The sequence below is a fragment of the Watersipora subatra genome, chromosome 6 (assembly GCF_963576615.1).
Source record: "Watersipora subatra chromosome 6, tzWatSuba1.1, whole genome shotgun sequence".
NCBI classification, from domain to species: domain Eukaryota; kingdom Metazoa; phylum Bryozoa; class Gymnolaemata; order Cheilostomatida; family Watersiporidae; genus Watersipora; species Watersipora subatra.
In genome coordinates this window covers 12508099-12649712 of record NC_088713.1, presented here as the reverse complement: position 1 = coordinate 12649712, position 141614 = coordinate 12508099, and the positions used below count along the sequence as shown (strand labels likewise).

Sequence of the window (141614 nt, the reverse complement as noted above, 5' to 3'; positions counted from 1 at the left end):
TGAAAAATCGATTCAGCTCTTTTTTGTTGTAGAGAACCATTTAGTGTTGTTAGCTTAAGTGTATATCCTGTTTTTTCACGTGCAAGACAATGTCAGATAAACAGACAGAAAACAATTCGACGAATTTTGTTGAAGGTGTATACTTCATGAAGGAGTAAATGTAGTATGATACCATCAACCATGCTTTTGACTTATTCGACAATGTTAAATAAACATATGGTTAGTGATATGGTAAACCTTTAGTGTTTTATTACAAACATGTTTTACAGATAATATTGCCCAACACCATCACTTACAAATCACAAAGTAAACCTCATTCAGGAAAGCATGTCCAGATTGACAGGATTGTTTAAACACAAAAATTAAGCATGAATAATGAAAAATATATGAGAGTGTGAATGGTCAACACATTTCATCATGGAACAATTTTATTGAAAAAGTACTATGGCTATCACTATATCACTACGGGTGTCATCTGATTGAATATTATCATCAGATGATATCAGCGGCCAGCTCAAGTTCAGTTTCTTCAAGATATGCAGAACTTTACCTTTTCAAATTTTCATTGTTTTGCTCGCAGGTACTTTTTCATACATATGTTCTAAAAACTAAAAACACAAAGTATTGTTACAGTTTATGAATGATGTGTTTTTTATAAACACAAAAATTAAGCAAAAGTAATTAAAATATTTAAAAAGCTGAATAGTCCACTCATTTCATCATGGAACAATTGTACTGAATAAGTAATATGACTATCACTATTACATGTATATTGCTACGGACTTTATCTGATCGAATATTAAAATCAGATGATATCAGCAGTCAGCTCAAGTTCAGTTTTTTTCTAGAGATGCACAAACCAATTTCAGGCAAACCAAAAAAAACAGGGATAATGGAAAGTGTCTAGAACAATACAGTGTATATTCTATATATGTTACTAATTTGGAAATTTTAAACGATTTTTATTAATCTTGATAATATGTATGACAGCAGTAAACTACCTAAACAGATTTTAATATACAGCTACCATATTAACAGGTCTACTCACTATGATTAAACAACAAAATCCTGTGCATCAACTAACGGCAGCTGATAACACTAATTATCACAGCGAGAAAGAATCTAATAATTACAACTATTTTTGTATAAAATACATAACCTGCATCGGAAATAGATATTACAGAACTTTGTTAATATATAAGTGTCTTCCAAATTTGCACAACACCTATCTAGAATTCAGTTTACATATTTAAATGGAAAATTATATACTTATGTAAATTGATCTATGGTTACCCACATTTATGTGTGTACATGTACATTTTTGTATACAATAATTAAACAGATATACCAACACAGATATTGTAAATTGCAAAATATAAATTATGAATAACTATATTCAAGGTGATATATCAGACATGTATTAATTTTTTAGGTTGGGGCCTTCAGGGAAAAAATCATAGCTGTACCCGATAAGTACTCTCTGATTCCGAAAGGTAAAATGCATTACGCCTGCAGTAAGTTTTTGTCTGGATGCCTACATCTATATAGGTGTATTATTAATGCGCCAGCCGTAGGAAGCGTGTCCCATTTATTTATAGCTTTGATGGTTTTGATTTGATTCTGCAATAATCCACAAGACTTCATCAACCACTTCTATATTTGTGATTAAATCGACGAGGTTAAAAGCAATTCGTCTTCAGCAGCTACAGAATCTAACAAACTCAAAGCTACCAGAGACTACAACAAATTGCATTAGACTTTGATTTTAAACTCTATAAACCACAGTAAAATCATACCTCAACATAATTGTGAAGGAGGATGTTGTTCAAAGGTTAAATGTTACTTTCAATGCATTGCTTTATAAGTGCATGGCAATATTTCAAGCCTGCACAATTATTTAGTATACGCGTAGATGCGGTGGACTACAAACTTTTGCATTGCAAAGTAAACAGTTTTGGATCTGTGGGACTGTTGTTAATGCAAATTTTGCATTAATCTGTACACACAAGCACTAAAAAGGTTCATGAAAACCGATCACAGAATGAAGTGGTGATTTAATCTTAACCCAACCCTAACACAACTGCAAAATCTGAATGCTGCTCAAAGTTACAATAGAGTGGACAACAGCATTAGGTTAGAAATATTTGGCTCTTGCAGTGGCAGATGAAACCGTCCGATGCTTTCATTCAGTGGAGTTTATTGAGATTTCAAAATATTTCAAAATCTATATTTATATAAATTTTTATAAGGATTTCAAATATTTTAAAATAAATTTTGAGTGCACAAAACTAATTCTACTTTTTAAGTGTCACAGTCACATGATCATTAAATGCCTCCCATGCATTAGAAATATGTGACACACTGCAAAACTACTGCACGTTAAGCAGCAGTGATGTGGTGCATTCACAATGTTTAACCACTTTCTTTGATGGGATAGCTAGAACTGGCTAAAAAGTAAGCTGAGTAATACCTCTGGTGATGCCCGTCTTTGAAAATTTAAATTCTCTGATGTCAATGATGATATGTTCTGGCAAACTCCTGAGCACTGAGGGATACTCTTCAAAGTCGTTTTCTAGTAGCAGAAGAATTCTCAGATTTTTCAGTCTTTTAAAACTGCAAATAAACATTTGAACCACACTTGCTGCAGTCATTGTACGCAAAATTTGATTCTTTTTTTTTGCTCATCCCATCTAGAAAATTCCATGAGTTAGTGTAACCAATAGAATTGAATATCAAAAGCATTGCTATTAGTCTAACTAGCATGCTTACATCCATTATATTTTTTGTTTGTTGTGCGTGTCAATTATAATCAATTTTTATCATTTAGGAAAAGTTTTTGCTTTGAGAATTGAGTTTCAGCTTTGTCGGTTTAGGGTCAGCCGCTCACAGCTTTGCTTAAAAATCAGCTGACTTTATTTTGGTAAATGTTATGAAATAGGAGTTTTAGGTAACCTAAATAGTTTTAATTGATTGTGAGAATATATATGCAGAATTTTTGCAGAATTCAACAGCTTAAAGGTTAGCGAGATGTTGTTTTTTAGTGCTGTCAGTAACTTAGTTTATCATTCTCAAGTGACCTTGACATATAAAAGGTTTGAGTAGTAAGCCGCAAACTGACTTACAGAAAATAAAAACCATTCATGAATGTTTTAAATGAACTCGAACGTTTTACAAACAACACAACATCAACATTTAAAACAATATGTTCTACAAGGAAGTATAAGAGAGCAAAGCACTAGTATAAACTACATAAAACTGGTATGATCATTTTTAATTTAAAGCAGATTATTAAAATTAAAAAAGATTTTTTGGGTGAATAAGAAAATCAGCTTATATGAAAAATATTTTCATGAGATAAAAATGTAAAAGTGAATGACTATGAGTTGTAACTAGTCAATTTTGTTGCTTTTATAGCACCAATATTTTATAAGAAAAACAAGTTATATGTACATGTAGGTGCTGACCCAATTTTTGAAGTATTGAACAACCAAGCATAAATAGTTCTATTAAAGGGCGGAGAAAAAGAACTATACACAAACTGTGTTACATGCATGAATATTATGCTAAAAACAATTGCAGAAATGTTATAGTAGGAATGTTACACAAATGTTCAGACGGGAATTTTAGGGAGATTATATCTACAAGCTGTTGTTGATGATAAGATGTTTTTGGTGGAAAAAATGCAAATTTTATGTTTACTGCAACCAATACTTTCCTTTTTTCTACTCTTGAAATCACTCAAAACGTCCCACTTCCTTTACTATGCAAGCTAAAGTCATTAGGTTATGGTTGATAAACCACAACTTGACAGTTTCATTTAATTTAATGACAAAAAAATTAACTCTTCTTGATGCAATTAAACTACTATTAGTACCATGCTGTTGAAAATTTTTTGCTTATTGCTTTCTATAGTCGATTTATCAAACAAAATATAATGAATGTCAAAGAGGTTTATTAGATGAGGTGTTTGAGTAAAGGGTGTTTTTGATGCTGATTTTTAGTGTTGTCTGTTTACTGCTAGCTTGCCTTTTAATATATTTTTAGTTTAGCTGTTTATATTTAATTTTCAAAATAATTTTTGTAAAATATAAAGTACAATTACTTATGCGTGTTATAACAGTAGGAATAAAAAAAAACAACGTCAATTTAAAAAATAAAAGTCATGGATTTCAGAGCACACCTTTTCAGTTATCTATTTTTAAATGTTCCCAGCTCACATATATACCTGTAAGAGTTAGCGACAAAGTTTGGATAAAAAAATAAAATGAAAACTATTCTAAAATATTTTAAAGTGTGAGCCTTAATTACTTAGGATATTTTTAGTGTGTGCAAAACATTTATGTAAACCTTATTGTGCTATATTTTCAACCCTGTCCTTATTGTGACGTGGTATTAAAAGTGACGTTTAACATGTAGAGGCTGTTTTAATTTTTAACGAGCTCGTCTGATTTTTGTGAAGCTAAACTTACCACATTTCTTGATGAAGATATAGTAGTTGTACCTATATTTTGCATTATCCATTAGATGGAACAAAATCAATGCCACTGTCTCCAGCGCTTTGGCCAAATTATATTTAATATGTGTGGAAATAACAGATTGAGTTAAGGAGCTACATTGAGTAAAACATTAGACAGATATATTTAATGATTATTTCTACGGTATCATCTTCAACATTTTAAAAAATGCCAAGAAGATTTGCAAAGTTTAAAATGAACATAAAAAAGCTACAGCAATGGCAGAAATTATGTCATGCGGTGTTCTAGAAGAGTATTCTCACTATTCATCATAACGCTTCAACTTATCAGATCAGGTTTTAAACCAAATCATTGACAAATCTGAAGACAATGGATATGACTTAGATTTTGGTGACTGCCTCGGAGTGTACAGAAGTTATGGTGATGGTTAGGATCGATCTTTTTAGGTACACAACGGCTAAAATTGTTGCATCACTACAGCAACGACAAAACGACAAAAAATTACCTGTCATCAATTCAACCCACTTTTAATTCTACCATTTTGTAAACAATTTTTTACCAATAAGTTTATGTTTAATTGTCGATAAATCTTTGCTCAAAAGATCTGACGCTACTCTAAATATTTTGATGAGTTTTTAAAGTTGTATGAATTTGTATGGTTCCATTCAAAATAACTGTGAAAAATTTTTTCAGCTCAGTAAGATTTTTTGTGAGTTGCCAGACTTTTTGTCAGTGTTAACTAAATATTGTGGTATCATGAGCATATTTAGAGGTACTAAATAAAATTTTAAAAATATTGGATTTTATTAAAAATTTGGAACCCAAAAGTATTACAAACCACAAAAACAGCAAGCTTGAATACAGCATGGTTTAGGATGAACAAATGAGAAGAGAAAATTGAACAGGATTCCAACAATTGATATGAAAGTTTTTTATTTGAAGCAGACTTGTCACATTAAAAAAGCTTTTCTTTTGTGAATAATAAATGTGGCTTTCAAAAAACTTTTTCATGAGATAAAAAGTTCGAATTAATTGACTCTGAGTTATAATAGTCATCTTGCTGTTTTTGCGGTGCCTGTTGTTGTTCTTGTTAAAGATAAGCTAATCATACATAGGTGTTGAGACAGTTTTTGGCATTGACACCATTTTTGGAAATGTTGAATAATCAAGCAAAACTAAATTTTATTACAGAAAGTAGAAAAGAAAACATACATAAATGGTATCGAGTGCATGCATATTTTAACCAAAATAGAAGTAGGCAGTGATGGTAGGCAAGATAGACAATCTAAAAATGCAACTTTTCAGTTGAACGTTGATTATAGCTACAAGCTTGACGAAAAGAAATGTTATGGTAAAAATATTTTGCTAAGTTTATATTTACTGCAAAAATCCTTTTCTCCAAACTTATTGGCATTGAAAAGCGCTGCGGCAAACAATGAAAAAAATGAGTTACTCAGGTTGTTAGTTAGAAAGGAGTAAACACAAAAAATCAGTTGAAGAGAAGTACATTCAAATAGTTGCGACTACAGAAATCTTATATGTGAACATTATCAAATATTTCACTTCATCATAAGCTTTGCATACATTATCAACCTTAATACCTGGGTAGTTTTGTGCACTGTGAGAGAGGATCAAGTGTGCCGATAGAGCCTCGAGACCAAGCACAATTATTCATAAATGCCACAATGTGGTTGATTAGCACTGGTAAAACAGTAAGAGGAATTTCATGATTTTGAATCTAGCAGAAATGGAAATTTTATCTAAACCTTAATTTTCGTTTTTAGACAGACCGCCAGACACAACCCCCATTATACTAGCAAATAGAAAATAAATAAAAAGTGATTCAATTAGCCCCATAAATCTTGCCGTGAATATTAGCTAATGCAATCACATCAACTTAAGTAAACGCTCAGGTTTTATTCAGAGCTGGTAATTTATTGAATGAAGCTTAGAAATTAGTAAAGAATAACACACAGCAACCACACACAACTCTTTGTAGAGATTTACGATATCCCATGAATCGGTTACTAATGAATTTACTATCAATGTAATGTAAAATTATGTATCTGTCTTCAGTAATCAAACAATTGCTTTTGACAAATTCAATTTTCCACTGAGTTGATATGACATGATCAAAATTGTATCAAAGAGGATTACAAAAATCTGCTAAAAAAGCAGAAGATGCAACACTGGATATTTTAATTCCAAGTATTCATTCATGGAGACCAGCAGAAAACGATAAAAAGTTTTTTCATTACACGGCTCAAATTTGAAAACAAAACAAGTTTACCTTTTTTTCCACTTCTTTGAATTGCTTATCGTGCGCTAATTCCTTTAAATGCACATTGAATGAATAAAGTTGCAGCTAATAATAGAAAGCGTTAAACAGCTGCATTTGATACAAAAACAATTATCTTTCCTTGTGGCAACCACATTATTGTTTGTGCCATTATGTAGACGATTGGCCACTGATCACTTTCTATAGTGAATAAAATAAATGTAAAGGTGGTCTATCAGAGGTGGTGTTGGTTTAAAGGCTGTTATTTATGTTGAACTTTAACTTTTCCTGTTTACTGTCAGGTTTCCCTTCAATGCACTTTGGTTCAGCTGCTTTTATTTAATTTACAATAGTTTTTTTAAACTAATGGGTAAATTTATGCTAGTGTAGGTATTATTACAAATCAAATAATCAAATACAACTTCAAATTTTGTAAATTTAAGTAATAGAATGCACAGCACAACATTCTCAGCTTCCCATTTTTTACTAGTTTCCCAATTTTCTTTTATATAACATGGATGCTCGGGACACTTTGAAACAAAATTAAAATAAGAAAATTTAAATGAAGTTATCCTGAAATATTTTATAGCATTAGCTTTGAATATATATTCAATTTATATTGTGCAAACCGTAAAACATTTGTTGAAACCTGATGGCACTGAATTTTAAAACCTGATAAATTAAATTGATTCGATTAACCACAACAAAACAGTTGGACCTGGCTAACACAATTATACCATCTTAGCTAAAAGCGTATGTTTTCGTTGAGAGCAAGTAATTTGTTGAAAAATTTCAAAAGAACAAATATTTCATGCTTTCCACTTTTGTAAATCGATACAAATGCTGAAAATCTTTGCTTATGCAAATTGAATAAATATAGTTGTGGCTATTCGAGAAAAACAAAGTGACAGGCTTATTACTCAGTTGCTTTTACGCATGGTGAGTGACCAACCAAATATAACGCCGCTAAAAACTCACAGATTGATACATAAAGTAACTAAACACGCATCATGGTACTAGAATATCAACCAAGTTCAATTTGAAACAACGATATAAAATGGAAACTGCTGAAAGTTATCTTTGTGGTCAAATATTTAAAACAATGAAACCACAAAGTACCATGACTGCTAGAAAGTTTCAACAACATTACTGCTGAGTGAAAAGCATAACTGAAAGTTTAGTTGTGTACAAAAAAACTCACAGATTGTTTGAAGTCTGTTACCTCTGCAGGCAAACCTGCCTGCCTTTCAATACTTTTTAGTTTAACGGCTGATATTGGTTTTGAAACTATTCACTTGAAGTCTGATTAAAACCTCTAATCAAACCAAAAAGTAAGACATTATTTCGTCGAGAAGCTGTAAAGCAGGTGTTAGAACACTTAGTTAAGAATTGTCTTGAAACATATTGACTACAGCAACTATGCAGCGCCTATGATTGCAATATTTAACCCCAACAGCCAAGTACACATATGTGGTAAATTCAAAGCCCTAAACCGACTAATATCAATGTATCAGCATCCTCTGCCAAAGCTTGATGAACTTCTTGAGAAAATCGCCAGAGCTAAACATTTTTCAAAAAATTGAAATGGCAGATACATAACATCAGCTTGATTTGGATGATTGTGCAAAGCTCTGCCTTGTAAATACTAAGTTTTTATTCAAGTACTATATACCGTGTTATATTGCTTTTAGTCTAAAACAACTTCAGCATTGCACAGTTGCTATGATTGGTGATGCTTACTTACCAGGTGTCTCAGCATGATGTGGTGATCGACTTTGAACAACTTAAAATGAGACAGCTCGTTTGGCTAATCTTCAGAAGCTGCTCACACTTGTTCAGAAGTATGGTTTCAACATAAGAAACAATAAATGTTATTTATTCAAAAGTTTTCTGGAGAGTTCGGGTTGTTTCTTTGAGAAACAAAACAATGGCGAGCCTCCATCGAAGTCTCCAGTGAATGCAGTGAATCATAAACTACCACAACTGCAAGAGTTTTTGGCTGAATAAACTACTATGACAGGTTCATACCTAACCAACCTGAACAGGCTGCTTTACTCTTTAAGTGTCTACTGAGAGACCCTAAAGTTATGTAGGGGCCTGAACATGACACAGGTTTTACAAACTAAAGCTAAATATAGTTGATGCGACATAGTTTACTATTAGATGGTCACAGCAAACTTCTGATTCTTGCAACCAATGCCTATCAACATGAAATCTGTGGAGTGCATTTGCAAGTAAATTATAGTGTAGAGAGGCCTCTGTGCCATGCTTCTAAAACTCAAAACATTCATCGAAAGTAGTACTAACAGATTGAAAAAAGGCTTTATCTTTAGTATATGGGATAACAAAGCACAACCAATGTATCTATAGAAGCAAGTCTACACCAGTGACTGACCATCAACTTTTTCCAGCCGTTTTGTTTTCAAACAAGATTATCCCTGTGCTGAAAGCACAAAGTCTACAACGTTGGTCGCTTACTATCATGACATACCAGTATAACATTTGCTATAAGACAACCAACAACATACTAATGCTGATAGGTTAAGACGGCTCCTTGTTGGTCCACATCATGCTTTTGGAACTATAGAACTACATGATAGGGTGGAGGTATCTCATGTTGCAAGCTAGGAATTAGATTCTTGCCTGCTGCATATTTGAAAACCTAAACTGGAAACCGCACCATATGCCAATCTGTAGGAGGTTATTAAAGCAGGGACCACACGCACCTGGGCTTACAAACTTCATAAACGTCAGGAGTGGATGCCCCCCTTCAGAAGTGTATGCGGTATATTGATTGTTGATACTGAAATTCTACTACTAGGTTACGAAGAGATTACCAGAGTAGCACTTCCTAGTAAATTAGTAGCAGGACACTAGGCTTGCTACATACTTATCATTGGGGAGGGATACAAATAAAGCAGCTATTTCGTCATTACTTCTGGTGGCCAACCGTCAAAGTAGATAGTGAGACAATGGTAAGCGCATGTCTACCCTGTCAAGCATCTGCTGATGATTAAGCTCGTCTATACAGCACATGGTCAGAGGCAGCACATCCACCTAGACTACGCTAACCAATTCAAAGGTAAAATGTGGCTTGAATGTGTTGACTGATGTTTCCGATGTCAATATGTCCTATGCTCGGCGTCGGCAACACCACCTCTCTAGTTATGACTGCAATTTCACGCTCCATCTTCACTAAAAAGCCTGCCAGAGACTACCGTAATGGATAATGAATCTCAATTCGCAGCCAAAATGTTCTGGAACTTCTGCACAATGCATAGCAATAAGCCTTTGATTTATTCACAATTTCCTCCATCATTTAATGGTGTACCAGAACAGTTGGTTCAGTCTCTAATGAAAAACATAGACTATTATTGTGCTAGAGAAAAAAAAATTAAGACAAAGCTACAGTTTTTCTTTGCTACCCTTTGCTGCTTACCTCAACCAAGTTTAAACAGGAAGTTTCATGCTGAAATATTACATGGAAGACAGACTGGTAATCTGCTACCTCTATGTTACTTTTCCTTATGCTTCTTACAACAAGATGTAACAGATAAAACAATCACATAACCTAGAATCAATGTGTGAATAAAAGAAAACAAGTCATTAACTCTTTTAATACCGCATTAAATTCTGACCGAATGATTATCCTGGCCAAGTTTACTGAAATGGATTTTTGATAAAACAATATACTGGTAGTATTTAAGCAATATCTCGATTATCAAAACAGATGTTGTTTTACGTGAAGTGCACCTAACTCACAACAAAATTTCTGCAAGATGAGTATAAAAAATTTTAGTGAATCCCACTCGCACAAATTTTTGACGTTTTCTTTGTGTTGACTGAACATGGTACAGTTCTTCTTGCTATTACGATAACAGTCTAGTTTTCTCGTTTTGTAAAATAATTGCAGATGGAGTTGCGGAGCCAAAATATTTGTTCTGGGTTTCACATCAATTGCAAAAAGGTTGTTTAATTGCGGACAAAATTTGATTGATCTAGCTAACACACGGGCCTAGTGATAAAAAGAAAATTAAAAACTTTTTGATTAGCCGATACATCGGCTAACTGTATTTACTTATATTACCGCGAAAGGCGTCACATCGGCTTCCGGTAGCGAAATATTTAACTTTGTTCAAACTTTTTTGCTAAGGTTGCAATTAAACACTTATAACTAATCTTACTTTCAATCATATAACATCAGCAGAACGTAATTAAACTTTTAACGAAGCATGTCAGTTAATTGGAGTTACAAACATGCTAAAATTTAAATTAAGTGAACAACCACAGTATATGGCAAAATTACTATTACAAAACTGAAAATAATTATGATTGAAAAAGTGATTTTTAGTGATTTACTGTAAAACCTCTAATTGATCGTCCGCTCTATTTGAACGACACATCCAATTTAGGGCTACCTTGAGAGCGCTTGAAGTACATAGCCCCACTCTCGAATTGAATTCCACTTCCATTTGACCGCCACTTTGACATTATTTCATCTTTTCAAGCCAACAATTTCAATTGGTTAGCAGATAAGCATTCACAAAATTGTACTAATAATGAACTGTTACATCAATAACAAGTAATACTTTTGTTGTCGATTTTCAAGTGTTTTTCGTTTTTTTGTTTAAGTTTTAAAAACAACACAATGGAAATAACTAATGACTGCCTCTGACTAGTAGTAGTTAATTGTGTAATGCGGTCTTGACAGCTCAAAGGACTCTATGTATATACAACTGTTTAAATTTACAAAGGTAGAGAATGACTAGCTTTAAGGTAAATGTGGTGTTCAGGGAGCAAATTTTTACCCAATGCGTTTGTGCTAAATGCAACATGTAAAATATTAAAAAAATTTCTGTATTCCCTACAAAAACTGGTTTCTTACTGAATGTGAAAGATATATCCTGTCCTAACAGTTTAAATTCATTTTAGTTAGCGATTTATTCATGCACAGTGATGCAAAAAAATTAACAATTCAAAAAACTCATTACTTCATACAAACAATAAATAAGCGAGCACCATGATACCAGAGCATCTAAAAGTACATAATGAAGTAAGAGCATTAAATTGGAAATTATGACGGCTATCCTCATAATTATTACGATTATTAGTATTAATATTATTCTATTATGACGGTAAAATAGCTAAGACGGTGCAAACATAAGTTTCCATGACTGCTAAAGAGAAGTCAAAAAAATTTCACAAAAATTACTGCTGAAGAAAAAATTCATTGAAAGTTCAGTTTAAAAAAAAAAAAATGGTTTAAAGCCTGATATTCCTGTGAGCGATTCTGTTTTTAATGTTTTTTAGTTAAGCATTGTATGTTTAAATTGTAAAGTAGTTTCTGTGAATTAAATACTTTTTTAGATTCACACGGTGACTCAAGGACCAAAATTATCAGCGCTAAAAACTAACCACTATTTAGAATGAGCATATCTCAAGGTACCAGAAAATCATAAATTATTATTCAAAGCATGAATAGATTGACTTATATTTGTACTATTATATTTAGAGTATCATAAAAATACCATGCAAATAGTTAATTTTAGTTTTCTACCAAGTGCATTTTATGTTCATTAAAATTTGGCTCAAATAATTGGCATGGATCCCTGTTGAGTTGTTTGAATGAGTGGATATAGATACTGACCGAAATGGAAGTTGTTTCAGGTCACAAGAACGCAGGTTAAGCTTCTCTAATAACGCCAGTTTTTCTATACCGACAAGTGACTCAGGATCCAGTTTATTCGAGCTGATATTCAGTTCTTTCAGATTGGTCAGTAAATCAAAGCTGTAACAAACAGGCACAGACAACCATAATATCTGCAACATTGGTGCAATCAGGCCAGAGTAATACATAGATGTAACTATCTGACAATCAAATATTTTAGATTGGTAAGTAAATAGAATCTGTAACAAACATTCATGAATAGCAAAAATATTGCCTACGTTAGTTAATAAGAAAGTATTATATGCTTTTTTCTTCCTTTAGGTGACATCAACTTGTCAGGATGTAAAGTTCAGTAAGACACAGTTCATGGTAACTGATGTTCTACTCTCAAATATTGGTCAGTGAATCAAATCCGTAACATAATATCAGGTATCGTGGCGAACGCCAGACCGTGACTTTGTAATCATTGTGAATATTTTGATATGTATATATTTTGCTTGCTAGGTTGTTCTTTTTATTATTTTGTTGTTAATTTGTTCATACATGTATACTATATCTCTAACATGTCTTCAATTATTGCTGTATTATAAACATGCCAACGCATTAGCGATTCTGTTAATTACTAATGTTATACAGTTTTTTTACTTGGTTCTGTTAGCCGGAAGTGGGGAATTTATTGTATATAAGAGAGCACACTAACTCAGTTGAGCAGAGCACATTGTTGTATGCTCTTTGGCTAATCGGGTTCCTTTTGTTAATAAAAATTCAACAGAAAACTATGCGCATTCTCTCCCTCTTGTGTGATAGTCCTTATCAAGGGGGCAACAAGCAGCCCACGGGCTGCATGTGATCCTTTGCTATTTATTATGCAGCCCTTTCACTCCTCCAAATTATTTTCCGTATAAAGATGCATTTGAATTAGTACCACGCACCAACTACAAATGCTACCTAGCAGTGAGATTTTGTTAAAACATAATTTAGTTTCCTTTTCACCAACATAAATTTTCTGTTGGTTTTAAACTTTAACAGAGTAGTCATAGATAGTGTTATAAATCATGCATGCACATATATGTGCTCACTGAAAATACACTATCTATTTAACATTCGATCAGTGATCTGGGATATTTCTATGCATGCATTTAGATCACAGTTACATTTTTTTTACACATTGCATACACTGCAATAATGTAGTTGTTTGCAAATAGCCACTTCCTTTCCATGATTGGTTGTCTGTTCGTGCCCGTAATTGGTCAACTTACTTTATCAGTTACATAACTGTTGATAAATAAATAAGTGCTGTTTAGTCCTCTAGGCTACTAAAAGAAAAATAACTGTCACTAAAGAGAACAAAAAATTCAATACTGATTGGCAGGATAAATTTTGGTTTACATCAGTTAAGATCAAGACAGTTTAATCTGCCAGACTTCAGTAGCTCGAAGGAAGGAATACAACATTAGAAGACATTTTGAAACAAATCATGGTGAAAAGTATGGCAGACACAACACAGGGGAGAAAAAACTACTTGCAGAAAAGTTGACAAAAAGCATGAAAGCGCTGCAGCAAGTGTTAACTCAATCACATGAGGTTGACAATGCCAATACTATAGCGAGCTTTGATATTGTAAAGATTCTCACCAAATACCAAAAACAATTTTCTCATGGCGAAATAGCAAAGGAATGCTTACTGAAACTTGGTGAAGTTAAGTGATCACAAATGCAAAAAAGTGTTTCAGATTTATCTTTTTCATGTCACACAATAGTCAGACAAGTAAAAGATATAAACTCGGACCTTGCATATCAATTAAAGGTGAAGCTAGGTGGTATTGAATGCTATTCACTTGCATTTGATGACAGTAAAAATATTAGAGAGACAGCACAGCTTGCTGTATTTATTTGAGCAGTATATAACAATATTGATCTAACTAAGGAACTGCTCAACTTGAGCTCATTTAAAAGTATTACAAGAGGTGTAGATATATTTGAAGGTGTTCAAGTATCACTACAGAAAATGGGAATTGAAGACTTCAGCGATTGTGTGTCACTGCGCACATATGGTGCACCATCCATGATAGGGTGTCACAATGGTCTTATAACAAAGGTACATGAGCTCCAGCCAGATGTTATTACAGTTTATTGCATTATACACCAGGAGAACATGGGAGATAAAATTATCAATAATGATCATGTCAACTCAGTAGTAGTAAAAGCAATAAACTACATTCACTACGAAGTACTAAACCACAGTGAGCTTCAGGAGTTCTTGAGACACCTGGCCAGCCAGTATGAAGATGCTGATTATTAAACAAAGGTTCTCTGGCAGAATCAACTCTACAATATTTCTGGCTATTAATAGATAAGATCATTATATTTTAAAGTTAAAATGACAGGAGGTTCAAGAACTGTGTGATCCTCTCTGGCGAATGGACTTCACGTTCTTAAATTATGCCTCTCAAAAATTGTCTCAACTCAATGTCAGGCTTCAAGGACAAGACAAGTTGGTACATAATTTGTTTAAGCACCTTCGAACATCTGAAAAAGATCTTCAGCTCTACATGTATGAGCGAAGTCTGCATAAAAAAAGTTGATAATTTTCCCAGCCTCAAATCTGTCTTTAATGACAACAACGAAATCCTGGATAGCTATGCTCAGAGATTGGCAGCACTTTGGCATGAGATTTGTTCTTGTTTTAAAGAGTTCTCAAGTTCAAAAAAATGAGATGACCATCTTCTTATTGCCTTTCACTTGTGCAATAACCTCAGCAACTATCCAGCTCCAGCTTTAACCAAAGGCGCTGCAGGAGGATGACACACTCACCCAAAGTTTTAAAAATATGCGCCTAGTTGACTTTTAGAAGTCTTTACCAACTGTAGATTACTGTAATTTAAAGCTGTTTGCCAAACAGTTTGTTTGCATGTTTGGAAGTATGTATACCTGTGAGCCACTGTTCTCCAAATAAAGCGCATCAAAAGCAAACTGAAATACAATCTGACTAACATTCAGCTGCTGCATAGTTTGCGTTCCTGCACGTCAAGCATATAACTTAGCGTTAACAAATTGGCTAAACATATCCAACACTAAGCTTCTGACTAGCTTTGAATATTATAAAGAATTGTATTGTTTGTATCTCCATACTCTATCTACTGTCTACTATCAATTATAAATCTTTTACATACATGTTTATTATTGCTTTGTATTCAAGTTGTATATTGTATACTACTTTTTGATATTATATGCTAAAATTTAATAAAGACAGAAAATACCAAGTCAGGGTTGTATGAATCCACCCTCGACAATAGTTACATATTGGAAAATGGCCTCTTTCTTGAAAAAGGTTGCCCATCCCTGATCTAGATCGTGCCAAGTAATGGCTAGCAAATTCCTTTACAATGGTGGCAACGGTGAAATTGTGGTGAACCTGGCAGGCACCATCAATAAATTTAGAAAGCAAACTCATGCAGACCTCCTGCCCTTCTTGCTAAAACAGCCTCAGTAGAGAATAATCAGAGTAGTACCACAAACACCAGGAGTTCCCAATCTGGCTAAAAAAGCTATACGGCTATCCTCACATTCGTAAAAAAACTGGTGTTATAGAATAGGCAGGTTATCCAGCGCTTCAGAAAAGGGTTGATGACTGGGACTACGCCAACCATCCCCCACTCTATGAGACACTTGATACTGCCAAAAAATGAAATGAAGACTGAGTCAGGTCACAATCGTCCATAGCGGTTCCCTCACTCAGACAGAAGCTCAAAGTAATGTTTCAAAGTAGGGCAAAAAGTGTAGACCAGGGCACAGACCAACTAGCTGATGCCATTCGGCAAAATGTCAGGGTAAGTCGGAAAGCGGAACCGGCTTCCCACTTTAAAACGCCCGAGTATAATGGCGTCGGAGACCCATAATACTTCATTACCAGATTCAGAGAAATAACAGCCGCGAATAGGTTGGGCAAGGAGGCCAGCACACTGCCTCTCAGAGAGGCTTTAAAGAGTGAAGCAGAGTCTTGCGGAAATGAGGTCGGGGTGGCAGCCATGTTTGAAGCCATCTAAACCCAATTTGGACTATCTTTCGTATAAGCCCAAGCAGGTTTGAGCAGTTTAAAAACAAGGAACACAAGCCTCTCCGCAGGAACACACAACATAAATTGAATGCTTAGTTCAAATAGTCTAAGCTGAACTGCCCAAACTGCTCGGAAGCAACATAGCAAAGGAGTACTTCTCGAACACCCTAAACTACCCTGCCCTACAGCGGCACCTACTAGCAGTAACAACATAGACTCTCGTGGATGCAGTATAGACCTGAAAAAAGTTTCTTCAGATCAAATCTGGAGAAAAGACCGGACCCGGACAGCGCCGTCCAATCTGTGTTAGAAGAAAGAGACTCGGAGACCAATACAGGCTATGGTGTCATACGCAGTGTCAAACAATGCATTCAGAATGTACTGTTATCCAAAATTAAGCAGCGTGCAGAACAAGCTAAGCAGCTGCAAAACCAACAAACAAAGACTCTCGAAATTGTGCCGGCAATTGGTTGGGGATGTCGAAGCCCATGAAATATCTGAAAAGAGTACTCTAGTTAAAAGAAAAAGGGTTGGGAAATAGACGCATCAGTAGCCCCCACTACTAGCTGCAATGAAGCATCTTCGAAAAACCAAAAGAAAAAATTAATACCGATTCAGCCAAGGCCACACCCAGATGGGCCTACCCAAAAAAAAGTCATGCCGACCCGGAACTCCACAAGCAGACCTGATGACTACCCAAATGACATTCCAACCACTAAACCTAAAAGAGTCACGCATGAGTCCCTCTGAAGCCAGCACTATGCCTTTCTCTCAGATACCTTGGCCCCCATGTCTTGCAGAGGTCAACTCATTGTCATCCAAAGACATTCGCCCATATACTTTCTCAACCCACACAAATTGAGCTGCCACAAGCAGCCCCCTTTGAGCACGGGAAACCTGCTAAAGCACGCCTGCTGGTGCTCGCACATTCTCCCAACTACTTCATCCCCGGAAAAATCGAAGTTTGAGCAGTGCACTTCCTTTCGGATACTGGATGCACCACTAACCTGCTGGGAAAACAGTGGTTCGACTGACATATTCAGGGTATAAAAGACCAATCAGAAGAGAGTGAAATCCGTGGCCTGCTCGCTGATGGGACCAGGTTATCTTTTAACGGTGTAGTTTTGCTCCCAGTAAGGCTTTGCAAAGTGAAGACCGAGGGAGTCTTCATAGTCGGTCAGATTAGCAAAAATGCTATATTTGGCATGCCCTTATTTATGGCACACCAAAGCTCAATGAAATTCAAATGACCCATGACAAACTTGGATGGGAAGCCATTGGCTTGTACCAATCAAACGGGGAAGCTCCTCCAGAAAAATTTCTGGGTAATAAGGGACTTGGTGGTTTTGGCTATGACATAGGTTGCGGTTCGGTGTAGAATGACTACACAGAATTTATGTTTACTCAGGTTAATAAAACGGTACTCTGTAGGCCTGCCAAAGCTACAAGCAGGAATGAGCTCAGAACGAGATGTTTCAGCCTCAACTCCCCACCCTAAACATATGTTCAGGAACCACCGTAGGCACCGACACTAGTGTGGAAACACCTTCTCCTATCGCCGACGCGTCTCACTTTAAGGGAGGTTTTGCCATGCCAATCACTCGAGTCGAGGCCGAGCCCAGATCCCCCAGCGTCTATAGAAATTGTGTCAGACCGCAAGGCACTCGTGCTAAAGCCCTGAGCAGGACAAGAGGCTGGCCACATTACTGACCAAGTATGGGTCGGTGTTTAGGACTGGAGACGACGATCTGGGTAGAACATTGCTCGTGGAACATCTCATACTCGTGAAAGACAGAACCCGAACTATTTGTTGACCCCCTCACCACCAAAGACCTGAAAAAGAAGTAGAAGCCGAGAGGTAGGTACAGGACTTGTTGGCCAGAAAGTTTTTTAAGTTGGCTGGAGGAGCGTGTAGCTTGCCTATTGTGTTAGTAAAAACAAGGAAGGAAAATGGCGGTTTTGTGTGGATTACAGAAAACTCAATGCAGTAACAAAACAAGACGCCTAGCCTATTCCTAGAATAGACAAAATTGTGGATGCACTAGCGGAAAGCTGATATTTCAGTACCTTTGATCTCGTTGGCAGATATTGGCAGGTCCTACTGGAAGAACAAGTCAAGGAAAAAAAGGACCTTCATCACTTGCTTAAAACTGTGAAAGTGAAGAGTTTTCCTTTCAGATTGACTTCCGCCACAGCCACCTTTTAGCAATTAAAAGAGAGTGTTGCACAGGCTTCACTGGCTGACATTACTGTTATACCTGGAGTTTGTGATTGTTATTTCAGCTGATTGTGAGTCCTACATGTACCTCGAGCAGCTGGAGAAAGTGTTCCAGCGGCTATGGCAAGCCAGACTAAAGCTCAAACCGACCAAGTGCAAGCTGCTACAGTCCCAGGTGCAGTTGTTTGGACACATAGTAAGTAGGGCAGGGGTTGCCACGGACCCAGTCAAATTGAATTTGACTCAGCGGTGGAGGTTTTCGGTACTGTCTGGTACTACCGGAAGTAAATTCCGAAGTTCGCCACCTATGCCAAGCCTTTCAACCTGCTGTTGTGAAAGGAAGAGCCAAAGTGATGAGCCGGCGAGAGGTAGGCAGTGTTTGACACTCCGCGCCACAGCCTCAACCCAGGGCCTGTACTAGGGTACCCTGAAACAAGAAATATCTATATCCTGGAGCTGGATACCAGCAAGTGCGTTGTCGGAGCTGTACTGCCACAACAGCAGGGGCGACCCGGAGCAATTGATTGCTTATTGTTGCAAAACATGCACTCCATCTGAGCAAATCTACTGCATGACGCACAAAGAGCTGTTGGCAGTAGTCAAAGCGGTAAAACACTTTTATTCGTACATATACAGACAGGAGTTCCGACTTTGCACGAACCGTGCCTTCTCTGCGAGTGCTATGCCGCAAGAAGGAGCTCTCTCACCAGGTGGGATGTTAGCTGAAAGTGCTTGCCAAGTTCAAATACAAACTGGAACACCGTGCAAGATTAAAGCACCACAACTTACACCGCCTAGGCAGGTCTCAAAATATTGTCAACAGTGTGCCCAGATAAAGTACCGCAATAGAGGCTCAACTCTGCTGGAATTAGACCAAGGAGACCATGAGGAGGATAAACAAATTAGGGGTACACAATGCTCTGTCAAAAATCACCAGTCCTGCGCCAGGGCGGCAAGTCAATGGGTGCGACTCCATGTATCCCTTGAGACAGCCAATGTCAACACAGAACCGGTTGAAGCCTTTTCTAGGATTCTTTGACATTGAACAGGTGATGACCTGACCCAAAGTGCTATTGGTCGCTACAAAAAAAACGGGTAACAGCTGGGTAAAAGTCGCCAAAACACAGCAAGAGGTGACCGGACATAGAGGCCGGCATCCTGCCCAATGAAGGGCATGGACTGATCCAAGGTCAGTTGAGGCTACCGTAAGACCTGAGGCATTAGCTCAGCTAACTATCCAGTTGACTCGGATGCACAGGGAAGACGAGAGTGCCTTAGCCATAATGTACCAAGCATTTCGGAACCACAACGAAATGCCTTCGAAACATTTAGAACTGGGAGGCCATGAGCTCAGGGATCTGCATAGCAAGATGGAATCAGTGAGAATCATCTATGATGGTGTGCTGGAAGCTTGAATGGTTCTTCGTGATCAAGCCAGATGGTGTGCCATGTGCCTCCAGGCTATGAGGAATCCAGTCATCTGACAAACACATGCCATGACTCACTACGGATTGGTGAGGGTGGTAAGCTGTCTCCAGCTTATGTGGTACTGGCCCGGACTGACAACCGCTGTCCACAGGTTATTACGAGGCTTTGAGGTGTGCAAGGCTGCCTAATCACAGAGCGACCAAGCTTGCAAGAAGCCGATGGTAGATATACACTGACCGATCCTGGCAGAAAGTTGTCGTTGACCTGGTAGTTCCCCTCCCTACCACTACAAGGGAAAATAAATGAATTTTGACGCTCTTGGACCACTTTACCCGGTTGCTAGATGCCATTGCCAATCCGGAGGCAAAAGTCCAGTGATGGCTAGTGCCATTGATGAAAGAGTGTTATTATACCTTGGGCTTCCAGAGCAAATCAGTACATACAAGGCGCTCAATTTGAGAGCCAACTGATGAAGGAGCTCTTCCAGCTCTGGAAAGGAAGCAAGGCGCGGACTACTCCCTGCCATCTCCAAGCACAATGTATTGTATAGAAAAATAATTAAGCCCTGGGCAACTCTCCTAGAGCCATGTAATTAAAAAGAGGCCATGAGAAATGGGATGAGTTCCCGCACCAACTTATTTGGCTGTACCGAAGCACCCCTCACACCGTGATAGGGAAGGCAGCCAACTTCATGTTGTTCAGCAAGGAGTTGTGTCTGCCTAATCAGTTAGAATGTTGCCCCTTTCCCACGGAGATGTAATCTACCAGTTAACACATGCTGAAGAGGTGCCATGCTAGAACAAAAAGAGAAGCACACCAGGCCCTAAAGGAGGCACGGACGGAAACTAGGTAGACAGAGAAGGAAGAGCCACCACTCTTCGCACCTGGAGATTGGGTGTGGTTTGTAAACAAGCGACGGCAACGGGGGCAAAAGCTGAGCTTCAACCTAAGTTTGTCAGCCCCTACCAAGTCATAGCCGCCTGGCCCAACTACACCTATTTGGCAGAAAAACAGGGCCAAACTTCGACACAACTTGAGTCCAGGTTAAAGCCATATCATGCCTGTCCAGAAAGCATTAGTGGTGCCCCGGCATTGCTTTAGCCTTGAAGAGGGCCAAATGTGAAAGTTGCCAGGAGGGCTCAGCCCTTACGAAGAAATTGCCTACAAACTGATGAAGAATTAATATAGTTCCCTTCCCAAATTAGTCCAGCTGAAAAGGTTGACCAAATGGGAAAGGCAACTCCAGAGGCCAATGCTGAAAACAAAAACTTGCACAGAAACTCGCAAGAGGGTTCGAACAGCTCCAAACTTCTTGCTGCACATTCCCAAAGTGAGGATGGAGAAAAAGTAAACACTTACTCTGAAGAAAGCCTGGTGAGTTTGACACAAATCTGAATTCCAGACACCTAGCGATGACCCGCCAGGGTGTGGAAAATCTCACCACTGCTACAGAAAAGCAAAATCATTGTTCGTTCCGTACTAGAAAAAAAACCCAATTGGCGCAGCAATTAGCTTTATCAGAGCACGAAAGAAGAAGAAGACCTAGCCACAGACTGACGGCCCAAGAGGCTGGTCCAAACTGACTGACCACTCTAATAGGACAGTCTCGAGCTGGTCATCCGTATTCAGGCCATGCCGCACTAACTTCAGGAAAAAGAAAGACAGTTTAAAGAGGTAGCCTACAGTACCATAACCAAGATACACCAGCTACTGAAAACAAACAGTTTATTAATCATCAAATAATAATAGCTAAGTAATTAATTAGTTAATTAATTTATTAGCCGCATCAAACACCATGTTGAGCAGCTCGACACGTGGCTGCGGCTGGTTGCTCCACCATTTTGTATTACTTAGACACCATCTTTAATGGAGGAGATTGTGTGTCAGACGCCGGGCCATGACTTTGTAATTCTTGTAAATATTTTATATGTATATAAATGTTTCTTGCATAATGTGTTGTTCTTTTTATTATATTGTTGTTAATATGTTCATATGCTATAACACTGATATGTCTTTGTTTATGTGGCTCCGTTTATTATCCATGCTATACAGTTTTTTACTCGATCCCGTTAGCCGAAATGAGTAAATTTTTAGCATGTTAAAGAACATGCTTACTTGGTTATGCAGAGCATAATATGGGCTTTTTAATACAATTGAACGGAAAACCATACTCATTCCCTCTCTTCTTATGTAAAAGTCTTGATTGTGCCAAGTGAACGCTGGCAAATTCCTTTACAATATTTAATAACTATTGTTATACCTACCATTTAGAGTATAAACTTTAGGTCAAAAAAATTAGAGTGAATCTGATAATTATACGTTCTTTTTAAAAATTCCAAAACTGTCAGTAAATCATGCTTATCCTGGTTAACACATGAATGATCATATTGTTGTAATTTCATTTTCAGCCTGACTGTCTGCAGTTTTGAGCTGTCTAACCAGATTATATTCATTTTAGAACTTTTAGAAATACAGTACTTAAATTGTTAGTTAACATAAAAATAAGAAACGCTAAATGCATACTTTTATAATAAAAACTAATTATGAGCTGAGCTTAAGTAAAAAATAACACAATTACCTGATTTTTTCAATTAAAATAAGTGCTTTATTAATGTTACTCGACAAGCTATGAAATCAATTGATTCATAGATTGTTAATGAAAGCTAATATAACAACATTGTATTACCTTAAGAATGTATTAGTTCGAAAATTTTGCAAACTATTATGGAAATCTAATCCAGTGCTATATTGTGAATTATTTTATTTGTTGTAGCAATAACACTACCTATTTGGAAAATATTTTCTTACGTAAAAAGTAGAGCTGCCAAATGATCGCGTTAATTAAACAATTAACACGATTACTACAAATAAACGATAACCTGAGTTGAGCCAATTAATTTTCTATTAAAATGCAACTGAGGTGATGATCTTGATGTGGTTCCTTTCCTTGGAAAGGAGCCACATCAATTAAATGCTAGTAAAATGCTACAATGTAGCATTTTACTAGCATTTAATTTACTAACCAATGAATATTATGACAAACAGCCTTTTTTTATCAATTAAATTTAACCACAACAGTTTTGCACTCAACTATATAAACACTAAAGGAGTCACTAACATATAACTTGTTTATACATTACAATGACGCAAGCACCGAGTCGATCTAGCCGTAAGCCGACATGTTGTAAGTTGTTTGAAAATGTTTCTAGGTAATAGAAACAAAAGCAGTTTGGGTATAATTTAATATCTTACAGTCTATTTTTTGTTTATATTTTAAAACTTTTTTAGATCAATTATACAAAGGTTTGAATTTTTCAAAAAATCACAATCATATTTCAGGTTTGAAAAACAAACTTGTCTTTCGAAAGACGGTAAGATTGACACTATATTGTAACATGAAAGCAGAAAAACGTCCTCAGTATAAGCGGATGCATTTTCAGACGATGTTGGAAGCATAACAAAAATGTGAAGTGCAATATATGCCAAAAATAGTTTGCCCACCACCACAGCATAATATCATTAAAAATCATTTAACTAATTAACATCATACCGCTCAGAATTCATCACGGGCTGTCGCAGCCAACAACTACTACTACTACTGACTACCGCCACTACGGTCCCCTGTCAGAGGCTAGTTTTTAAAGCTGGCAATAAAAATTATTGTATGTAGGCAGAGGGCATCTCTTCATTCGGATAATGTACAGTACGTAAACTATGCTGCCTCAACTTTTGGCTTGCTTAGTTATAAACTTTCATAGAACATTTTCGTTTTCATAATAATTAATGCATTGTAACTTATTTACATTGTACATAAAATGTACTTCTGTTAACAATAATTGTCTCAAATATAATTAATTTGTATGTAGCTGAACTATTAGTATTCGAATATGCATGTTTAGGCGAGATCAATTCTAAGATTAATCGAAGATTAACTGGTTCAGACCAGTGTTTAATCACAATTAATTTTTATAATCGTTGGGCAGCTCTGGTAAAACGTAATTGATGTTTTGTGAAAATGATAAGATTGTCGGCTTATGTCTTCAGTGAGCTTAACTTCAGCCAAATAATTCATTGGTAATATATTTACATTAAGTTACTGATTTGAGAAATCACGGAGCAGGTTTTACTGAAAAAAAAATTATTTTCAACACATAAAAAAATGGGGTGAGGCCTCCAAACAACTTTTACAAATATGAAAAATGATAGTTTGAAGACCCGGCAAACTGTCTGATTAAAAATGCATTTTACAGTCACAAGCTATTTATTAATTAAGCTCCCATAAAAAGTTGTTTCTTACCTTTCATTAGCTACTGTAATTATTGCAGCTTATCACATATTAAAGTATGACTTGATTCAAAACCTAAGAAATATTCTAATTTAAAAACAGTAATAGCCAATCATTCATTGGACTTTTTTCATAGTTATTTAGGAATTTAGGTTATAAGAGAGTTTTTGTGCATTAGTTCCTTGCTTGAATTTTGACTCAAGAACAACAACTATCAGCACTGAAAACTCAGCACTATTTACAACGAACCTCTATTATGATGCTGAAAATCAGATATTATATTTAGAAGAAACATAATTGCCTGTATTTGTACTATTATCTTCAGGGTAATAGAAAAATAGAACATAAATAGGAAACTTCAGTTTTCTACGAAGCACTTGTTATTTCAAATAAAATTGGGTTCAAATAATTTGCATGGAACTTTGTCAGGTGGTTTGAATGGATCTATATAAATCCTGACCTGAATGGAGGTTGCTTCACGTCACATGAATGCAAATCCAGCTTCTCTAATAACATCGGTTTTTCCATACAGAAAAGTGACTCAGAATCCAGTTTATTGGAGCTGATATCCAGCTCTTTCAGATTGGTCAGTGAATCAAAGCTGTAACAAATAGGCATAGGTAACCATAATATATGTAATAGTATTCATTCAGGCTATGGTAATATATGTGCCTATCTGACATTCAACTCTTTTAGATTGGTAAGTGAATGAAACATATTACAAACAGACGTAAATAACTACAATATTGCTAGCATTTTTTAATAAAAAGAAAAGATTTTATGCTTGTTCAAAATTTAAGGTGACATCTAATTGTCGGTGTGTAAAGTATAGAAAGTTCTTTTTTTTTCGCAACTGATATTCAGATCTAAAATATCGGTTGATGAATCAAATCTGCAACACAATATTACATTTTTTAAAAATATTGATTATACCTACTATTTAAGCTTCTGGTCGCAAAAAATAAAAGTGAATATGCTGATCATAACACCTTTAAGAAATTAAGGTAAGTAATGCTTATCGTGGTTAAACATCAATTATCATGTAGTTGTTATGTTATTCTCACACTGGAAGTCAGCAGTTGTGAACTGTCTCATTGGATTATTGGCGCATCAAGTTGTTTCTTATCTCTTATCACCCAAGAATTACTGTTTAGCACATATTTAAGTATAACTTGATTCAAAACTTAACAAATATTGTAACTTGAAAACAGTAACAGACAATCATTCTGGTACCTACGCCAAATTTCTTGTGGAAGTTATTCCCCTCTACCGATGACTGATTAAATACCATGTAGCAGGAAATCTGAGTTTACATGTATATGAGACAGAATACAGTTCTAAAACATGATTATGCTCATCTGTTGAAGTTATGAGCATCATCAAGTTTGCATGGATATTTGCAAATAAATCATGTCAATTTTGAAAAATTCTGAAACTAATGTACAAGCTTTCACAGAATTGATACATATTATGTTAGTTTTTGCACATCAATAGGTCCATAATGATCTTACTAGGTACAAGTGAAGAAACTTGGAAAAGTGTAAACATTTTTATCCGCCATGAGATACCAATGAACATGTATGGTAACACAACATGATGTGAGATATTATGGTCATTGATTCACAAGAATATAATTGAAGAAGAAGTTTGTTACAAAGAAGAATTCACAAGAAGTTTGTTTGGATGTTTTGCACACTTCATCACTCTAAGTTTGTCTCTTCTCAGTCATGTTTTTATAATAAGTAGGACACCTCAGAAACTTTTTGGCATTTATTCTCTCTCTTAACTTTTACCCAACTAGCAATACGTATGATTTGCAATAGCCTTTATCTTTAAGGTTACCTAGTTACTGAGATAAAAAATAGTAGTTTTAAACTACACTGACAAAGTTTCAACAATTCAAAAACTGCCCAAGTCACATACAAACAATTACTCTCCGCATAGAATGTAGTAGCTGCACAGTAGCTGAGATTTTAAATGTTTGCCTTAATTGTTTCTCTACAAAGTTTATTATTTTACAGAGACATAATTACATACTTGTTAAAACCTAACACTTTAAATGGTGTATGAATTGTCATAGCGTAAAGCTGATGCCATGAAAATGCCACAAACTGTGTAGCAGATTTTCAAAGCATTTTTAGTCATTTTTGCTACATCTGTGTAAAACCGTGAGACTGGCGATTTATCAAAGTTACTAGCTGTACTATCTGGAGTTGCCAGAGTAATAACAAAGTTCTGTGAACAGAATTTTTTTTTATTTTTAACATTTACCATTCTAAATTTTCAAGTTCATATCATGAGACAATATTCTTGTGCAGTTCAAATAAATTAGGTGAGAGAAAAAACAACTGTAAAGGATTTTAAGCTTTTTCAAACAACCACAACTTTTAAAATTCATATCATAAAATATGTGTTCTGTTGAAGTATTAGGAGGAAATATTAAACTTTAAAGGTGTGAAAATTTAAATGTCAAACTATTAGCCAGTAATGACTAAATATAGTTTGTTTTGCTCTGATTACAATAAAAATTACTTGGTATGTGTTTATAGGATAATAATTGGTTTCAGTTTTGGCATCGAAAAGTTAAAATATTGTATAGACATATAAAGAGGTATTGAAACCCATAGTAGTTATAAAATGCAATCACTGTTTCTTAAAAATTATCATTATTAAAATAGCAACAAAACAATATGTTAGCCTTAGAAACAACAATTGTCTACAATAACTTTAGCAACTTTTGAAGCCATGAGCAGCAAAGAAATGCAACATTAAAATGAACTACTTGCAGAGTTCTTAGCTTCAAGACAAAGCTGTATCTTAACTGCTAAATCTAACTTATATGAATTCATCTTACGAAAAAATACTTGAAAAACGTTTTTGTATGTATGTTAGTCATTTTTTAACTACAATTTTATTGCTTATTTGCTTGGGAAGTCGTTTTCATTGTAACGGATGACGCTGAAATGAGATACCATTGCCTAATTTAATTTCAAGAAAGATTTTTCTTGATACATTTCTGTGGAAAAAATTAGCCCACTAGACAAAAAAGCTATGTTTCAAAAAGGTTAGTTGAGTTCATAGTTTCAATTAACACGTCAATGACCGTGAAAATACCTATAAACCAATGCACTGTTATCAGAAATGAGGAAATGTAGTGTGGCTTGAAAAAGGTTTTTTCGCAGATGAAATAAATTAGGAAAGCAAAGAAATGTAGATGTGTAATAAACAGCAAGTATGTAAACTACGAAGCAGATGACTTTCAAATTATAAAACTAATTAAAACTGAAATAACCGAATTAACTATCAGTAACTCGTTGCAATCAGTACAAAAATGCCAAATTTTAATTTCAAGATGATCTATTGTTGATATCGTTTTGCCGATGAAAAATTAGCCCTAATAAGGTGAGGACCAAAGAGTTTTGCGTTCCTCAGAGCAAAAGGAGTCCATAGAGTTTCAATCAATGCGTAACTTTAAACAGAAAAATCAAAAAAAGGATATATATGTTATGTAGTGAGAGTAAACAATGTTAGAGCTTCTTTAGTCTCGCGGTTAAAGCACTGGTTTACGAAACTGGGTTCGCAATCTTGGTGAGTTCAAGTCCAGTCCAATTTGAAAGTTTTGGTAGCCTCAGCTGCTCATACCTAAAGACAGACTACAGGCAACAGACTTAAAACTTGGAGAAATATAAATATGTATATTCAAAGTCATTACAGAAAGAAACAAGGTTAACAATCTTGAGTAGTTTTATGAACCAATAAAGTTTCAAACAGTTCATAGCGCTACCATTGGTGAAACAGTTACAGGTGAAATACACTGTACACGGTTGGTCATTGCAAATTAGATATTGTAATACAATAATTTTCCTTAAAATATAAATTCATAATTATTCTAGGATATGGACATATTTTTGATCGGCTCTATGCACACAAATAAATGTTTCCATTTGTTTGTTAAGTACAGATACGATGAGCTCATTAATCAGCTAATCACTAATCAGAAATGCTTCTTATCAAGCTAAGGCGAGCCCAACCATGCCGTTCTTTGCCATACACAATTACTTTGCTCTGCCAGCCTTATATAGCTTGTTGTAGAGAAAGAACAAACCTGTTTGTTTTCCATAAATGATATCAACATTTAAGAAAACTAAGAACCCTACAGAAGCTGTTTCCTTACTGAAGGTGGCAGCTATAATCTGTCTTTTTTGTTTACATTCATTTTAGTTAGCATTTCATTCATGCACAGTGATACAATCAAAAATTTAACAATTCTAAAAACTCACTACTCTAGAAACAATAAATGAACAAGCATCATACCAGAACATAAAAGTACATAATTAAGTAAAAATATTAAACTTAAATTATGACGGCTATCGTGATTGTAAAATAGTTAAGGCGGTGCCAACATAAATTTTATTGACTTCTAGAAAGGAGTTAAAACAATTTCATGAAAGCTACTGCTGAACAAAAAACGTTATTGAGAGTTTAGTTGTTAAATATGTTTTAAAGGCTGAAGTTCTTATGGAAAAATAGCTTTTTATGTTTAAATTGTAAAACAAATTTTGGAATGAATTGCTATTTTACATGTAGGTTCACACGGTGACTCAAGGACCAAAGTTATCAGCTCTAAGAACTAACCATTATTTGGAACAAACATCTATCATGATACCAGATAATCAGATATTGTATTTAGAGACAACAACATAACGGCCTGTATTTGTACTGATATCTTTAGTGTGATGCCCAAAATAGCACACAAATAATTAATTATAGTTTTTTACTAAGTGAATTTTATGTTCATTAGATTTTGTGCAAATAATTAGCATGGAACCTTGCAAGTGGTTCGATGTAGTTTTTTTTGATAAATACTGACCAAAATGGAAGTTTCTTCAGGTCACAACAACGCAAGTTGAGCTTTTCTAAGGACTTCAGCTTTTCCATACCGACAAGCAAATCAGAATGCAGTTTATTTGAGCGCATATCCAGTTTTTTCAGATTAGTCAGTAAATCGAAGCTGTAACAAACAGGCAAAAGGAACCATAATATTTGTAACAGTAGCCAATCAGGCCAAAATACTACATGTAAATACTTAACATTCAACTTTCCTAAATTTGTACGTTAATCGAATCTCTCGCAACCAATCATAAACAACAACAAAATCGCAAATATTATTCTTTAAAAATAAATTATTTCATGGTTGTTTGTAATTTTAGGTGACATCAATTTGACAGTGTGTCAATAGGGTTTATTGCAACTGGTGTTCAACTCTGGAATATTGTTCAGTGAATCAAGGCTGTAACATAGTATGACACAATAACTGTGTATAACAAAGTTGTATTACGTTGATAATACATTAAAAATTACTGTAATAAATACAATAAAATATTTTTGAAATTTCATCTGGGGCTATATTGTGAATTTTTCAATAATTGAAATGATAATATAACTTACATTAAATATATTTTATTATTTTACAAGCCATTTTATGTTTTTGCTGAATAGTATCAAGGTCTGCATTTGTTTCAGACATTTTCACATTAGCAAAGTAGTTTCTTATTAATATAAATGTACAATGCTTGTGATTTGAGATTTCAAAGAGCAAGTTTTACCAAAAAGAAAAACGATTTGTTTAAAACAACAAAACTTTTTGTGCAGCCTCATAACATATTTTTAAATATAAATGTTTTTAAATCAAAGAGCTTGTCAGCCATCAGATTATTTCAGATTATTATATCAGATATCTTATCTTCCAAACAGAAACAGCCATTCATTTATTGAATCTCCATTATATTTTTTGGGACTTGTATCCCCCTACCGACAACTGATGATACCATGTAGCAGGAAATCAGAGTCTATATGAGACATAATAAAAATCTAAAGCATGGTGATGCTCATCTGTTGAAGTTTTAAAAATTTGTTACCGATTTTAATGTCTAAAATTGAATGATGCCTAATTGTAACTAATTCTTAAAATAATATTTCATTTAACTGGAGCATTATGCATCGTCAAACTTAAAAATAGGTGAAATAGTTTAGTCTTTACAGAGTCATTTGACAGATATAATTATACAGAACGGTTATTAATAAAGGGCCTCCACCTAGCTATGAATGAAAGATAAAAGCTCTAATATTATTACTTAATAATTGTGATACGGTTTCCAGGTGATGAAAGTAGCTAACAAACATCCCTAAGGATATACGATATTGCTATACAACCAGACCAGCAGAATTTGCATCAACAAAATATTTACCAAAGTCGACGCACTAGGTCAGCGATGTGCAACCGTTTTCATTGGACTGCATGTGGCTCTCAGACATTTTTATGTGGCCACAGTCATCTTCTCAATTTTGTCTTGTAATATGTGAAATATGCGCTGCGCAATCAATGAATTTCCCAATCACAAAATTTCCACAGAGTACATGTACCATGCATTTCAACGTTAAGACCAATACCCTTTATATTTTAATGATTAGAGGTACATGAAGTTGAAAGTTGAAAGTTAGGAAGTTTGGAAATCCCAAAAAGTGTAACATAATATTTCAACAACCCAAGAACTTGTTATTGCTAAACCAATAAATAAACATGCATCAGAATAGCAGAGCATCAAAAAATACATATTGAAGTAACGCTAAAAAACTGAAATGGTTGACAGCTATCTATGGTAAACTATCTATCTATCTATCTATCTATCTATCTATCTATCTATCTATCTATCTATCTATCTATCTATCTATCTATCTATCTATCTATCTATCTATCTATCTATCTATCTATCTATCTATCTATCTATCTATCTATCTATCTATCTATCTATCTATCTATCTATCTATGGTAAACTAGTCAACAAGGTGCAAACAAAATTTTTTACGAGTGCTGATTGAATTAAAACAACTTCATGAAAATTGTTGCTGAAAAGAAAACTTAACAGGTAATTTAGTTTTTTTTTCATAAAAATCTCAAATATCATTACAAATCTAAAACTTCCGTGATTGAGCCTGCTTTCAATAGTTTTCAAGTTTGCTTTTTGTATTTAGTTCATAAGATAATTTCTGTAAAATAATTACTAATTTATTTTCATGCTTAGTGACTCAAAAACACAAAGTATTAATGCTGAAAACTCACCAATATTTACAATAAACATTTATCATGATCCCAGAGGCAGCGATATAATGACTTGCCTTTTTACTATTATATTTAGAGTAATAGATAAATGGCACACAAATAGTTAACGTTAGTTACTACTAAGAGAATTTTATTTTCATTAAAATTGGCTTAAATATTTTGCATAGAACCCTGTCAGGTTGTTTGATTGAGTGTATATAGATACTGACCTGAATGGAAATTTCTCCAGGCCACAAGAACTCAAGTCGAGCTTCTCTAATAACACCGGGGATTCCATACCAACAAGCAAGTCGGACTCCAGTTCATTTGAATGCATATTTATTTCTTTCAGATTGGTCAGTGAATCAAAGCTGTAACGAACAGTCAGAGGAACTATTATATCTGTAGCAGTAGTCAATCAGGCCAGAGTAATACATGTAACTATGTGACATTCAACTTTCTGAAATTGGTAAGTTAATCGAGTCTGTAACAAACAGTCATAAAAAACACATTATTGCTAACAGTATTCAATGATAAGAAGTTATTCTATGTTTGTTTAGATAGTTTTAAAATAGTGTAATTGAACAAATAGCTGGGAAAGCAACCAAATTGTTGTTTATCAGTTCCATGGGGAAACGACTTTTTGTCGCTTTCGGTAGGTGTTTATTAAGCTGTTTCTTAGCAACAAGAAACAAAGAAGTTAAGCGGTAGTATATCTTTAATGCTATTGACAATATGTTAGCTAATGAATTACAATAGGAAGCACCTATCTGAGAGGTGTTTCTTTTTGCTAAAAGCTAAGGAAATCGTGACTCCTTTGAAAAAATTGAAGTTGAAAAACCAGTCAACGTACGACTCGTAAATTCAAAACAAAAAATGAAAATTTATTTAATCCCTTGATCATTTGTGATTTTTTGTCGGTTTGATATAATAATAATTCACATGAGGAAAGTGATGTCAACTCTGACTACTTTGAATATGCAGAACAAAGTGATTTGTTATGGTAGCTCAGACGATGACGATGCTGCAGGCATCGGCTACGCTGTGGCATTGAATTCTGCCAAAAGGAAGACTTCCAAGCATTTCATACATAAGCAATTGTACATAGTCGTAGCATTTTGTAGTAGTACAAAGGTAGATGAATGTTTAGTGACAAATGATTTGGATTTGCATTTCTAAATGCATATTTTAATGCAGTTATAATTAATTATTAATTATTGTTAATTATTAATTTAATCGTAATTAAACTTAATCATGAGCTGAGTGTACGTAAAGCATAACACAATGACCTGATTTCATTAGCTAGATTTAGTGCATTATCAATATTACTCAATAATATATGATGTCAGTAGATCTGTAAAAAAGTAAGTAGAAACCCTAAATGAAAACTAATATGGGTCATGATCTCAGAAACCATGGTTAAATAGGGTGTGCAAGTATTTGAATTATCTGGACTAGTAGATTTAGAAAATACTCACAGTTACTATGCAAAAGAAACTGGATTTTAGCTTAGTTGCAGCAGATTTGATGGTTAATAAACTGAATGTGCATTCACCATTAGTGCTACAACCTACTTCTGAGAAAACTGATGTTAAAGTTTGAAAAACGAAACCAGATGCACAATTTTCTTTACATTTCAAAACGCCATAGCAACCAATATCAATGAATTGTGATATTTATCTAGGTTATCTATCACAAAAATTGTCATTTATTCCTAACTTTTTAGATATTGAAAATGGCTTGGCAGGATTGTCAATTTTGAGCACAGCTATATTATCGCATGTATAGAATATTTAGGGAAATAATAAGAGTAACATATCGCACACCATCAACAACTATAAACTTCAATCTTATAAAAATTAATAATGAATCTTATAACTAAACCTTGTAATAGTCTTACAAAAATATTTATGAACTTAACCGTAACAGTGACTTCGCAATCCATCTAAAGCTATAAAATTTGATCTTGTGAAATCAAAGGTAATTAATTTTATAATTGAATCTTATAATAATTTTCGAAAATCGAATAATTAATCTTACAATTACATTTCATAATAATCTTTTAAGAATCTTTAAGGAAATACCATCATCAATTTTGTGACTGTCACTGAACTATTGAAGCACCCAAAAAAGTGTCCAAAATTTGAGATTTATCATTGAAATCAGCAAAAAAAGAATCAATTACTTTTAACAGACGCCATTTTTCATTACTCCCTGTTTAGAATAAAATTAGTTTTAAAGAAGTTTCTTTTCTGAGGGTTAAATACTTTTATTGGTTAAATTGACCTCAGAGTCAGAGAGATCACTTTTTGTTTGGTCTGGATGCAGGGGTTGCAAAAATATTTACCAATATTATAAATTCCGTTGGTCCAGCTTCAAAGTTAGTTAACGCAACTTTTTGATTGGCAACTTAACCATGGTTTCTGAGATAGCGACCAATATAACAAAATTTTATTACTTTAAAATGCATTAAAAATAGTAAATATTGTATATTATAATGAAAAACTAATTTTGTGCTATTTTGTGATAGTTTACATTAACTGTAACAAAAACAATACTTACAGAAAGTTTAACATGTGAAAAGTCCTTTACATTTTGCGCTAAATGATAATAATATCTGCATTTGTTTCAGTTAGTTTCACATGAGCATATTTATCATTTATTAATATTATTATGTATTGCTTTTGATTTGAGACATCCAATAGCAAGTTTTACTGAAAACTAAAGTTTTTGTTTCACAAAAATAAACAATTATGGTGCAGCCTCAATAGTTATTTTTAGATAAGAAATTTTATAAATTAAAGAGCAGGCCAACCGTCAGATTAATAAAATTCAGTTCACAGTCACAAGCTATTTATTAATACATCCTGATTTTCAACATTTTATAGGTTAGTTTTTATATTTAACTTGTAAATGAGTTCCTGTGAATTTATTACTCATTTAGTTTTACACTTGCTGACTCAGAACAAAAAATATAAATGCTAAGAACTCACAACTATTTACAACAAACATCTATCATGATACCAGAGCGTCAAAAATTATATTTACAGTCTAATGACCTTTATTTGTACTACTATCTTTAAGGTAATAGAAAAATAGCACACAAATTGTTAACTTTTTATACCAATTGCTTTTTATGTCAATGAAACTTTGGTTTAAAAATTTTGTGTGGAACCCTGCCAGGTTGATCAATTGAGTGTGTATAAATACTGACCTAAAAGGAAATTTCTTCAAGTCACAAAAACTTAAGTTGAGCTTCTCTAGTAACACCAGCTTGTCCATACCGGCAAGTGAAGCAGAATCCAGTTTATTTCTGCTGATATTCAGTTCTTTCAGATTGGTCAGTGATTCAAAGCTGTAACAAATAGGCATAGGAATTCATAATATATGTAAGAGTAGTCAATCAAGCCAGAGTAATACATGTAACTATCTGATATTTCATTTTCTTAAATTGGAAAGTGGTTGGATTCTGTAACAAACAACATAATTATTCACATTGCTGGCATTATTTAATAGAAAAAATATTATTACTTGTTTGTTTATCAATTCAGGTGACATGAAATTGTCAGTGTGTAAAGTGTAGAAGGATACAGTTTGCTGCAATTGATAATCAACTGTGAAATGTTGGTCAGTGAATAAAATCTTTAACATGATATGACATATTTATCAAGTGTGGTTATGGTTACCCTGTTCAGAATTTTGTTCACAACAACTAAAAGTTAATTTAGTTAAGTTGACTGATGATACCGCCTTTTAGAAACTTCTACAGCTGTCAGTAAACTATGCATATCTTAATTGGTTAAACCATGAATCACTGTTTGGTTGTCATTATGCTATTCTCACACTGAAGGTCATCTGAAGGTCAGATGTTGTGAACTGTCTCACCAACTTATATTCAATGTCGATGTTTTTAAAGCTAGAAATTTCCCTGTCATACAGCCTACAACCAAAGGGATATTGGAAAAAAGGGTACTGATGGTTGAGAAATGCAATATTAGCAGTCAAATGACACTGCAGTGCAATAGGATAACTGCAATGGTAGCTGTAATGTACTAGGTGTTATTATGTACAACAAACATCAATAATGAAAGGAAAAGATTATGTTTCTATCTCTCCCCTGCAATAGGAGAAATGCAATATTGGCTAATATTAAAAGTAAAATGCACTGATATTATTAGATTAACCAGTATTATTAATATAGTAATAATATAAAACCAATGCACAATTTTGACTACAGTTCCAAACGTCATTGCTAAAATATCAAGAAGTTGTGATTTTTATATAGATTTTAAAAAGTTTGTTTAAAAAAGTGTTTGGTCATGACAAACAGCAATAATGAAAGAAAAAGATTATATGTTTATGTCTCTCATCCTGCAATAGGAGAAATGCGATATTAGAAGTAAAATGCACTGATATTATTAGATTAAACAATATTATTAATATAGTAATACAGTATTAATAAAAAACCGTGGCACAATTTTGTTTACCTTTCAAAACCTCATAGCTAACAATATCAAAAAGTTGTGATATTTATATATATTTTTAGAAAATCTATTTAACAAAATTATTTAGAAAAAATAAAAACGGTAACATACTGCCCATCATCGATGTTGTTAGTTTGATTATTAGACGTCAACAGTCATCCAAACTTATAATTAAATATTGTAATAATTTCATGAGTCATTAGAAAAAAATATCATCATCATTTCCCTTACTTTCATTTCTTTGAACATCAGTTAGAATACCAAAGCACTCAAAAGTTTCCAAAATGTCAGTTACTTTGAAATCGGCAAAAAAGAAACTATTTCTGTACTTCTACGTTAATTACAAAAACTTCCAGCAATTCGACAATGCTATAGACTGGTGAAATGTGCAAGTTATGTTTTGTGAAATGTGCAGGACTTAATGATTCTATTCTCTTTTGCTCGGCGTCTGTTTGCCGGTCTTAATTTTGATAGAAATAAGGTTTGGCTAATCATAATCTGTCTATTTATGTATAATCTGATCAGATGGATTAGTTTTAGGATATTGTGGTAACCTTTCAAAGAATTGATAACATATTCAAATAGGTTTATATGTGTTTTTTATAGTTATCATACTTTAACGACTCTATTAAAAATGGTTAAATTTGTTGATGAGATTTCGATGCAAGGTTTTGCGACGTTGTTGATAAATAACTTTTGTAAGTTGTGTGCACATGCATTTATCATGAAAGCTCTCAAACTTTGCTCCGCTCGTTTGGTTGTGGAAAAATGAAATTGACGTATCAAATAAAATATAAAGTATAAACTTTTAAATGTGTGTTTTTATTATGATTAAAGATTAGAGAAAGCATAATAGTATTATGCTTCATTAGATATCTTGAGGTGTTGACTGATGTTCTAAAAGAAGAATCAAGGAGATTGAGCCACTAGAAGCTGAGATATAGCAAGCCAACCACAGGTCCACCTGATAACGAATCAGAGGAAAACCTTTCAAAAATCCCAAGAACTTTTACATATGAAATTTATTTATTATTAATGTGCCGGAGTTGCGCATCCTTACCGCCATTACGTATAATAATTGTTTTAGGCTACGAGATGTGAAACGCTTCTCGTGATAGTAAATAAATTACTGGCTAGTTCTTGTCTCTCAGGAAAATCAAGCAAACATTGTGTGGTAAAGGCATTTACCCATAACCCCTCGCCATGCATTTTCAAAACAGAAGAGCAGATTTTGACTATTGTGTTTCAACTTTTAACTTGATCTCCACGGACATGCTCCGAAAATCTTCTGTTCAATGAACGGCCCGCGTATTGTCTATATGCGACATCCGCTATTCGCAGTATGTTTAGAATAATAAATGGGAATGGGAATTTTTGTTCATTCATCATTTTTCTATTGTGTACCTACTGCAGCATTCAATTGATTTTCATGATTATTGTCACTATAAACAGACTGTAAGTTCACTACAGCCATAATTTTAAAAATAATAAATTTACCGTGCTGCTCTTCCTGTAAGAAAAGAAAACGATAACTTTTGATTTGATTTTTTTATTTATCTATTATCTTATCTATGATGATTTTTATGATTAACATAATAATCATAATGCATATTATACAAAATAATAATATAACTGCCTCTAGAATAAATGATGTAACTAATTTAACTTGTAGAAAATTCCAAATGGTAACCGAGATTGATTTTATTGATTCCATTTGTTAGCTATAGTTAAAAAATCTGAACAGCGCTAAAATTGAGTCTGAATAGGGAAGCTAAGTGGGAGAACAACAAAACTGAGCTGAACTAGCGAGATAGCAACCTAAGTAACTAAAGATAGCAAAATGTTGCGAAATAATAGATGCGTGTCATTATTTTATGCTAAAACTAATCTACACGTCAAAGGGACTGGTTTGGAATTCTCAGAGCAATCAATGATTGTTAGGCCCAATTTGATTGCTCTATAGTTCCAGGGATTAAACTAATTAAACCGCTGTGATTGTTATAGGAGAGCGCATTAGTTGGCTTAATTGACCAATGGCAGACAAGTCGATTGCATACGTCATATTTTGATGATCACCAAAACACTTATTTTTTTGGTAGACCTGTGTTTGGCTGGCTATGTCTCAGCTTATGTTTGGTCAATCTCCTTGACTCTTTTTTTAGAACATCAGTCAACACCTCAAGATAAATAATAAAACATAATAATATGATGCTGTCTCTATTATTTAACATTATTTATGATAAAATACTAAATTAAAACTAATTATCAGCTGTGTGTTACTGAAACATAACAAAGTTACCTGATTTCATCAACCAGAAGTACTTTATTAATATTACTCCACAAGATATGAAATCAGTTGATTCCTGAAGACAAGCAGAAATTGTTAATGAAAGCTGATAAAACAAAATTTTATTTATTTAATTATGCATTAAAAGTTTGTAAATATTGTAAATTAATACGGAAATCCAGTCTGGTGCTATATCATGAATATTTTCACTAGCTGTAAGAATAATACTAATTACCTCAAAGAAAGTCAATTAAGGGAAAAATCCTTTTTTTGTGCTAAATGGTGGGAATGTCTGGATCTGCTCAGTTCGTTTCACTTGAGCCAATTATTAATTATTAATATAATGGTAATTGTAATATAGTTGTAAAATGCATGTGATTTAAAACATCAAAGGGCATATTTTACTAAAGCAATAACTATTTATTTCAAACAAACCACAATTTACAGTGTGGACACCTAACATATTTTTAAATTAGAGTTTAAAAAGAGCAGGACAGCCATCTGTTTAAAAAAGTATTTCAAAATTGTTTTTTACCTCTATTCGGCTAAGCATTACCTTTTTTTACTTATTTAAGTATGACTTGGCTCAAAATTTTAAAAAATATGCTAATTTGAAAATAGTAACAGCCAATCATTCCTTGGACCATTGTCATATTTCTTTGGAAATTGTGTCCCCACTACTGCTGGCTAATGATAACATGTAGCAAAAAATCACAGTTTATTTGAGAGACTAAAGATCTAAAACATGATAATGCTCATTTGTTGAAGATTAAAGATTTCATTAACAATTTTAATATTCAGAGTTTCATGGTGCCGATTGTAGCAAATTCTTTAAATGGATAATTCTGACAAAATTAGTTGTCTACATTATCAAACCTAAACAAAAGTGAAAGATTCCAGTATTTACATAATTATTTGGCAAATATCAAGCTGTAGAGCTTTAGTTAATAAGGGTTTTTTATTTAGATATGAATGTGAAAAAAATAATTTCATTCATAATTTCAAAGCTGTATCAAGTGATGGGGTGACGAATAAACAGCCTTAGGTGTCCAGAATATTGCTATACAACGAGACCAGAGTAATTTATATCAACTAATTATTCATTAAAGACTCATGTATTATAATTGTTTTATCTGTGTTTAACCCTTTTACCGCCATCCAAGTATAACTTTAGTTTTCAGCCTACAGCCAGCCACTTTACTGAAAAGTGCCAATGTTTATTTATGATTTTGTATAAAACTTATTTTCAAATTCTATTTATCTACATGTAGAACATTTTTGTTATATAGTTTATCTTGCCAACACTTGAGCAAAAAGCGCTATGCAAAAAAATACAATGTATTCATGCTATCGTGAACTTAGCATAATTTTATAGAGAAATTTTTGGACAACACTGTGAATACCATAAAAGTACTTTAAGATTGCTGATTTGGTTATCAACAAATAATAAAAATAAATTACTACGCAATTGCTATAGTATTTGCAAAAATTCGCCAACGGCAGTCAACCATAGAATTCTGCATTAATGTGCATACGGAAGTGACAAACTTAACCCTTTGACCAGATATAAACCTGAAGTAAGTTCTGCTCATCAAGCATAGACAACTTCCAATTCAAGAGTGAGTTCACGCCAACTTGATGAGTTGATGAACCGACTCGTGGGCGAGCTAATAAATAGACTCGGGGCATGCCGATAAACAAACTCGTGGGTGAGCCGATAAACAGAATCATGGGTGAGCCGATAAACAGACTCAATGGTGAGCTGACAAATGGTCTCGATAGTGAGCCGATAAACAGACTCGTGAGTGAGCCGATAAACAGACTCGAGAGTGAGCCAAAAAACAGACGCGAGAGTGAGCCGATAAACAGACTCAAGAGTGAGCCGATTAACAGACTCGATGGTGAGCCAATAGACAGACTCGAGGATGAGCCGACAAACAGACTTGTGGGTGAGCCAATAAACAGACTTGTGGGTGAGCTGATAAACAGACTCGACAGTGAGCCGATAAACAGACTCGACAGTGAGCCGATAAACAGACTCGTGGGTGAGCCAATAAACAGGCTCAAGAGTGAGCCGATAAGCAGACTCGATTGTGTCTTTTCTCAACTATTACACCCTAGCAAGCCAAGCGCAATATTTCTTGATTTTCGGTCAATTGCACTTATAGTTAAAGCAGCTATGATACCCTGGCTAATATCACTATGCTCAATTCAGAAACAGTGACAAGAATTTTATACCCTATTTGCTTTTGGAAATCAATCAGAGCTTATTGTAAAGAACTCGGTATCTTTATCGGCGTCATATCTCTCAGTAACAAGCAGTAACACACCATCAATGATAAAACTGACAGGTTATATAACAATCCAAGGGAAAAATCTGCAATTGATGGTCTGCACAGTAATTAGGTCAACCAAATTCACAATAACATGGTTCGAATACAAAAACGATAACATTCGGCACTAACTAATCACGCAATACGAGTATTAATAACTTTTTTAGTGTTTGTGTAGTAACATATAAACCTTAGCACAATATGGTACTAAATGGTTTACATAAAAAAAAATTGCTAGTCAAACAAATACATATACACTACATTGGACAAGTGTTAAGCTTGCACCTTGTAAATGACTATTCAAATTTGTCTGAATTGTGACGAACGTAATATAGATCCATTGAGTCAGCAATTTGATGCTGCCGGATTACAGGCTTAGAAAAGACGTCCTCAACTCTTTTAGGCATGCTGACTGTCTATAAATACGGGTACACACTGATTCACAGTTCATTTGCTTTTACAAGCATGAAGCGCTTGTCTACTTTTTGCAAATTTTCTTGCAACAAGGAGCGTGACCTACAGAGGCACGGTTGTGTACACAGACACCGCTGCTCCTTCTGTGATGAGGTGTTTACCACTCAGCCTCTCCTGCAAGCGCATGTTTCTGCTGAGCACCGAAGAACACAGTCTATCCAAACTGAAACCCAGAAACCCAGGGCGTGTTCACCTCATCGCCAACACCATCACCGAGGGCAACGCTACACAAGGCCATAGGAGGACCGACGGTTGTACTGGAGGCCAGCCCGTTATGCTTGCCCTACTCCACGGCATGAAATGGAGTCCAATATCGTTCGCCCATTGGTAGGCTCTGTCGGGGACGATTGTGACCCTCTCGGGCTACTGGACTCACCAGTCAAAATCGATTTCTGAGTGCCAGTAGTCCCACCAACCACCTCGGCCCTTCTCAGGGCCACCATTTCCATTTTAAGGATTTTGTGCTGCGTCGACAATGGTGGAAACTCAGCGTCGTACTTATCATCTACTTTTTTTATTACACGCCCTCCCAAAAACAACCGAAACTCGTGTAATTGATCCTCGAAACTTCAATAAAATCATTATTTTATGAACATACATAGCTGAAATTTAAAATTTAGTACAATGAACAAAAAATGTTCTACATAAACATTCATTCACATATCTACTACTCAAAATAAATACAACCATGTGCAATTGTCCCTGTATAAAATGCTTGGAAGCATTTTTTTTGGTAGTCAAACGCTATAACATAGCCGTGCAAGCCACCATAACGATCGTTTTCTCTGTATATTCCAAGCATACTAAAAATCCAAAAAGTTTACATCATTTTTATCATTTGAATTATTTTTATTCTTATCAGACAAAAAATCACTATTGATCGCAGGATCAAGTAATCCTTTATTTTAACGTTTTGAACGTAGAGCCGATGATGACTGGTTTTCCAACTTTTATTCTTTTCCAAGGAGGCGCGACTTGTTTAGCTTTTAGCACAAAGCAACGCCTCTCAGATAATCGTTTCATTTTGCAAATCGTCGATCGATATCTTGTTAATGATATTTAAAAGTTACCAGTGTTCATATCCTTTGTTTAACGCTACTAGGCGACAGCTTTATATACGTCCACCAAAATAGACATAAATGTTGTTTCCCCACGCAACCGGTAAACGACATTTTGGTCGTTTTCCCTGCCAAAGGGTTAAGAATTCTAACTGCAAAAACCACTGATTAATATGTATGATAACAAACCTTAAAGTGACATCTTATGGTTACTAATTTGTAATAATATAACAAAGCGCTGTGGCATTTTTCATACTGCATATCTCTAAGTTTGTTTCTTCTCATTCATATTGTAATAATAAGTAAGACACCACACACTGTTTTTCTGGCATCTTTTTCTGTCTCTTTAAATTTTACCCAACTCTCATATGTTAGGATATGCAATAAACTTCCCCTGCTAATCTACTTAGTTACATAGATGGAGATATGGCTGTTTTCATTTATAATGACAGAGCTTCAACATTTTAACAAACTGCACAAGTCACCTATTATCAAGGACATTTTTCATGGAATGTAGCAACTGGACCTGAGTGGATGTTTCTAATGATTGCCTTAACTATTTCTTTACAAAATTCTTTTATCTTAGAAGGAAATTATTACATATTTGTTAAAGTTTAATATTTGAAAAAGTTGTATAAATAGTTGAGTGATAAAGCTGATACCATGAAATTGTCACAGCTGTGTTGCAGATATAGCTCGGACAGTTTTCTGGCTATTGTTGCTACAACCATGAGCATGTTTAAGACGTATCATGGTTTATCAAAGTCATCACAGCAAAAACAAAACAACTCCCATATAATAGTCCTGTAAACCAATAAAGTTTGAATAAGTTATTAGTCCTAACATTAGTGAACCGGTTACAGCTGAAATACATTTGACATAGTCAGTCATTGCAAACAATATATTGAAATAAAACAATCTACCAAAAATCAAAACATGATGGGCTGTAGACAACCTTTAGATTGGCTCAATACACAGAGATAATTTTTTCAATTTGTTGTTTAAGTACAGGTACAGTAGTCTCATTAGTTAACTACTCATTATTCAGGAAAATCTTCTACGAAGCCTACTAGAGTCAGTCTATTTATATTTTGGTCATACACAAGCACTTTTGAGAGTCGTCTTATATAGCTTGTGGTAAAAAAAGAGAGCTAATTTATTTGTTTTCGGTATACCTTTTTAAATTTCAAGAATTGCGGATCTTGTTATTTTGCGCGAGTTAAGTTCATGTTTTTTATTGCCAGCCTAATGAAACTTCGCTTGTGAAATTAAACAAGTAATACGTTAATTTAGAAAATATGTGATTCATGAAACTGATGAAACATGCATCGGCTGAGTTAAATTTCATGTTTACTATTTTTTTACTTTGTATACATTGTTTATTTTCCAAAGAAGCTGGCTGAAAATAAATTAGCAGAAACCGTTTTTTTAATCTCAAACCATTAATTAGTGAACTAGTTTTATTTAAGTTTTATTTACTTTAAACCTACATTGATATATAACAGATTTAAAACAACAATATTGTAGGAATCTTATTAAAAAAGTCTAAAATATGAAAAAAAGCAGTGAGGTTTTTTCAAAGATCGTAAGAGTTAGCTGAAGCCAAATAAGAACAATGCACGTTATAACATTTTAGACATAAAGGTAGAATCCTCAATGAACAATTCATTGGCTTGGTTTCCTATTCAAACATCTACCATTTTTACAATCAAAGCACAAGAGGTGAGTTTATATGATAAGTTGATCCAGATAAATTCACAAATGGAAACAAATCTTACAAAATTGATCGTTTTACACATACTTGAATGGCTAATTGAATAATTTTCAACTATGAATGTCTAGTTTTTTAGTTGTACTACATGTAAAATAACAAAAACTGGTGGAGTCCTCTATTGCATTGGTTCACTCTAAGAATGGACAGTTTTATAATTCTACAACAAATTGTTAAAGGCAAACAAATTTTAATATACAATAAAATGTTATAAAGAACAAATGTATTCAGTAATTTAGTTTCACAGGTCTAAGTTCTAATGATATTTTTTTAGATTTGTTTGGTCAAACCAAATAGAAGCCTATATTGCATTTTATGTGGTAATGCAAAAAACCAAAACAAAAAATATATCAAGGTAGTAATAAAAGGTATTAAACTGTTTCAACTGTCAATTGATTAAAATGACAATAAAGTGCAAGGGTAGGTTATGCAAAAGGAAACAATCCTGACAAAGAGATTTTACGAAACTTAATCTAACTTTGTTAGAGTAAAACGAGCATCATTCTTGCATTTTTGGTTTAATGTTTTATATTGGTGATGCTAGTATTTTTCAATGAATGCCTATTAATGGTTTAGGGACTATATTTTCCTATTTTTTGGTAATATCAGCACGAACATATTTATTTTGGACGATGACTTTTGTCAAAAAGGTAATGAGCAGATTTTTTTGGAAATCGTATGAAAATAGATTGTAGCAGATAGTTACTGCCCCTATTAACCCCTGCACTACCTACTATACACTACACTACACTACTATACACTACCCTACACTGATCGATGCAGTTCAGGCTGACACAGATTTTCTCCAGATACTGTTTTATAATGTGAGCAACTTCTTGCCCAGTCTATAAAAAAGTGCTTGCCATACAGGTAGCTATATCACGAAACCAGATCGGCAGCCGGCTTGGAACCTGGTGCAATATCTGAAAAAGCAAACTCAGCAGGGTTCAAAAATTAACATGACCTTAAACCTACTAGAGTTGAGCTTGCAAAAGCTAGGTTCGTTACTGGAGTGACTGTTTTAGCAATAAACGCCGGAACAAAAAAGTCTTCATCTTTTTTTTGCGTCTAGGCATATTTTAACTTTATAAGTTTAATCAGTAATATTGTATAAAAGTTCATTGAACGCCATGAACTTTTTGCTAAAGTTCTGAGTCATAACTTTTTAATTTTCAATCAAATTGATATAAATGAACTAAATCATACAATTATGCCAAATTTGGGCTTCATAGCAAGTTGGGTCAATTTTGATCAGTAATTTTTTGTTTTTATCAAATTGCTATACAACGCTTAAACTTATGTTATTACACCAAATTGGCACTTCTTAGCTAACTAATTAAAATTACCTTAATTAAATTTAGCTGTTTTTGTCAATTAGATCTAAAAGCCTCAAAAGCATCTAATTACACCGAATGTAGGCTTTTTCGCAAACTTCTTAAAATTCCGTCATAACTTTTTCATCTTCATCAAGTTGGTGTAAAACGCTCGAAATTATCTAATTACACCGAAATGAGTATTTTTAGCAAACTTAGTAGAATTCATACGAAACTTTTTTAATTTTTGTAAAGTTAGTATAAAATGCTCAAAATTATCTATTTTCGCCAAAATCAGGCTTTTTAGCAAATTTGCCTGAAATCAGTATTTAACTTTTTTCATTTTGCAACTTTGCCTTTCTCTGTGCAATAGAGAATAGATTAGATATGAGTAAATTTATAAGTGCAATTTATAAACTACTAACTTATCCCTCATGGAGAAATTAAAATCAACAACTTTGGATCGACTTTTTTTATCAATTGCTTGGATAGTTGCATTCTGACATTTGCTTGTTTGAGCTCAATGTATATCTTTTGGTCTCGGCTTTTTTTGAACGGCTGCACTAGTTACTAGTCACTAGTTAGAACTGCTGAACATGACATTTCACACATAGCCATTGAGAATACATACATTTGTACTTCTCGCATAGAAAAAAAAAGTTGTTAGCTACATGTTAAGCATTCGCATGCGTGCTAATTGCAGATTTCACCGAAAACATTGTTAAAAATGTCATTGTAATTACTAAAGCCAACAATTGGTTGTAGTAACATATTACGAAAAACCAAAAAACTTATTTTAATAATGTCTATCTCTATGTGAAACCACATGGACTGACCATAAAACTGACTTAATCTGAACTGACTTAAATATTATAGACGGAAGGTAGAGGTCTATTATTTATTCAATGATCTAAGTTCCAGCTTACAGGTTTTAAATTGAAACATTCAAGACCGTGGAAGGAGGTTAAAAGCAGAAACACCGACAGTAATGTTCAGAAACATGACAAAATATTGCAGAAGTATTTTGTGATTCTATTGCAAACCTACTTGAGTGGCAACTTAGGGAGGCTGCAATGGCTGATGTCAAGTTTCTCTAAAGAATGCACATTTCCAATGTCAACAGGACTAGCAGAGTCCATTTTACTGTCAGAAAGGTTCAGCTCTTTCAAGCTGGGCAGTGAAACAAGTCTGTAACAAAAGGCCAAATTTATCAAATGACTGAAATATCTGCATGCACAGTTATTTGTTCAATGTTGAAGCAAATATTTCGACAATAACACAACCTATTCTGCTCATTGGATCTACAGGTTAACAATACAACAATGGGTATACAGAGTAGTCACTCAATGACAACCTGATAACTCAGTTTTGCCGATTGTATAATCAGAAATTAATATGTAGAGGTTGCTGCTTTTCTGTTGTTTAATAGAAGAACAACACAGCTTGGGTTGATATTCAACTAATATTTGTGGCAGCTTTACAGCGGGAAAAATGACATAAACTGGCAAATAACTCCATTTCATTACAAAAATAAAAAACTAGCTTTTTCATAGTACATCTAGACAGTTAGAGCATTGTTATGATTTTTTTTATGTCAGCATAAAAATTTGCAATAATTTAGGTGGTTCTATATTTTTGGTAGAAAAGTTGATCTATGTTTCCGACCATAAAAAAAACAAATTATGAAAAGATGTTAATAGGTCCGATGCTCCTATATAACCCCAAATCTTTTAACTCAAAATCAAACCAAAATTTATTAATGAAGTTATTTGCAAAGTTAATCTGATTTCTATTTGCTCACAGCCACTAGACAAGGACAAAATTGTAAGTCAGATTCAATGCAAAACTTTTTTAGACTTCTGGTCGCCATGAAAAAATTAAATCAATGTCCTAGTGAGCTACTTTCTATCACCTCTGTTGAGCTTTAAAGTAATTTTGAAATTTCATTAAAAATTGCCAAGCAAGCTTATTCCCTTATATTTAGCACTTATTCTCCAAGAAAACTGACTGAAAATGAAATAGCCCGAAATGCATTCCTTCAATTCCAAAAATATTGTCTAGTAAATTTGTTTAAATCCAGTTTTGTTCAGGGCAATTTGAGGCTGATATAGATGACAAATAAGATAAAAAATATAACATGAACCTATGAAATAGTCTAAAATATAACGACTGTCAGTGCAGTATTCTCAGAAGACCTTTAAATTTAGCTGAAACTATATGAGACCGGTTCAAGCGTTGACTTGTTCAACATAATGACAGTATCTTTCACAATTAATTCAACAGCTCGGTTTCTCATTCACAGATCTAAAAGCTTGACGACTAAAACTTGGAAAAAAAGTTTATATAAACAAATACATAGTTTCATGTGAAGAAATCGACAAATGTAACAACGTCATACAAATATTCATAATTAATTTTAAAAAATTAAAATTAACAACAACAAATAAGGACATATTTGAAAGTCAGTTTATTAACAAGAAATTAATGTGCAAAAGCAGGTTTTAAAATAGGAAAAAACTCCTGACAGAAGCGGTTTTTCTTTACAATTGACTAAAACTAATTTAAATTAGATAGTTATTGTTTGTCTGGAGGATCTGTTCTAGCAAGAAAGGACTGAACCGGAAAAACTGTCCATCATTCTAAATTTTCAATCCTATTTTTACTTTATAACTGCCTTTAGTAGAATTGCATAAAAGTTCATTGAACTCATGGACATGTTAAAAAAGAACATGCCGTATAAGAATCATCTATCCTGTGATCCAAATATATATAATAGAAAACAAACTAAAAAAAACAATACTCATGACACACGAAGGAATGAGTAGGAATATAATTTGAGCAAATATATTTTACCGAGTACCTGGAGAAAGTTGCATTCCAGTGGTGGACTTTGTTGAACTCCTTCTATATTTTCTGACCTACCTTTTTGTTCACAAAAACGAGCGGTTCTTATATTTTCTAGTGTTGGGTTTTCAAAAACCAGGTTCATCATTGTAGATTTGCAGCTACGTTTTTACTTTATAACTATATTTAATAGCATTGCGTAAAAGTTCATTGAACTCGTCGATGTTTGCTAAAGTTAGGAGCTATAAATGGCTTTCTTTGTGAATTTGTGAATGAGTTACATATAAGTTAATTTCGAAGTAAAACATACATGTTGCATAATAGGAATGATCTAACCTGTAATTGAAGTATACAGTGGTGATACAAATTATGGAACCGCCTCTAATTTTCGTTACACAGCAATGAATTCTAAGTTGTGTTTGTTTTTTCTACAATCAAAATTCTACATAACTATAAAAAATTATATATCATTTGATTTGTCACAATGTTGGCTTTTTGATAAACTTAAATTGAAACTAAATCGTATGTTCTATGAAAAGATTATTAGAGGTTTACTGAAAGCTGTCAGAGAGTTACTGTACAGTTATCATTTTTATCAAATAGTGTCTGACCAAAAGTCATAAAATAACATATTTCTTTTTTTTGAAATGGCTTTTATTGTGAATTAACTTAAAAACAAGGGATAGTAGCTTTGAAAAGAGCTGTTTTAGTCCTTAAGATGAACAATACTTGGTTTGCCAGCCTTTGTTGTCCATCACTGCTCGGCAGCGCCTGGGCATACTGTCTGTCAGCGTCTGAAGCTCTTCAGGTGCCACTATTCGCTGCCAGGATTGCACAATAAGCTTCATCAATCTTCTTTTATTAGTGGGGTTGTCTTTAGTTACGAGATTGCCTATCCTGCTACACAAATTTTCAATTGGGTTAAGGTCTGGTGACTGAGCAGGCCGAGTCAGAGTGTTAACATTATTGTCAGCAAACCACTTCTTTACTCTTCTGGCTGTGTGGCATGGAGCATTATCTTGCTGGAACAGCCACTCTCTATCAAACAGACTTCTAGCAGATGGTATCATCACACTTTGTAGTACTCCACAATATTTTTCTGCATTCATCATACCATCAACATAATGTAATCTACCAGGACCAGCAGTGGAGAGACAACCCCAGACCATTACTGAGGTGGAATGCTTTATCGTAGGTAAAATACATTCTAGTTTAGACTCTTCACCAGGTCTCTTTTTTACATAATTGTTGCCAGAGTGATTTTGCACAGTAAATGAGCTTTCATCGCTGAATAATACTGCTCTCCAGTATTCTGGTGACCAATTCACACGATTTTTTGCCCATTGTCAATGAGCCTTTCTTTGTCGAGATGATAACAAAGGTTTTCTACGAGCTTTACAGCTTCGTAAGCCATTATCTCTCAATGATTTGCGAACAGTTGATGGTGCTAACTCTGTACCTGTTGATTCTTTTAACTCTCTGGCTAGCAGGGGACTGGTTAGATGTTTATCAACCAAAGAAAATCTCACTAGGCGTCTGGTCACTCGATCTGTTGCTAGCTTTTCCTTCCCCTACCAGCCCTTTTTTCAACTTGACCAGTTTCCTTCCATCTGCAGAATGTTGTAAATACACCTTTCTTAGAGCAAACTACTTCCCTTGCAATTTCCCTCTGCGATTTCCCTTGCTGATGAAGGTGAATATTAGGGCACACTTTTTTTCGTGAGATGTTGAGGCATGATGATGAAGTTATTAGAATGACTTTTACTGAGAGCAGAAGGACTTTTCAATTCTACTTGGGTTACGTTGCATAATGCACAATGTCTCACTCTAATGCAATTGTTGTCTTAGATGATTGTTAAACTGAGCAGATCAAAGAATTTGGGAATTCTAGACATCATTCACCAGACTGCTATTTTTGAAAAAGTGACTTGTTATGAAACACCTTGACTAGTTGCACTTTTAACAGCACTAGCGATGGAATTATGTTTGGATGCGGAAAAAAAGAAACAATGAGACAGCTGATAAAATTTCCTTTCTAATGATATATAACTTTCCATATCTGGACTCAATATAACTAATATGAGAGCCATTATAGAGCATTATGTATTAAAACTCAAAGGCGGTTCCATAATTTGTATCACCACTGTACATATATATGTATATACATATACATACATACACATGATATATTAAAAATAAAATTAGAAAAAAAACAACACTCATAACTCATAAAAAATGAGAAGAAAAACATTTGAACAAAGATATTTTCCAAATTACTAGGAGAAAGTTGCATTCTGATGATTGCTTTTGTCAAACTCAATCTATATTTTCTGACCTCAACTCATTTTCAAATTGCTGAACTAGTTGATATTATGTTCAAAATAATGTTTATAGCTGAGCAAAACTTTTCCGGCTAGCCTTGGAAAATACCGATTTTTGCATGGATGGAAAAAAACTTTCAGCCAATAGCACGTCTTGCACCTGCATGCTACACGCATATTTTACTTCTCTTGTACATAAAAAGATGATTTTAGTCATATGTACTGCTTGAAAAATTGTACTAAATGTGAATTTTACGCTAAGACAGTGGTATGGGTTGTATGGAATGCAGCCTTTTGTGATAGTACTTTACACCCACCTGAGTGGTGAATTGAGAAAGTTACAATAACTCATGTTAAGTTTCTCCAGTGAATCTAGATTTTCAATGGCAACAGGACCAGCAGAATCCATTTTACTGTGATAGAGGCTTAGTTCTCTCAAGCTGGACAGCGAAGCAATTCTGTAACATTAGTTTCAATATTGGTCAATGACTTGAACTTCTGCGTTCAAATTTTTTTTGTCGAACATTGGTGCAAACATTCTACAAGATTACATCATATAAATTTTTTTGGTTCTACAAGTCAACAGTGCAATCAGGTGTATATAGAGTAATCACTCAATAAAAATTGATCATCACATTGTGTTCAGATTTTTTAATCTAAAATGACAAAACCAAATGCATGAAGAAGCAAAAATCTAAGAAATATGAGTTTTATTGCCAAATTTCAATGGAGACACAGTACCATAAATGTAAATTTTACAGAAAACATAAACTGTAATTAAAAGATGAGATAGAACATAATTATAGCAATTCAGGGTTTAATAAGAACTTAATAATTATGCTTTGTTGATGTTTTATTGTTCAATAAGAAATTATCACGACATTAGTTGGTTTTTCAACAAATTTTTTACAGCCGTAGAAATGCTTCAATAACTATCAAGATGGTCTGAAAAAAGTCTGATAGTTTGTTAGTTTTTGTGCTCAGCTATCAGAACTTCAACTTTTGAATAAACTGGACAAGTCACATATGATCCCTTCCACCGCCATCCATGTACACATTTAGCCTTCAGCCTGGTGCAGGCCATTTTTCAACAATTGCCGATTTTGCTTAATGATTTGTATACAATATTTTTCACCCTCAACCTCTATCTAGAAGACTTATGCTGTATATCTTATTTTGGCAACATGATAACAAACACGGATATGCAAAAAAAGACCAATGTATCTATTTTTATGCTTTAACAGAACTATATGAAGCTATGATTGCTACGATACTAAAACAATCCTCCACAATGTTCCTTACACTTACAAAACTATTATTTTCATCACCGTCAGCGTCAGTGCTACGACTTAAATTATTTTTCTAATTACGAAAAGTTTAATATGATTTGACTATGATGTCATCAACATGAGTTATTCTCTATTATCTAACTCGGGAGGTACTTACGAAAGCCTTTGTAACACAAAACAGCTTGGGCATTTTCAAGATAGAATTTCCCTGGTAAATATTTGATATTTTTGAATTATTTTAGGCTAATTTCATAGAAAAAATTTTGGACAACACTGTAAGTACTATATAAGTGCAGAAATTCATAGGCTATTTTGTCAACAAATAATAAAATGAGGTTGCTATGCATTTGCATGGAATTTCGCAAAAATTTGCATACGACAGTTGAACATAATGTTTGCATAAATGCACATACAGCGGTGAACGGGTTAAAAATGATTTTCAGCCTGGATTAAAATATTTCATATACATATTACATATATTGCCCTTTTGCCACATCAAGCTGGTCAGCAATAAAGTATTTTAAAGATTGCCCTAACTTTTTGTTACTGCATAAACTTTATTTAGCGGGTAATATTTACATATCTTTATAAGTCACATATTTGAAAAAGGTATATATAATTAGTCCAATCATAAAGCTGATATCATGTAGACACCACAACCTAGATTGAGCTTGTTACAGCTGCATGAAAACCAAAAAATCGTTCTTTAGTAGTCCTAATATTCCATAGGACATACCTGTAGATCAAAGAACTAAAATTAGTAAAACATTTGTAGCTGGAATGCATCTGGCATTATTAGTCATTACTAATAGGATATTGCGTCAAAACGACCTAAATAAATAGAACAAAACATCAGGATGTGCTGTATACATAGTTTATATTGACTAAAAGTACACAGATAATTGTAATTGTATGAGCCTACTTAAATTGCACTTTGCTACTTTTGGCAGAAAAAACACTTTGCTGGGCCACCTTATATGGCTTATGATAGCGATATGTTGATTTTAATTTTTTTCATATAAAGATTAAAATTTATAAATGGTGAATTGCAAAAGTGTGAGTGAGTTGAGTTTAAATTTTAGATCATCTGCCTAGCAAAGCCCTGCTTGTCAAGAAAATTATAAAAGAAATAAATGAAATTGTAAGTATATCATGCATGAATATATTCCATTTTAAACTCTTTTTATGTTTTAGATAACTAAGTTGATATATTGACTTACTAAATGTTTATAGTATTGAAAAGTTTAGAAAAATGCAGTAAACTCGACGTAAAATCTCATGAAAAGTCTCACCGGCAAGCAAGCAAACATCCGTCAGCACGAAACTATAACAAGTCGGTCTACAGAGTTTCTATAGAAACTGACCTGAATGGAGCCTTTGTCGGTTCACAAAATTGCAAATCCAGCTTTTCTAATGACATCAGCTTTTCCATACCAACAAGGGAATCAGAATCCACTTTATTACTGCTGATATCCAGCTCTTTAAGATTGGTCAGTGAATCAAAGCTGTAACAAACAGTCATATGCAACCATAATATATGTAATAGCAGTTCAATCAAGCCAGAGTTATGTGCAACTATTATTGATTCTACTCATCATGAATTATATAGCAGGGAATATTGTTGAGAAAAAACATCAAAACAACAACATAGATATAATTAATAAATGCCTCAGGCTAGTAGTTCCTCGTTTAGCATGGTCTTGAAACTTCGAAAGGATGTAAATGATTATAAAAAACAGTATAAATTGGGGATGGTAGCTGAATCACTATTTTCAGGATCAAAGTTGCTGTATATTGAGCAAAACCTTTATGCATTGAATTTGTGCTAAATGCAACTTGTCAAGTATTAAAAAAGTGGTTTTCCCAAATAAGTATCTGTAGGCTAAAATCGACTAGTTTAGAAATGTGGAAAAATAATGAATGTTAGAAGCCATTATTGAAGGTATTGGGCCATAAAAAGCTTGTTTGATTGAAAGCAGCAATCAGAACGCAGCTTTCCAAGCAAACGATGTGAATGTTTTTGTTTTAAAAACTTTATTTTTTGTTTTTGTATGTAATATACATCTGAGTATGGTTCATTTATGTCACTTGTTCATAAATAAACATACATGTACATGTATTTGAGTCAATTGATCAGTTATCATTATGAACCTTAAATTTTTTTTTTAATTCATGTCATATTCTTTGCAAGCATTCTTGCAGCCATCTTAACATAGCCTAAATTGAATTGGAGATCATATATCCCCTTTGCTCGCACATAAAAAACTAGTTGTAGACACGTAAACACTGCACATTGTCAACTTGTATACCTTGTAAACATGCAAACCCCTTAATCTGTTGTTCACACTCTTAAGACTGTAAACAACATATTACCAGTTAACCATTAGGCATTGATTACATATTGTAATCACTTACATACTGTGATCAATGCCTAATGGTACCTCTAAAACAGTTCTTACCTGTTTTAGATGTATCATTAGGCAATGATTCAAATTAAATGGAGTTGATTCCTGGTTTTAGGAACAGTGTTTCCATTGGCTAATTACTCATTTACGTTCATACACGGTGAAGCAACAAGAAAACTAACCATTTTAAAAATACGCTATTGTTACAAACAATAAAGACACCAGCATCGGGTACCAGAGCATCAAAAATAAATATCGGACTAACAATATAAAACTGAGAAAGGTGACAGCTATCGCCATAATAGCTTAGTCAGAAAAGTTCCAACATAAATTTACATGACTGCTGTAATGGAGTTAAACCGATTTTTTCAAAGGTACTGTAGAACAAAAAACATAACTCGCAGTTTGCTTCTTTATAAAAAACCTCAAATATTATTTGATGCCGGATTTTGATTTGATTTGAATTTGATTTTGATATTTGATTCATTTGTCAGCGAGCGTGCTTTTCAATGCTTTTTGGTTTAACTTTGTTACTTTAATTTGCAAAATAGTTTCTGTAAATTAATCACTAATTTAGTTTCCATTGATTGATGACTCAAGAACTAAAATAATCAGTGTTTAAAATTCACCACTATTCACATTAAAATTTTATGATAGTACCACAGCATCATGAAATATATTCAGAAGACACAATAATATATTGTTTATAATACTTACGATATGCTGGTTATAATACTTACCTGTATTTGTAGTATTATCTTTAGGGTAATATAAAAATAGCACAATAATAGTTAACTTTTGTTTTCTACTCAGTGCATTTTATGTTCATTGAAGTTTTGCTTGAATAATTAGCATGAAACCTTGTTAGAATGTTTGATCGAGTGTATAGATACTGACCTAAATGGAAGTTTTTTCAGGTCACAAGAATTCAAGTTGAGCTTCTCTAATAACACCAGTTTTTCCATACCGGCAAGCGAATCGGAGTCTAGTTCATTCAAGTTGATATCCAGTTCTTTCAGATTGGTCAACGAGTTAAGGCTGTAACAAATAGGCATATGCAACCATAATATTTGTAACCATAGTCAACTTGGTCAGAGTTTAATTAAACCTGTAATTAACTGACATTTGACTTTCCTAAACTAGTAAGTGAATTGATTACATAACAAACAGTTATAAATAGCCACAATACTGCATTATTCAATAAGAATAAATATTTCTATTTTGTTCATCATTTTAGGTGGCATCAACTTGTCAGTGTGTCAAATGTAGAAACATAGAGTTTATTGCAATTAATGTTCAACTATGAAATATTGGTCAATCAATCAAATATGTAAAATAATATGACATATTTGTCAAGTATGGCTACACTTACCATTTACAAAGTAAACTTCTTGTAAACCAAAAGTCAATCCACTGATGATACACATTTTATAATTTTCTAAAACTGTCAGTAAGTCATGCTTATCTTAGTTAAAACATGAGATATCATGTTGTTATGTTGTTTTCACACTGAACGTCTAGAGTTGTGAGCCATCGCATCAGTTTATATTATTTAGAATCTATCGAAGAGATGTAATTATAATATCAGTAAAAACACGAAATAGAAACTTCTGAATGCATACTTTTATTTTAATTTAAACTAACAATGAGCTGAGCTTTTAATTTTTATGTAAGTAGAACATAACACAAATGCCTGACTTCATCAACTAGAAAGAGTACTTAGTTACTGTTGCTCAACGAGCTGTCAAATCAGTTGATTCAAAGAAACAACCAAAAACTCTGAATGCAGGCTGATATAACAAAGTTATTTTATCTTAATAATTCATTGGAAGCTGGAAAATGTTGTAAATTGCTATGGAAATCTAATCTGTTGCTATAGCACAAATGTTTTCAAAATTTTTAACATTTAATTGAAAGAAAGTTTATGTAAAAAGTTATTTATGTTTTGTTTTATCTCAAACAGATCGCACAGATAGCAGACATTAGAAATATCCATTGACATTAGAAATATTAATTAATAACAATAATATATAGTGCTTATTGTTTGACACATCATAGAGCAAGTTTTACTAAAAAAAATACAGAATAAGTTTCAAACAAATAAAAACCTATGGTGCAATCTGCAAACATTTTTTTAATTGTACAATGCTTGGCAAAGTTATTGCACAGTTTAGTTCATGGCACAGAAATGTGACAGAAATTTTATTTACAGAGAAAATATAAAAACTTTGAAATTTAGTTATGCGAAGAAAATTTGACCAGTCAATAGAATTCTATGAGTCAATAATGATGTAAACTTATCCACTGCTTGCCATTGTATTATGTTATTGGACTCAAACAACATAGGAAATGGAATATTACATTGTATGTTGTGTTGTTTTCAAAGTCCAGGTTCAGCGGATATAAACATTTTCACAAGCTTAGAATCATATTATATATAAAAAATATATATTTTATTTATAATATAATATGACAATTTTATTGTCAAAGTAAGTAATAAAATATGCATTTCTCTATATACTTCCTTGTATTTGTTGTAAGACACTTGAGTGCTTTACTTACATGTAAGGTAGCCTAAAAGGTAACCATGTAGGTACCTCTCATAAGCATTACCATACAAGCTTGTGTTTTAAACTTCTTGCACAGTATTGAATGTTCAAATACAAAAAACTGTCTAAAACATATTAGATTGCTATGTAGATAAATACTTAGCTTCGACCATGCTGTAACTGACTATATTGCAGTTGGAGACTGGTCCCAGCATAGGGAACCAGTCTATGTTGATTCATTTTGTGATGCACCTTTTTTAAACTCAGTTTATCAGTTTGAAGCTTGTGTTTCAACAATTACAAAATTATTGGCATTAAAAAATACAAAAACTATCTACTAATTTTTTACGGCTTACGTAGATGCTTAGCATGCATGTGCGAAATGTGGCTGAAAGTTTGACTTCATCTCCCAAAAAAGTGTATATTCCTAATAGCTACACGTAAACAGTTGAGTTGAGTTTTGCTCCACAAAAAAAACTTTTGAAATTTTATTTGAAGTAGTTCAGTAGTAAAAAGATACCCGATGTGAAACGATGTGCTTTTAAATGAACTAAAAGCGACAATCAACACGCAACTGACCAAGCAATTAACAAAATATGTTGTTTAAAATTGGTTATTGCTGCTTCTTCATATGATTGCACAAAGAAGCACAATGTAATATGTACTGTCTCATGTCAATTGGTTTGTAACATATTTTGGTCACTTGTTAGGTTATTATTATTACATAGCTTTTATATTGCGCTCATAAATTAACTTTTATATAACTAATTCTCAATTGCACATAGAAAACAAGTTTTGGCTCAAAACTCTGGCAAACATATCAATTGGTGCATTTTCTTTTACAAAATATTTTTAAACCTAATTGTCAAATTAAAATATGCCTACAACTTCATATTGATAAACCAGGTTCTCAGTTTGCTTACTTTAAACTGTACTTTAAAGACTCATGTAATATCCTTGTTTTATCTGTTTCTAGCTCTTCACAGCCATTAATGTACAAATTAAGATTTTGGCCTACTGCCAGCGATTTTACTGAAAGTCCCGAATTTTCTTCAATAGGTGTATGCAACTGTTTTACAAGTTTAAACTATCTAGAACAATTTTTTCATGTAATTTATTTTGTCAAAAGATTAACAAACATTGCTGTGCAAAAGATTCAACGTATATATGATGTGTGCATGGCTAAAGCTACGTGGAGAATTTATCGCTATAAAGTAGAGCTGCACCACGATTATAAAAATTGATCGCGATTAATAACTGGTCTGAACCAGTTAATCTTTGATTAATCGTATAATTAATCTAACAAAAACCTGCATATTCAAAAACAAATAAGACAGCTACATATAGATTAATTATATTTTTAACCATTGTTAGCAGTAGTACATGTTATGTACAATGTACATAGGTTAAAATGTAATAATTATTATGAGTATGAAAACTGTCTATAAAAGTCTATGATTAAGTCAGCGAAGAGTTGAGGCAGCACGGTTTATTCACATTATCTGAATAAAGAGATGCCCTCTCCTTACGTACAATATTGCCGGCTTTGGAGAATAGCGGCTCACGGGGGACAGTAGTGCCAGTAGTCAGTACTATTAGTTATTGTCTGCGACAGCTGGTGATGATTTCTGCGCGGTAGGATGAGAATTAGTTAAGATATATCTTAATGATGATGTGCTGTGGTGGTAGGCAAATTCTTTCTGGCATATACTGCCCTTCGCTTTCTTGTTTACGCTTCCAACAACTCACAGAAATGTGCAACTTAGGGTGGAAGACATTTTGCTACTTTCATGTTCCATTAAGGTGTCAATTTTATATTACTGATATTCTGAAGCTGAAATATGATTGTGACTTTTTTGAAAAATTCAAATACATGCATAATTTACTTAATAAAGTTATTAAAAATAAACAAAAACAAACTGTAAGATATTAGATAATACTGAAATAAATTTTGTTCTTATTACCTAGAAAAATGTTCAAACAACTAACAACATGGCTGCTTACGGCTGCTAGATCGCACGGCGCTTGTGCATTGTATTGTATAAACAAGTTTAATGTTAGCGACTCACTGTGTTTTCATAGTCGAGTGCAGAATAGTTGTGGTTTAATTTATTGGTAAGAAAGTGTTGCTTGTCATAATATTTGTTTGTTAGTAAATTAAATGGTAATAACCTGCTATGGTAGTATTACTAGCGTATGGTACTAAACAGTACAAAGGAAAGGAACCACATCAAGATCATCACCTCGGTTACATTTTAATTGAAGATTAATTGGTCCAACTCAGTTAATCGTTTATTTCTATTAGTCGCATTAATCGTTTAATCAATGCGATCATTGTGCAGCTCTACTATAAATCTAAAACGGTTCTAAACCATGTTCTTTACTCATACCAAACTAATACTTTCACCACTTTTTTATTTTCTGCGTAATCACTAAAATGTAATCTAAATTGGCTATAAGGTCATTTTCATAGAAAATCTTTAAATAACCCGGTCATTATGATATACGTTCTAAAGATTGTTGGTTATGTTGGCAAAAAAAATTCAATAATAAAATGAAATTACCACCCGATTGCAATAAAAGTTGCTTAAATACACAAACAGTAGTTAAACATAGATTCTGCAAAAATGTGCATGCAGCAGTCAGAGGGTTACAATTTTATTTGCCATAATATACATGTTCTAATGAAAACACAGTAAATCAGCTTGATGTGACATCTTGTGCAGACTGAAATGCAAAAATATGTTATACTGTTTGATGTTTGGCATACTTCATATCTTTCGGTTTCTCAGTCATATTGTATTGATCAATAGAACACCTCACACTGTTTTGGCTTTTACTTCTGTCTCTTTAACTTCTCCCCAACAACCATAACTCACGATTTAAAATATTGTTTACCTTTTTCAAGTTATGTAGATGAAGACATGTTTGTTTTCATCTACACTGACATAGCTTCAACTTTTTAATAAACTGCAAAAAAGTGTGTATACTTTGTCATAATGTATCGCAAAGCTGATACCATGAAAATGCCAAGACTGCGTTGCAAATTCACCTCGGACAGTTTTTGGGTTATTTTTGCTACTGTCATGAGCATGTATGGGCGCAAAAAATTATCTGAGTTATTACAACAAAAAACAACCACTATTGTGTCATATTTTGAACTAATGAAGTTCTAAAGAATTCATAGTCTTATTAGGGAAACATTTGTAGCTGAAATAAATCTGACATGGCAGGTTTTTGCAAACAAGACGTTGCAATAGAACAATCTATGTAACACAAAAAACATGATAGGCAATATACCTAATTTACATCGGCTCAACGCACAGTTATGTTTTCTATTTGTTTTCAAGTGCAGATACAATAGGACAATTAATCAGCTACTCCTAATCAGAAATGCTTCCTATGAAGTGCACTAATCCCCACTATGCCACTGGGGGCTATACACAAACACGTTGCTCTGCTGTCTGATATAGCGTGTGGTAGCAAAATAAATTACGTATTTTTTTTCCATATTTAATATTAAAAGTTAAGAATGGTGAGTGTAGTTATTTTGGGTGAGTTGAATTTATGTTTTCTATCGTCAGCCTAGTAAAACCTTTGCTTGTGAATATGAACAAGTAATATGTTTAATTATAAAATATGTGATATATAAAAGTAATTAAATATCCATCACCTGAGTTAAAATTGATGTTTACTATTGGGCTGTGTTTAGCTGTATTCACAATCTTTATCATTACCTTTAGTAAATATGGCTTGTTGGATTGAATACAAATGCTACTGCTTCAAATTACCATCAAACTGCCATTAAAACACCTAGTTTCTGTCTCTTTAAAACCTTCCCTTGAGTAAACTTTTGTTTGAGGTGACGTTCAATTAAAAGGTGCCACGGTTTATTCTGACTAACCTGTCAAAATTTTTGAAAAAAATATAGCCTCTTTTAAAAAGGAATAATAATGCTGCCTACATTTTGCAAGTTCCTTAAGGCTGAGAAACATTGATGACGTCGGCCTGAGCATTTTTGCAGGGGTGATTCTTGGCGGAGCAATGCGTTTATTGTATTCTATGTAAAAAACAATATATACAAACATATATTTGGTTAACTCCATATATTAGCATACAAGCCATTTAATTTTAAGTTTTCTAATGCTGGAAAAGCTGATAAGAAGGTTAACGGTTTTATCACCTCTAAATAATTTCTAAACTTTTAACATGAAACCTAACTAAACTCTGCTAATGAAATTATTTGCCGTGTAAATCTGAACTTTATTTGCTTAGAGTCATTATAGAGGAATGACATCATAAAAGCGGCTTCAATGCATAAATTTTATGGCCGCAGCTAATGATGAAAAAATTAAAAATTGCCTCGAATTATCGTTTATGACATCTGTTTAGTTACGCAGTAATTTACAACGACCATTGATAATCACTGAAAAATCATGTTAACAATGTTAATACATTGTAAATCAATGTTAATACAAGTTTTTAATTTTCCAAAGAAGCTTGCTGAGAAAAAATAGCCAGAACTATCCACCTAGTTAACTTGTTTTATTTCAGTTCCATTCACTCCAAATTTAGGCTGATATAAAACATACACATGTTTATAAAACAAGAACATTACATTGATTTATTAAACTTTTTATTTAGCCATATGTTAAACCGAGTCTAAAATATAACAAAAATCTGTGAACTACATGTATTTTTAAAATACCTTTTGAATTAGCTGAACAAAACTGAGTCAAATAATAACTTATTAACCAAAAAGACAAAATTTCAAATGAATAATTCAACAGGTTGGTTTCTTATTAAAAACTACAATTTTGCCATTCCAAACTCAGTTAGTGGGTTTATATAGAATATTTTTACGCAGAGTTTCACAAATGTAAAAATATATACAAAAAGTGATTTATTACAGGTTGTCGAATAAATATTCAATATTTTCCGACTATGCATGTCTAGTTTTTAGTTGAGCAGATCATTTTTCATTTTTCATTTTTAAAGACAAAACGACTAGTGAAGTTTTTTACCACAATGGCACACCTTTAGGATAGAGTGTCATAATTCTATTACGCATAAACACAGACATGTATATTTTAGTATACAACCAAATTATCTGAAAAAAATGTAATCTTTAGGTTAGTTTCACAGGTCAAAAATCCAATGAAATGTACTTTAAGATTTTGTGGTCAAACCAAAATGAAACCCATAATTACTACTTACACTGTAATGTAAAACGAGAAAACATAATAACAATAAGTGAAGTAACAAAAACACATTAAAACATGTTTCAGTAGTCAGTTTATTAACAACAGACTGAAGTGATAACACTGAAATATACACTGACATATTTGTTTTGGAAAATGACTTTGTATCAAATTTGTGATGAGCAGTCGTTGTTTACAATCGTCTGACAATAATTTGTAGTCAATAATTACTGGCGAAACCAGTCTTAGCCTGGTCAATGCAAATCGGACTGACACAGATTTTCTTTCGATATGATTTGAAACATGAGAAAAGTTTCTTGCCCAATTTACAAACACAGCGTTCGCTAAACAGGTGCTATGTTACAAAATCAGATCATCCACTTGCTTGGATTTTGTTGCCACATCTGACATAAAAGCTCAGCCTTTGTGGAAAAAATTACATGGTTTTCACTTTTCAATTGATGATTTTGCAAAAACCATGGGCTTGTTCGGAGGGTATGTTTTAGCAAAAGACACCAAAACAAAAAAAATTGATGACCATTTTCAACTTGTAGGCATACTGTATTTTTTATTTTGTAACTATAATCAACAACATTGCATAAAAGGTAGTTGAACTCATTGAAATGTTTGCTAAAGTTTGAGTCATAACCTTTTTCATTGTCCTTAAATTAGCCTGAAAATGTCAAAATAATCTAATATGCCAAATTGAAGCTTTTTAGCTTGTTCGGTCAACTTCGGCCAGCCACTTTTTTTTGTTTTCATCAAATTACATGTAGTATCAAATGCTCAAAAATATCTAATTACGCCAAATTGAACCGCTTTAGCCAGATTTGGTCGAATTCACTGTGAAACCTTTTCATTTGCATCAAAATTGGTCTAAAACCCTCAAAATCATCTGATTACTTTGAATTTAGACTTTTTACCAAGTTTGGTAAAATATGTAACTTTTTCAAATTTGAAATTCGTTTTTTTTGCAATCAAAAATAAGTTGGACATAAGTTAATTTATATGTGCAGTTTCTAAGTTATATTTTTATGACAGGTGATGAAACAAAAGTTTATAATTTTTGAACAAAAGTATTTGCCCGTTGATTGGTTAGTTGCATTCTGATTGTGGCTTGTTTGAACCTATTCCATACCTTCTGATCTAAACAACTTTTGGCTGGACTAGTTGATATTAGGATACAAACCATTGTTTAGCGGAGCATAACCTTTTGTGCATAAACATTGAGATTACATATTTTTGCAAAGAAAAACATAAATTTTTTAGATGCAAGTTTAAAATTTTACATATGAGATTAATGCATACTTGACCTTCAAAACAGTAATACAGAGTCTATTTTAATTACTAAACTCAACAACTGATTGTTGAAACATTTATTGTACATGGAAGGAGCCATAAACCTATTTTGAAATTTTCTTTCACCATATGAAACTACACCGGCTGATGGGGGTTTGTTACACTGGAATGAGTCTATTACTACTACATGGTTCGATTGGTATAGGCCAATTATTTATCCAGCAATCCATGTTCCTATTCAAGGTTTTGAGTTTAAACATTCAGCAAAGTTGAAAAAAAGAACTCAGACAAAAAGTATTCCTGAACACGACAAAGCTATGCAAAGGTTTATTGGGATACTATTTCACACCTACCTGAAGGACATTTTGGAGAGGCCACAACATCTCACTTTTAATTTTTGTAGAGATTTTACATTTTTTATGACAACAGAACTCGCAGAATCCATTTTACTATAAGAGAGGGCCAGCTCATTCAAGCTGGGCAGGGAAGGAATTCTGTAACAATAAGTTCAACAATATCCAATGATTTCAACTTCTGCATTCAGAGTTATTTGTTCTATGTTGAAATGTACATTTCTACGAGAATACAATGTATTTGTTTTTTGGTTTTACTAGTGAATCATTCAACCAGGCATATATCAAATAATAACTTACTGAAAAACAATAATCCGATCACATTGAGCATCGTATATCCATAATGAAAAAACTAAATAATTGAACAGCAAATTTAAAGAAAAATGACTTATGTTGCCAAATTACCATAGAAACATGGTACCATAAATGCAAAGTTAGCAGAGGGTAAAAAGTGTGACAAAAAGATGAGCTAAAACTTAATTTTACAAATACTTTGTATAATCAGAACGTGATAATTAGGTTTTGATAATTTTATATTGTTCGATAGAAAATTAACACTGCATTGTTGGTTTTTTTAACCAGCATTTTTCCTAGCTTCTCAGAAGTGAAACTTCTTTGACCTAATAAAAAGCTTTGAACAAAATTAGAAAAAAATTACATTTTTTCCAGTTCAACTAACAAAACTTCATGTTTTAATCCTCTGTGCAAGTCACATATTAACCGATATTTTAAGCATGGAGTCAAATATTTGAAGAGCCATAGACATGTGAGTTCTACAGTTTTCACAGATCTAAAATCAGTGAAGAAACTGTAGCTACAAACGATCTGACATGAATGGTCATTGCTAATATGATATTGTGATTAGATGACATAAATAAATACAATAACATAATAAGGATGGGCTCTAAACATATTCTACATTGGCTAAATATACATGTAGACAGATAACTGTAATTGTATGAAGGCACAATTAACTTTATTTGCGTTTGTTATCATGTTTGTGCAGCAAGTAGCATTATAGTCTCATGGTGGTTTCACTTTAAGTAAAATCGAGAGTTTAATATTCTAGATGAACTGGCTATTAACACCTATTCATTAAAAAATAAAAAGAATACAAAATTGTCAGCATTAAGTCTAGAAAATTAGAGCATTGTTATGATTTCATGTTATTTTTAACATAAATATTTCAAATAATATATTCGTTTATTTCTTTCATTAAAACAAATTAGCCAAAAATTTTTCTTTCAATTCTAAAAAAGGTTATAAAATAGTTTAATAAATTCAATGGTCCTATATACATAATCATAAAAGCGGACTCAATGCAAATCTTTGTAAGACCAATGGTAGCCATCAAAAACTTAATTAGAATGTTTAGTGAATTATTTATTATTGGTGAATTATTTTCTATTACCTCTATTTAGCAGAAGTTTACAATCATCATTAAAAATCCCCAAATAACCTACTTATATTATACACATTATTTATTCTCATAAGAAGCTGACTGAAAATAAAATAGCCAGGAAGTTAACTTTCCTTGTCTAGTACATGTCTAGTAAACTTGTATTCTTCCAGTTCTAATCGCTACAAATTTAGACTGATATAGAATGCAAATAAAACCAGTATTTTCTGATAATCTATTAAACAGAGTCTGAATATAATAAAAACCTGTGAGGTAGTTTCAAATACATTTAGATTTAGCTGAACCTGAATGAGACTGATTCATGTGTTGACGGTTTTAATATAATGACAATATAGTTAACAAATAATTCACCAGCTTGGTTTCTGATTCAAAGATTTAACGGTTTGACATTTAAAGCTTGGGAAAAGAGTTTGTAAAAAATTACATAATTTCAAATGAAGAAATTGGAAAATAGAAAAAAAGTTATAAGAAGACATAACATTTTTCAAAAAGGTGCAAAAACAAATTGCAACGAATTGAATTGTCAATTTATTAACAAAACATTAAAATGCAACCGTTGATTATGCAGAAGAAAAAAATTTTGGCAAAGATATGTTGTGAAAGTTAATCTAATTTAGTCAAAGTAAACTCAGTCAACGAGTAAACGTCTAAAGTCGATGAATGACAATTTAGCACTTAACTGTTGTGTTTTTGTTGTGTTGTTGGTAATGACAACACCAACATATTTATTTTGGACAATTACTTTCTGTCAAACTGTTTGGGAGTAAATTTATTTTAACATTCAACTAACAATAAAGTACGTTGGATATTTACTGCCCATACTAACCCCTACACTGATCGACGTGGTTCAGGATGGCACAGATTTGCTCCTGATATGGTCATTGCACATACGTGGTACCTGCACATTTTATGTCTCTTGTAAATAAAAATAAACCTTTAGTCACACGTACAGCTTGCGCATTTGTGCTAAAAAAAGGTTTAACACAAAAACGGTTGTATGGAGTCTATCGTAATTACTGAAGTCAGCAATTGATTCTTTTAACACATTTTGGCAAACCAATAGAAGAACTTAAAAAATGTATATTTAAAAGTTAAAATACGCAGGCTGACATGGGCCTGTTATGCAGGAACAGATATTTTACCATATATGCTCGGTTAGAATGCAGTACAGGCGTATTATTCATTTTACAATTTCCTATTTACAAATCTTTAACTTGAACATCTAAGTAGAATTGTGCAAACAAGTTAAACAAAAACTCAGACAGTATCGTTTATAAACATGACAAAGAGTTGCAAAAATATATTGGCTTATACTATTTCTGTCTTACCTGAGTGGTGAATTGACAAAGTTGCAATAACCCATGTTGAGTTTCTCCAGTGACTCTAGATTTTCTAGAACAACAGGACTGCCAGATTTCATCTTACTGCGAGAGAGGTCCAGTTCTTTCAAGCTGGGTAGTGAAGCAAGTCTGGAACAAAAACTTCAAAATGATTTAATGACTTCAACTTCTGCATTTAAAGTTACATGTATTTGTTTCATGTTGAAGTAAGTATTTATACGGAATACAACATATTCCGCTTTTTAGTTCTGCAGATCAATAGTTCAACCAGGCAACTGTGGAGTAATCATAAATGGAAATTAATCATCACATCATATTGAGCAATGTAAATTCAGAATGCCAAAAATAAATACATGTATGTGAAGCAGCAAAAATCAAAGCAAAATGATTTTTATTGCAAATTACAATAGAGGCACAATACCATAATGCAGATGTGGCCTGAGAAAAAAACTGACAGAAACATAAGGGGAAATTTAATTTTACAAAGACTATCATAATGCATAATCAGAACTTGAAAATTATGTTTTGTTGATTTTGTATGGTTCAATAGGAAATTAACACAAAATTGTTTTTTTTTCAGAAAGAATTATTTTTACAGCTTTGTAGCCATGTGAGAGATTGGATAGCTATAGAATGGATCTGGAAAAGATTTTGTGATTTTTCTTTTTTTTCAGCTTAACTAACAAAACTTTCAAGTTTTAATGATCTGCGCAAGTCGCGTACTAAAACTTACTTTAAGGATGGAGTCAAATATTTCCTATATATTTACTTCATATATTTTTCACTGTTTATGAAAAACTGGTCAGAAATCAAGGTTTCTAACGATTACATAACTTTTTGACTATCAAGTTAAATTTATTGCCAAAACATTAATACATTTTTTTGTAAAAAAATTAATATTTGTTTGAGGTATGCATAATTTTCAATGTTAGACTGATACCATGATCTGCCGATATCATGTAGATGGCAAAACGATGACACAAATTGAGCCAAGACAGTTTTTTGGTTAAATGTTGCTACAACCATGAGCTTGTCAGAAATAAAAGATTCACCAAAAATATTACAGCTATAAACCAAATAATCACGCTTTAGTAATCTTAATTTTTAATGGGATTTACCCATAGTTCACAGATCTAAAACTAGTGAAACACTTGTAGCTGTAGTCGATCTGACATGACTGGCCATCCTAATAAAATATTTTAATATAATGACCTAATTAACTGAAGTAAGAAAATCAGAATGAGCTCTAGACACTTTTATATTGGCTAAACGCAAACAGATAATTGTATTTGTATGAAACTTGCTTGAGTCTTGCTATGCTTGTTTTGGCGAACTGTATAAGCCATATAATACGACTTTGCCAAGCCGTATTATATGGCTTGTAGTAGCAAAAGAGCAAACTTACAGTACTTGTTTTCTATACAAAATATCAATTTTTATAAATTGTGAGTGGTGTAACTTTTGATGAGCTGTGTTTATGTTTTCTTTCACCTGCCTTGCACAATCCTGATTGTCAAATTGAACAAGTACATTGTCAAACTATAAGATTTGTGATACACACATTTTATTGAAACATCCATCAGCTAAGCTAAATTTGATGTTTACTCTTGGGCTAGGTTTAGCTATATTCACACTCTACCACTACCTTAGTGGAATATTGCTTGTTGGATCGAACACATGTTTTACTGCTCCAAAGTACCATAAAACCGTAATATGAACACCTTGGTTTTGTACTTTTAAACTCATCTCTCAGGGTGAAATTTTTTTAGAGGTGAAGTTCGACTAGATGGTGGCTCTGTACATCTCAAAAAGCTCAACAGGTTTTTGGAAAAAATAAATTAATTTTTTTTTGCAAAGTCATTGTTGCCTATATTTGATAGCTTTATTCATGCAAAGAGAATTTTATGCTGTCAACCTCAGCGCTTTTGCTTAACTGTTTTCTCATTATTTTTTACAGTGAAAATTAATAATTATTTTGACGGTGTGATTTTCAGCGTTTCAAAAAAAAAACTCAAAATTTTCGAGTTTAAAAAGGGCTTTTGATAGACCATACCAATAGCTGCTAGTACAAGCATGTTGTACCATGATCGTGAAGAGCATTTTCATCCTTCATCAGACATTTTAAAATGTTTTAATCAATTTATAATCTAAACTGTAAACCAAAGTAAAAAGGATGGATCAGATTTGGCAATTTCAAACCAGGCTCTAGTTTTGACTATTTTAATTATTAAAATTTTCAGGTATGCGGTCACAAAGACTATGGCAGCAACAACAGCAAATGTAAAAATAATTATTTGTTATGGATAAATATTAATAGTGTTATGGTATTTTTTTCAAAATAATGTAATCACCATAACACTAGTTTTGTCCAATTTTGGCATGGATTTTTATGTAGTATAATATAGTAAGATGCAATTATCAAATATTTTGAGTGTGTCACTTTCAAAGTTTCAAATATAATACTTAAAGCTATCAAGTTAGAAAAAAAACTTTGATGCACCATACTAATGGGTGCTATAACATGGGTGCAGTGTGTAGTTTTTTGAGAGTATTTTAATTGCTCATCAGAATCTTAAATGTTATTGTATGATTGTAATCCACATTCTGCACAACAGTTAAAACATTGGATCAGATTTAGACCTTAGCAAATTTAAACCATGGTCTAGCTGCAATTATTGTGACATTGATTATTCTTAGATACATAGACATGAAAACTATGACAGCAACCACAGAATAGCGAAAAATAACTAATTGGTGATGATGAACAATAATAGTATCATTATAACTAAAAAGATGAGAATGTAAACACAGTAATAATATTTTTCAACTATTTTGGCTATTTGTGGACTCTTTTCTATCAATCAATTTCTCTTTTGGATTCATAGATATCAGAAAAGTCTAATACTAGTTTCACTCCATTTAAAAATGGCACAGCTCTTTTACCTTTTTGCAGTGCCATTATAGAGGTGTCATTCAGATAAAAACGTTTTTTATATAAATATAACAATCTAATAAAGGTTTATCTAAATTTGCTGATTTGCCAGTTAAACCGCCAGTACATATTTCCATTTGATCACACCAACAGTGAACTTCTTTTTTAAGTAGTAGATCTAGACAGTTAAATGATTATTTTGATTTGTTTTAACTTGATTTTACAGAGCTATCTAGATTTTCATTTATATTAGTACATGACAATTAAATCCAGTCTTTTCAATGCCGCAAAAGCTTATAAATATGGGTTATTTGGTTCTTTGCTGCTAAATAATCCTATTTTTGTCGTGGAATCTAACCAAAATGTAGTAATAAAAATATTTTTCTGGTAGTCCAACTTTTGTTTGCTCCCAATTGCTAACTAGGGATAAAACCGTAAAAGCAAGTTCAATACCAAAATTTTTGAATCTTTGGCATTGAACCATTAAAAACCTAATTAGAAATCACAATGAACTATTTTACATCACCTCTGTTGAGCTTTGAAGTAATTTAAAACAAATATTATGCTTACTATTATTTTGTTACTACTATTACAAACATTAGAAGCTTATTATGTTTAATACATCGCTTATTCTCAGGAAGCTGACTGAAAATAAAAGTCAGAATTTTATTTATTGTCATCCACAGCAGCTATTGTCTACTAAACTAGTTTTATTCAAATTATATTTAGGCTTACAAATTAATGCTAATATAAAAATAGGTAAAACAAGTATATCACATTTACCTGCTAATTATAGTTTAAAATCTAATAAAAATATAATTTCAAAAGACCTTTAGATTTAACTGACACAACGCGAAACTGATGCAAGTGAGGAGTTTTCAACATAATGGCGTTAGTGTTAACAATTATATCAACAGCTTGGTTTCCTGTACAATGATTTCCCAAGGTGACACTTCAAGCTCAATAACCAATTCTACAAAATAAAATTATTCAAAAAAGTTCAAAAATATTAAAAAATCATACAAAAACCAAAATCAAGAACTGATTTTTTGTTTAAAGTTGAACATTTTCAACAAAGTTGAAAATTAAATTCATGTAAATTTATTTTGTTACATTAACGATTACTATTAATTTAACAAAATAAATAAACATGAATTTGATTTTCAACTTTTAAACTAAACACTGAAGTGCAAAAGTTAGCTATGCTAGAGAAAAAAGTCTTGCAAGAGAGATTTTGTTAAACCTAATCCAATTTGTTAAAGTCAACTCAACAGTAATTTAGCATTTCTGTTTTAACCTTTTTCTATTGGTCATGTTATTATTTTTTCAACGAATGATGAGCTACAATTTGATTACTACACTTTGCTGGTTTCAGTACTATTCACACTAAGATATTTATTTTGAACGTTCACTCCTTGTTTAAACAATACTTGTCGAGAGCGGATGTCTTTTTACCATTGCCTAAAAGTGAGATTTATTAGATAGTTACTGCCCATACAAACCCATATACTTACCGATGCGCTTCTGGCTGACACAGATATGTTCCAGATTTGGTCTGGAAAACACCCGCAATTTTCTGCCTTGCTCATAAAAGAAAAGGCTTACTAATCAGTGGCAGCAATGCAACTGACAAAGCAAGTTCAGCCAGTGCAAAAATAACGACATGGCCCTAACCTCTTTAGTGTCGGGTTTGCAAAGGCCAGGGGCACGTCCGAGGGACTGTTTATGTATTACACAGCTGAATCGGAAAACGGTTCAGTATTCTAAATTTCAAGGCATGTTTTCACTTTATAACTACATGTATATTGGTATAATAATGCATATAAAATTCATTGAACTCATTGATATGTTTGCTCGGTTTTGAAGCTATGAATGAAGTTTTGTTGCAATAAAAAAAGAAAAAGTGTTATATATTATATAATAGTTTAATCTATAAGTGTTAAAGTTATATAAACCTAAAGTTATATAATAATAGACTAGCAAATGATCTAAATATAGAGAATTTAAAAAAAAAGCAATACTTAAATGGAATAATGAAATTAAATTTAAAATTTTGAGCAAAATTTTTGTGCCAATTGCTTGACTAATTGTAATATGATTGTTGCTTTTGTTTGAATGCAATACATAGCTTCTGATCTCAACTCCATTTTGCTCTGCTGAAATAGTTGATAGTGCGCTTCAAACAATGTTTTTGTATAACAGTCATTGAGAATACATAATTTTGCATATATAAAGATATACTTTCACCTGAATATTTAGCTTGCACACCCGTGGTAAGATAAGATTTTACTCTAAAACAGTAGCATGTAGTTTATAGAATTTAACCCTTTCAGGCCTGTTCTCAAATATTTCGGGATAAGTTCTGTTCTCTTGGGCCTGATCCCGAATGTTTTGGGATGATTTTTGAGTCGCTCCATTGCGTTGCCTTTTAGCTACCTTGGTTTTATTAATTCATCAAATGAAATGTAAGAGCCTGTGCATCCTTTTGATACCCAATATGTAATTGGACAATAGATCTTTGACTAACAAATTATGCGATAGGAATAAACTGTTTTGAAAATTCGTTGACTTCCTTTTTGTGAAAAGTTTATCTGGACGTTGGCCAACTTCTTAAATGAATCAGATGTGGTTATCGGCTCAGGTGAACCAAATTGCAACAAAAGTAATGTTCAAGGAAAAAATTAGAACTTTCTCAGAAAAGAGGGTAAGTTTTACGTGGCACTGTATATAATTAAGCTGGTAAAAAGACGGAAAAAGAAATAAAATTTTTGTTGTGAATTTCCAAAAACTAAGTATTCTAACAGTGTAAAATATGGACTTTTATGCTACACATGTTTATAACATTTTAATTAACTCTTTTGCAGGCATAGCAACATAATTTAGTTTTGTGATACTGACGCAAATGGACAGAGCCACTATTATGTCGTCAATCCTAATAAGAGCCTTAACTATTATTAAAAGTTTTCGCCCTCGCCTAATCCCTACCATTCACTTTAACAACAACTTTGTCCCAACCAAACTTAAAAAACACATTAAAAATAACAAAAGAAGAGGAAAAAAATTGAGATAAAATAAAGAGAAAGAATAGGCAGGAAGAAGCTGAAACTAAGAGTAATCTACTCATGTTACCTAATAAAGATATCGCTCTAATGCCCCATTATGGGGCGAATGCGATTAATTGATTTGACTTGACACAAACGTTTTTATAACTCGGTTTCTGGTTATATTTTTGCCTTTTTTGTTTAATTTTTATACCAACAGCAAATTAAAAAAAAATTTCTTTTTGTTAGCAACAAAAAATCAGCCATTTTGAGAAATAAAAAACAATCGTTTTTGCAATACTTGACAAACAAAAAATCCGAAATACAAACGTATCTAGATGAAGTTTGGAATTTTGTTTGTAGCTTGTTTCTGCTTTTGTTTCTGTTTTCTAAATGTTTTTTTATAGTGCCACCTTTATATTTTACTGTCATGTTGTCCACCAAAGGCTTTAGGCAAAGGCAAGACTATATTGGCACAATAAAAGGAACACGGTGTTTGGTAGTGTTGGTAGTGATAAGACGTAGTGTTGGTTAGAAGCTCGTAACATCTGTTCAATGGCTGGGAATTGAGATATCTTTTTTTGATTTGCTGCTGATAAAGCTCCCTATCAATCTAACACAGTCTAACAAGTCAGTACCCAAAATCTGCTTGTGAGCTACTTTGATACATAGACATTCACTTTGATCAAAAAGATTTTGTACGCAAGTACTATAATTTGAAGTTAGTAGAATTTGTAAAGGTATACAGATATTTATATCAAATTGTAGCTTGAAATGTTTCCTTTAAGCTGCAAAAAAAACAACAAATCTAAATTATTTTAAAAAGAATTCCAATTATACTCAACTTTGTGCAGCTCATTCTTAATTATAAGGCTACTGAAAAATTACATGTAATTAGGCTTGGAGGGCAGTCAACTGATAGCTTATTAGTACTGAATGGGTTAATAAAGTCAACAGTCAGTTGCTGTAACAAATATTTAAAATTTGATTATTTACAAAATGATTTTATAATTTCTATTAAATGAGAGCAAAGAGAAACCACAAGGGCTGACTTTGATTCATTACACTAAGACGAGAATCTTACTGTGATATATACTCAAATATTTTTTTAGCAATATAAACTCCTATTAACTGGTCTTCAATTTAAACATTCAGGTTCATGAAAGGAGGTTAGAAGGAGAAACTCAGATAGTTATGTTTATAAACATGACAAGATTTTGCAAAAGTGTTTTGTGATACTCTTTGCCACCAACCTGAATGGCGATTCGGAGAAGTTGCACCATCGCATGACAAGTTTCTCTAGCGAATCCAAATTTTCAATGACAACAGAACCAGCAGAATTCATTTTACTGTGAGAGAGGTGTAGTTCTCTCAATCTGGGCAGTGAAGCAAGTCTGTAACAAAAAAGAAAAATTTATCCAAAAACTTCAACTTCTGCATTCAAAGCTATTTGTTGCATGTTGAGGCAAATATTTTTACAATAATACAACATATTCTCAAGTTCTTAAGTTCTACAGGTCAACCATTCAGCCAGGCGCAAGTAGAGTATATTGAGCATTGCATATATATAATGAAAAAGATTAATAGATAAATAATTGAACATCCAAAAAAATTATTTATGTTGCCAAATGACAATAGAGAGACAGAGACATAAATGCAGATTTGGCAGGGGTCAGAAACTGTGACAAAAAGATGAGGTGAAACTTAATTTTACAAAATCTCTGCATAATTAGAGCTTGATAATTGGGTTTTGTTGATTTTCTGTTGTTTAATAGAAAATGAACACATAAGTGGTTGCCTCTGAAACCGATAATTATTTTTCAAAGCTTCACAGTTCCAAAAATGCTTTGATAGCTGTAAACAATTGAAAAAGCTTCAGTAACTCTTGAATTTTTTTCACTTCCATTAACAAAACTTAAAAGCTTTAGTAAACTGCGCGAGTCCCATATTAAAGGTTGACACTTTACAAAATTCACATTACCATTATTTGGTACTAAAAGATTCACCATGTCTTACTCTGCTGACTTGTAGATCCAAAATATGTAGAAATAGGATTACAAGCTATTAAAAGCTAAAAACGAACATTTAATTGCAGCCATCACAAAAAACGCTGTGGGTTGGAATGCCTTTCCAAAATGGTTCAAAAAGGACATACCTTAACCCGATGGCTTCTGTCTACGCTTTTGTGCAACCTCATTTGTCAAAATATTTTACAACTATATTCACAGATTCGATAAGCCATGTCTATTGTGCTTATGAATATGTCTGATTATCATTGTAATGCTGTCACTTCGAGCACTGATATCTCAAAAATCACCCTTCAAATTTAAATTTTTAATCTTAGCATGAAAGAGATCCTATTATATTATGATAAGCATGAGCAGCCTGTTGGTCACATTTGATTGTTGAAAAAAGTGCAGAAATTGTTCGTGCCATTTGGCAGGAAGTATGGGTCACATGATCAGATTACGGCTAGATGATTAGACCAAACAGAAACAAAACCTAAAATAGCGAGCATCTGTAAATCATAAAGGCTTTCAGGTAGAAGCGGAAAAGTTTGTTGTAAACTAATGTTACGAGACGTTTTATTTTGAGCATTTTATTCACCGTGCATTTCATGCGACGGCATCACGTGTGAAAAAATAATCACGCCGATATGAGTATGTCATCGAAATAAAGGGATTCCATCATACGACGTTTTTGTGATGGCTGTGATAAACTGTTCATTTTTGAGCTTTTAAGAGCTTGTAATTACATTTTTACATATTTTTGACCCACAACACAGCAGATTAAGCCATGGTAAACATTTTAATACCAAATTACTGCAATGTGAATTTTGTTGTAATCCTTTAGAATTGAATTTTGGCATGAAGTCAAATAGTTACCATAGTTTTACTTCATCATATATTGCTAGCTTTTGATGTCAATTTGGTCAGGTGTAAAGGATTCTAACAATTACCTTAACCTCATGACTATCAAATTAAATATTTGAGCCGGACCCAAATTACATATGCTGTTATATCTAATATTGGAAAAAAGTTTGTATAATTTGCCAGTTTACAAACCTGCTAAACATAGTCTATAATACAATAGAATAATAACTATTAAAGACCTTTAGATTTAGCTGACACAGCACGAGACTGATGCAAGTGAGGAGCTTTTCGACATAATGGCATTAATTTTAACAATTCATTCAACAGCTTCGTTTGCTATTCTAATAACTACCTTTTTGACACTTGAAGCTCAATAATGTTGACCGATGCCATTAAAGTGACTGAAACCATGTAGATGCCACAAATAAGACATAATTTGAGCTAAGACAGTTTTTTGGGTCACTTTCGCTACAACCATGAGCTTGTCTGAGATAAAAGATTCATCAAAATTATTACAGCTAAAAACCAAATAATCACTATTCAGTGGTCATTATATTCAGTAGAAATACATGTATCACATTTTGTTTAACTGTTTTTTTCATTTAGGTTGAAGTATCAGTCTTGGTATAACAAGAAACCACTTTGAGTGGAACCTAGCAAAATACAGTTAATAATTGTATTCATGGAGTCGCTTTCAAATATTACAATAATTTACATCAATTTTTCAAGTTACAACAGATACTTTGTTTCAAGGTATCAATGGCTGCTATAAGATGTTGTACGTCAATTTTAAGATTTTTGTCATCATTCATTAAACGCTTACAAGTTTTCTAATCAGATTGTAATTCAAATTAAGAGCAACACTTGAAACAATGAACCAGATCTAGGCCTTGGCAACTTCAAACCAGTGTCTAGTTTGAACTATCATGGAATTGATTATTTTCAGACATGCAGTCATGAAATGTAAATACATGTAGTAATAGTATATATTATTAATAATTGTTATCGTAACAGGTATAGTAGTAGTTAAATATTAATAGTATTATTTATTTTTAGAGGTGTTGAAAATAATAATGTAATTACTACCGCGCCATTTGTACTACTTTGAGGTAATGTACATGTATTTTGTAATCAGACCAAGATCCAAAAAGTCCAATAGCAGTGTCATACAGTTAAATGATGGCACCACATTTTTTACTCATCTCTGTGACATCATATCAGATGACGCATTCAGATAAAGAAATTGTTCATTTAGTTAATAGGTTCATTACTATTATATAACCACTCAACATTTGCCACTAAATTTAACAAAAATTTAATAACTGAAATATTTTCAGAGCTAATCCGACTTCTATTTGCTCTCAGTCACTAGATAGGAACTAAATATTAGAAGCTGCTTCAATGCAAATTTTTGATACTTTGCTAGCTATCAAGATGTGAATTAAAAATACAGATTGAACTACATTCTATCCCCTCTATTGAGCTTTGAAATAATTTATAATAATCATTTACCAAACTTCAAGTATGGTTATTATCTTATACACACAACTTATTCTCTAAGGAGGCTGACTGAACATGAAACACCAATAAATATATTTGCATGAGATTTTACAAATGATTGTCCATATAAACATAAACTTATCTGTTTTTACCTGATTGATCATTTAAATAAGTTGTAACAGTGCATGCCAAGGTTTTTAATTGAATCTAAATAGTGGACTAATTCAGTACTAATTAGTTATCGGTTGACTGCCCTTCAACCCAAATTAATTTTTCAGTAGTGTTATAATTATAATGGAGCTGGACAAAATTGAGTATAACTGGAGTAATTTTCAAAATAATCTAGATTTGTTTTTTGCAGCTTAAAGGAATTATTCCAGGCTACAGGTCTATGTACCTTTACAGATTATACTAACTACAATTCATAGTACCTCCTTGAAAAATCTGTTTAATCAAATTGATTATTTTTGTTTAAATGCAGCTCACAAGCATATTTTTAGTGCTGACATCGTTAGACTATGTTGGATTGATAGGAAGTTTTATCAGCAAAAAATCACAAGCAAATTTCTCAATTCCAAGCAATAGAACAGGTATTATGAGCTTCTAACCAATACTACGTCACAGTACTACCAAACACCAAGCGCTTATTTATGTTCCTTTATGGCCTTGCCTTTGCCTATAGCATTTGGAGAACACAACGATGGTAAAAGAAATTTGTTGCACTCTGGGAAAGCATTTAGAAAGCAAAAACAAAGGCAAACACGAGCTACATTTCCAAATTCATTATACATTAGACAATATACCAAACTCATTGAACTACATTCAACAAAATTCCAAACTTGATTTTAAAAAATTTTTATTTTGGATTTTCATTTGTTTAGCATTGCAAAAGCGGTTGTTCTTATTTCTCAAAACAGCTGATGCTTTTGTTGCTAACAGAAACCAATCTATTGCAGTTTACTATTAATAAAAAATTAAACAAAAAAGTATAAAGATAACCAGACTTTGATTTATAAAAATAGTCGCCCATTAGCGTCAGCATCACAAAATGACAATTATGTCGCCATGCCTGCCAGTCGGTTAATTAAAGTGTTATAACCATGTGAAGAATAAAAAATCCAAATTTTACACTGTTAGAATATCTGTTAGAATATAGTTTGTTTGAAGTTCACTACTAAAATTTTGGTTTTGTTCGTTTTTTTAGGTTTAATTCCATACAGTGCTACATAAAACATACCCTCTTCCATGCAAAATTGCTCATTTTCTTCTTAACATCACTTTCATCAATATTTTGTTCACCTGAGCAGAGTACCACATCTGATTTCCTTAAGAAGTTGGCCATCGTCCAGATAAACTTTTTCCAAAACGGGTATCAACAAACTTTCAGAACAGTTTATATCAATCACCTAATTTTATCGTCAAAAATTTATTTTCCAATTACATATCGGGTATCAAAATTATTCACACCTCTTAAATCTTGTTTGGTGAATTAATAAAACTGATGTAGCCAAAAGGATAAGCAATAGAATGACTCAAATTTTAACTCGAAACATTTGAGATGAGGCCTCAGAGAACACAACTCATTTTGAAATATTCAAGAACCGGCCTGAATGGGTTTTAATGACAACCCTACTAGCGGAGTCATTTTAGCACAATCAAATGGTCAAGGGTGGACAGTGTTGTAATTCTGTCAAAGATGGTTATAGAAAATTTATCTCAATATAAATTTGATTGTACCTCGCCAATTCAAATATTTATAGAGGAGCAAAAAATATATGTACTCTCTGTCAACTTTTGGGTCACAATTTCAATCATTCACACTTTGGGTTGCATGGACAGACCAATATGAAGCGTATTGTTGCGTGTTATATAATAACGCAAAAATTCAATGTACTAATAATTAATCAATGAAGTAACTAAAATAAGTAGAATTTGTTTTAATTTTCTATTTAGTAGCAAAACATTGAAGATCAAGCGTAGTTTATGCAAGAGGAAAAAGTCCTGACAGAGATTATTTGAAACCTATTTTATTTTTGTCGAAGTTAACTCAGAAGTAAGTTGACATTTTGGTTTTATTGTTCTTATTTTGGTCATATTACTAATCGATGATAGTTGTGACTTAGTTACTATGCTTTGTTGTTCTTGTTATAATATCGGCACTACACGAGTTATTATGAAAATTGAGTTTTTGTCAAACTAGTCACGAGTAGATGTTTTTTACAATGATGTAAGTATAAGGTACATTAGATAGTTACTGCTTTTACCAGCCTCGGCACTTACGGGCCCGGTTGAGGCTAACATTGATTTTTCAAGATATGGTCTGGAGAACGCCAGCAGATCTTTGTTTGAGCCAGTGAGAAAGATTTTGCCAAATAAGTGGCAATACCGAAATATCGCCTTTTAAACCTATTAACATCCCTGCTGCACAGTGGATGAAGCAGGATCAGCAAGCGAAAAAGAAATGGCATGGCCCTAACCCTTCTAGTGTAAGGTTTGAGATAGCCAGTAGCATATCCAGAAAAACTATCTATGTAAGAAACAACCAAACTGGGAAAACGGTTGATCAATCCAAATTTTCAGACATATTTTCACACAGTAACTACAATTAATTTTTTAGTTTTGCTAGATTTAGGAGTCAAAACTGGCTTTTTGTGTGCCATCAAAATCTAGTTACATACAATTTAATTTATAGGTGCAATTTGTAAGCTATATAGGAACATAACGTGTGACACCAATATATACTAATAAACAAATAACAATACAATACTCATAACACTTGAAAACAAATTAAATATCTCTGTACTAAATTTAAAATAGTACAGAGTTTACTGTAACTACTAATTCCAAAAATGAGTTGTCATAAGACAAACTTACAAACAAATAAACTGATTTTAAAAATGTGCATCACAAAACAAAACCACACAGACTCGCATAGGTTTGTAATGTTGGGACAAGTCTCTTACTACAATATAGGTAGGTTAAAGTGCAGTACAGACAAATGGTTTTAAAAGAAAGCAGAGTTCCTATTTATACATCGTTACTTTGAATATTTAGAACCATACAAAAAGGTTAAAAGACTGTAATGATCATTAACAAAATAAAGTATTGCATAAGTTTCTTTGGGATACTATTTCATTCTTACCTTACTTGGGATTTACCGAACTGGCAAAACCCCATGTTGAGTCTTTCCAGAGAGCCCAGATTTTTCATGACAACAGGACTAACAGATCCGAATGTAGTGTTAGAAAGATTCAGCTCTTTCAAGCTGGCCAGTGATACAAGGCTGTAGCAAAAAAATACAAAGGTTATCTAACGACTTCAAATTTTGCATGGAAAGTTACTGGTTCTACGTTGGAATAAATACTTTCATAAGAATACAACATATTCTGTTAGTTGGTTCTACAGTTCAACAGTCCAACCATGTGTATGTTGAGTAATCACTCAGCGTAAAATAATGATCATGTTATATTTAGCATTTTAAATCTTAAATTGATAAAAATAAATGAGCAAAGTAGTAAATGTTAAGGAACATTAGTTTTATTGTCAAACTACTATAGAACAGTACCATAAATGCAGAGTTGGCACACAATCAAAGTTTTGACCAAATTATGAGGCTGATATTTAATTTCACAAAGACTTCAAGTAATCAGAACTTACTAATTATGCTTTGTTGATTTTTTATTGCCCCTTCTCCCAACTTCTGTTGAGTAAAATGACAGTTTCAACAATTTAAAAACTGCAAATGTCGCTCAACAACAATGAAATTCAGCATACAACGGCGCAAGCGAGACAAGAGTAGGGGTGTCTAATGCATGTCTTATGTTTTTCTCTAGCAAATGTACTCTTTCAATAGGACCTAAGTACATACATGTTAAAATCTAATATTTATAAAGGCTATGTATAATTGTTGTATTAACATAATGCCATGAAAATGTCATTGCTGTGTTGCAGGTTGAGCTTGAACAGTCCTTTGGTCGACTTTGCTACAACCGGGAGCATGTGCGAGATGAGCCATGTACCAAAGTTGCTACAGCTAAAAATAAATGTAATACATCAAACTTCTAAGAATTTTGAGTGTCCTAATTTTTGGTCAATTGCATTTAAGTTTATATCTGCCTAGCACAGCCTCTCTTGTCAACTTAAACGAGTTCCTTGTTGAGTTATAAGATATGTAATGCATAAAACTGATAAACCATAGTACATGTACCTTTAAGGAGATTAAAATTTGAAACTCAGACAGTAATGTTAATAAACACGGTAGAGTCTTGCAGAGATTTTTTGTCGTACTATTACATATCTACCTCAGTGGCAATTCAGAGAAGTTCCATCCGCGCATGCTGAGTTTTTCCAGGAAGTCCAGATTTTCGATGACAACTGGACCGGTAGAATCCATTTTACTGTAAGTGAGGTTCAGCTCTTTCAAGCTTGGCAATGAAGCAAGGCTGTAATAAACGGTTAAAATTATTCAATGACTTCAACTTCTGCATTCAAAGTTATTTGGTGCATGGTGAATCAAATCTTTCTACGAGATTCCATTATATTTTGTTTGTTGGTTCTACAGGTCAACGATTAAACAAGGGGCATATATAATTTTTACGGATTTCACGCGTTAGTTAATGTTCAATAAAAAACAAACATGAAAGTGGGTGGTTTTTCAACCAGTATTTTTTGTCAATAATTAGTCACAGTTTCACAAGCCTATATAAGTTTTAATCGCTACAAAAAAAATTTAGAAAAACTTGAGTAATTTTTTCCAGCGCAACTGACAACACTTCAAATTTTTGATAAATTGCACAAGTCGCATATTAAAATTACTTTCAGCATGAAGTCCAGTATTTTCTATAGTTTACTTCATATGATCCTTACTTTTTGTGTGAAGCTGGTCGACAATTAAGGTTTCTAACAATTGCCCTTACTTTTAAGCCGATAAATCAATTTTTTGTGGAACTTAATTCCGTATTTTGAAAGATTTAATACCTGGAAAAGGTATGCATTATTTGTCAAACCACAAAGTTGATGCTATGAAAACGCCACAATTATGACACAGATTGAGCTTAGCTATTTTGTTGTTCATTTTGATTATAATCGTGAGCGTCTCAAAAGTCAATGATTTATCAAAATTAATTAATTTATCATTATTCAGTGGTCCACATAATCAACAGGAATTACCAAAAGTTCATAGAGGTAACATTAGTTAAACATTTGCAGCTTTAATGCATCTGACATGTCCATTCGTTGCTAATAAGATATTGCGTAAGGATGACCTAAATAAAATAATATATAATCAGGATGAACTGTAAACATACTATATACTGACTAAACATATCCAAAAAAATATAATTGTATAAAATTTAATAAACTCAACTTTCTATTTGTAGCTTACAAACAATTGACCAAGCCGTATCATATGGCGTGTGGTAACGAAAGAGCTAACTTGTGTTCTACATATATCATCAAACTTCATAAGTTGTGAGTGGCGTAATATTTGGTGAGCTGAGTTTATTTGTTCTACTACCTGTCTAGTGAAACCACGCTTGTCAAATTGAACAAGCAAATTGTTGAATTGTAAGATATGTGATACATAAAACTGATAAACCATGTATCATCTGCGTTAAATTTAATGTTTACTATTGGGCTATGTTTAGCTGTGTTCATAATCTTTATCACTACCTGAATAAAATAATTTTTATTAAATCGATAAAATTTTAATGCTTCAAATTACTGTAAAACTAACAATTGAACATTTTGGAAATTTACATGTAGATTCTGTATTTTTCAAACTTTTTCCTAAAGTAAAGTTTTATTAGATGAAGTTCAAATAAAGTTTAGAATTATACAATTCGACCAGTTCATCAAAATGTTGAAAAATATAAAATAAACCATTTTGACAAAGCAATACTAATATTGCCTATAATCTGGACATCAACACTTATGTTTGACTGTTTATCATTTAAAGTCCAAGTATCATATCAAGTTTAACAAGGAACGACTTTCATTAAAACATAGTAATATCCATATTCATATTATTTGTCATGAACACATATATGTTGTACAGTGCACACTCAGATATGATTTTAATCTATTTCCCAGTTGGCATCGCATGGTCGGAAAGTCGGATAGCAGAGTATAGAAACCATAGTAATTATAAAATGCAAACATATTTTGGTAAGAATCATCAAAATTTTACAAAATTACAGCAGATATCTAAGTTAGTAATAAAATAGGTTGTGTACATTATAAACTATAGTTACGTACAATAGCCTTAGTATACCACATAACTAAATTTGGTGTATTACCTGATTATGATCTGTATTAAATTATAATGTTACAGCGTACTATGTGAAGTATGTACCATAGAGAGTTTCTACCTTTAATACAGATATACATATAACATAAGCATACACTTTAAATATGTTCTGCTTACTAAACGGACATTCAAAGCTAAATTTTAGTTTATTTTTCTAATTATTTTTAAAAACCTAAACGTTTCATTACTAATATTCATCACTTCTTATTTTCTGGCTATGTTTTCAATACAATTTTAACCAATCTCATTAAAACCTTTTCAACCTAATTTTGAAAAAAAGTCTGAACGATGTGATTTTTGTAATGAATTGGATTTTTGTTGACATGTAAAGAGAATTTGTCTGACCATAGGTTTATTAAAAAAGATCGCAACTGAAAATTCGCTCTTGGTTGTAAAGAGAAAGGACTATAGTTTTACACATGATAATTGCTGAACTACGATAATACTGGTGACAACATCACTTTCGACCATTGTGGAAAAGGTTTCAGATAGAATTTTGGCGTCTTCATTATTTTGATGTATGTTATAAGTACACCAACTGCCAAATTTGAACTCGGGAAAACTTTTTGCTGCAATCGTAAAGTTAAATAGCATTCAAATGGGAAAGTAAACAAATCATTGTGTTACACGCCACAAGGTGAAAAATATTGTATATCAGGGTAGTCATATCCTGAGGGCGCACTGTATTAATTATTTTGATGGAGTCACTTTAAACTTAAAACTATTTACATCAAGCATACAAGTTGAAAATGGCTTTGTTACCAATAGCTGCTATTACACGTCATAAATTATTCTTGAACAATATTCACCTTGTTCATCATATACGTTGACCTTAGTAAGTTTGGTTAGCTACAGTAAATTTAGTGTATTTAGTTTATTTAGTGTTTATAATTCGCAATAATTTGTAGCATTATAATCTACTATGTGCAAAACACACCGTAGTGAGTTTTTGCCTTTCAGGCACCAATGGTGATAATATCTGCATACCAACTGTGGAATAATAGTTTTAGTTTAAGCGGTTTAAGAATGAAGTAATACAACAGCTATGTAGGCTAACTGGCATCATATGCAACTACTGCTACTACCATATGCCATTTCAAATAGTCATTCAAAAAAACCATCAGCCATATTTAAAAGTTAAATGGCATTGGAAATCATAAGTCAGTGTTTGGGTAAAAGTTGAGAAACTAAAGATAATCCAAGATTCCCCCGTTATGTATTTATTACTACAAACTGACTTATAAAAGGAAAACTGAGATTTTTTATGTACTCAAAACAACAGCTTTATATATTCTTGCACCTCACTAACGATAAAATGACACATCGTGCTGCATTTTAGCATGTGTTCATTAGTATGTCACGGCTATGATGTGGTCATTTTTCCGCACAAATTTGCATCATGTCGATAGATCGCAAAATTGTAAATATATCATGAACCATGATGCATATTTTAAAGTTCCCATGTTTTATATATATACATTGTATATATAATAAGTTATATAATGACATACTATCATAGTATGTCATTATGTAACATATTATATAATGCTGGAAATTTATTATAAATTTACAGCAATCGAGAAACTTTGAAGAAAGATTCAACAAATTGTAGACAAGTTTCTCATCAAAAAACGTCACTGCTAAGAAATGAAAACTGTGGTCAGGATAAACCCTACTAAGTTGTTATACAGAGTTTATATTGACAGTGACCTAAATGGAAGTTTTTTCAGGACACATAAACGCAAAGCCAGTTTTTCTAATGACATCAGTTTATCCAAACCAACAAGTACATCAGGATCCAGTTTTTGCGAGCTGATTTCCAGTTCTTTCAGATTGGTCAGTGAATCAAATCTGTAACAGAAAGACATTTGTAACTATAATATAACTAACTTTAATCAACCAGTGCTGAGTAGTTCACGTAAAGATTTTTCATTATTTTTCTCATAACATTTAGTTGTTAGGAAAACCACTATAAAAATTGAAGAGAGTTAGTTGGCCATAAAGGAATTCAGTGCAATATATTTGCAGCTGTACCTCAAATGGTGTAACTATACAAAGTATACATATAAGTAAAAAATTTTTATTCAAATCACCAAACTTTATTAAATGTGTAATTTTACAAAAAATTCTGCTAATCAAAAGATTCGCAGAATCTTTTGATTAGCAGAATCTAATCTAAATACAAAATCTCTCTAATCTAAGATATTTTTATCGCCTCATTTTATTTAATGTTGAACTGTACAACATGAGTATTAACTTGAAATAAAATTGAAACTAACGGTTTTTTGCTAATGGGATCACAACGGTTACGGCTTTGGATGTATATTTAATGTTTATCGAGATTTTTTCTTTATATAAATAAAAATATTTTCTAAAAGATCTTCTAAGCAAAGTAAACTGTTTTTATCACAGTTTAAACATTATTCACAAGCATTTTAATCTGTTAACATCAGTGTTACCAAAATTAAGAACCAGCACACAGTTTGATGCTTGTCATTAAAATCACGAGACAATTTATTTTTATCACACAACTTTTTAATTCCAATTCCAGTGCCGTGATCGTGAGACAAAAATATTTTATTGACTAAAGACTTATATGTCTAATGCAATCACCGTCTAATAAAAATATTCAAAATTTTATATACATGTAAATACCATACCTATAAAATTTTAGTAACAAAATCACAAGTTAATCTTAGTAATTATTTATACGTACAGTATATGTAGTGTGTCTAGTTTATTTAGTGTTTATGATCTGTAATAAAGTTTAATATTGCAATGTACTATGTGCAGGACATTTTTGTAATTACAAAAATAAATAAATGAATTTTTTCAGTGGCAGGTCTATGGACACTTGGAGCATTTTTTTGGTTTCATTTTATATTATCATGAAATTACTTTTGAAGGTTAGCCAAATTCTACAGTAATTCAAAATAGCGGTAGTTTAAAATAAAACTGACAAAAACAGTTTGAAACACTAAAAAATAGTTGCAAATTTTTTGAAGTGAGAACTAAAAACATGATTTGGAGAAGAAATGATATTTAATCAATATTACCTGTAAAACAAATATTGTCATCAAGCTTTTCAAAATAGTTTTCCATAAACTAATTAAATGGTAATTGTTTCCTTTTTATAGACTGACCTGATTTTTTGAAAACTACATTTCTCTAGTTTGAGCTTCTCTAGTGATGTGAGTCTCTCTAAAGCTTCAACATCACTGTTATCCAAATCGGTATCCTTGACATTCAACTCTTTTAGACTGATAAGTGACACAAATCTGTAACAGACCATTGGGACTCAGTTGCAGTACTTTGCACAAACCTGATAACAACAAAATTTCAAAACAGCAAAAACTTTCAAAACTAGCCTCAAACTTTGCATAAGGTATTGTTGCAAACATTTCCTTTCATGCAGAGTATTACAACCATCGCATCCTTTCTTCACTACTTTTCTAATGTTCATAAATGATGTGGAAACTTACTAAGGATATCCATAAGTTTTTGGTTAAGCTGTTGATGTTGTGCATTATAATAGACACAATTATACACTAAAAACATTATGTGCGCTTGAACTTTTCTATGACACTTTCCTACAGTGGACCGATAAAGAAACTGACTGCTTAGGGCAGGATGATCTTTAAAAAAGAAAAAAATATGCTGCATAGATGAACTCAGAGCCAAGGAAAAAGAACAGTTCAGGTCATAAGACACTCGAATGAATGATGATCTATAATATCAACACTGCAATGCCTGTGCGTATCAAGGGCAGGGCCATTAATTCATCTAATAACACCCTAGTATAAATGCAGACATCTGGGTTTTCAGAAAGTTCAAATGAAAAAAAAGTTACAGCGACGAGTTTTTTACTTAACAGACTTTTCAAAAACTTCTCACAAACACCAGTATCACAGACATTTTAACAGCAAAAAAATCTTTTTTGCTGTTTTACTATCTTTTCAAGATTTAGCCCGATATCATTAATAAATTAGCTTAACATAGAAACCACTCTCTTCCACATAGTAGTAAATTCTTAATATGTTATGACATTCTCAAAAAAAATCTAGCATACCGAATAACCTCTATTTGAACACCCGTTCTATTTGAATGTTGCCTCAATTAGACCGGTCCAATAGGAAAAATGATTAAAAAATAGAGTGCCACCTATTAATTAAGCGCTACCTTTTCGGATCCACACTTTGACTTTCTTTGATCATTACAAACCCAAAATGGCACGTGATCAATAAAAGTGTATACAAAGCGCTAATAGTGACTCGGTTACATTACAAACAGTGAACTCTTATTGCGGTCGTTGTTCACATCATAGTCTGATTTTTTAACTCTGAAGCTTACAGTGTTTTTAGATGATTTTAAAACAACGGCCATAAAAATAATTATTAACTGCCTTAAACTGAAAATAGTTTTTTGTTTAAAGTGTTCATAACAATTTGATGTATGAAAAAAACGGTTAAAAATGACAATAGAAACTGCACCACTATTTTTACTGTATTTTCTGCATAAATTTTATTTCTATTTTCGCGCTGAAAGCATTGCATGAAAATTTTGATTGGCTGAAAAATTGTTTGGAACCTGTTATTGACGAAATTAGAAACTGTCTGACTATTTTGACTGTAACTTGCGCTAAATGTTAACCACTGTTTATGCTCAAATTTGCTCTAAAAGCAAAGCATGAAAGTTGCGCTTTGTTTAAAACTTGTGTTGAGAATAACCATAATATTGAGCCAGTCCAGCGTTAAATATAAACAGTTGAGGTCAGTAGACACTAAAAAGTTTGTGTAACAAGAAGATTACACAGATTACACAAGAATACAAAGATTCCAAACAATATCAACAATAAGATTGCACTCTGCTGAGGAAATGGGGCAAACACTCATGTTTCAAAAGTGTTCATTTCTTTCATGCATATATTACACTTATGGCTTGTTCATGTCACCTTTCTTTGAATAAAGTGCACGATTAATCAGAATAAGATTCCTCCGCTATGCTATTATTTCACCTTGTTAAGTGGAACATGACAATTTTTTCACCTCAGAAAAATAACTTTATTTTACAATTTTATTTGAAAAATCTTCGCTCAAATTCAATTTTGGCAATTGGCGTGCTTATTACATACATCAAAACAACAAAGACACCATATCGCTGTTTACCGAAAAAATTTTTTAAATGTTTGAAACGGACACAATGACCAATTTCTCTCAGTTCAGCATTTCCCATGTTTAGAACTATAATATTTTGTCTTTAAAATTAGCAGATAAGTTTGAGCTACAATCCTCCAAACAGAAGGTTGGTTGTGAGACAGCTTCTCTTAACATGCTAACAACAACTCCATTTAACTATGTATGAAACAGAACCTTTAGGTCAAGTTAAGTTAAGGTTAACCGAGTTGAAAAACGTTTCAATTGGCTGTCTAAGAGTTGTATTGAAAATAGAACCTGAAATTGAAACATGTTAGAATTTTACTGATAAAAAGTAGGAATTCAGATATATTGTTAAAAATACAGAGTACATCTTAGCTTCAAGTGTGTGTTTAGTAAGTTGAAAACATTTAACTCCGTGGCAACCATCGCAAAGTAACTAGCAAATTTATATCGTAGCTAAGCTAATACCGTGAGTTATTCCACCTTGGAAATTCACCCAATTTATGTACAGTTTTTTTCTATGTAATATAATTTTGTATGATTAATAATTAAGAAAAACTCCTGAATAATCAAAAAAATCTACAAATATGCCTCAATAATATCTCTGGCAAAAGTTATAACCAAAATCCTAAACCCATGCCGGAAACAATCTTGCCGATTTGAAGTTTTATCATTGGTGATCAACTTTTTTCAAATCAAGAAATAAGCAGATTCAGAAATTGTGAGACAGTGAAAGACTGCACAAATCAAACTAAAACTTATTTGCAATGTTTGATTTTTTATGAAACTCTAATTTTGCCACCTAGATTAGTTTTACTTGAATAAAAATGCACTGTTTAGGCAGTCGCCAAAATCAGGTTAAAGTTATCATTAACATTTGATAGGATTATGTTTCAACTTTTAGGACTCACCTTCTATTGAACATGAACAGCCTGTTTTGGCTGCGAACTGTAGCCAACATATCAATGAGTACCATGAACTTTAATGTCGCATCTATATATATATAAACATATATAATATATATATATATATATAAATATATACATATATATATACATATATAAATATATAGTCAAATTAGATTGAATAGGAGGCCACTTTGGAAAATATATCCACGATATAGGGCTTTCGGATAATAGGAGGCTTCTGATAGGAGGCTTCGCTAGAAACATGCTTAAACAACTCTACTCGTCATGCTGATCACATACGTATATATTTTGTATTTTGCATAAATTTTGCCGGAGAGTTCAACATTTTGGAAAATTTTGCAGGTTAGGAGGCTCTGTAGTTTGAAATGGAGGACCTCCCATTAGCGTAAAATTTGAAAATTTTTATACAAAATCTTGAGTTGTCTTCTCTTTTGCAAGAGAAGTTATCTTCTCATTAATTTCAGGGCCTCCTATTATGTTTTTATATCTTGAATTAGATAGTCCTAGTTCCAAGCTCTAATTCTTTTCTTTTTATATAAATTTAGCTAATTATGATATTTAGTTTGGTTCTTTTTAGTTGTAATGAACCTTTATTGCATCATTTAATTTTCTATCAATTGGTTAAAAAGGCAAACTAATTTGGGTTTCAGGGATTTTGCCAACAGATCTTAAGAAAACCGATTTGCAGGCACATCTGTGTGTGCTTTGATCTAAAGTTTATCATACGTATTATTCATAAAATTGAAAACTTATGCTTTCCCTTAATAGCTTGTTAGTGGGCATGCATGGCAAAAACAAGAATTTTGTCCATTTTAAAAAAGTTGTAATAAGTTGCAATAAAAACTATGATGGTATTGACATCAAGCAATTAGTATTGAAACCATCCTGATTGTCAAATAGAAAACTTTTAAAATGTATATTAATTAAAACAGTGCATATATTCATGCTGCCAAATATGCCTGGTAGAGTCAGAGACACCCAATTTTTAAAACATAAATGTCAATCATGGGATATTTGCATACCTGTGGCCACATTTATTACTTATACAATTTGATTAAGTCAATTCATTGCTACTGAGGCAAAACTGGGAAATATAGCATATGTGGGGCCTTTGGATTATAAAAGGTTTCAGATAAGAGCTTTCGATGAAACCATGCAGTAACATTGAACACACTGTGCAGATTGCATGCATGTATATCTAACTCACATTTATCAACATTGGTCAGCATATTTCTTTAAAAAAAGCCCAAACTTACTCATGAAGAAAAAAATTGACTCTTTAAGCAACCCCGTCAAGGAGTTGAGTTTACAGAAAAGGAAAGCTCAATATAAGTACGTCAAACAAATTGCTTAAGTGAGTGCAACGGTGACAAATAAAATATTCTTAAAACACAATGAGTTTGTATAAATTTAAAAGTCTTTAGTGCAAATGGAGCAACCTATCAAAAGCAGGCCAAACAGCTGTTACATTACCAAAAGATTAAAAATCAAAGCATTCACAAGAATACCATAAAACATCAACAAAAGTGGACTATTTTATCTCTGTCAAATAAAGCTGTAGAGCTTCAAAACACTGAGCTCCATAATTGTCTTGCAAATTGTGTGACCATTTCCTGGCACCTCGAGTATAATGTGTGGAGTGGTGGTAGCTGTAACTAATGGCTCTGCACAATGTTTAAAATATGATTTTAGCTAGAGATCTTTGAAGCAATTCGCAAGTGAACTTTGCTGACTGTAGACACGCCCAGCTACAGAAATAACTTTAAGGTTGGATGTCATTTCAGTCACCGGATGCCTTTTTGGAAATTGAACATCAACTTGTTGTTTGAAGGTTAGGCAATCTAGACCACTTTGCCTCCACTGGTAAATATGCTGCTCTACCTGCAAAGAAACCAGTTATTAACCTGTTAGTATAGTTAAAAATTAGGAGAATGTTGAACACTACTCATTTTACAGACTTTCCCAAGATATCAAACCAGCTTTAAAACAATACTGACTAAAAAGTGTGCTCCATCATGTTGTTTTAGAACGCTTAGGAGATTGGCCAGAAACTTGAAGAGTAGGCTTTTGCAGCAAGCTATATCGGTGGCTGTACTAAATTTAGGTCGCACAGAAGATGCTTTCATACTAAAACTCTGTATAATTATGTTTCCCCTAAAGAGATTGCAGTTCTCACTATGTTGATGTTTTGCCTAAAAAAATTAACCTAGTAAGCCTTAAAAAATTCTTGTTTCGATGTTGTTAACACAAGTTAACTCAAAAAAAGTAAAAAACAACAAACATTATCATTAATGCTTTCTTTTAAGCTAAAGCTTTTTTGTCAAACTATTAGGTAAGAATGGTATCTTTTAAATATAAAATGTAATGAATAGTTGGGTTAAGAAAAGCTTTGCTTTACAAACTAATAATTACAGCGTTACCATTCCTCTTATTTCTAAGCAAAATGCACCAAAATCTACAAAATTTTACACATTCAGCCTGTACTGTGATGAGAACCGTGTCTGTCCATATAAAGCCACCGTTGGATAATGGAAAAATATTGCATCATACAGGATTTGAACTTGCAACATTTACCTTGCTAGACTGACACTACAACAACTATGCTAATTGACCTTGCAATAATTTGCAATATTTGAATGCATAATTATTGCAACTGATAATCTTTTACAGCACTCTACACTGCCATGGTGTTTTCTAGTACAAGCCAAGTTGATTCAAAATCTTGAGCTGAGTAAAATTCCTAACTGTCTACACGGTCAATTTTTTCCATGCCCAAATTGACTATAAATTGTATAAAAGTCCCTTTTCATTCAGTTGGCCTTTAACAATGTAAGGTTGGTGTGTATGAATATGCCTTTCACTGCAATGCATACATGTACAAATTAAGCATAGGGTTACTGCTAGGTTACTCTGCAAAGCAGAGTTGTCCTCTCGCGCACTCCAAACAAATCCTAAATATTTAGGATTATACATTAATCATTAATTATATAGACATTATTGAAATTCTTTAAATAGTTTAAAAGTTTCTATTAAAACATATTTTTAGCTTTTGTTTACACTATTTAGTCTCTGCTTATATAATAAAGCTACTCTTTGCCATTAGCATGTCTGTGCAAATGCGCTCGTTTATAACAGTTCATCTTCGTAGACTATTTGAGATGACCAAAATAAATTCTAGCTCAGCTAAAAATTTAATTCTGATGCTGATATCAACTGATTTGGCAATTAAAAAAACATTCAGTTTTTAAGGTTGTAAACATGAATTTGGAGATCAAAAAGAAGGTGAGGTGAATAAAAGCCACAAGAGACAGACTGCTACTTGTTGCGGCTAGCTAACAAAGTAAAATCAGTGTCTGTATGACATCATTTATCCATCGTCGGGAAGAGCTTGGGAGCAAAATAGATTTTGATGAGACTAGATATCATGACATTCAGCTTGGTATACAGACGGTCCCCAACCTACGAACGAGTTACGTTCCGAACATTTGTTTGTACAGTGAATTTGTTCGTAAGTTGCTTCAGTGCTATATTTTGTATTATAATTTATGCTTAACATGTATTTATTTATTATTGATGCCTACATGTATATAAGTATATTGAAGGTTTATATAAGTATGTTTAAGGCTTGTATAAGTAACCTGTAAATTGGTTTGTACTGAAAAAACTTTTTAATAAAATGGAGAGAATACTGTGGTGGACGCCGGGCCATGACACTGCATTTCTTATTGATTGTATGTGTTGTCCTTTTTTATTATATCATTGTTTTAATCGTTATGCTAGAACTTATCGTTGTTGTCCTTTTTTATGTGTTGTCCTTTTATTATATTGTTGTTTCACTCGTTATTCTATTGTTATATCTGATATCCCATCATAACACTATCATTTATCGTCACTTTTATTGTTGTCATACCAACTCGCTAGCGGTCCTATTTATTCACCTTGTTAGCCGGTGTTCTCACCGTTTGCCGTTAGGACGGAACGGTTGATATTACTGAATATAACGGAGCGCACTCATTTATTTGAGCAGAGCAGATAGATGTACGCTCCTCGAATAGTGAAATTTCCTTCGCTAATAAAAAGCTGAATGAAACTACACACACTCTTCTTTTTATTTATTAGTCTAGATCGTGCCAAGTAAAGGTTGGCAAACTCCTTTACAATACATACAGGAAAAATAAAAAAGTTATTTGCGCATTGGAGATACGTTCACACACTTATGCACTGCAATGAACTGGGCAGAGGAAGGTGGATGCTGGGTGATGCTTCTACGTAGCGCCTCTTTCTGCCGCTAATACGTCGGTAATACCGTCGGTATTATCGATGAATATACGCGCAGACCTGTTCGTATGTACCGTCGTTCGTAACTCGAATGTTCGTAAGTAGGAGTCTGTCAGTATTAACACTCCAAAGCTTTCACTGATAGATCCCCTTCAAATATTTCTGATTTCTTGCAAGGCGAATCATTTTACATATTTTTGACAAAAATGACAATCTCTAATGACAAACTAGTTTAACAATGTATTGGTATCTATAATAGCGAACCCTATGCTTCTTATCATTGCTCAAGTTTGGCAAGAATGTAAGCGATATTTTTAAGGACAACTATGAAAATTTTGTTAATAAATTTGGGAATTTTCACCAACTTGACACTTTACCCTATATGGCATTACTTATGTTGGTCAAACAAAAGCTTTACATAAATTATTTACATGGAGAGGAATTTGCGTTATAATAGGTATACATGTACATTATAGAAAAATTTGCTGTACAGCTATTCCAACCAGATAAAAATCTGACCTATGCCCATACTACAAAAATTCATAATTTGAGTTAAAATACTTGGATTTAAGTTAGAATATGACCTAAAAGTCAATGAAAGGAACATTAATTTACTTTTCACATAGGAAACAAATACATTATGCTAATGAAACAATGCAAGTGTTTTGGCCTTAAAGTTTGGCTCATTTATGTATATACTTAAAAACATTACTTTTTATTTTGTGGGTTTTCACTGTCCACAAAAGACCCTGGTCCCCGTTAATCCTGAAAATTGAATGATGACTGCAGAAAACAGCTATGACAGGCCGAACTGGATTTGGAACAAAAGGTGCATTTCTCACAAACAGAGATTGTAAATGGTACAAAAATGCAAGTTAAGCAATATGAGTGTCATTCAGAGTTAAAAAAAAGCTATAGCTTGTTGCAGACTATTAGATACATCGTCCAAATACATATTATTGAAATTTTCGGACTAGCACAAAAATTTTCATTTCAATATTTGTAAAATACATCTAAAAAAAATATTGTTTTTCACCAAAGTTCATTCTATGTCACTCAATATTTTGGTGTTTTGACACCATAATTTACCTTCACTAAGTTCCTTTGTCCGCTTTCCTCTGACCAGAACCTCCCCAAATATGTAAGCTTTTGTAACCTTGAATCGCCAATTCTTTAGATAACTTGTCTAGCACCAGAGTGGGTGCGGAACATGTTATAGCAACACCCTGCAATTAGTGATAACAAAATAGAAATATCACATTTTTTGAATAAATGATTTTCCGATTTAAATTAAACTCTGTTCATAGCTAATCAATTGCAAGCTCATTGATTGCTGCAAAAAAAGGAAAAAACTGAGCAAGCAGAAGTGCATCTGATATTTTAGCTTATGACTCTCAATCCCAGCTCTGATATTTGTCATCATTGTGATTTGTAGGCAGTAGAAGAATGCGAGTTAAGCAATGTAAAAACTTATTCATATCCTATTAAAAAAATGGACTTCAAATGTTGAAGTGGTATTTCAAAAGCAATTACTCATTCGTAAAATTGATAGTCAGTAGTCTGACCCTGATCTGGACTTGGCTTTTAGATATTATTGCAAGGTAAAGTTTAGAGCTGGTCACCATAGCTTTTAACTGTGAGTTTCAGTTCCTATCCCAGACACTATGCTTACATATAGTCTGTACAAGTGCTATCGTCAATGGTCAGGCAACCAGAATGCAAGAACATGACAAATATAAACATGCAAGGGTGAATAGGAGCTGTATACACAATTAAAATAAAGCAGTTATTTCACAGGGCACAGTCCAATTTGTAAAACGGAATAACTAGTAAATGACATTCAACTAAATTGTTGTTGATGACAGCTCTGCACAAGCTTCAGCTAAACATTCACAGATAAAAATTACATAAAGAAATACACAAACTAAATAGCAATAATACTTAGTCAATACTAAGAATGATTATGAAGTTTAAGAATATTAATCAAAATTACGTACAGTGGCACTCGCATACCGTTGTTGCTTGAAAGGTATGTTTCCAAAAGAAAGTCTTGTCATTTTTCGAAAAGATCACTAATGCTTAAAGGTTGACTTGCAACAAAATTCACACTACAGTTATTTGGTATCAAAAGATTCACTATGTCTTACTCTGTTGTGTTGCATGTGCAATATATGTAGAAATGTGATAACATGCTCTTAAAAGCTGAAAAGCGAACAGTTAATCGCCGCCATCACAAAATTGCCGAAGATTACAATCCCGTTCCAAAAATTGGTCAAATGGAACGTAGCTCAACAAGATGGCTTCTGTCTACACTTTCATGCAACCTCATTCATTTAAATTATTTCACAAATACACTTCACGCATTCAATAAAACGATGTCTATTGTCCTCAAGCATCTGTTTCCTCATCACTGTATTGATGTCACTTTGAGCACTGATATCTCAAAACCTACCGTAAAAATTTGTTTAATTTTTAACCTTAGCTCGAAGGAATGCATATCATCATCTGATAAGCATGAAAAGCCTGTTGGTCACTTGTGATAGTCAAAAAATGCTGCGGAAATTATGCTCGCTGTTTGGCAGGAAGCATGGGTCACATGATCAGATTGCGACTAGACGATTAGATCAACCCAAAACAAAATTGTAAACTAGCAAGCATCTATATTTAGTAAGAGCTCTTTGGTGAAACCCAAAGTTTATGTCATAAACTAGTGCTACAAGAAGTTTTATATTGAGCCTTTTACGGAACTTACAATTCATGTGAGAAGATCACGGGTCAAAACAATAACCAAATCATTTTACTATGTCAGAGAAATAAATTGATTCCAATCTACGGCGGTTTCGGGATCGCGGAGATTAACTGTTTCTTTTTTAGCTTTTAAGAGCTTGTAATCACAGTTCTCCATATTTTTCACATACAACACAGCAGAGTAAGCCATGGTGAATCTTTTGATACCAAATAACCGTAATGAAATTTTGTTGCAAGTCAACCTTCAACAAGCAAAATGATAACAAGCTCCAGTACCATGCATTGACAACTTGGGCAGCTAAGTCGTACATGCAAATCAGAAGAGTATTTTACGGTATTTTGGAAAAGCCAATAATTAACCAATATTTGAGTTTTCATCAAATTAAAGTACATTTAATGGGCCATTTTAGCAGCGCAAAGAAAGCACATTTCTGATGACCATTTGCACCAATTTAGGGCAGGTAGTAGGAGTGAAACAAATTGGTTCGACTTATTTTAGTCAAAAATGGATACAAGTATTAGCCAAATGAAAGTTTGTTACGGAAAGTTTTATCATAATAACATAATTTGAAATAAATTATATGATAAACCGCTTGCAGTTGCTTCATTTTGTCCTGAAAACGCATTAAAATCTGTAATAGAAAACAAGACACCTATACAAAATCAAAACTGGTTGTTAATTTCTGTTAGTGATGACATATTTTTATTGTAGTTTTACAGTAGCACACTTAAGTTCCAAACAGTGCATTAACTATTAATATGTGTCATGATCACAGAATTCATGGTAAGTCGGGATTACAAGATTTAGCAAACAAATCTTTGATTCTAGCCAAATTACAGCAGATTTTATGGTCAAAAAACTGAAGCACGTTTACCATTAGTGCAAAACATAGTTCCAAGAAAACTGGTGTTAAAGTTTGAGAAACGAAAACAAATGTACAGTTTTGTTTACATTTCAAAACGACATAGCAACCAATATCAAGATATTGTGATATTTATCTAGATTTCTGCACTTGGATCCAAAACATTATGCTGAATTTAAAAATCTAAACATATTTTAGCTGGTTTTCAAAGAAATAGCTGTATATTTATAAGAAAGTGTATTACTTAATTTTGCAGATATTAAAAACAGCTTGATAGTATCGCTATATTGGGCACACCCAAATCATCAACCAAATCTTTAGAAAAATAACAACAGTAACATATTGCACACCATCGGTCATTATATACTTCGACCTTGCAAACTCGAATAATTATTCTCATAACTAAATCTGATTATAATTTCATAAAAATTGAATAATTATTCTTATTATTAAATATTGCAGTAATCTTGTAAGAATCGTTAGGAAAATATCACCGCAACTCCCTTTACTTTCACTGCTTTTGACATCAGTTAGAATACCAAAGTACTCATTACAAGTGTCCAAAATGTCAAAGTTACCTTTAAAATCGGCAAAAAAGAAACAATTATGTTTATCGGACACCATTTTTCAGTACTTCTTGTTTAGCATAGCAACGGTTTTAAGTTTTTTTTCGAGGGTAAAATACTTTTATTGGCTAAACTGACTTCAGATTCAGAAAGATCACTCTTTGATTGGTCCAGAACTACAGGTTACAAAATTTGTTACCAATATTATAAGTTCAGTTGGTGCAACTTCAAAGTCGAATAACTCAACTTCGTGATTTGCGACTTAATCATGGTTTCTGTGACCGCGACCCATATGATCTACCTGCTTATAACTTCAACTCCTTCACTACCAAATGGATCTCTCTACCGCGACATACGTGTTTCGTGAAACCTAATTTCTAAAAAGAGTGTATAAATGGTTATAACTTTACACTCCAATTGTTTATTAACAATATTTTTATCGCAAGTTTGTCAGCATAAGTTTTTATGTTAGTTCATGCCCCCAAAAATATTACAAACGAGTTGCCGAGTGAGAGGGACCACTTTTCGTCCATTTTGAAATTACTGGGAGGTAAGCACAAAACTCTAGTCGGATGATTTATGAATATTATTAGTTTACATGTTAATTAATCTGATGAACATAATTACTCTCATTAGTACTATTGCTCAATAAAGTTACTCAGTCTATAGATCTGAAGTTAGTAACCATTTATGGCTGTATTGCTTCTGAAATTACTGGTCATCAGTAAGAAGATTTCATAAAACAAGTTTTTGCAAAGCAAAACTATGCTCAGGTTGTAAACGCATTCTTATTTGCTCAAAATATGCAAATAATAGCTTTTTTAATCAAGTATAGATGTAATAAGGTAATTTACTAATTAGTCAGTAATCCGAAACAATTTGTACAAAAGATTGCTAAAGCCGCATCATGCAGCACTTGGCCATACAGAAACACATTGCCAAACGAGCTGTACTATTGGTAGTTTAAGAGTTCACAATGAAACAGCTTCAAAATAAAATTAAGACATAAGAAATCAGTGCAATAACTGCTTCATATTACATTTACTTCATGCCTTGTTGTAATTGAGCATCATACTGTGTGCACAATTAGGAAAAAATGGCTGCAAGATCAAAATTTACCAAGTATTTAATTTGTTAATGAACCGTGATAAAAAACAATTTAGACAATTTATGCAGAATTTAAATGCAACTGCATTTCATCAGCAATTTTATAAGCAGGCTTAGTGTAAAAAACAGAGTAAGAGCCATACCACAAGTTCATGAAGTTTTGAACAAATTGTTACTTTACCCTTCAATATGTTGTAAAATGCTAAGACAAGGTTAAAAAATTATTGACGCTGTTGGAAGAGAGAACGCTTCAAATGCCTCTAGATTTCATAAAAAACAGCTAAAAAATGATGGCCAGGGTTCTTGAGGACACCTTTATTTGTATGAAAGATTGGTAGATAGAACATTATTACACAAACAGACAACTCCAAAATTAAAGCGCAAACATTGTGACTATAAAGTGTAAATAAAAATTGGTTAAAAGTAAAAGCTAAAAGGCTATTGTGCCTGGTAGTGGTAGCATCATTACCATATCATTTTTCTATTGAATAACGTAATACACTTTTTAATAGAAGAGAACAAACTTTGGTACATTAATTTGTCCTACATGTGATGGCTCTTATTAAAGACCTAATTTTTACCAATGAAGTGTGCCCTCAGATTAAGATGACCCTATTTATGAACCACACCGCCTATCAGAGTTTTTTAACATACAAATTAATCAGCAGAAGGTTTTACGCCTAATGTTACCGACAAAAAATCTAAAAAAGTGTGTTGCAGTATGAGCTTGGTCAGGTTTTCATCCTCTTTTGCTGATACAATAGGTAGCAATCAGTAGTCCATTTTCCAAAGGTTTGTTTATTGCCCATTTCTAAAACCTTAGTAGCTGTAAAGGTCTAACACAGCTGTTTATTGCAATAATAAACTGTAAAAACAAAAATAATGATTCTCAAAAAACTTTGGTCCCTGTTGGCTGTTAACATGTTTTCTATTAGTTAGATGCAGGATGGCGATTGGTTTTTTTCTATTAGGTACACATATGACCGGCTAACTAATTGCCTACTCACTAATAAGAAATGTTTTGTACAAAGATTTTTTTAGCGCATTGCTCTTGGTTATAAGCATACATTGTGCTGAGCTGCACTGCGCAGCCTGTTGTACGCACTCAGTTAATGGACTAGACCAAAATCTGATTGTGTTTTAGAATTTTTCCATTTGGAAAACCCAGGCTACACTCATTAAGAAATACATTCAATCTTTAAAAAATGGTTAATATTTTAATACTTCGATATTGTATTTGTACAATTTAAATATCAATTGTACATGCCACTCCATACATGGTTATTTTGCTTCATAACTATTGTTTTACTATTTTTGCGGATTGTCAGTGCTATAGTATTTTAGTGTAGCCAACTACCCAATGTAATGACTGCAGTCTCCAGAGCTCACTTTAGTCATCAAAGCCCAATTTAATTATCAGAAGATTAGGGCTACAAAAAGTAGAGGACTCATCAACTTACCCTTCAGTTTTTCAAAAAACTTGTAGGCCAATATGATTAGTTCTGTGAGAATATGATTAAAGAACAATAGTTCTGCGTGGTGAGCTCATCTTCGTTCTCCAGATTAAACAACTTCTACAAAAGCACAAAGTTTTTAACATTGTATAAAAAAGTAAGTTGATGAGGACTTCATGCACAGAGTCTCTGGCCACCTTCAAGTTGGTATTGGAAGAAATGTTGAAAGTGAGCTCCCATTAAACCTATATTTGAATGCACCTTGATTTGATTGGCACCGCTATTTGGGACCACATCAGGAGAGTGCTTTGAAAATCGAGCGCCATCTTTTTAATGAACGCCACCTCTATTTGAGGAGGTAAGTTACCTTCTCAGTATAGGTATAGGTTTAGGTATATTCACTTTTTTTGAAAATATAGCAAGGAGCTTTTAAGGTCCAAACAGGGCGATTTTATTGCAAGCGTCATGAGGAGGGCAAAGATATCGCTGGTGCGTGCGTAAACACACTTGAGCGATTTACTAGTAAATGATATAATGGGCACGCTCACAAACTGCCAATAAAAATCCGTATCATCAGTTTTTTCGGAGTTGTTAATAAATTTAGGCCAGTCAATATGTCGTCGTCTATGCTACAACATGAACAACCTCCACATTTGTTATTAAACCTATCTTCCTTTCAAAGAGTGTACACTGCCTACACTATAAGAAGAAAAAAGAAAAACGATTCTTGTATTTTTACCTGTATTGTTTTTACAAATTTTTTATACATATTATATTTTGTAGTGGTTTTTCATATTTAATGTATTAAATATTTACCCTTCTCAAGATGGTCAACCGGCGCAACGATTGACTCCAGATGTTGGTGTTCAACTCAGATTTTTTTTAATTTTGTTTGTTATGATGGACAGAACTGGGAGTGCTATTATTAAATTCATGAACAATTGAGTGTTCGTTCTGAAGATGTTTCAATCGTAACAAAATAGAAAATTGGCGCTGCTGTACGTTGTTGAACATCGGTAAGAAATAATTACCCGCCGTGAAATTACATTCTGCTAAAAACTAACAAATCGAAATGCATCTCGTTAGCAATAAAGTTGTGTAGAGAAATTCTAGCTTTATCGCTCTGCATGAACACGCTGAGTGAATTCTAACGCAGATTAGCGCCTAATTTAGCGCCAGATTAGCGCCAATATCGCCAGATTAGCGCCAATATCGCTCTAATTATCGCCTAATTTGTTTTCACCTTAAGATAATGCTTCAGCGATAACACTTGTTCTATTGAGTCAAATATGCTACAAAGCAAAAAATTCCTCTGCATTTATTGTCGGGGTTTTATAAAAAACACCATTATCAGCTTTTCAAATGTCTTAACCGCCAGTACATCAGCAGTCATAATTAAACATTGTCCCAAAAACAAGCTGCCTCAAACTGCCTAAAATATCGTACTAATCAAACATTCCATGTTAAGTGGAAAGAAAATGGAATAAACTACAGCATTGAAATTAAAGCACTCTCACACTCATTTCATGAACAGTTCTGTCAAAATCTTCACTGATAACTCAGCTTGCACTTTTATCCCATAAGTGCCAGAGTCACAGCTAGGAGCAATAGGTCGGCTTTGCGCTAGAGGACAAGCAAGGCTAAAAGTGATAAAAAATAGATAACACACAATAAACTTTATTTGTCTACAAAAAATATAGCATAAATGCTGAGACATTGTGACAAAACGTGGTAACCTGACCAAAATTTGGAACAGAGTTCAATTAGTGATGAGGGAGCAAAAGTATCCTACATGGGAGCTATTGCACCCTTTAAACATGATATTTGTACCTCACAAACTCACATGGTCTTTTAGAGTAAATTAGATGCTCCTATAACATATACCTCCTATAGCATAAATTCTAGAAAAAGTCAGGCAGTTTTGTAAAGTTTTTGCTTCGTACCGCGTAAAAAACGCCATATAACTTAAAGTGTATCATCGGGCAAGTTCTAAAGTTCGATTTGAGTGTTAGTCTGTCTTGCCACACCTGCGAGAAAAGAAAGCGACATACAGTGGTGTCAGAAAGTCTTTGTCCACCTCAAACCTCACTGCCCATTTTAGGTAATTTTGTTGTTGTAGTCATGTAGAGGGATTGAACCCTGACAAACCATGCATCATTTAAAAGTAAATTAACATTAGATCTTGTTGACACCAGCAGTAATAAAATTAGGGTTAATCAGGGATCAATAATCAATTTTAGGCCAATCAATGTGAATCAGTGCTTATTAACTCATTTTCAAACGCAATATGACATTATTAATTTTCAAGTGGAATATTGTCACAACAATACGGGTCCTTTTGGACAGCATGTGCAGCAAAGGTTTACAGTTTGGCTTGTTAAAAAAGGAACAGCTAGAGATCCCAGAATTCATACCAGCGTCAACATCAACCATGGATAAGAAATGTGTCAACGACCTCATCATTCACCTGCATACGATGGCCAATCTGAGCAGTAGAAAAATAGCGAAGAAGCTTAGAGTATTTCAATCTAAAGAAAATTAAGTGGTAAAGAAATGAACGCAGCATCAAACCACCAAAGATCTACCACGATCAAGGCGTTTGAAAAAACCAGCTGTCCAACATGATTGCTGGTTTCAGATTATGAACACTCAAGCGCTCGTGAGGCTTGTTCACAGCATGCCTAAGGCTGCAGAATGATTATAGTCTGCAAAGGCTACCAGATAAAATATTAAAATGCAAAACAACCCCAATGGCTTTTTTCTGGGCCCATAACAGTACAAGACTGTTATTTTCAATTTGGAAAATAATTAAAGAAGAGATAATAACAAAATTTGCGATGACATATTTTCTGGTATGTAGTGTGAATGAGTAGGCAGCGGTTGATACAATAGAAGATATTTGGCAATTTTAAAATCTAGTTATTTCTATTCTTCAGCTCATTAGGATTGTTTTGATACAGGGTTTTATGTATGCGGTGCAAAATATTTCCAAATTATGATGAATTTATTGCAGTGCTACACTTACTTAAACAGGCGGACAAAGATTTTTTTCCCAACACTGTACATAAAGCATTATACATATAATACATACAATTTCCATGACATTCTGACTCTTGTGATAATTTGTCTAAAGTGACAACGGAACAGAGAATAGGTACATATAGCAGTGCAATTGTTGATAAATACTTTTAAGGCTATTGGTCGGTGCATCTGAATGTCACGAGTTGGAGTTGCAATCTTGAGCTCTTAAGGACGAATAGATGACGAAAAGGTACTACCGCTTTTTTATAGTGAAACTATTTTTTCTTAGTCAATTGTTGTAAGTCGCTGTCGCGTCAAAACTATGCGCTCTTCATAAAATTATTGTCAAATTACCACAATCATGGTCTATTAAACCAATGAGGTTGATCATGAAAAGTTGTCGATGAAAACCAATAATAATGCAGTTAAGGCACCGCCAATACATTCCAAAGAATTTAAGTCAGATTCTCACATGAGCGAGTTTGGAAAGGTCCTGAAATGGTTTAGATAATTTACATGTACAAATGTATGTTAACATTCTTATAATGAAAAATCCTTATCATGTAAACGTTCCTGGAACCGATCATCCCCTTTTAGGAGCGCCTACTGTACAGTCATGTCTGATATGAGAGCAAAATGCATTCTTGGACAAAAGCTCGCAAGTTAATTTTCTTAAAGTCCTATCTCAAAAAATGTTTTTCATATAAATTAACTAAAGATAAATTATTGTGTTGCCATCCTCTAAAAAACTTCCAATAAGAGATATAACAATGAAAAAATACATGATTTTATCTATTCATGCTCTATACCCATGCCTCCAAGGTTACAAATACCTATGTAAAGGTTATGGTCTGCATTAAATTGTAGCAGTATTACGTATAACATAATTTTGAGTAGTGGCAGTATGCAGCAGTCCATACAGTAGCATACCGTATGAATTTCTGACCTTTCTGAGAGTCATAGCACTAATGACGGTGTGAGAGAGACTTGATGCAACACGCTTGGTACTCTACACTTTTGTGAAATCGCATAAACAAACTTAAAGTATAAATTTAATATAACTGAATTTAGCTTAATAAAACATACTTGAAAAAAATGCTCTGATCTTATATTAGAGCTAATTCTATTTTTTCTTCATTTTCATTTTTAAATCATCTCTTCTTGGATTCAAACTTTTCGATTTGCTTATACTCTCATTTTCAGCCAACCTTTTTAAAACAAAATTAAAGCAGACCTGACGGGAAAACCAAGTGATGTAGTTTCCGTAACTGGCCTCTCGCATCTTTGGGCATTTAGTGATACATCAAAAACCACAGTGCGAACTCGCATCTCTAATTTTCTAGAATTTCAAGGCGAAAGTGGGTAGCGAGATAGTGAATGGTACAGAATTTGTGTAAACATAAATTGCTTGAATTCTTAAATCTATTCATTGGCTACTGTTATATATATATATATATATCAATACATTTATTTTGAAGGTTTGGGGTAGACTGACACAATCTTCTGAAGAATCAATTGATTTCCTATAGCCGGTTTGTGTATTGACTCCGGTTTGTGTATTGACTCGTGTTCGCTTCAAATTCTGTATCATTTACGATTTTGCTACCCATGAAAGTTTATTATAAGTTATGACTAATGTGTTGAAAGTATATGGGAGGTCATTAGGTACAAAGCCCATCGAGTCAAGTAGTCAATGATGACTTACCAGCTGTTTAAAATTAGGTTGGGTACATGTCTAATGACAGGGAAGAAGCGTTCAACTGACATTTATGATCTACTAATCGCCAAAATCTTCGCCAAAAGACAATGCAAGGAAGAGGACCTTGATGACCGCCCAGGCCTATATAGATGAAGGAACCGTGAGTCACCACCGGTTTATATGTCGATGAATTTGATATAGAAATACATAAAGTGCTGGTCAAATGAAAAGCAATACACGAGATATGGATGAATAGCTATGCAAATGGCTTTGTACTAACCCTTGGTATGAAATATTACCCAAGCCTGTGTCATTAGGCAGCAACCACATTTGCTAGTTAAAGCTCTATAATTTTCAAATAAATTAGACAATGCTATGTAAATACATGTAAGATAATATCATAGTTGTTAAATATAAATACAAACTTGTAAAAACCCATGATACAAAACCGAGTTTTAACCCATTGATCCTTGCTCGATCTAATCAATGCGTGTCAGTAAACCTAGACAATATGTCCAGCAATCCGAAGTTATTAATTTTTTACCAAATATATCTAAACGTGTTAACAATGCAATCATATTTGGTGAAACAGCAGTACAAAAAGTCGGACAACCTACAGCAGATGTCATCAAACAGAAAAAAACAGTATGCCACCATTATTCGGGCTAAAACTATAAAAGTTCGCACGATTTTAAACACTGATTAAACATTTACAGATAATATTCATCCATAGCACACTCATCATCCTTTCATGACTCAAAATATACTGGAAATTTATATTTATTGTCATAAAATTCTACATTTGTATCACAGTCATTTATGACCTACCAACGAATGTGTCGTATTGATTGTTTCGCGATATCATTCTAATAAAATGTGTTATTATAATGAAGGAAGTAGATAAAGATAAGTGAAAAATGTTACAAATGGAAGAGAAATTTAGAATCTAACATCCTGCGAAAGAATTAATTTTATTAGTTTTTGCTGTTGCTTAAAAACATATTTTGTAAACAGAACCATGTGGAAGCCTGTATTCCGCCGTTAAGGTTTCTGCCACAGCCTACGCGATTCCGTAATACCAGCTGTGAGGGTTCAGAGGGCTAACATTGATGAGATACTGCGTTATTTACTCTTTTGGTTAGTATTGTTCCTTATACCTAAATTGTAAAACCAAATGAAAAATAATTTTCTTTTGTTTTGCAGGTACAACTACAAAAACATTGGCGACAAGCGTGATAATCTCAAATCAGAAGATTGGAGACTAAAATTATAAAAACACTACACCATTCTATGTCATTTTAATTGAACAAGTTGAACTGACTGAAACATGCTACATCTCCGGTGTTTTTTTTGTAAAACCTAACTTAATACATGACACCAGCATAGTCAGCGTGATATTTAAGTGCAACTATAATTATTTCCCGAGTTGCATTAGTCCATAGCAAGCATAGTTGCTGAATATTGCACACCTTTCAAGTGGAGTAAACCCAGCACTTATACATTCTGCTCAAAGAGTTCTTGTGCCAAATCTCAAACTGAGCAGTCTAAATTCTAGCCAACAAGATAAAAATACTCAAACTTTTAAATATCAAGATTTGAGAGAAGATAATTCTCGAATTTCCAGTGAGTATAATACTACTTTGTACTAACAAAAGTCAACCACAATACCATGAGAACAGTACTACACTGTGTGTGTAAGGCTAGTCGGCTAGGCTATTGAAAACTAGATGAAATCATAATTGTTATATACAGGGTTTAGCTTTATAAGAGGGTCAGTATGGTGTAATCTCAAGAGTTCAAAACTTTCAAGTTAGAAACAAGTTGGAAAACATTGAAATCAATGTTCAGAGGCTAAGCATGACACTAAACCACAAAAATGTTAATTTTAATGTCATGACTAGAGCTTAATCAATTGCTAATTATGATCTTTGTTGTGTGGGCCTACAGAGAAAGGCTATTTTAAATAGTATTCCATAGGCTCTTATTATAATTATTTAAAACAACATGATTTTTAAATTTCTTGTTGGCATGAATAACAGTAAAAAAATAACAAGAAAAAAAGGCGTTCAGCTAATGACTAAGTCACAGCTGTTGTCAAAATTATAGACCATATAATTGAACCCTGAAAAACAAAATTAAAAAAAGAGGCAGATTGTTTTATCTTGTCAGTACATACCTGCAACCAAAGCAAGCCGGGCATCATAGCACCATTACGAAACACAATTGCAGAATCTACAGGAAAAAAAGACAATTGATGATTAGCATGCATTCTTGTTGACCAAGACAAGTTCGACAGTAAATCACAAGTTAGACAAAGACTATGAGTAAACCATGTAACAAGTGCCAGCGAGGTGTTGACAGTGGCTGATGGGATTAGCCATTTCTCTGAACCAAACAATCACCAGCCACGCTATTACATAATGCCATACACTCAGCTATACACAAATGGATGTTTAAATAATGCTAGCTACTAGATTAGGACCTTCAGTTCTTGAACTGGGTAATGTCTGGCTCTGAAAGCTAAAGCTTGCAAGATACAAAAGGTGTCCCACAGCACATTGGAGAACTATCAAGCAAATTTAGTCATTGATTTTGCTAATGCTACACACAAATTTGTTGCTAATTAGCATATTGATGTGTATTCAGAGAGCTTAATTATTTTGCATGTATCTGTACCATGGTTCAAAAGCTAAGCTTGCTGAAAAATTATTTAGTAATTCATATCTACCAAAGCATTATGAATTATAGCAACTCTCGACTACTGCTAATCGCTTGAAATTTCTACAGTTTCTTCGACTTTTATGACTACAGAGGTTTTCTTGGTTTGCGATTAGGTTATCTGGAGTGTTTTTGTCCCTGCATACACGTATCTTTTTTGATCACTCAAACCTTATCTCTATCTCTTCTTCGAGTATGTAGAACAATTTAAGTATTATTCAATATATATACTTAAATTGTAATTTTACAGGTAAAAATAACTTTTTATCATTTCGCAGGTAGAACTACAAAAACATTGGCGACAAGCGTCAGAATCTCAAATCAGAAGAATGGAGACTAAAATTATAAAAACACTACTTGGCTTCATGTCATATTTAATTGAACTAGTAGAACTGACTGAAACATGCTATATCTATGGTGTTTTATGTGTACAACCTAATTTATTACAAGACACCAGCTTAGTCATCATGATATTGAAATGCAATTATAATTATTTCTATAGTTGCTGTAGTTCATAGCAAGCCTGGTTGTTGAATATCACACATCTTTCAGTCCCGGTAAACCCAGCATTAATCCATTCTGTTCAAATAATTCATGCGCCAAATCTCACACGCATCAGTCTAAATTCTAGCCAACAAGATAAAAATACTCAAACTTTTAAATATCAAGATTTGAGAGAAGATAATTCTCGAATTTCCAGTGAGTATAATATTACTTTGTACTAACAAAAGTCAACCACAATACCATGAGAACAGTACTACACAGTGTGGGTAAGGTTAGTCGGCTAGGCTATTGAAAACTAGATGAAATCATAATTGTTATATACAGGGTTTAGCTTTATAAGAGGGTCAGTATGGTGTAATCTCAAGAGTTCAAAACTTTCAAGTTAGAAACAAGTTGGAAAACATTGAAATCAATGTTCAGAGGCTAAGCATGACACTAAACCACAAAAATTTTAATTTTAATGTCATGACTAGAGCTTAATCAATTGCTAATTATGATCTTTGTTATGTGGGCCTACAGAGAAAGGCTATTTTAAATAGTATTCCATAGGCTCTTATTATAATTATTTAAAACAACATGATTTTTAAATTTCTTGTTGGCATGAATAACAGTAAAAAAATAACAAGAAAAAAAGGCGTTCAGCTAATGACTAAGTCACAGTTGTTGTCAAAATTATAGACCATATAATTGAACCCTGAAAAACAAAATTAAAAAAAGAGGCAGATTGTTTTATCTTGTCAGTACATACCTGCAACGAAAGCAAGTCGGGCATCATAGCACCATTACGAAACACAATTGCAGAATCTACAGGAAAAAAAGACAATTGATGATTAGCATGCATTCTTGTTGACCAAGACAAGTTCGACAGTAAATCACAAGTTAGACAAAGACTATGAGTAAACCATGTAACAAGTGCCAGCGAAGTGTTGACAGTGGCTGATGGGATTAGCCATTTCTCTGAACCAAACAATCACCAGCCACGCTATTACATAATGCCATACACTCAGCTAAACACAAATGGATGTTTAAATAATGCTAGCTACTAGATTAGGACCTTCAGTTCTTGAACTGGGTAATGTCTGGCTCTGAAAGCTAAAGCTCGCAAGATACAAAAGGTGTCACACAGCACATTGGAGAACTATCAAGCAAATTTAGTCATTGATTTTGCTAATGCTACACACAAATTTGTTGCTAACTAGCATATTAATGTGTATACAGAGAGCTTAATTATTTTGCATGTATCTGTATCATGGTTCAAAAGCTAAGCTTGCTGAAAAATTATTTAGTCTTTCATATCTACCAAAGCATTATGAATTATAGCAACTCTCGACTACTGCCAATCGCTTGAAATTTCTACAGTTTCTTCGACTTTTATGACTACAGAGGTTTTCTTGGTCTGCGATTAGGTTATCTGGAGTGTTTTTGTCCCTGCATACACGTATCTTTTTTGATCACTCAAACCTTATCTCTATCTCTTCTTCGAGTATGTAGAACAATTTAAGTATTATTCAATATATATACTTAAATTGTAATTTTACAGGTAAAAATAACTTTTTATCATTTCGCAGGTAGAACTACAAAAACATTGGCGACAAGCGTCAGAATCTCAAATCAGAAGAATGGAGACTAAAATTATAAAAACACTACTTGGCTTCATGTCATATTTAATTGAACTAGTAGAACTGACTGAAACATGCTATATCTATGGTGTTTTATGTGTACAACCTAATTTATTACAAGACACCAGCTTAGTCATCATGATATTGAAATGCAATTATAATTATTTCCATAGTTGCTGTAGTTCATAGCAAGCCTGGTTGTTGAATATCACACATCTTTCAGTCCCAGTAAACCCAGCATTAATCCATTCTGTTCAAATAATTCATGCGCCAAATCTCACACGCATCAGTCTAAATTCTAGCCAACAAGATAAAAATACTCAAACTTTTAAATATCAAGATTTGAGAGAAGATAATTCTCGAATTTCCAGTGAGTATAATACTACTTTGTACTAACAAAAGTCAACCACAATACCATGAGAACAGTACTACACAGTGTGGGTAAGGTTAGTCGGCTAGGCTATTGAAAACTAGATGAAATCATAATTGTTATATACAGGGTTTAGCTTTATAGGAGGGTCAATATGGTGTAATCTCAAGAGTTCAAAACTTTCAAGTTAGAAACATCGGAAAACATTGAAATCAATTTTCAGAGGCTAAGCATGACACTAAACCAAAAAAATGTTAATTTTAATGTCATGACTAGAGCTTAATCAATTGCTAATTATGATTTTTGTTATGTGGGTCTACAGAAAAAGCTATCTTAAATAGTACTCCACCCCTTCCTATTATAATTAGTTAAAACATTATGATTTTTAAATTTCTTGTTGGCATGAGTAACAGTAACAAAAAAACAAGAAAAGAGGGCGTTCAGCTAAAGACTAAGTCACAGTTGTTATCAAAATTATAGACCATATAATTAAACCCTGAAAATAAAATTGAAAAATGAGTCACACTGTTTTATCTTGTCAGTACATACCTGCAACCAAAAGCAAGTCAGGCTTCATAGCATCATTACGAAACACGATTGCAGAATCTACAGGAAAAAAAGACAATTGATGGTGAGCATGCATTCATGTTGACCAAGACCAGTTAAACAGTCCATCACAAGTTATGGTGCGTTTACACTGGCCAGGACCGACTCCGATTAAGTGCCAATACCCTGACTCAGACCGATACCTCAGACATTTCACGTATGGGTGCCGACACCGACCACCCTTTACATTGCAATGATCGAACTATTTTTTTCGGTACTAATAGCCAATCACAGCGCTTCGCCGTTCTGACCTTCACCCGACCACGCAAAGACGAGTACACATAAAAATCAACGCGCTTGATGTGGAAAATTATATACTAGTACTACACTATTACTACTGCTCCTACTACTACCGCTAGAAGCAACTACTGATTGCCGAATGGAATCTTCCGATGACGATTAGATTTTGTTGATGGCAGGATCGGCTGCGGGAGCTCTGACAGTCTGTATTATATGTAATTATATGTTTGTATATATTTTAAGTCTATAAATATTTTATTATATGTGTCTTCCTTTTTATTATAGCCTTGTTACTCGTTAGGTTATCAATTGTCGTCGTTTATGTTGCCATATCAACGCACTAGCGGGCCTAATTATTGGCCATTTAAACATTGTTACCTGGTGTTCCTACTCAGTCCCGTTAGCCGTAACGGGCAATTTTATTGTATAGAAGGGAGCAACGCACACTTAGTAGACAGAGCAAATGGCCGTACGCTCATCGGCTAGTAAATTTCCTTCGCTAATAAAACATTGAATAAAATCACACTCAATTTATTTCTGTATGAAATAATTTAGATCGTGCCAAGTAAGGGCCGGCAAATTCCTTTAAAGTAGTACATGTAGTAGAACTAGTACTAGTACTAGTAGTAGTCATACAACTGGCTATTCACTTTTAATTACTTTAAATAAATGCTCACTATCAGAAAGAGCACTAGGGAAAGTTTAATAACAGTGTCCTAGCCTCTCATTAAACCTAGCCCTTTTGTTTCAGAAACTTAGAACTGTCATTAAAGCTTAGGCTCATTTAATCAGAGGCTCCTAGCTTCTGATTGGCTGATGAGCTGCTAGGATTCACCGACACCGACTTTCAAATCAGTACCAACACCGATCTCTTTGCTCACACCGACCGATGCCGACACCTACTCATCAAATTGGTCTGTGCTCGACAAAATGGGTGACAAAATCGGCCAGTGTAAACACACCAATAGACAAAGATGCACGAGTAATGCATGTAACAAGTGCCAGCGAGGTGTTGACAGTGGCCGATGGGATTAGCCTGAACTAAACAACCACCAGTCATGCTATTACATAATGCCATACCCTCAGCTATATACAAATGGATGTTTAAATAATTTTAAATAATGCTAGCTACTAGATTATGACCTTCAGTTCGTGAACTGAGTAATGTCTGGCTCTGAAAGCTAAAGCTCACAAGAGACAAAAAGTGTCCTGCAGCACACTGGAAAACTATAAAGCAAGTTTTAGCCATTGATTTTGCTAATGCTACACACAAATTTGTTGCTAACTAGTATATTAATGTGTATACAAAGAGCTTAATTATTTTGCATGTATCTGTATCATGGTTGATTAGCCAATCAAAAAAATATTCAAAAGCTAAGCTTATGGCAAAATAGTCATTTTCCCTAAAGTAATATCTGCGACTGGGAATATTAATAATATCATTCGATAGTATAAACATCCATGGTAAAAGATTTTTCTCATGTCATGCGTATCTAATATCCTTCACGAAGCCTTGCTAGCAAAGTTGATGCTACATGTAGTTCTAGCATTATACAATGTTGCTCATTTTACATCCATTTTTCGTCCTATATTTCTATACTGAAAAATGAACTACTGCTAGCTTTTGCTTTGCAATGGAAGCTTTGATAAGCATATGGTACGGAAATAATTTTTGTATGAATATTACAATATAAATTATATACCATTTTACTATTCAATTCTTAAATATCCTTCTGTAAACCATATTATTGAAACAGTTTCTGTACATTTTTGAATCCCTTGACATCTTTAAAAAGTTGAAAAACTTATCATGCGCGACCTTGAAGCTTTAATGTAAAGCATGCATCTAGCAACCAGTTAGCAAGACAACATTTTTCTGTAATCCATATCTACGGAAACATTACCAAGGATAGCGACTCTCAATTCCTGCAAATCACTTGACATTTCTACAGTTATCTGCAGCTTTTAAAACTACATATGTTGTCTTGGCCTGCGCGGTCAGGTAGGTTTTTGTACCTGCATATTTTTTGCTCCCTATAACTTTATATCTAAGCATTCATAACAGCCTTTATCTTCTTTGATTTTCTGCTTTTCAGTTGTTATATGACTAACACATATATTAAGTCAGAGTGACTACGTTAAAAACATGAATATAAAATAAATGCTAGGCTACAATCATTCAGGCTTCTAATAAAAGTCCTAATTTTTTGTTACTTTGGATGAGTGACAACCATAAATTCTTTAGTTCAATGTAGTCTCCAAAGTACATGGTAAGCCAGAGCTAAAGCATAAGCACACATACCTGCTACCTTCACTATCTGTCCTATTTCTTAAATAGAGTTTTAGCCTATCCTTGTTCGTCTAAATCAGAAACTAAAAGCTAAAAGCCTGACTGAAACGAGATGGAATGAGTTAGATTTACTTAGGCCTGGTTCGAACCAATATGGCATCTAAGACACGTGAGACAGAGTACCTGTTATGCAAGCGATCGCTCATGGACTACAAGCTCAGAGTGCGCGACTATTATGTCCTACAGAAAGAAATGTCGTCATTTGCGCAATTAAATTAATTTGATGCCCATACGCAGCTACACAATTTGTTTGCTTTCCAGCTGTTGGATACATAATGAGTCGAGATTACGCAGCTGTCCCCAGGTCTGAACCCGGCCTCACCTTAGCATGCGCAGACAAAGGAGTGCCACACTGATAATTTCAAGATAAGATAAACTTCACTACAGGATTTGTAAATTTTTGATGGTTTTAATTTATACGCTACCACGTGCACAATAATATATATATACAATATATAATTATATTTTTAAAACAATAACTGCAAGAGACTTGCCAAATCATGAGTTCAAAAGGCAATGATGAAAGCGGGGATGAATTTGAGCACAAATTTAAAAAACAATATTTGCGTAGTGCATGAAATGCTTTAGAAAAAAATATATTTGAAGCATATAGGTGCCTTTTAATGCTTTTTAAATGCTTTCTGGAAGGCTCACCTATCTGGTATGTCTATGAAATTTATTTTAAGATTGCAGGGCTTTCTGCAATGCTTTAAAACAGTATACAGTTCACAAGCTATCGGCATGCTTAATCCATCATGGCTAACTGATTGTCAATGACAGTAGTTTAAAAACACTGCTACATTAAGCGGCAATAAAAACTTTTGTTAAATCTTTTCTTTTGCAGTTTAATATATATGATATCTGAGTAAATACAACGCCTTTAAAATTTATTGAAAGCCTTTTACTAAAAGCATTGGAGTAAGTAAGAACGTCAAAGTTCAAAGTGACAGTGAAATGGCATTGCCTTAATTAGTGTGTCTCTATCAAAGCCGGGCACTGCTACACTTTTGCTGTGTCATTTGCTGTTAATTTCTCTCATCCTTTGTCGAGCTGGAGACACTCCATAGGTATTACGTAATTACTCTCGCATTGAGGGTCTGCTGCGCCAAATTGGACATTCACTGATCCCCATAGCTCGTTGCTCTGGCAGTGATTATTTCTAATCACAATCATTCTAAACATAGATGTTTGGATTCATCAAATTGAAAAACATTTAAAATCCCTAATTGGAAATTATGCAACTCCTAATAAAACATACATGATAATAATTGAAAACTACCGTATGGTGGAACAATCTTCTGCCAACACAATCTGTTTGAACTATTATAGCAATAACAAGTAATAGTTATTAGCGGAGAACATTGGCTAAGAGAACATTTCAGGGGTTGATGTAGATCTGGCCATCCATAAGAGCCTATTTGAGAATTGAACAATGAACCACAGTTTGAATGCCAAGAGTTCTAATTGAACAGGCAACGGCTGTCTAAAAAGATAATGAAACTTATGAAAGGTTGGGAAGTTAAAAAGGAGCCTAGCTTAATCATTCTCCACGTTTGTGATGACAGCTCACACCTAAAAAACAGAAGAACATTGTTTGGTTTAATCCAAACTTGTAAATACTAATGATTGGATCCGATAAGCGCCCCTAGCCCATATAGGTTGCTGTTTTTTTTAGGTTTGGCTAACAGCTGAAGCCAAATAAGTAACTAATGTATTATTATTATTGTACCAGAAAATTTGGCTAATATCTTATTATTGGGTTATATAACATCTATAATAGATGTTATATAACTCAATTATAAGATATTGGCCAAATTTTATGGCAACAATTTCATTAAGAGTTGAAAAACATGTTTTCTTGAGTTGTTTGTGATAGATAGCCAAGCTACTTAATTGCAACGCAAATAAATGGCATTTTCTGCATTTCAAAAGCATAGTAGCAAGAGCTAATGCTTTCACTTCTACATATACAATTAGGTAGTTGGTATAATGAATCAATTTGGGAGTGGCTACCGGTTTCTGTCTAGATTGCGTAATAGCAAATGTGCTGAGGTTCTACCGTTCTGCTATGTCATACTCTGAACGTTTGCTGAGCCCTATAGTTTGTTGTTGATCTGTATTTCATTTTCATAACAATAATTTTATGAACCTATAAATCTGGAATATTTGATATAAAAAAATTTCATTAAAGGCTTTTATAAATAGACTTGGAAACAATATTTCAGTTTGTTTTTATAACTTTTTTGTGCATTGATAAAGCGATGTAAAGTACAATCACTACAAAGCTAAAACAATCCTCCTCAATATTTCTTACTCTTACAAAAATATTACTTTCACTACCATCAGAGTCAGTGCTGCTATTTTTTGTCGGTTTAATGAAAAAAAAAGTAAATCTGAATTAGATATAATATCATCAACATAAGTAATTATCTGTTGTTAATGTAAGTTATGTATCTTGGTCTACTAAAATTCACTAAATGCCTCTCATCTTCAGCTCTGTTGTGATACTCTCCTTTACTGTTAAAGCATACATAGCTCACTGACTCCAGCAAAACAATGCTACTAGCATAACTCATCAACGACAAAAACAGATACAAAAACCACAGCATAATTGCTTTATAATAGCATACTATAACATACCTTAGGCAAGACTAACTAATGACGAAAAACATCATGAATACTTTAACAGATGATTGAATGTGAGCCAGTGCTAAAACTAATATTAATGACATATTTAATGACAGACTTAATCCTACTCTGCTTATGATAGGTAATCCAATTCACATGTATCTCGGAAGGTTCTTACATAAAACTTACACAATAATGTTGGTTTTTTCAGTTGGAAATTTCCAAACAAAAATTTAAAATTACCTTGTGATTCAATGCTAATTTTATACAACAAATTTTGGACAACATTGTCAATACCATAAAAGTCCTAAATATCATTGGTTATGTTGTCAACGGATAATAAAATTAGGCTACTATGCAATTACTGGGAAGTTCGCGAAAATGCGCAGTCGACCATATATTTCACATAAATGAGCATACGGCAGTGAAAGAGTATACGACACTGTATATTGTTAGTCATATGTATATTTAGTGATCGAGACTTAGGAAAACCAGAAACATGAGTGTACCAGGACCTTTGAAATTGAAATTGAAAATTGAAAATTGAAAATTGAAATCCATTGAAAACTACCAACTAAAAATGTATAATGGTAAAAATTAGATTTAAAAAAAACAAAACACCAAAGGTAATATCAATTAGCTACTTATAGGAAGTGCAACTTTGGCTTTTCCAATCATTGAAAGAATATACAGTAGGCCTACATTACGAGCTCCTGCAGCATAAATAATCTTTTCCAGTGAAGTTTACAATAATATATTGATTGTACAATATAAGAACAGTAAAATACATGTGAATTGCACAACCCATTCAAAGACCTTTCCAAACTGACCTTTCGGGCATACAAAGAGGAAAAACTTGACGTAATTTTTTTTAAATATGTGGGGTGTACTGTAACTGCAGTAATATTAGGGTGCATTGACAACTTTTCTCTGTTTTTGATCAACCTCATTTTTTTTTTACCATTTTTCAGTACTTCCACAATAACTTGGGGAGCGTACATCTTTGACGTTCATTTACAACGATTTGCTAACTTTTCTAAACAGCAATGTATAATCTGCAAAGGAAAATTAATAACAAATATTTTATGTCTACACGGAAACAAAACAACAAAATATTTTACAAAAGCTGTTCTGCCTGCTCATCACCTATCTGTATTCAGAGGTCAAGGTTAGGAAAAAATAGAACTAGTGATGATACTCCCACTCGTTACATTCACATTGGTGGACTTACGCTGTAACACCTGCGCCAATCAATCGCCTTTATATTTATGAAAATTGCACAATTACCCTATTCTCTGTTTTGTCGGTACATCTGGCAATCTGTCACAACCAACTAGATTGCTACAAAAATTATATACATAATATGTATAATGCTATATTCACATAGTCTTCTCTCTTACATGTGAAGCAATCAATATAAACTAACGTTTAAATCAAAGTTGAGAACTTACTCGACTTAGCATGTAATATGGAATTTTTTTGGTAGTCGGAAGCAAAAACTTTACAGAAATGTATGTCGTCTAGACTTTAGTTCTAAGAGGTATAGGCCTACGTTATAGGAGCGTTTACTGTATATGGTAAGAGTGATGGGAGTGATAAGATTGGCTTAGCCTTGTGGTTAGTCACTCTTGTTAGTAGACTTGCGGTCTGAATGTCATGAGTCCAATATACTGCAAGGCGATTTTCTCATTGCTAAAGCTTTATCGCTATAATTTGGTGAATGAATGACAGACAGACAAACATTGAGATTCGTGTATATATATATATCTGGATTTAACCCTGCATTTATTTATTCTAGCTTGTTCAAACTGCTATTGGGTTATCTTAAAAATTCTAGCAGCAAGGCCAAACGGCTAACATAAATAATATACAAGCTAGGGCCCAGACAGTTCTATTTTCCAAACAGCTTTCTGTAAACTGCATCATCTGATTTGCTCTAAGGTCAGCATATAGCATGCAAGCATATACCGTAACAAAAATAGGTATTTTTAATGTTTTATGTTTGAATGTACATGTTGGTTCTAGTAAGTGTTTCAGAGCAGGCTTTATTATTCACATGTGTGTTCTACCACTCTTTAACTAGCTCTGCCTTACAAACCTGGCCCTTCAGGCTGAGAGCCACATAATGCGTATATAACGAGTATGTGATAATATCGCAAAATACTAGATAAGCAGCTGTAATAACATTGGCCTTGCTTTGACTGCAGCAGCCGTAAATAACATCTCTGTCACATCTAGCAATACTGTGACGATTAATGTTAGTCTTGCTTCATAAATAGGTGTATTTATAGGCCCACAGGATAAACCCGGCAATCAGCTGAAACTTGACCACTCCGACCTATATTTCTCAGTCCATTGGTCACCTGCACCTAAATTAGGCAGGGCTAAGAATAAAGGGAGTAACAGACAGAAATTCGTGCCTGTCCCAGCAACTATAGGCAATGAATTGGTACACCACAATTAGCTTTAAAGGTTAGCTCTGAGGTTGATTAGGTAACATTGTTTTATGGGCTGGCTTGATGATCTGGCCAAATACAGAGCTTAATGCAAGCTGATGATACTAATTAATCTTGGCTTCACTCACATTTTCATTGCTACATCATCCAATATGACTAATGTTGAAGTATAATCAAAATAACTATATTATAGCATTTGTAGACTCCTCCCCTCCTGATACATGGAGTTTTTAAAGAAGGTGCAAACCAACGGTGAAGGCCTCAACATCGCTTCAAAATCTTATAAATCGCACCGTCAAATACTTAAAAACCACTCCTGTCTCTTAAATAACCCATCTAAGAACTGTGGTAACTGAAGGCAAAAACTTCATGCTGGTTGCTTTCATGACACCAAGGCCAACCTTGCGGGTTCTCAAAAAGGGCACCTGGCTCCATAGATGTTAATTAATATTGAGGTCAAGCCTTTTTACTTGTGGCTGCTACATGCCAACAGACAGCGTGTGTAATAAGAAAATGTGATAATAATTGAATTTTCGCATCTAGTTGCGTTTTTTCAACAATTCATCTCAACAACTATTAGACATGGTCATGATAAAAAACACTCTAAAATAATTTGAGTTATGACATACTAAACTTTGAAGTATAAAGAATTTATTGTATTATAAACATTTCCAAGTTTTCCTAATATTTTTCAGATATATGGTAAAAGTGAGAATCTTTTTGTCCCCTTGTTAATAGATGTTTGTGTGAATCCCTGTTGCTATCTTCGTTCAAATGTCATTCATGGACAAATTAAAAGTATGTTGGAAACTCATTAAATAAAAATGAGACTGTAAAAATCAACCATTTCAATTAAGCACTCATGTTTTGGCTTTATTTTAAAAATTGGAGTTTTGCAAAAATATATTTGGCATATAATTTACCAAGTTTAACTAAAAAAACCTCATAGTCTCAGATTTTGATGATTTTTTTAAATATGTTGTTGCCTATGTTGAAAAGCGCTTATATCCCAAATTTTGATATTCTAGGGTCATTGGTTCAGGTGCTAAGAAGATTTGAACATTGACCATTTGTAGCCCGAGTTTGAGGGCATAGCACATCTACATGTATCTGAATTTAGACTCATATGATCTGAAGAATATACAAGTTAAATATCTAGATTTTTGTGTCTACACAAAGTTTCTATATTTACACAAACAAATAGGTTTGAAATTTTTTGGATAAATAATGGGGGAGATAACTTCAACCAAAAATGAACGAAAATGCTATTTTAGCGACTATTCAAAAACAATTATTCCTCCTATCATATAATTTGCTTTTGTTTCTGTTATTATTTCTGAATTTCCCCATGCCTCAGCTATCCAAAACTAGTCTCATCTTCTCTGTAGATGTATCAGGTCAGCGTCTGGAAGCCATACAAGAATAAGGTCTTTGTCGAATTATTGCAAAAGGAGAGGTCAAGGTCAACCTGCGGTTTCAACAGTCACACATTTTTCTCATGTTTTACACCAATTAGCATATGCAGATTTCATTAAAACTATCAAAAGTTTGTGTTTCAGCCTGTAAAATGCTGAAAATTGAGTTTCAAATGCCCTCCAAACTCCTTTAAAACTTGCCTCAATCAAATGAGGTTATCCCCCCTTGTCAAGCTTTAACTTGGCTGATTATTAGAATATTATCCTATCAAGTTCAAATATGCCGTGTAATTGCGGTTTGTGATTGTGATAGTAATGAGCCTAAAATATTTTCTTAACTTACATTCCACAATGTTATCAATTGTTGTAGCTTCAAATGCATATGCTTGCCTGAGTTGGTGGTAGATGGTGGCGCAACAGCTAATAGAACATGCTCTTGTGGTACCCAGCAGATGTCATCTTGCTGTGGCCATGCGAAATGGTTTGTTGAGCCTTTGCACATGAATCTCACATTAACACAAACGTTCTCTCGATCATAGCCAATTGCCATCCCCATATACCATCGACCATCATATATACAGGCCAGATATTGTCCAGGTTGAGGTGTTAAGGTATTGCTGGTAACATGTGAGTCATCAGACTTCCCAACTTTGTATTCTTGTAGCATACATTTTTCATCAACCAGTGGTGAAAGTTTGCAAACTTCAATGGCTGTTCTACTGAGAAACAGTAGAACAGTAGAACAGTAGCTTGAAACAGTGCCGGTTCTGAAAACCAATGACTCGTTGTGCTGCCTTGAACCTTGGTTTTTAATTCACTGCTTGTTCTGCGGCTTCTTCAGTGAGTACATAAAACACCTCCACCCCAGCAATGTTTTCTCTAGCATACTTGCACAGTGGTTTAGCACTGAGCAGTCTTTCTTTTCCTGACTTAACTAACTGCTTGGAGTGACGGGTGGCCAGTCTCTTGACCACCCCACGAATCCCATCTCACGGACCTTTTTCATGTGAGATGGCAAAGAAGCTCCAAGATGCTGTAAGATTGAAATCAAGCTCATGGTAACATAAGTTGGCAAAGTTCTTGTAATTCTTGTATTGGGCGCCAGATCCATCACTGAAATAATTCACATGAGTCACTTGAGGTAGGTTTTTTTAATGAATCTGATGAGCGTTCTCTGGAATGTATGTATACAATCTAAAATGCGTTATCCGGATTGTACGCTTTGGATTGTAACCGAAAAGTGCTGCAGAAATTGTTTGCGATGTATTGGGTCATATAATCAGATTACGACTTGCCGATTAGACCAAACCAAAAGAAAACGGTAAAGTAGCAAGCATCTATATTTGATACGGTGTCTTCGGTAAAACCCGAAGTGTTTGTCATAAACCAGTTCTACGATAAGTTTTATATTGAGCTTTTTATTGGCCTTTCAATTCACATGAGAACATCACGTGACAAGACAATAACCAAATATCATGTCTACGTCCAAGAAATAAAGAGATTCCAATCTACGGCGGCTTTTCGTTTTTGAGCTTTTAAGAGCTTGTAATCACATTTCCACACATTTGGCACCTACCCCGCAACAGAGTAAGACATGGTGAATCTTTTGATACCAAATAACTGTAATGTGAATTTTGTTGCAGGTCAACCTTTAAGTCAGGAAAAAAAAGACTGCTCAGTACTGAGCAACTGTACAAGTATGCTAAGGCAAACATTGCTGGGGTGGAGGTGTTTTATGTACCCACTGATGAAGCCGCAGATTAAGCAGCGATTTTGGAACCAAGGTTCTAATCAACGCAACGAGTCATTGGTTGTCGGGAACAGCACTGGTTCAAGCCACTCAGTAGGAAAGCCATTGAATTTTGAAAACTTTCACCACTTGTTGAAAAAAATGTATGCTACAAAGATACAAAGTTGAGAAGACTGATGACTCACATGTTACCAACAATACCTTAACACCTCAACCTGGACAATATCTGGCCTGTATATATGATGGTCGGTAGTATATGGGGATGGCAATTGGCTATGATCAAGAGAACAATGATGTTAATGTGAGATTCATGTGCAAAGGCTCAACAAACAATTTCACATGATCAAAGCGGGAAGACATCTGCTGGGTACCACAAGAGCGTTTTTTTATTAGCAGTGGTGCCACCACCTACGACCAACTCAGGCAAAACATATGCATTTGAAGCTACAACAATTGATAACATTTAGGAATATATGTTAATAGAATAATTCAAGCTTCATTACTATCACAATCACAAACCAAAAGAAAACAGAAAATTTGATAATGAAAGGATAATAATCAGCCAAGTTAAAGCTTGACAAGCGGGATCATCTCATTTAATTAAGGCGATTTATAAAGGTGTTTGGAGGGCATTTGAAACTCAATTTTAAGCGGTTTAAAGTATGAAACACAAACTTTAGATGGTTTTAATAAAATCTGCATATGTGAATTGGTGTAAAAATGAGAAAAATGTGTGACTTTGTTGAAACCACAAGTTGACCTGGACCTCTACTTTTGCTGTATTTCGACTAAGACGTTAATCTTGCAGGCTTATGGCTTCTATACGTTGACCCGATGCATCTACAGAGAAGACGAGACTAGTGTTGGATAGCTGAGGCGTGGGGAAATTCAGAAATAATAACAGAAACAAAGGCAAATTATATGTTAGGAGCAATAATTGTTTTTGAATAGTCGCTAAAAAAGCATTTTTGGTCATTTTCGGTCGGAGTTATCTCCCACATTATTCTTCTGAAAATTTTCATTCGTTTGCTTGTGTAAATATACAAATTGTGTGTAAACACAAAAGAATCTATACCTCTCACTGGTATATTCTTGAATTTATAAGAGTCTAAAGTCAGCTAAATATGCTATGCCCTCAAACTCGGGCGAAAAATGGTTCAAGTTCCCCAAGTTTCATGATCAGATAACGACTAGATGATTAGACCAAGCTGAAACAAAACTGTAAAGTAGCGAGCATCTATATTTGATATGGGTTTCTCGATAAACCCCGAAGTGTTTGTCATAAACTAATGCTACAAGAACTTTTATATTGAGCCTTGTATTGGCCTTCAATTTCACGTGAGAACATCAGTTGTCAAAACAATAACCAAAAATGCTTGACTAGCCTACGTCAGTAAAATAAATTGAATCCAACCGGCGGCGATTAACTGTTCGATTTATAGCTTTTAAAAGCTTGCAATTACATTTACACATATTTTGCACCAACAACACAGCAGAGTAAGACATGGTCAATCTTTTGATACTATACACCTGTAATGCGAATTTCTTTTGTGCAAGTCAACCTTTACAGCTTTTGATTAAAAGCTCTTAAATTAAAAATTAGATTAAAATTCTTGTTATATATGTTGGATGAAATGTGGTGTACTCTTGCATGTGTGACACAATAGTTATGATATAGTTGACCAAAAAATTCACAGACGTCTAAAACCATCACTTTTTGTGAGATTTACAATGTAGCTCTCTGTTTTAAAGTTCAATGTATTACACGAGCTAATTATATTTATCAAAGCGTTTTCATAAAAAGATTAAAATGTTGATATCATCGAAAATGTTGCAACTCTTACTTACTATTTATTGAGTAGGACGTACAACTAATATTGATGTCATTATTTGGCAAATACTTCCTATAAACCTTTTAAAACCAATATTTTGAAATTGTCCATTGCATCAAGTTTTAAAAATCGTTATATAATCGTTATATTTTCCTTCTTTTGACTTTCTGCATGTTGTTTTATGTGATTTGGCTGCAGGGATGTTTCAAAACTAAAATGGAGAATTTTTGATTGCATTGATAAAGTTCAGAAGAAAATGTTTACTCCAAAAATATGTCAATCATTGCACTTCCTGTTCTTCCTCCAGTGATGTCATCGGCTATTGCAGCTAAGTTGCGGTATTATGCATATTTATTGACGTACATATTATTTGTGTTTGCTTATGAGTATTTAGATGCAAATTAGAATGTAAGCCTATCCTTAGATACACCGCTATAGCCAGTTTCAAATATTATAAAGATAGTTTGATTAGAATTAGTCCCACTGTTTTCCTTTAAATACTGTATGAACACGTGAGTATCCATTGATAACGTGACAGTATGTCTATTTTTATAAACAACTAGCATGACTATGGATGTAATTTTTGGAGAGGTCTGAGCACTTTTTTTGTGTGAGCATTGTAACTGGAATTGAGTTTTGCTAATTTTAATCTTAAAACATCCTGTCTGTCAGAACACCAAAAACAACCAACAAAATTTCAAATGATGGAAAAACTTCAATACTTTTTGACCAACTATTTTTGAATTTGACAGGAAAAGAGGCCGTTAAGACATCAAAGCAAATGAACTATGTATTAAAATTGAGACTAAAATGTCACAAGCATCCTAATTACTGTTTAAACCATATAATAATTGCTGACATTTCCGGAAGCACAGCAAGCGTTATATTAAAGTGTAACAGGCAGCAAGGAGAACCACACGTTTTTAAAAAGCTTGTGAAAAATCATGGCAGCTTTGACTATCCATCATCAGTGGCCTCTAAGCACAAGTTGTCTTATCCTGCATATATGCACAGCTACAAGCAAGGTGCCTGGATGATTGTATTGGTAGTTCATTAGTACAGCCTTTTCATTAGCCTTTTCTCCATCAAATACAAACTCCAAGCAGTTCTACTTGTAAATGTATGAGAGTGTAAACTGATCAGTTCTTTTAAATATTTTTTTACAAATGTTTGTTTGCATCTCCTTGCTGATTTTCTACCAATAGTACAAGATTGCTGGGACTGTTCTTGATCAGTGTGAAAACCTAATTTTCTCAGCTGTCGCTATCTTTGTGCTTTTCCTCTAGCTGTCTCTGGCAGTGATGTTTCATGAACAGGCTGAATTCTAAAAACTTTACCTCGGGAAATTATCAAAGCAGCAATTTATTTGTAAAAAATAATTTTTTCGTTGCAACTTTTCAATCTTTACCCAGTATGAAACCTTACCTATTACGCAACGTTTTTCCCAAACCTCCAACCATGGCTTAGAGCAGAAGGAGGCCCAGAATTCTTATTACAGAAAAACTGGTACCCTGTCAGTCTGGCACGCTGAATTTGTAAAATTATTACACATAGGCTATGGGCCGAGCAGGAAAAACAGTTCTAGAAAAGATGTTCCTTTGGCACCCCATTTCGGTGGCATTTTCTGCTGTGATTTAGACTAATTTTGGTATGGAGAGCTCAAAACTTAAGAGTTGCCGCAGCTGCCGTTCCCACTTCTATGATAAATTTGATAAAAAGAATATATTCGGATTTATCTCCCCTGTAAATTAAATTATTTCTATAGAAGCGTCAGATTAGCAACTTTTTATCATAATTATTTTGCTGTAATTTAGGATGTCATTGCTGAAGTCGAAATTTATCTTCTATCTATTTTCGAACATTCCATATCGTACTATTGTTACACCCACATGTAAACTATATACATGTATATATGAATATGTACATACATGTTGTAAATAATTGTATGGTTTAATAGTTTTATTTTACAAAAACTATTCAAAACACTATAATTATGTTTTATAACCTGACACAGATTAGTTATGTTTTATTACCTGACACAGATGAATAATAGAAAATAATAAGATACAAGATAAGTGCATTCATTGTTTGAGCTTTGACATGATTTGTGTAGCTCACATACATGACTCTCAAAAAATTAACTTAATAAACCTTGACTAGTCACTGTCTAGAAAGCTGGAAAACACTTTTAAAGAGCCTGAATGGTCTGTTTCAAATAGTGTATGCTTCAAGTTGTCTGCAATCGCTACTAGATTCACAGAACATATGCCATCAGAGACGAATAACAGCAAAATTGAGCTTGTTATGAGAAAGCACTGTGAGGTGAGTGAGTATTTCAGAAGTCGACCTTCAGCAAGTAATGAAAGGACTCTGGGAATCATTTAAGTTTCAAAGCGACTTTATTCTCTCTGTGAGACCTACACACGCAGACTCTATGGCCAAGGAGATAGCACCCAAGAAAATGGTACAGACTTCAACTGACTAACAGACTGGCTGTTTGTGTCTAGGTCTAAACCAGTCAGTCTCTCCCTTCAATCGCTGAAAAACCATGTGCATTGTGTCAATTATGTAGCAGCTATACATACATGTATATGGAAAGGGTCAACAACACAACTTGCCAAAGCACAATTTCCTTCTTTACATCGGTGGATACTGGGTAAGAAAATTGATGAGTATGCAGTAAAGTGTCATACCAGAATTATCGCCCCACCTGAAATTCTACAAGCTGTTCTATGGGAGTGTCAAAATCCAGGTTCCGAGGGAACTGATGTGCCAGTATCATGGCAGAGCTGCCTTACACAGAGCTTTACACATGCATGCACTGAAACAAAACTGTAGCAGGAGTAGCAGAAGATGCCGATAGTGAGGAAAATGATTAAGAACTAATTATATTGAACAAATAGTTAGGATATGCGATATTTTGAAATATCCCAGCTCGTTTTGTAAGACTGCTGATATTAGCTGTTAATAATACCACTAATAATAATGCTAATAATAATCACCAATAATTATATTCTATGATTCATCAGTTTCAGGTTATAATACATAATTAAAGAGGTTTTGAATTTTTTGTGTAAAATAAAGCTATTAACCATACAACTATACACACATTTACATATACGTATACGTATATACATGTATATAGTTTACATGTGGTTGTAACAATCGTAAGATATAGAAAGTTAGAAAGTAGATAGAACATGAATTTTGACTTCACCAATGACAGCCTAAATTGCAGCAAAATAAATATTATACAAAGTTGCAAATCTGATGCTTCTATGGAAAGAATCTTATTTACAGGGGTGATAAATCCTAAAATAAAATTTTATTAAATTTCTTTCAGAATTGGGAATGACAGCTGTGGCAACTGTTCAGTTTTGAATTATCCATACCAAAATTAGTCTGAATCACTGCAGAAATTGCCACTGAAAGGGGGTGCCAACGGAAATGCAAGAATAAACTGCCTTGGCCCACTGCCCAACATAGCTGCAAGGTGGTTAAGCTGAGCCGTTTTTAGTGTTAGTTGTTAGTGTGCACAGCTGCTCAGCCAAAGATTTGAGTTCAATTTCCCATGCAATGTTTTTCCTAACCTCTATATCTAGCTTTAGACATATGGACAGACACTGCTACTATTTATATTATTAGTGTCATTCTAAAAACTGTCTTCACAACCGGGTGGCTGGTAGGAGGTGAGCCAAGGCCTTAGCCTGATGATTTTGACTTTAACGAGTCATTTTACTGAATAGTCTTCCTTAACATCTGACCAGCTCCTAGCAGCACTGTTTTCTGAGTTGTTTGAAAGACTATTGAGCACTGACCTCAATGAGATATGACACAAGCTAGCTGAATAATGTATCAATCACTCCAATCACTACATACATTATATTACTTTCGGTTGAAAATTCTACAGCCTTCGACGCTCCAATCTTGCACTTTGTACATCTCCTTTATATATTTCCTTCTTCTTTTTACTCTGGCATCACATAGGATGGTTATACAACTAATCTGACAATCTGTTGTTTCTTTTTTGATCAGTACTAAACCTTTCACTTTGTCATTCTCAGACACTGGCTCTACCCTATGGTTATACTATTATGCTGTGTGTGGTATGCCATGCTTCTTACAGATACTCCAGTAATCTGCTGAGGCCACTTGATCAAGTCAGAGGTTGTATTCAGTTTGTGCAATCTTTGAGCACTTGTTTACAATATGGCTGTTTCACCCTTTGTCTTACACAACCTGCACTTAGTTACCATTCCTGGAATTGGTTTGCAGTGCTTAGTCTTGCGCTGCTGTTATTAGACACTCTGCCTCTTTCTTAAGGCCTCTTTTTGTCATCCTCTTTTGTGTCCCCTACTGTCTGATTGCTTGTTTTCATTTGTTATAGTTCATTCATCAGTCTTGGTGTTCATTATCTAGCATAGCACCTTCTAGTTTTTTTTTCGAAATTCTATCTTACATGTCTTATTCATTGTTAGTTATCAGTTTATTTAAAATATGTATATGTATGTAATATGTATTTTTTCAGACTGCGGCTTTCATACTTTACAATTATCATTGTATTGCTATTACTAGTACCCATGGCAGTCCGCTGTACTTTGAGGGATGGTCATGCGTGTTGATAAAGTGCAGAGAATAATTACATCCACAATTATTCTACCCTTAAAGAAGACAGCTCATTATTGCATGTGTTAGGGTAGTCGACTCTTAAGCTGTATGCCACCAGTAGCCAAACCAATAAAAATAGTTTTTTTAATCTCTGCCCCTAGCTTCAGAGGCACAGACAAAAGTGTTGCGTACTATAGAAATTATTGACTACTGTCTGCTCTGTTTGATGTTTGCCTATTAAAACCGGTAAAAAAGGAAAGCCTGAACCTGTTCTTCATTAAATGAAGTAATTCGCTTAACCACTCTCCGCTTTGTGAGGTAGCATTATATTGACAAACAGCAATGTTTTATTCAATACAATTATATAAATATAAAATGCTAGTAGAAGCAAAAAAATTTTCTTTGTAACTATTGATGCATTGTTGTAATGATAGCCAATGAACTAAGATAAAATAACTGAATTTTTGCTGCCTTCATCACAAAATTAGCTGCAAGCGATTCTTACAGTATGTTTGTAATAATGTAGCCAGAACAGTGTAAGCTTTTTAATTAGTAGCATGCCTAATGGCCTGTTCATGGTTTTCCAAACACTTGTTATGAAGTCAATTAACACTTTGATGCCGTATTGGCCGTGGGCCAAGACAGTTTATTTTGCGTTTGCATTGGCACCGTTTTTCAGTGGAAATTTTTGCAGTGATTTAAACTAATTATTGTATAGATAATTCAAAGCTGAAGAAGTGCCGTAGCTGTCATTTCCACTTCTATGAGAGATCTGGCAAAAATGACATTTTAGGATTTATCTCCCCTGTAAATACGATTTCTTCCATAGAAGCATCAAATTTGCTATTTTTATCTAAATTATCTTGCAGTGATTTAGAATACCAGGGGAGAAGTCAAAATTAACATTCTATCTATTGTTGAACATTCCATATCCTACGATTGTTACATGCACACTAAAACTATATACATGTACATACGGATATGTACATGGATATATAACTGTATAGTTTAATAGCTTCATTTTACAATACAAAATAAAAACATTATAATAATATTATGTTTTATAAACTGACACTGATGAATCATAGAAAACAATAAAAACACATTGTGAATACTTTGTATGTGTTTGAATAATGATGTCTCTACTTTTGTAGAATATATCTTTTAAATTTATTTGGTATTATATCGTTTTTGTAATTAAGTATCAATATGTTGTTGATTTCTTAACATTAATATCAAAAGATGATTTTTTTTTAGCATAGTTCTGCATGATCATACTATATTTGCATAAATTTGTTGCTGTTTGCTATTTATTTTTAGCACTGTTGTGAAGTAATAAAATACAAACTATTTTAATTGGTTTTAATGCATTTACAACTTTTTGGATAAAAATGTTAGGTAAACCAGCTGTTTTAGTACCTACCATTCAGTCCCTTCTTGCCATGACAATAACCAGTCAGCCAACATCCACATTTGCAAACTATATTTGTTGTACAATAAATAAAATGCTATGAGTTTTTTTATATTGAGGAAAAGTAGCCAATTTACACATAAGTTCAAAAGATAGACCACAATCATCGAAATCAAACCATCAGTTTTAAAGGTTTATATTCAAAAAATAACTTCTTGCTAATTCAATTCATAATTGGTTTGTTTATTATTCACATCACATAACACTTTGATTTCATGCCTGATAAAAACCTGCCTATAAAAGCTCAGCTGGCAGCCATCAGTTGTGCATTTTATTGCAAAATTTGGGGTAAGGAGACCTAACTCTTAAGTGTGTACAGATTTTACCTATGAATTCATTAATTTTGGACACATATCCTTGAGGAGACAACTCCAAGTTCAAAACTACCTCTAACGAATTTAAAAATATATCCTCGATAGGAGGCAAAAATGTTCCGCCTCCTATTATCAATTTGCTATACACATTTTAGATAATTTTTATATATACGAAGGCCTCTTATTAGGGGGCCTCCCATCCTACATATTTTGAGTATATATATATATATATATGAATATATAAATAAATATATACATATATATATATATACATGTATATATATATACATATATATATATATATATATACAAATATATATATATTAACTAAAAGCAAGTGAAAAAGCATATAAAAAGAGAACTCTACACTAAAAACCTAAAATATTATTAGTGGAGTATAAAATATTTGAAAAATTATTGTGAAAATAGTAAACTTTTAGTATTGGCGTTACAAATTTGTTTCGTGCAAAGCACTCATCAGAGGCGATTGTACTAAAATGAAAAGCTTTACCGAATGTGCCAAAATATCAGAAATGGGCTCGCTGTGGTAATCATGTAATTCAGTGCTAAGTGTAACCGAGAAGATAACTCCTAGCATGTCTGCAATTAGAAGTCAATTCATTTCTTTTATTTAATGTGCCTAAGTGTGGTTTGCACATTATGAAGTATTTTTCAAGTAAACATAATTTGCATCATTTTGTTTAGTTTGTGTATGGTTGTGCTTGAGCTAATACTTTCCATGTTATGTTGTATGTTGAGTTGGTTTCTTTCAACTTCCAAATGTGCTTGCTCAATTCTGTGTGGTGTTGTTTGTTTTTGCGGTTAAATGAGGCTTTATGGTTACTGTATCTACAGGTATCAACTGTATCTGTAGCTTTAAATTTGGTTGAGCAAAGTCCTATGTAGGTCGCTACGTGGTTGTTTGTGTTGTTGTTTACTGTTGATTGATATATCAAATTTTTGGCTCTGCATATTCCTTCCAAAGGGCAGTTGTTCTTTTGTCTGCAGTTGCAACTTTTTTCGTTGTCTTCTCTTTGTAGTGTACTGGTTTTATTAAGGGTTTTGTTGCTCCCATCAATGATTGTTTTCATGTTTGGCATTACTGAGTAGCTCAGTTTTAAGGTTTGTCTATTAAATATTGCTTGGAGTGAGGTTTTCTTTGGGAAGCATGTTGTAAATATGCTGAAGAATTTTTGTCCGATATTGGTTGCAACATTGGCGCCGAATGGTGGGTTGTACCATGTGATTTTTCTCTGTCTGTTACGTTTTTTAGGTTTTTTCCTGTTGGTTTCATATGGTAGTTTGCTGTTGTATCCACTCTTGTGGATACAACAGCAAACTGTATTGTATTTGCTGTTGTATACAACAGCAAACAGACTTGAAAATGATGAATACAGCAAAATGTATATATATATATACATATAAATATATATATATATATATATATATATATATATATACACTAGGCTAATCTATATTTATGGAGGCTAATGGCAAAAAGCTGGCGAGTGTCAAAATTAAGCGAGGCATCTATCAATGTGACTCCTTATCACCACTGCTCTTCTGCATATGCCTAAACCCTCAAAGCAATATGCTCGAGGAGACTCAATATGGGTACCAGTTTAAGAGTGGCACCAAGAAAAATTCACCTCTTCTACATGGATGACATCAAACTTTACGCTAACAAAGAAAGGGACATTGATTTGCTTATACACCTCACTCAGGTATGCAGCAAGGACATCGGAATGACCTTCGGTATTGAGAAATGTGGAAGGCTAACTCTTAAGAAAGGCCATTCTATGCTCATATATGGCCTAAGAATGCCAAATGGTACCATCAAAGATATAGAAGAAGGGTACAAGTACTTTGGGGATTATGCAAAGCAACATCAACCACGAAACCGAGGTACGTCACAAAGCCATTACCGAATACAAGAAACGCCTTCGGTAGGTCTTACGGAGCCAGCTCCAAGCCAAGAACCAAGTCATGGCAATAAATACCTATGCACTGCCAGTAATAAGATATCCAGCAAGCATAATAAAGTGGACTGAGGAAGCCATCATAGAAACAGATATAGCAACTCGTAAACTGCTGACCATGCATTGAGCACTTCACCCGAAATCTGATACTACTAGATTGTATCTTGATAGGAAAGATGGCGCTAGGGGACTCAAAAGGGTACAGCTGACAGTGAAAGAAGAGGAGCAAAGCATCAAAGCATATGCAGCCTCCTTGGCCATTTCAGATAAGTTGCTAGCTGAATTTCAATCAGCTGCTCTTACAACGGACCTACGCCCTGAGAATGAAGAAATTGACTGGCACACAAAACCATGGTGGTTACCACCAACAAATGTTTAAGGTTGGCGATCTTCACCAGACATATATGTGGCTGAACAAAGGAAACCTAATGGCCAATACAGAGTCGCTAATCATGGCAGCCCAAGAGCAAGTGCTCCCAACAAGGCAACTCTAAACAAAAGTCTATCACACTAGAGACGACCCTAGATGCAGACTGTGCAAAGATGCACCTGAGACCATCCAACACATCATCAGTGGATGCAAGCAGCTAGCAGGAAACGCATACACTGAGCGGCATAATCATGTCGCAGGTGTTGTGTATAGAAGTCTATGTGATGAGTATGTCCTTAATAAACCACAAAACTGGTGGAAAGCTCCTGGTAAGGTAAATGAAAATGACGGCGCTAAGATCCTCTGAGACTTTTACATTCGAACTGACAAGCATGTTCTAGCAAACCAACCAGATATAGTGGTGGTAGACAAGGAAAACAAGAGGGCTACTATAAAAGATATAGCAGTACGCAATGACTACAATATAGCCAGCAAAGAAAAATAAAAGGTAGAAAAATATCTCCCTTTTGGAGAAGAGATTGAAAAATGCTGGAATGTAAAAACAACTGTAATCCCAATGGTCATTGGGGCACTGGGCGCAATAACACCAGCGCATAAAATGTGGCTTGCCCAAATACCAACAACAATCAACTCAGGTGAGTTGCAGAAAAGTGCGCTATTGGGAACAGCTAGGATCTTGAGGCGAGTGCTCAAACTCCCAGATCTCTGGTAGGAGACCCGAGTTAGAGCAGAATTTACCACCCATATGGGGTATCCGGAGTGAGGAAACAATTTTATATATATATATATGTTTGTCAAATCAGGTTCGTATATCTTTTTGCATTCCTGGCTACGGCCATTATTAGAATAACTCTAGGTGGACAAAAATGCTTGCACAACGTCCTGGAGTACTGTGTGTACTCTCATGATATCTAGCTTCAAGGTTAGACTGGGAAATGTCGTTACATATTAAATACAAATTTCTTTTATGTCCAGACGTTATCATTACTCGGGCAATGTCGGGTATCACAGCTAGTTCATATATTTATATACGTAGTTATAAAATAATAACGTGCTTTGATATTTAGAAAAATAATAGAAACTAAAAACTTCCATGCATTGCAATACAGGCTATAACATCATCATAGGCTAACTGCAAAGAAGGAAAATATCAACTGATATATATATTTCTCAGCTTAAAAAACTTACTACAATTTCAAAATTCTTTTTAGCCGATTTATTGCACTCATATGGGTTACTGTCGCTACCTTTGAAGGTAAGTGCAAAATATAAGTGGCATTTGTTTTGCCCGTAAAAAGATAAATTTAGCTAACCAAAACTCTGATGAGCTACCTGAAAAGTACAATGCCACCCTTGATTTGAGCGTCACCTCTAAAAAACGTCACTAAAGAAGAAAGGTTGAAAAAAGAGGGCCATTACGTTCAAATAAATATTTCACTGTGATTTTTTACCTTTCTTTGTCCTCTCTGAACTCAGCTTCACTTGATATGCAAAGGTATTCCTCAAAATTCTGCTCAGTCCCTTCAACTATGCAATAGTAATAATTTATGTCAAACATACTAATCCTTGTATACAGTGATGCCGTTTACCATTAATATGTTCCTAACTTCTCAAAGTGATGATAGTTATAGTCATAGGGTGTAACAAAACATGGCTGCTTATAGCTGTAAAATTCATGTACATTAAAATCTTATAAATTCAAAAACTAAAATATTCAGCAAATTCAGCAACTTAATCCCTAATAAAAACTCAGAAAAAGCCACATAGTTGATTATTTAGTGAGCATGGCTACAGGGTGCTTTTATTTTTTCTGTTTCTTTGAAAGTGTTTGAACCGGAGTTTTCGAACACTTGTGAGTAAAAAGAATATGCAAACGAAGCAATGGATAATATGGGCATGAAGATAACAGACCGAGTGAAAAGAGCTACCACCTCATGACGCTGCGCTGTTGCGGAGAGCGGAAACGTATTCACACCCGTAAAACTATACATATATAGGTATATATACATATATATACATATATATATATATGTATATGTGAAAAGTTAATATAACATTAAAGATGCGAGTGCATCTAAAAATTTATCAAATTAAGTTGAGAAATATAAAAGGCTAAAACATCACCTTTATTTTGATGTCATTTTTGTCATTGTAGAATAACCCTGTACAGAGATATAAGCATTTCAATGAGATCATATTTTGAAACGCTCAGTTTCGAGCGGGTGCTTCATTTGCGTCATATACAGGTATAGTGATACATATAAAAAGTGTCTACAAGCGATAAATATCGCATCTCTTCTTTAGCCAATCACTAACATGAATTTGTTTATATAAGTCATATTAAAAACTATCGCTTCTAAAACACATTGTCGGTGATCTTGAAAATTCTTGTCGTTAGCAATTTTACTCAATTACTAGTTTGCACATCAAAATACGATGATTACTAATTTTATTGAATTATTTGGCATCCTTAATTTGCTAAATTACTGCATCGACACCCTTTATTGACGAAAAACAGAAATGTAATAATGCTTCCAGTTTCAGCAAAGATGACTCAGAGTTTGCTGAGCAACAAGTGATTAAAGTTTTAGGCAAATAGCTTATGGTCAGAGCTGACAAGTGTCAGCAGCACCATGCTTCGGAGGAAGATAGGAGATTGGAGGTAAATTTATCTTTAAATATTGGTCTATTATATATTTACTAAACTAAAGGTAATAATTATAGTACTCATGAATACATTTATTAACTAATGAAATTAAAAGTTTTTGCTATTACTAATCATTGTATCATAACTATTTTATCCTTTCACCTAGCTATAATATTCACTTCAAAGTTTCTTTGGTCGTTTTAGCTAGTAGATTAGATTCATGATGAGAATTTTGGTTCACTTCTCATTTGTAAAATATGAAAAAAATTATAGATCAATGCTTATTTTCTATTACCAGAAACCAAGCTTCAAATTGATGGTTTGCTATACTCATGCTTTAATTAAACATTCGCTCATTTTGTACATTTACACTCACAATCAAATTCCTAAAAAGAAAGCTTTGTGTACATGTAGATACGCGTTAGAGTGACATATATGTGAATGACACACTCTTATTACACTTGTTTTATTGATTAAAATATGTTTATGTCGGACCACCAGCAGAGAAGTGGTGTCAGTGTGGAAACTGCCATACATGGGAAAAAGAGACGTGAATGTGTCCTGCACAAACCATGATATGTTTGGTTTTAGTTTATTACAGTCGAGCATTTTGTCTTATTATATGAGTGGAAACTATGTGAGCGGCCACAACTTTATTGATGTCTTCAATAACCACTTTATGCTGGGATGAAAATCACCTGTGATGAAATCTTGTTTGATCGATGAATTATTTAGACGTCTGACTGCAAGATGGTAAAGTAGAAACCCTTTCTAAATTAAAGCCATCAGTCATTCAAAGCATATGTAGTGGTATGGTACAGCACTATCATAAGACAAATCACCAAGTTAGCAATTTCTTCCATTTAAGCAAACAAGTATTTAAGGATGAATACAAAGCCATCTCTTTCCTGAAGTTTTTTCGGCTTGACAGGTTCTCTTTCCAACAAGAAATGTATTGTTAAAGGAGACGTGACGGTAGCAACGTTGGTGGATTTTAATAAAATTACCACTTTTGTCTTTGTAAAATGCCATTTATTTATAGGACACATTATGATAGGGTAGCATGCTTGTGCAGAATATTAGGTAACTTAGTTTAGTTATGTGTGCAATTGCACATGGGCACAAGTTTCAGAAAAAAATGCTTAACAATTCCAGTCAACATCCAGCTGTCTATTAATGTAAGCATTAACATTTTCCTATCACAAGGTGACTCAAATCATATAAAGGTTAAATTATATTTTAATTCCTGCTTATGTCAGACTATTCTACTGGCTACACTATTTCTTAGCTTTTTGGTTAAATTCTATAAACATAATGGATGTAGGCACATCAATTATACCGCTTCTCTTAGTAAAAATGACTGTACAATATTTGCTAATTGTTTTACAAAACATAGTTTGTAGTTTTTTAACAATCAGTTGTATAACAGTAAATCAAAATAGATGATTCAAGAATGGATTTGGACCATAATCAAACGTGCATAAAAAATGTCTGTATGAGAAATACAAATTATAATTACCATATCATGTTTGTAATGATCAAGAAGACAATTTTTTAGCAAACATTTTTGTTAGAATCATTAACTGTGTAATTAATGGTAAAATAACATTGGTCTGCAAGTTGCAATTTTATTTTGCTTTCAAGTAGTCGTCACAGGTTGATTGTTTTGCGATTAATACTATTATGAATCTAAACTTAATATAGTGAGATGATGCTTTTTAAGATTTATTTTCTATATTTAAGATAGCACTGCTTAAACTTTGCTGTACAACTGTGAATTTACACAAATCTATTTATTGATTTTATAACATAAAATTGCATATGAATCATTGCGTCCAGCTGTATCATTGTATATGTACATGCGCATATCAGGTATTAATGTTTGACAGCCTCCACCAGCAATTATGGTGGTGGAAGCAGTCAAACAATAACACTTGAATTAGACATGATAAAATTGGTGTGATCAAAACAAGCTAACATTGAATGTTGACAAGATTAATTTGATAGTTATTTACAGTCCATAAAAATAAATATCGATTAGCAAAAATTTCCATGAACAGAAAAAAACAAAAACAGATAACATAAATTTTTTAGGTGTTACAGTACATATAGATAGTGCACAGAATTGGTCAAGACACATAAAACAACAGAGAAAATGACTGTGACAATGCTTAGTATATTTTTAGTCATGAATTGAAGATGAACAAGTGCAACCCGGAAAGGATGCCACTATAAACGTTTTTACAATTTTATTAAATTTTTACAAACTTTAATAGTTTTATCTCGAATAATGGCTAAGTACTGTTTTGTTCTGTTTGATGACATTTTTTGTGGGTTATCAAACTTTCTTCTTAAGGTTCTACAAAATATCATTGTATTATGAGAACATTTATATATTTTTATCTTTTTTGATAACTCGGGCTCAGCGCCTCAAATAGCCATGATACTAGGCATATGGGCGCTCATTGCGCCTTATTTTATTTCTCTCATTTTCTTGTGTTGTGATTTAATGTAAAAGGAAACAAACAAACATCTATGTTTTCTAAAGTGGCGGCTTGGATATGTATTCTAACAATGGCAGATGCTGGCTGATATAGCTGATATGGCTGGTACAGCAGATATTAGGGATTCCCAATATGAGTCATAGCATTTACTGACCATTAATAAACCTTGAACACGACCATCTGGGGGCAATCATTTCAACGATCAGAAGTTTATAAACTTTCATTAAATATAATTAAATGTGTTCATATTACAACAATGTTTGGTAAAACACTTGTAAACAAAGTCTGACAACACAGCAAATGTCAGTAAAAAGAAAAAAATGGGTTTCACCGTAACTGTTATTCAGTTTAACTGATAAGATTTTGCATGATTCTAAAAAAATTAAAAATATTTACAGTACCATCATAACTGACAAGAGCACATTTATCATCAGTTCATGACTGAAAACAAACTAGAAATTTATACTTATTATCATATAATTCTTCATTTGCAACGCAACCATTCATGACCTGTCTACAAATGAGTCAGATCGATCTTTCATGACATGATAAATAATTTTTAGTGTACCAAAGGAAGTAGATATAGATAATTGCAAACAATTGAAAACGGAAGTGAAATTTCTGGTCTAATGCCCTGTGCATGAAATAATTGGTTTGGTTTCCTCTATTACCTAGAAACGGAGGTTTTAAGCAAGGCCATTTGAATGTAGATTTTTCAGCTGTTAAGCTTCACGGCGCTTCTTACATAATACCAGAGTACCGGCCGCTAGGGTTCCAAGGGTTAAAGGCAAAACAAGTGCTGCTATAAAATAGACCATACCTGACCAATTCTCTTTAATGTTCTTCAAATCATCAGATGAGTCTGAGTCAGGTACTTTGCTTGCCATAGCTACAAACATACCTAACATTAAATCATGCTTTATAAATGCTTTGTAAACAGTTTGAGCTACCTATTTTAGGTAAACATCTCTGAGACAAACTATTGTTGTAAGTAAAATCTGGATCAAAAATAATTTGCAACAAATTTTTTTTAATGGACTACACAAGGTATACCACTCATAGCAAAAGCTTTTCAAGGTATATAAACATTTTAAATATAAAATAAAACTTTGAGGCAAAACATCTAGTTCGAATAGATCCTGTTGTGGGAAGGAAATGCTAAAATGCCACATTAGTGTTTGTTCATTAAGGGTTAGTAATCTGTCGTGTAAGTATTTAAATATTTTGTTGTGTTGCAGGAACATTATTGTTCCATGACAAACCAATGATTTGTTCACTATCACAAGTGTGTTATTTTATAATAACGCAATAAACAATTTAGAGATTGCAAGTCGGTGTTGTGCACGCACAGGTAACTTTTTACCCATGACAATCATGTTGGACCAGTTTGATGCAGGTATGACACACAGAATTTATTGCAGTCAAAGAATCGAGCTTCCCGCGAGATTATTGAAAAAATAATGGTATTTTTCCACAAGCTCTATTCATTCTGATTGGCATACTAGCTGTCTACTTTTCTCCAAATAACTGCTTGAATTTTTTGACTTTCAATTTATAATTTAAGCAGTTTTGCTGTTGAAAGGTTTGGTTACTCATTTGATGAGTACGTGTGATATTTTGGTGCAGTCAATATAAACTTATGCTGAAGAGCTAGAATGAGTAGTGAGCCAAAAATATAGTACTCAACATTTGTGTTTTTCATTTGATTCAATGCAAATAAGGGTCTCTCACTCACTGCATTAGTGGCAGGCAAAACCAATACCAAATTAGTGAGCCTCATCGTTAGTTGAGCTAGAACACATCTTGCGCTCATAATTAGCAGTTGGAAATTTCAAGTAAATCAGTTTACACTGGGATTCTTAGTACGCAGCAATTAAAAATTACTAAAAAGTTGGGGCAGGTCAGCCACCCCACCGCTCCAGGAAATACGGGCCTGTGTATAACCAGTATAAGTAACTATAGTGCCTTCTAGACAACGATGTAAACAACTTCTGGTTTTGTTTAACCGCAGTCACTTAAACAAATTTCTTTCTACAAGAAAAAACACTTCTGGGTGCAAGTTTATAACATTTTTAGGTTGATGCAGTGTAGCTGCAACATTGTTCAACTGATTATATTTATAATTATTTGTGCGGTGTCATACTGGGCTGATTGTAAAACCTATGACCTGTTCATTGTTCATTTCATGTTTTAATTGTAATGAAATAGTAAAATTTTGTTCTTAGAAATTGGTAAACATTGGAAAAAACTTTAGCCAAAAAATTGCATTATGGGATAAAACACTAATCAAACCGCATATTGTGTGAGATAAACGCTGATTGAGCAAGTCTAGCGTTATCGTTTGGCATCAAGTACACCAATGCAAATTCGCATAAAATGGCATCACACAGCAATATGTTGTACTTCTTTAGCCTAGTCTGTTGCATTTGAACAAGTTTGGCTTTGTACAATAAAAACAGCCTCAATGTAGAGTTATATTATACATGTGAATTACAACAACTACTTGCAAAAACTAATATATTTCCAAAAGTCAAGATTGAACATACAAAAAAGTTTTGGTGTTGTGGAGATTCATAGTTAAGTATAGGTATTAACACTTTTTTCTGGCTACAGTTTTGCCAGGTTGCTGTTATTGTTTTTAACAATGATTATGCAGGCGATCAACCCAAACACACCAATCTGAACAATCACTCAACAAAAACTTTAAGCTGAAAGTGAGTCACACAATCTAGTATCCATCTATAAAATCACACTACACATTGTTATATACATTTATAACTCAGGAAAAATATAATCTAGATGGTACAATGATTGGGCTATTTCACAAACTTTTAAAATTTTTAATTTGTAGCACTTCACGCAACCTGATATGTACTGGAAGATTCATACTTGAACGTTATAGTGCTGTATTTTCTGAGTATTTTCTTATAATTAAAGGCACTATTCGAATATTCGTGTATCCTGTGTTTTAACGAGCCTGCAGAATTATGCAAACATAGTAAATTTGCCTTTATTGGCATTCTCCTTTTAGTGACACAGCATTACTGCCTTTGGCACCCGAACTTTCGCTAAACCAATTTATACACATCATATTATCAGACCAATTTAATCAAGAAACTATTCTAAGTACAAACGTATTTGTTGAATGCCATTATTTATCATTTTAATGATATCAGTTTCAAAGTTTGAAAGAAAAGTCTGTAAATCTTTGAAATTACAAAACACGTTACAGTATCCCATCAAAATGGATGCTATTTCGCCATATAGTGCTTCTAAATTATATTTTCATTGTTCATCAAAACACGTTAAAGTATTCAAGAAAGATTGCAACTTTCATTATAGACTGAGCTAAAAATGGGTCTTATTAAAAACTTTGTGACTCAAAATCAAATAGTTTTTAAAATTATGATGATCTAATTTCTCATGCGCAGCGTTACCAAACCTATGGCAACTACCGCGACAATAACTAAATATTCGGAAAGTGGCAAGCTGGTTAAAATTTTGTTAGGCTCTATTTGTGGTGAATGGGGAACAGCATGCCTATTATAAACCCAAATAAAGCCTAGCTAACTGAAATGGCCCTCACTAATGTTTGATGAAATATATCTATGTTTCCATTATTTATAGTATGGGCTGTGATGCTGTGAGAAAACTGTCACCATGCTAACATTATGTAATATAACAATAATACAAGGCACTGTAGATAATATTACCATAATAAAATTTAAATCGAGTAAAATTTATGATTGGTAAAACATCAAAAAATTAAAATGCATAAGAAGCAAAACCATGTTTGTACACCAATTTCTCTATGGTGGAAAAATTCAGCAGCAAATAACATTCACTTTTGGCAAGGAAAGATACGCTCATCGACCTTGGTCAGTCCACCAACTACATGCTGCTGAATGTCAATGGTAAGTACAGTGCGCCCTCAAGCTACATATGATGTCTCTGTTGTAAGATTATTTTGCCTTCAGTTGTTTTTCGATCTCCACCATAAAACATTTTCTTGTCATACAATATCAACAAAATGTACTATCAAAAGTAAAATTTGGCAGTTGGTGTCCTGAATAACTCAAAATAACAAAGATACCGATAAGATATTACACAAAAATTTACTTCATGAAACGCCTGCAAGGAATTCGACAGGTTAGTTCAGCGTCCTTTGTTGTAAGCTATGGTAAAACGACACCAAAGATAATGATAATACAATTTTAGGGGTCAACAAAAGTTAGACTTGGTTTAATAAAGTACACATTAAAACTTATCTTTAGGTATATGTTTAGTAAGCTGAATTTATTTAGGCTAAACTCAACATCTATGTTACATGCATGTCTTAAAGGTAAGAAAGTCGTCGACTAAAGTCGAAGCTCAAAGATTTTTATGGTACATAGTGCACATAGTATATTGTACTAATACAATCTGTATCTGAAAATATCATTAAATACACTAAAATTAATGTAGGAACTATAGGCTAGTTACTAACCACT

The 141614-nt window shown here is 33.4% G+C and overlaps 3 protein-coding genes and 1 long non-coding RNA gene across 4 annotated transcripts; 1 reads left to right on the top strand and 3 right to left on the bottom strand.

Moving 5' to 3' along the window:
* Window positions 1-29640: 29640 nt before the first annotated feature.
* LOC137398048 (leucine-rich repeat-containing protein 40-like) lies at window positions 29641-38053 on the bottom strand. Its single transcript, XM_068084148.1, has 4 exons — window positions 38049-38053; window positions 34722-34862; window positions 31738-31878; window positions 29641-29698 (listed from the first exon to the last, which is right to left on the bottom strand). Exons 1-4 carry the CDS (start codon window positions 38051-38053, stop codon window positions 29641-29643), a joined length of 345 nt encoding a protein of 114 aa, XP_067940249.1.
* Window positions 38054-39965: 1912 nt separating this feature from the next.
* LOC137398047 (uncharacterized) lies at window positions 39966-41325 on the top strand. The gene is made up of 2 exons (XM_068084147.1): window positions 39966-40275; window positions 40985-41325. The coding sequence occupies exons 1-2, from the start codon at window positions 39966-39968 to the stop codon at window positions 41323-41325; spliced, it is 651 nt and encodes a 216-aa protein (XP_067940248.1).
* Window positions 41326-41357: 32 nt separating this feature from the next.
* Window positions 41358-89033, bottom strand: LOC137398046 (leucine-rich repeat protein lrrA-like). The gene is made up of 13 exons (XM_068084146.1): window positions 88969-89033; window positions 86045-86179; window positions 84612-84752; window positions 80896-81036; window positions 79737-79877; window positions 73475-73615; window positions 66237-66377; window positions 63489-63629; window positions 54984-55124; window positions 53046-53186; window positions 50710-50850; window positions 46275-46415; window positions 41358-41652 (listed from the first exon to the last, which is right to left on the bottom strand). Exons 1-13 carry the CDS (start codon window positions 89031-89033, stop codon window positions 41358-41360), a joined length of 1905 nt encoding a protein of 634 aa, XP_067940247.1.
* Window positions 89034-94394: 5361 nt separating this feature from the next.
* On the bottom strand, window positions 94395-113197 carry LOC137398584 (uncharacterized). The gene is made up of 5 exons (XR_010978971.1): window positions 113082-113197; window positions 110483-110539; window positions 108693-108748; window positions 100009-100122; window positions 94395-94490 (listed from the first exon to the last, which is right to left on the bottom strand). It is a non-coding gene; the product is annotated as an uncharacterized lncRNA (long non-coding RNA).
* Between the last annotated feature and the right edge of the window lie 28417 nt (window positions 113198-141614).

Coding starts and splice junctions, on each gene's coding strand:
- LOC137398046 (XM_068084146.1), bottom strand. CDS start 89,033: ATGGTACTCATTGATATGTTGGCTACAGTTCGCAGCCAAAACAGGCTG. Junction 84,753..86,044: donor TGTAGTTTTCAAAAAATCAG/GTCAGTCTATAA, acceptor TTTCTGTTACAG/ATTTGATTCACTGACCAATC. Junction 81,037..84,611: donor CTGAAAAAACTTCCATTTAG/GTCACTGTCAAT, acceptor CGTTTATTACAG/CCTTGCTTCATTGCCAAGCT.
- LOC137398048 (XM_068084148.1), bottom strand. Junction 31,879..34,721: donor TTGAAGAAATTTCCTTTTAG/GTCAGTATTTAT, acceptor TGTTCGTTACAG/CTTTGATTCACTGACCAATC. Junction 29,699..31,737: donor CTGGAGAAATTTCCATTCAG/GTCAGTATCTAT, acceptor ACTATGTTACAG/CCTTGATTCACTGAACAATA.
- LOC137398047 (XM_068084147.1), top strand. CDS start 39,966: ATGCCGATAAACAAACTCGTGGGTGAGCCGATAAACAGAATCATGGGT. Junction 40,276..40,984: donor GCTGATAAACAGACTCGACA/GTGAGCCGATAA, acceptor GCCGGATTACAG/GCTTAGAAAAGACGTCCTCA.